Below are 116,478 nucleotides of genomic sequence, written 5' to 3' on the forward strand. Positions count from 1 at the left end.
CCTTCTTTTAGTTAGGCTAAACAAGCCAAGCTCCTTAAGTCTCCTTTCATAAGACAAGTTTTCCATTCCTCGGATCATCCTAGTAGCCCTTCTCTGTACCTGCTCCAGTTTGAAATTCATCCTTTTTAAACATGGGAGACCAGAACTGCACACAGTATTCTAGGTGAGGTCTCACCAGTGCCTTGTATAATGGTACTAAAACCTCCTTATCCCTACTGGAAATGCCTCTCCTGATGCATCCCAAAACCGCATTAGGTTTTTTCACAGCCATATCACATTGGCAGCTCATAGTCATCCTATGATCAACCACTACTCCAAGGTCCTTCTCCTCTTCTGTTATTTCTAATTGATGCGTCCCCAACTTATAACTAAAATTCTTGTTATTAATCCCTAAATGCATAACCTTACAGTTTTCACTATTAAATTTCATCCTATTACTATTACTCCAGTTTACAAGGTCATCCAGATCCTCCTGTATAATATCCCGATCCTTCTCTGAATTGGCAATACCTCTCAGCTTTGTATCATCTGCAAACTTTATTAGCACACTCCCACTTTTTGTGCCAAGGTCAGTAATAAAAAGATTAAATAAGATTGGTCCCAAAACCGATCCCTGAGGAACTCCACTGGTAATCTCCCTCCAACCTGACAGTTCACCTTTCAGTAGGACCCGTTGCAGTCTCCCCTTTAATCAATTCCTTATCCACCTTCTGATGTTCATATTGATCCCCATCTTCTCCAATTTAACTAATAATTCCCCATGTGGCACGGTATCAAATGCCTTACTGAAATCTAGGTAAATTAGATCCAATGCATTTCCTTTATCTAAAAAATCTGTTACTTTTTAAAAAAAAAAAGGAGATTAGGTTGGTTTAGCACGATCTACCTTTTGTAAAACCATGTTGTATTTTGTCCAATTTACCATTGAGTTCAATGTCCTTAACTAATTTCTCCTTCAAAATTTTTTCCAGGACCTTGCATACTACAGATGTCAAACTAACTGGCCTGTAGTTACCCGGATCACTTTTTTTTCCTTTCTTAAAAATAGGAACTATATTAGCAATTCTCCAATCATTCGGTACTACTCCTGAGTTTACAGATTCATTAAAAATTCTTGCTAATGGGCTTGCAATTTCAGGTGCCAATTCCTTTAATATTCTTGGATGAAGATTATCTGGGTCCCCTGATTTAGTCCCATTAAGCTGTTTGCGTTTCGCTTCTACCTCAGATATGGTAGTATCTACCTCCATATCCTCATTCCCATTTGTCATGCTACCATTATCCCTAAGATCTTCTTTAGCCTTATTAAAGACTGAGGCAAAGTATTTGTTTAGTTATTGGGCCATGCCTAGATTATCTTTAACCTCCACTCCATCCTCAGTGTTAAGCGGCCCCACTTCTTCTTTCTTCGTTTTCTTCTTATTTATATGGCTATAGAACCTTTTACTATTGGTTTTAATTCCCTTTGCAAGGTCCAACTCTACTCGACTTTTAGCCTTTTGAATCTGACAAGGAAGATGCACATAGTACAGCTACCTTTCACCACATTTGCTGGATCCAGAAATGAGGCATACTTAATAGTGCTGTGGAAATCAATCACATTAGTCATTTCAGTTCCCAGTGTATATCTGTCTTGGCTTTTAACAGCCTCTAGCAGTCCTGATAAAATCCAAATGATTATGCTGGGCAGGGGAAAGCATCTTGAGGAGTTAGTGGAGATTACATCTACCACCACTATTTAGCTCTAATGATGCTTGAACCCTCCCAAATACTGGAACCTTTCGGGGGGAGGAGGAAGATGGCTAAACTCCAGCTGTTTACATAGAATCAGACTGAAGCAACCAGGAGCGCTCCTTCCCATGTGTGTTTGGCCTAGAGATTGCAACATTTCCTCATAGATTCAGACCTGGCTGGAGTGATTTGTCATCTCTAGATCAGACTACCACAATGAGCTTGGCATGAGGCTTTACCGTAAATCCATTTGGAAGATGAAACTAGAGCAGAATGCAGCAGCTGACTTGTTAAATAAAATAGCTCAGTGAGTACATTACATCTGTTCTCTGGGACATGCACTGGCTGCCTCTTGGCTTTCAAGTAGTTTGACTTATCAAACCCTAAATGGCCTGGGAGCTTTCTACAGGAGATGCCACTTCTCTTTGTGTGATACTTTTATACTTGAGATCAACAGAGTAGCTGCTGGTAGGGCATTCTCCATGAAGACCCCATGACTTTGGAGTTCATACCCTCTTCCCTTCATTGAAGTAGGCAGTTGGGGATAGAACTTTTTTCAAAGTTGGGTGGATGATGAAAGGTTGAAGACCTTGATTTACTGACTATGGGGAAAAGCATGTTGCTGGTTTTTTTTTTTGTCCCCCCCCCCCCTTTAGTATTCCAGCATGTATGCAAAGAATAGTAGCCATATTTATATACATAATCCACGTACTTACAAATGTCCCTCAGGTCTCTTTCATGAAACATTTAAGATTACAACATATTGAAGGCATTAGAGAAAACCCAATTTTATTCTCTGAAGAAATTTAAAAAACCCAGCTACAGTAGAAACTGATGATTTGGTAGGTGGTGCTCTTCTCTCTGAATTACTATTGCATGAGCTATAGTGGTGGTAGGTGCTAGTGAAATCTTTCCAAATAAGCATAGATTTGAGGTCTTGACCTCTTGTGCTCCTTAAGAATCCTCTGGTATTTTTCTTACAAGCTGCCTTTGCTCTTAAAAGGGCCAATTACTACATGGAAGACAGCTAGAAAATAACTGTTTGAAGGAAAGTTTCTAGAAGATGAGACAAATCAACACTCATGTCAGGGGAGAGTTTTGCCCTGGTTCCTTGGATGTTGTCCGTCATATCAGGAACTAGCATCTGATAAGCAGATTGTGTCTCCTTCAGGTGAGAATCTAAGCCTAGGAATAATAGAAAACCTAAGCGAGGAAACCTAAATGAAGTTTCAATAAACTGTTTTATTTAACAATAAATAAGAATTGTAACAAGCAAATGTCATTTTTAAGTCCTTGTGAGCGGCAAACATTCTAGCGAACTCTTCCCTCCCTATGAATCCCATCCTTTCCCTCCTGGCTGTTGAGGCAGTTTAAGGCCCACAAGGCCAGCAGCTTCCTCAGTGGAGCGCTCTCCTTTGGCGTGGTACTCTTGGTGAAGCGCTAGGTGTCGACGGACACTGCGCAGCAGACAGAGATACGTAGCAGCCTGGAAATGCAGCTCATGCTGGGCCCTGCAGAGTTTCTCACTGGTGACCTGCAGACAGGAGGAAGCCAGACAACAGGCTTAGCACATGCCCGCCCGGCAGACAAGCTACAGGGCCCCTGCTGTTCAAGGCACGCAGTGACCTTTCTGCCCCACCAAGGCGAGGGCGGGTATAAAAACGGCCCCTGGGCAGCCGGGGGCTGGCTGAGCGCCACGTGCTCGCTCCGGCTCCTGCAGCGGCGGGACTGTTGGGTCCACTCAGCTCCACTCCGGAGGCCGAGTTCTGCCCCGCCCGAGCAGCCGGCTCGGGTAACCGGCAAACCAGGGCCCGGGCTGAGGCCTCCGGGCGAAGAGCGCGGCCTGACTTTGCGGTTCCGGGGCGCGGCCCGCCCGCCAGGCGAAGAACGTGCTGGCGGAGCCCCGGCCAGGTGCTAGCTGCAGGGGGCAGCAGAGAGCAGCGCCCCGCCCTGGCTCGTGGTTTGTGGGGGCGGCCTCTGAGCCCTGCCTGGAGTTTAGCGAACTCCCCAGGCCGCGCGGGAGGGGCGGAGCCATGGGGGCGTTGCCGGCCGCTTCCTACAGTGGGGGGGGGGGAGGAGGTGGCTCGGCCAGCGGCGTCCCGCCCCGTACCCGGTGGGCGCGGAAGGCCTCCCTGAGGTGCCCATAGGCCGCTGTGTCCCGGTAGGGGCGGCCCGCCTGGGCGCTCACGTAGCGCAGCTCCCGAACGAGGCTCCGTAGGGTACGGAGCGGCGAGCCCAGACCCGCCATCTTCTTGATCTTCCCCTTCTGCGCCCGTCTCTCTGTGCCCTCAGCCAATGGGGTGCAGCCGCCTCACCAATCAGCCAATGGGAAGCAGCCATCTGGCGCAGACGCCCCCCCAATTAGGGGAGAGCAATAGAGCGCTAAAAAAAAGTCAAACAAACCCGGGGAGGCGGCGCAATCGGGCGCTGAATTATCCATGGCGGTCAGGGAGGGCGGCCGGAGAGAGCAGGCGCCGCACGAGCCAGCAAAGCGCCCTCAGGAGAGACTCCGCCAGGATGCGCTATAGAGGGCCGAGTTGCATGATCGCGGGCACCAGAAGCGCTGGCAGGGCGGCCTATCGAGCACCGAGGCGGATTTGCAATTGAGGGAGGGAGCTTCGGGGAGTCGCGCTGGCTGCGTTGCGGGGCGGAGCTTCTGGCGCGGTCTTGGCCTCCGGCCCTAGCGGCCTTAGTGCCCCCCCCCCCGAGTCCCGTTTGTTGCCCGAGTTCGGAAGGGGGCAGGGGGCTGTCGCACACCCGGGCCTTGCGGGTGGGGGGCTGCGGCGCGGTGTCATTCAGCAGCGCCCGGCGCCGGGGTGCCCCATGCCCGGACATCCCGCCGGGCGGGGCCCCGGCCCCCCTCTGTCAGTCGCTGAGGCCCCGGCACCGCCCCACTCGCTGCCTTCCCTGCCGGGGCCGGGCGCACGTACCGCCCCACCGCGGGGCAGGCGCAGCGCGGGTTACTTTGTGTCGCTTGCCAAGCTCACAGGCCTCAGCCGCTGCGCCGGAGGGAAATTAGCCCGTAACACGTTCTGAACCAAACGGGGGGTGGGCACACAAACCCACCCCGCCACCCGGCCCTGCCCGTGCAGAGCGAAATGGCTCTAGCAGGCGGGCGAGTGACGAGCTGAGACAGGGACACGTGGGCTACTCATGCTGGGCAGGAGACCAATCCAGACTAAACAAGTGACTTGCACTTTTCCTTAAAAAGAACAGGAGGACTTGTGGCACCTGAGAGACTAACAAATTTATTAGAGCATAAGCTTTCGTGAGCTACAGCTCACTTCATTGGATGCATTCCGCTGAAGTGAGCTGTAGCTCACGAAAGCTTATGCTCTAATAAATTTGTTAGTCTCTCAGGTGCCACAAGTTCTCCTGTTCTTTTTGCGAATACAGACTAACACGGCTGCTACTCTGAAACCTAGCACTTTTCCTTATGAGTTTTACATGAGCTTTCGGCATCTGAGCTATTTTAAAGCCTCCTTTGCTGTATTTTGAGTGCCTGGAGTCTTAGGTCTGATGAGTAGCACTTGAAAAACAAATGAGTGTTTGCAGTCCTAGTGTCTTGTGAGCAGATCTACAGCAACAAACTGGTGTGCACGGCTCAGTGCTCACAAGCTAGTGTTACTTTTATTTTATTTTGAATTTTGCTATCTGTTTTTCTGTGAGCCCAACCACTGGAGTCAAATGAGGCCATGAGCCTCTCAGCTTTAATTTAAAAGTTTCTATTTCTTACTTAGGAAAACACCTAAAAAACATGAATCCTAAAAGCTAAAAAAAAAAAAAAAATCAATCCCACCACCAACTCCCCTTCATCCTCTGGAGCACAGGACATTCATTATCTTCTGCCATTTATTTCATTCTTGTGCTGGTCTGTTCAGGCTTCTGAGTGTCATGTTGATGGATTTGGCTTCTTTTTCAATTGGTCTGTGGAATGTTCCTCTAAGTGGCCTGTTCATATGATCACTTGCCATAGAAGTCATGTTGTCATTCTTAATGTGTGTCCTAAATATGTCCATTGTCTTCATGTCACTGATTGTTTTACTTCAGAGTTTCTGATGTTGCAAGAAACTCTTTCCAATTTCTATTCCAAGATGCGGCCCTTGGGCCAAGAAGTTTGCCCACCTGTCTTCTAGTGGTTCTTCACCCAGTCTAATGGTTGCTTCTGGGACATTGATAGCCATATATTTTGTCTTCCACTTGTTAATGAACCAATCAACTTGTTTTGCTGAATTTGCCAAAATCTGTGTTCCCAGAGTGGGGGAGGGGGCGGGCAACCAGAGGGATCGCCATATAATATTATCCGGATTAATGTTATCAATCAATCAATATTATTGAACCGGATCGCCATATAATATTATCAACCCCAAGCGCTAAAAAAACCCTTTAAAATAAGACATTTTGGGTTATTTTTATTTGCTTTTTGGGATGTGGGTAAATAAAAAAAACCCCACGTTTAATAAAGTCTCGTAAGTTTGAAGCCAAACGCATGATATTAATACACAAGTGTATGTTGCTCAGGTTCAGTAAGATAGAGTGTGGTTCCTCCCCGCACTGCGGGGCAGTCAGTCAAAGGCAGTGTCCGCTGGGAGGGCGAGCAACTGTTACGCGTCACCTCGGCTCACCTCAAGCCGTTCAGAGTTATTCATAAGGTTCTATTGGGCACAAGTCACTTCTAGTGACTTCAGTCCACCCCCGCCGACTTGAAAGCATCCTGTGCAAGGACTTACCCCCAGCAAACGGGTAAACGATTTGGGGAGAGTGAAAAAATTCCCCTCACCCCAGATGGGACTCGAACCCACAATCCCTGGCTTAGGAGGCCAATGCCTTATCCATTAGGCCACTGGGGCTGCCACGAAACGCTGTTCTTCATTCATTCATTTCTCCCTACCTCCGACTCCTCCTCCCTTTAATGAACACCGATTGGCCATTCTATTAGCACCCTCCTGTCAACTGCAGACAGGAAGCTGTGCGCACAGCCTCCTGGGACTTACCGTGTCCGCACACCACGTCATGGGAATGGCCGCTCTCCCCGCACAGAACGCTGGGAAATGTAGTTTTACCCGAAGACCGTGAGTACGGTCGGGCGACGATGGCGCTGGGGCCGGCGCGTGGCCTTAGAACCTGGCCCCGACATTGACCTGGGGAGGCCACGGAGCAAAGCGGGCGGCCCCGCTGCGTGCCAGGACCATCACCGGGCGCTCACCGCCGCGACCGTGAGGTCATGTCCCGCTCCCGCTCGGCGCCGCGCTAGGCTGCCACATGCTGGGTGGCCCATAGGGGGAGCAAGCGGCGCCGCGTGCCGGTGGCGAGCAGGTAGCGCTGCTCAGCTCGCCCCCAACACACCCCGCTACCAGCCCCGGGCGGACTGAGTTTTCTGGGGCACGGTCAGCAGCTTCTGACGCGTGGGCGTCGGGGTTAATTCATCGACCAAACCTGGGCCAACATTTCCCCCGGCTAATTGAAGACTCGCCCCTCTGCAGTCGCAGGCCAGTTGCGCTAATGCTGTGGGCCAATCAAAGTTCAGCGCAGAGCTCTTCAGTGTCAGAAACGAGCAGATGAGATACAGGCCGGGGGGGGGGGGGGGGTTAGAGCAAAGCTGAGAACAAGACCTAGTGGCCCAGCCCCACCACCGTGTGCAAAACCAGCCCTTGTTGGTGGGGGTGGGAAGGGGAAGATAAGATGCAGTTTAACACCCCTGCCTTTACACGTTTCTTTAATCATAGCTACCAGTCCCCCACCCGGTGTAGTTGTGAATCTTCCTCCCGCTCTGTCCCATTATTGCTGCTTGCAGGCTGAAGATGAGGTGTTCTTCCCCAAAGAGTGAGGGATTGATCATGTTACCTGACAGTGGATCTCTGATGGAATTGTAACTTATTTGAACCAACAGCTGGAATGAAGGCAGCTATAGCGGAAAGCTTAGATAGATAACTTCTCAGCATCATAAAGACTGGACTATTTACATCTATCTCACAACCACACACAGTGCTAATATGTACATTCCTCTTTATTTAATACAGCACAGACACGTGACACATACAAAAGAAAAATACACTCATGAAAAAGAACACTGTCCCAATTAAGGACAGGAAACATCTACACTCAATTGAATAAGGCTCTTACTTTAGAACACAGGTCTGCTAGCTACTTCGAATCTCAGAGCAAGCCTATTGCCAAAAAAATCTCAGCACCCGGTTTAGGACAGTGAAAGTAGGAAGGGTCAGAACATGTTTGGGACCTGTGACGCAGGTTCAGTAGATTCAGTTACCCTACTGAGATCTGCAAGAATGAGTGCACATATGTGGTTATGGGATAGCACTGCCTTCTCTGCAATTTTATCCTGCGGGACCAAAGTATGATAAAAGGAATTATGTTCCACCAGCTATTCTTGCAGAATGTCAGATATGCAACCTGTCAAACAAATCTGAACTGTCCTGCAAAATGTAGAACGATAAACCCAAATATTTGGGAGGAAAGGGAAAACATCACAGTATCAAGGTGAAGAGTTTTATCAGGAACCTCCCAGATGGACAAAGCACTGCCAACCACACTTGGGAATGCACACAGGAAACTCTAGCTTCCCAGTTAAATGGCTAGCATGTATTAAACTGATCAGCAAGCAAACACATTTGAAACTGGTGCAGGCTTTTGTGGCAGCAGCTCCCCCATTTTCCTGCTCCAGTTGAGGATGGAAATTAAGCAGGCATCAGTTCCTCTGGCAAAGAGCCTTACACTTTTTTTTTTTTAAACTAAAATAATAGAAAAAAGGGAGACACGTATATTTACAAAATCCATGGCTGGTACAGTACATAATTTTTAAGACACCCTAAATGCTACAATCTTTCAGGTCCTGAGATTATTACAAAAAAAAATCAACTCAAAACTTGTATTCAGGTCCAGTTTTAAAAGGAGAGAGAAATAAAAAATCACTTGTTTAAAAATACAGTATCCCTTTAAGTTAGTGGAACACATCTTTGTAAAAAAAACAAAACCAGAGTAATTGGCACCCATCACCAATAAGTAGCTGGATTTGGTTATTCAGGCCCCTCTCCTCAAGGGCTGTTATACATACTTCTTGTCACATGGGGGAAGCATTTTACCGGGGAGTTCATCAGATAAGCACGTGGGCCTTCTCTCTCTTTCACCAAGCCAAGGGCTTTTCCCCATGTTCTGAAGTAAGCAGGCATTAAGGAGCAAGTAGACATGTGAATTTGTGTGGAATAAAATAAAGAAAAAAAAATCACAGAATCCCCACTTCAAATATGTCTGCCATCGCACAGGAATTGTACATTCCCTTTCTTGGGATTAAGGAGGATCACAAAAGTCTATATACTGACAGTTTCTTTTTAATTTAGTTGAGGCACAATAAGCACTCGCTAATTTTTTGTTCTAAACTTGGCAATGACAGTCAGGGAAGTACCCATGTAAAGAGCCCTCAGCCCCTCACTTTACATAATCTACATTCTCAAGAGCACCAGCCAGCCAAGTAGAATTAAGCTGGTTAACTCTTTCATATATTTTTGAATGAAACAGCAAACAGGATACTGCAGCCTAAACCCTGCCACTGAGGGGACACTTGCTGCAATTAGAATAAGTAGCTTTTAAGCTTGGAAGCTCTGCTGTTGAGCAAATGCCTTCACTAGGCAGAGGTAAAAGGACTCATCCATGTCTGCTCACAAGGAAGAGTTCTAGTACAGTGCTTTCTCTCTCTCTCTCTCTCTCTCTAAATTAGAACAACAGATACCCTCCTATAGTAAGCACCTTTGACTGGTAGCCTAGAAATTACCAGCATTCTAAGGATTACTTAACCATAAAAATGCATTTGATCCCCGACCCTCAGGGGAAGGAGGCTGGAAGAGGGAGACAAATCACATAGAAAAGGGACTAATTTAACTGCTAAAATATAACAATGCTCAGCAGAGACTTTTTGGGGGAAGTAGAGAGGAATAATTAATAGTGTAATGTATTTTACTTCTTTAAATCAACAGTCCTAAATAAATATTCTGGAGAGAAACAAATCCCAGTCTAAACCTTGAGAATGTATTCAAGAAAATTGCACAAATTGCTACAGCAAGATAGAAATACTGACTTTAAAACAGATTCATTACAGCTCTTGCCTCTGAGCTGGATTGTTTCGCTGTAACAAGTGCAACATTGAGCAGTGAATAAGAAGGCAGTGGGGATCCCAATTCAGCCTCTATTTAGAAGAGATTCCATCTATAAGAGATCCAGCCACTGACCAGCTAAAATCTCCCCTTAATTAAAAACAGTCAGTTCACTAAACATTGCATTTACTAAATCCTATATTTTGGTGGTAGGAAGGGTACAGGAAATCAATCCCTCACCCACCCAAAAGTGTAATCTATACATTAGATTGCTGTGGCTTCTTGGTCCAGTTCTGCAGAGCTGAATATTGTGCAACTATCTAAAGCTCTCAGAATCAAACCTATTAACAACTGGAGATTTTAGTCTCCCTTCAAAAGCCATTTCATTACACTTCTGACACTAGAGTTTGCACCAGAGAATGGGTTTTTTTCTTTTTTTTTTTTTTGAATACAAAGTTCATTTTCCCTGTTAGAAAAAAATATTTTTTTGTAGTACAGACATTCAAAAACTATGTCCTGTTTCTTTGGGTAGAAGTTTAACATTTGTTAATGGGGGCAGGGTGAGGAGTGTACATAACACTGGAATATGTAAAGAATACTTATCTGCATAGTTGATATTCATGACTACTAATCAAACTAAGGCCTTATCTGGAAAAAGCTGAGAACACAAAACAGTTTCCCCCCCCCCCCCACAGGTGGAAATTAATCAGTTCCAAATAAATTCTGGGTGTCATCAGTTATTTGGTTTATCTTAAACTTGGTAGTATCTCCCAACTTGTTTTGGTTGGACAACAGATCTTCCCCTCTCACATCCTTTATTTTGTTGTTGGGCAGTCAATAACACTGTCAAAGTTAACCAAAGGTAGTGTATCCCACTTGTACTGGACACTTTCATTAGTATTAAAAAATTATTAGCAGTTTACTGCTTTACAGCCAGAAGGGGGTGGTGAGAGAAAAAGAGAAGTTGCAGTTCATTTCTAGAAAGATGGAATAAGTAGCAAAAAGATTTTCTTCATTCTAAGAGTTGCTCTATAGAGTTACAGTTATCACATGTTGGATACTAATAATGTAGACAGACATCCTTTGCCTCAGCTAAGGAGAGCACAGCACAACTCAGGTAGGGAGTGCACACATGGCTGGAGGGCACCTATGTGTTCCCCCCGATCCTGGGACAGTTGCATGCCAGGCTTGTCCCTTGGAGCAGATTCATAGATTCTCTAAGTTACTTCACATACCCATAGCCCCAAGGGGCTATGTTAACAGCCTGGAATTGCTGGGTCTCAGGAAAGGTGGGTAAGCCAGCTTTGGGGCTGCTTTGTGCTGGCAGGATCACAGATTAGATAGATACATGATTTTCAGTAGGTTAAAAAAAGTTTTCAGGTAAGTTAAAAAATAAAATTACGTCCATACCCTATTTTCTCTCACAAAACCAAAGCCTGTTACTTGACAGCCCACCTTGCTCCCTACATTAACTCTGCTCCTAATTAGGGAGGGAAGTTCTCAAACCTTGATCTGGTTTCTGGAAGGGGAAAACCCACTCTTTCCTCCTCCACATTGCAACCAGACCAACCCGGTCACACTACCTAGTAAATACCTCACAGAACCACCATAGCCTACTTACGTTTCTTATCGTAGGCTGAGCAACATTCAGCATTAGTCAACATCTGATTTTGCTTTTGACTAGTCAACACTGATTTCTCTGAACATTTTTATAGAAATGCAAACTAGACATCTGTTCAGTTATTTTCAGCATATAGTAAAACCTTGCTAATTTGCATTAAATCACTTGGACGCCTATTAGCAGATTGCTTATCATATAACAAGCAAAATTTAATAAACCAAGAAAACATATGTTCATTTAGTTTGATCACTGTAGTTAAGATGTATTGTAATTCTTTATATTGTTAATTAGTAGATCTTCTACAAATAATGAAGTCTCAACAACATGACACTTTACTCCAATCTTTGCTAAGAGCTGGAAAAATGCACTTTTTTTAGTGTGTGATTTAAGCAGTTTGTGGATTATAGCAAGGTTTTAAATTGTACTGAGACTAATTTGCTGATAACAATATAAAGAAGCCTACTCCATTCATCTATTGCATGTGAGAAAGTGGCACAACTTTGGTGAACGTAAGTACTAATTTAAGCTAGAGACAGATGGCATGACTAATGTCAGGCAGATGTGGATATCACCATGCAAGCTTCCCTGTAATACATCTCAATTCAGACTTGTTGCAACCTAGTATTTTAGCTGTCTCCTCTACTAAAAGGGCTATCAGTTGTGGGGAATTGTGCCAAACTCTAGGAGTGGTTATGAGAGACAGTCTAATATTTACAGGTAGACAGATTGAGACTACCAAACTAATTTCATTTGCGACCTAAACAAGGTTCAAACATAGACCTCCAAAGGGAAATACATCAAATTCCTTTCCCACTAAACTCCTTTCTCTCATCACCCCTCCCACACCTCACTATACTGTCATCTGTGCCCAAATGTCCACCTTTCGAAGGAAAGCAGGATTCTTAGGAATACTGCTTTGTGTGTGAGAGAGCATACAGAATGAATGCCATGGTACAGCAGCTATAACTTATCACACACACACACACACACACACACTTTTTACAAAAGGGAAAATAGTATAACAGCATAAAGTCATCTTGGCAAGTTTAAAATTTTTCTCCCAAATGCCTCACAGCACTTTAGGATCTCTGAGAACAGTTTAAAGGAAGGGAGAGGGGGAAATAAAATAAAGAAAAGGCACTTAAACAAAGGACAAAGGCCTGAATCAAGTAAGTCATGGAGGGGTAACAGCCATTTCACCAGAGCTAGGACCAATCAGAATCTACCAACTTTTATTTTTAAACTTCTATAAAATTAAAATTGCATAAAGTGTTAATTAACCAGTCATTTACCTACCACATTTACCTTCTGGTTCATTTTAAGAAAACAAAACAGCAAGTGTCCCTATTGTAATCCCCATCTTAGCAAAAAATGGGGAGCTGGAGTCCGGGGTGTAAACCTTCCAGAGCTTTGCTTGACTGCAGGTTTTGCTTTTTCCTGCAATTCCATCTTCAAAGAAAGTCCAAAACTAAAATAGAAGAGGGATCACTGTGCCTTTAACAATGCACTCAAAAAAAAAAAATCAAACACCCCATCACTCCTAATCCATCTGTGGGCAAAAACTACTCCAAAAACGAACTGTAAACTAGATTAAAATTTGCTAATAAATACAGCCAAAAGTTCATTTTACAAATGTAGCAGCAAAAGTGATAAAGTTAGTTGGAGTCCTAAGAGACAACCCCCAGAAGGTTATGGTTTGCACAACTGATGGCAGCTTGGGAGAGTTGCAGGATTTCTCTGCTTTCGTGTCCTGGACCAAGTGGAGGAGGAGTGTGGAGGAAGTGTCAGGCAGTTGGAGTGGGGGAAAGGAACAAGACCTTGTGTGCCTGCTTCACCCAAAATCTATGCATCAAACAGCCTTAACAGGATTCAAACAAAAAGCAGAACCCAGGTAATTAAAAGTCATTTCTGATTAGCTGAAAACAGATGTTAAACCCACAGCATCCACTCATGATTTGGTGACTCAATATTACTAATGTATTTTAATAGCAAAATAATATAGAATGATGGGCAAAAAATAACGATTTAGGTCATCAACATCTATCTTGGGTAGGTGGAGAACACAGCAATAATGATCCAAATTATTAGAAATTTTGCAGGTTGTGGTTCACCTAGACTAGCTCCTTTCTCTATTTGCAAAGTTCCCACAGGATTTAAAATTGCTACCTATGCCTTTTGGAGCTTTGGAACATGTAGCAGAAGGCATTACCCAAAAGGTTTTTAGCATCTAAAACCTGTGTTTGAAATTATTGCTTGCATTATTTGAGGTTCAGAGTGAGCCTGATACTCCAGCTCACGTACAATCCCCAAATTAAGGTCAGCTGCCCAGGAAAACAGCTCAACTGGCTCTTATTGCTTGTGAATACTGAGGGTTTAGTATGTACAACAGCTTATATATATTACCAAAGGCCCTTAAAAATAGTAACTCTTGAAAAACAGCTTAAACAACAAGTTGCTATGCAAGGAGTAGTAAAGTGTATTAGTCTAATTTTGCACTGGGATGTTGCAGATATCCTTCACTGCACATCTGCTCATGCTGCCCCGTTCTGCAAAAATCCCGGGAATTACTCTGTAGTTATCTTTTGACCTGGCCTTTCTGGGTTGAACAAGTGGAGAATACAGAAGGGGTTGGAACACAGAATCTTTCTCCTTTGGGTCGCTTGATTCCAAAGTGGCCCACCAGACTGGTAGTGACTAAAAATAGTTACACTCCAAGAACTGTTTTCAGTGGCCTATATGAAATGAGTTTGTGACCTCAGTTCAGTTTCACATCATACAACTATTTCCAAAACTAGTACTAATATGTCTTCTTGTTACCATTCTCAGCAAACAGGCCAACGACTGAATGGGCTGTGGAAACCTCTCAATCCTAGAGATGATACTCTGCAAATGAGGCACACTTGCGGGAGAAAGGAAACTTGTGCTGTCATTGTCTGTGCTGTATGGATAAAGGGCTCCAATCTCCAGGTCTGTCAATTGTGTACCTGTCACTAGATCTAGAATTTCACTTTAAAAAAAAAAAGTATGAAAGTAAAGGATGGCAATATGAGTGAGACACTTTGAGGGAGGAAGTATAGAAGAGGGCAGAGTTCTCTTGGGGTAGGGGTCTTTTCCACATATTGCTGCTGGGTGGCTCTCCACTTCAGCCCCTCAGCTACATGCATTGTTAGAAGTGTGCTACGTTTGGCATAGGTCAAAAAATTCTGACCTCACAGAATCTGCTTCCTTCCTCCCTTCCTGGGGTAAAGCATCACACAAAAACAAAACTTGGATGCTACATTCTGAATAGTTAATGAAATCTTATGTCTTGGGAGAATTTTCATCCGAGTAGGAATGCCAGGGTCTGTATGAATATATACACCCTTTTTGAAATTAATCTTGATGCTAAGAGTTGTAATTTTGTCTACCAACATGCCACCTACAGAACACTTACATTATCAGAAAAACACAATTTGCCTAGTGCCGCAGGGGTGAAATTCAAAACCTAATGGATCTTATTTTGGTTCAATCTGTCCTTTACAGAAATTCTTTGTGCAAAATCCTTTATTGCTGGGCTCAACCCAACATTCATTTATTTTTATATGATATATACAATATATATTATTTTAAATTCATGTTTATATATAATTTATATATATATAAAATTAAAGAGATCTAAATAGAAAAAAGAACTGTTGTCTGGTCTTAAGAAAAATAGTTCACATGTCAAAGAAAATGGAAAGCTAAAAGTTAGTCTAGCAAAAACACTAGAGATTTAATAGCCAGAGGTCGAAGTTTGTACTTGGAAGGTGTGAGGTGACCGTCAGTCACAAGTACAATCTCGGATCAGAACTACTGGAAAGTTCAAGACAGACTAGAATTCCAGCATCTTTGATCACAGGGATATACTGGATTTGCAAGAGAAAGGGCCTCAAATCAGAAACTGTGATTTCCAGATCAGAAGATCCCATACTTTCTTACTTTTACATTGCAGCTTCTGCCATGCTTCTCTTTCCACTTATAGAAAGATGGGACTCAACAATAAAGTTTTAATCTAATTTAATCTTCTGTCCTATTATCAAAAGTGCAATGTGTGCTAAACGTTTCCTAAACGCACAAATGAACTACCCAATATATTGCTATCCAAAAATGAAAGCCAGCCTTGCTGTCTTGTAATACCATGCAGGGCAGAGTCAGGTCATGAGTACCCCAGGCCAGCAGGGGCCAGGAATGCTAAAGAGACAGACAACACATTCAGCCCCAGGAGGAGAAAAGGCACCCCAGATTGCTTTTGAATGATTCCTCTTTGGCTAATGCTTGAAGCAGTATAACTTGGCTCTGAAGTAAGCCGCATCCAGCTCTCCTGAGCTGAAGGGTTCACTACCATGTCTAGCTTTTGAAAGTAGCTGGATGGAAGAGGGAACAGATCCAGCAGGGATGAGGAAGTGCCCTTGTGTTTTATGAAGGATGTAGATTCTACACTGTAATAGCAGAGATACACAAGGAGAACCAATTGAAGAAATGAAACAAGTTTAAGGGTGGAAAAGCATAGTGTCCATCTTCAAAAAAATTGGGTGTGGGGAAATAAGAATGCTGCCTGATCTGAAACAAAAATTTAGATTCCATTTTATGTAAAAAAGACAGAATTTTTTCTTTAAATACCAAACACTCTGTGCTAAATTAACTTGGGAGTAGAGAGTAATGTAAACCGCTCTTTACCCTTCTCTTGCCTCTCCAACAGGATTCTCTCTTTGAAAGGGAGCTCAGCCTGGGGAGTAATGAGACTGCTTTAGCCACAGTACCCACAAAACCAAACAGGGCCTGTATTCATTAGGCTTTTCCAAAGAGGTAACGTTGGACAAATGTCTGCATCAGAAACTACCTGTGGAAAGTTTATTCTTATTTACACCAAGAGTGCCCAAGCAGCAGACCATCTCTGGTCTGCACTACGTAAGGTCCACAACCATATAATACACTCAAGTCCCATTTATATTCTTTTGCATTCTTTTGCAGGGCCCATTTATATTCTTTCAAATTGTTAAAGTGGGTGGCTTCCTACCTCCCAGGATAGATGGAGAAATTTACTCCATCGCTCTTCATGCTTCCTCCTTATCATTAGGCATTACCCAGAAAGTAAACATTGTGCCACTGTGGGTTTGACAACTGAAACTTGCCAGTCAGAATAGATTTTAAAAGGCTGAGTTTCTTTAGGTAAGCTCAAACTATGATCAATTTGCCTGAAAGTCTTTCCTCCTTTTCCTCCTCTATTTGATCAAGTATTTTCTTTTTCTTCTTTCCTCTCACCACAGTACTTAGGATGAGAGTATGTAAACATTGACAGAAACAGCAGCCCTGTGACCATGTAAGCACTTTCCCAACTGGGCAGATTCCATCAGCCAATCAGAACCGCTTCATGCTCCCTTGATCATCCAGAAGTCACTGGGTTTTCCGCTGTAACTTAGTGTCCCCTTTACTTTGGCCTCCATCTGGAATTTGGGGGTGGGGGTAGAAGGGAGAAAGAGGAGGAACAAAGAAACACAGGTATAAAGTTCTCTTGTGATTATGTGAGTTACACTATAAATAAAGCAACCTGCACTGCAGAATACTGAACTGTGTTCCTGTTGGTTGCCCCAAATAGGTGAATTCCAGCAGCTAGTGAGAGTGCACAACTGTGACTTGCAGTAAATGAAAGTACTTGTTTGCACCAAAGGCTGTGACTGACTGATAAGTTGTCTACAGGATGTGGGCGGCTTCTGGTTATTTTTTAAAAATAAAATTTAAATTGGGGATGCCCAGCTCAAACACTACTAAAATGTGCTGTCTTCATGGAGTGGAGGATTCCCTCATTACCTTCTCACCAGCTTATTTAATTTGCATTAGTACTGTTGATGCTTAACACTCAGCACAAGACACTATTCTTTCTTGAAGTAACAGCTAAATTGTCATTTGGGAGAGTGCCAAGTCTAATCCTCAGGTGTCTCTAGCACTCTTTGCAATAAAGCATATAAAAAGCAACCTATGGTACTTATTGCCACGACTTATTGAAGCAAACAGATGAGTAAGAAAGGTTGAACTGGCTCTTGAAACAGCACTTCCTAAAATCTGTGGAGCTCAAATAAATTTGTTAGTCTCTAAGGTGCCACAAATACTCCTTTTCTTTTTTCCTAAAATCTGTACAGCTGAGCATTGTGTGGGTGGAGTAAAGAACACTCCCAGCTCCCCTCTGCCCACTTCAGACCCCCATTCCCTGTTTGAGCCACAACTCATGAAGTAGCCAAGAAAATTCCATGTCCTAAATTGCACAATCCTTTACAACTGTGGAATGATTTTTCAGCCATACTGAGCTTGTGGACTGTAACAGGGTGTAGCAGGGTCCCCCTTGGTCCTGCCTCTGCTCTTCTCCGAAAACCACTCAGAGACCCTCAGGTTCAGCAATCACTGGTGCAGTTTATTTACTGGGTGCAATCTCATCACCTTCTCACTCTACACAGCTTGGGGTTTTCAGTTTTGAGGATTTCTTAGCCTCAGCACCCGGAAGGGAAGAGCTACCCCGCTCTAGCTTCCCCCCTTCCTTCCTCTGGGCCTGTATATAGCCATAGTCTAATAGTCTGGCAGCTGTTTCCCCTTTCCCAATTAGGCACAGGTTTCGCTAGCCAGCTCCAATTTACCTCCCTTTGTTGGAGCTGGCATGACAGAGGGCAGGCTCAGCAATTCCTGCCCAGCATCCTGTCACATGGATCAAAAAAGGTAGAGAAGCACTGCTCTAGACCAGTTTTCAGAGTAGCAGCCGTGTTAGTCTGTATCCACAAAAAGAGAAGGAGTACTTGTGGCACCTTAGAGACTAACAAATTTATTTGAGCGTAAGCTTTTGTAAGCTACAGCTCTAGATCAGGGGTGCTCAAACTTCATTGCACCGCAACTCCCTTCTGATCAAAAAATTACTACATGACCCCAGGAAGGGGGACTGAAGCCTGAGCCCACTTGAGCCCCACTGTCATGGGCAGGGGGGCCAAAACCCAAGTCCCACTGATCCGGGCGGGGGTTCCAAAACTGAAGGGCTTCAGCCCTGGGTTGGAGGGTCAGTAATCTGAGCCCTACCAACTAGGGTTGAAGCCGAAGCCCTAGCCCCAGAAAGTGGGGTTCGGGCTTTGACCTTGAGCCCTAGCAAGTCTAACATCAGCCCTGGCAATCCCATTAAAACGGGGTCGTGACCCACAGTTTGAGAATCTTTGCTCTAGACCATACTGCCTTAAAAAAAAAATATATCAAACTAATCCTCTCAGAAGGGACAATATTTGTCTGAGCTAATCTGTCAGGAGTTTTCAACCTCCTGCTCCTATTGGAAGTATGAGGTGTTGTACATATACAAAGGAATTACAGAAAAATCAAGAAGCTGGTAAATGGAAGTTCAGCGTCACCTCCAAAGGGGAAGAATGGTACCACAAATAAGTCCCTCATTCATCTTGTAACCAGTAAAATAATTTAGTGGGTACTAATAATTCTGTTTCATTGCAATCTTAGATCTCTAGCTTCCAATGCAAGAAAGTTCACTATCTCCAAGATTTTTGACCTTTTGAGTCAATGGTAGTGACAACTTATGAATGAAAGACCCACCATTCCATTTCCACACATAAAACTGCAATAGCATGTGCACCATTTGCCATTACTGCAGCCTGAGAACATTCCAGCCACTTCCTTTGTTTTCTTCATTATCTTCAGATCATCATCAATCTGGTCCCCAGCAATGAAGCTGAAGCCCAGATAAATTCTTAGGCCAAAAAGATAAATTTGGCCTTTAGGTTTTTAACTTCTGAGAAAGGGAGGAGGGGAAAAGGATTTCCTTACCTGTGTAAGCTTGCTGCAAATGAGCAGGCAGAGGTGAATGAGACAGTGTTGCTGCATGCTGGGCACCTGGCTGCAAACCCTTCAGTAAATCTGAATGACATGAAAAGATTGGGGAAGAAAGCAGGAATTCAAATCCAATGTATACAAGAAGGCTGTCATGTTTAAAAACAGCAGCTTCTTATTTTCAGAGCTATGTTGATGGGCGCTATATAAATAACTAGATGCACATCAGCACATTTCCATTACTTGTTTTAAGCCATACCCCAAACCTTATATGAGATAACAAGAATTACATGATAGCACTATCACATGTGGGATAAAGGGCCAATGGATTATCACCACCAAAAGTTGGTCCATTCAACCATGGGTTTATTCAGTACCCGTGCACGGAGCATGTTAGAGATGCAATCCTTTGGACTGTTTCAGTAAACAGAAAGGCCCTGTTGCCTCCAATAATAATCCAAGTGGAAAATCTAAAGGCTTTTTCCACACTAGGAGATAATCAATCCTGTCCTGGTCAATATTCTCCTTTGCAGTTAAAAACGGTTCTAGTATCAGAGGCTCTGTGTGAGCAGTTACTTAGGGGAGCATGGCTGTGACCTAGACCAAGTGCCTCTGCATTACCAGTCTTTTGATTCATTGCTTTGTAAAACTTATAGCACAGAAACTACTCTAATAAAATTGTGTTCTCTCTTCTAAAAACGTGGGACAAACGAATACAAAAAGCAAGTTCAAATCCCGTTGTATACTATGAACATGTTAGTGCTCATCATCATCTTGAAGAAAATTGTGACTAATTTTTAGAATCATACACAATTACAGACTTATTATATATTATAACACTGTACTTTGCCCAGTCCAACTTTAAAGTAACTCAAGCAATGGTGTTTCCATCCTTCCCAATTTGAGTTCGCAAGTGGTGAAGTAAGGAAGGATGCAGTTACTGCTGAATTACATTGCAGTGTGAATAACTAGCTTAACTTACTCTGAGCTAGGCTGTGGTGGAAAGCCGCTGAGGTAGATCCTGAGGTGGTTGTTACTCCAGCTGTGTCCGTCCCAAAGCCAAGCAGCTCCAAGGGAAATTGGAAGGGTACAGTCACAGGAACAAGGCCACCCAGCATCCCAAAAGGAGTCAATGGTGCAGATGTCACATTCTGATTGGTTACAGACAAGGGTGATGTCATAAGAGTCAAAGGTGAGGCATTTGCCAGTAATGATGCTCCTGCTGTTGACTGTACAGAGACAGGGGTTACAAATAACAATAAGCAATTTTTTGAAAGTATTATTGTAGCACCTAGGAGCCCTAGTCATGAACCAGGATCCCACTGTGCTAGGTGCTGTACAGACACAGGAAAAAAAAACAACAGTTCCTGATCTGAGGAGTTTAGAATCAAAGCCCTACTGAGACAAAACCAAGAATAGAAAGTTAACAAAATTTAAATAATTGAAATGTTTTTGTTATATCTGGTGTTCCTTAAAATACCAAGCTTAATTCCTTAAAAGTATTGATTATCAATGTTTGAGTTTTTCCTCACATTCTTGGCTTGTTATATAAGCACAATTTCCACTTTTATAAGATTCAGGCATAATGACATTCTTGTTCATCTCTTGTGATTGCCTTCAGTCTAGGCATAACACCATTTCTTTGTTGGTTGTATATGAGGAGGAGGGTAATCAGAGCTCTAAAGAGGAAATTTCCCATTAATTTTTTGCATTGTTATTTTTAATCTAGTAAGAGTAGCTCTGAAATTTTTGGAGGTGTGGAACTTCTTCCCCTTCAAAACATATGCTTTAAAAACACTGAGTACACTAGTAGATTTTTGATTTCATAACGAGATGTTTACAATAAGGAGTCCTGAAAACCACAACTATATTTAAAAATGGCTCCATTTCAAGAGATACATGGCACTGCAAATAAGTGGCCATAATCACACTAATGAAAATTTCAGAGGGAAGGCAGAAAAAAAAAATCTTGCTCAGAGAAAATATAATCTCTGCATACCATCTGATATCCAAATTACATTTGTGTTAATTTCATCTCCAGGATGGATGCAAGAAGAACCAAGAATATTCAGGTTTCAATACCCTCCAAAATGCATTAATTAGCCTGCCACCGAAATACCAGCAACTGTCCAGCTCATTCACCAATCTTCCTCCTTCACCAATTAATTCTTGTTCATTCAAGAATCAAGGTAAAAAGGAAAAACAAAATAAAACAAAAACAAAACAAAACAAAACAGAACAGAGAGCCTGTCTGAATGGAAACCAACATGGATATGTAACAGACATCTGAGTTACAGACATGTACTGAATATAGTACGAGGAAATAGGGTGTTTTTGAATAGTAAACTTGGATTAAATATATAATAGTTTTAAAAAGTGAACTGAGATCACCAAGATGTAGGGGAAATCTCCTTGAATTTTAGTAGAGACTCTGGTAGGAGAAACCAAGTGAGGACAGTTCTTGACAGAATGGTGAAAGCTTCTGCTATCTACATCAACAACAAAACTAAGATGAAGGTGGTTAAAGAAAATACAAAGCAAGCAAGTGGAATGCTAGAATACCTGGTGTGCCAGGACAAAGAAATAAGCCTGATTATTTATGGAAAGCTTTATTTGTACTAATTCATTTGAACTAGCCTTAACAGTGAAAGATCCTAACTAGATGGAGGCCTACTGCATCCCACAAGAAAAAACAAACATGTATAACAATTGCTTTTCATAAAAGAAAGTACAATTCCTGCTCTGGAGTTGTCAAGGTTCTTTCCCCCCTCTGAACTCTAGGGTACAGATGTGGGGACCTGCATGAAAGACCCCCCTAAGCTTATTCTACCAGCTTAAGTTAAAAACTTCTCCAAGGTACAAACTCTGCCTTGTCTTTGAACAGTATGCTGCCACCACCAAGTGTTTTAAACAAAAAACAGGGAAAGAGACAACTTGGAGATGTCTTTCCCCAAAATATCCCCCCCAAGCCCTACACCCCCTTTCCTGGGGAAGGCTTGATAATGATCCTCACCAATTGGTACAGGTCAACACAGACCCAAACCCCTTGGATCTTAAGAACAATGAAAAATCAATCAGGTTCTTAAGAGAAGAATTTTAATTAAAGAAAAGGTAAAAGAATCACCTCTGTAAAATCAGGATAGTAAATACCTTACAGGGTAATCAGATTCAAAACATAGAGAATCCCTCTAGGCAAGACCTTAAGTTATAAAAAGACACAAGAACAGGAACATACATTCCCTCCAGCACAGCTTATTTTACAAGCCATTAAACAGAAGAAAATCTAACGCATTTTCTAGCTAGATTACTAACTAACTTTACAGGAGTTGTAAGGCTTGCATTCCTGATCTGTTCCCAGCAAAAGCATCACACAGACAGCCAGAACCCTTTGTTCCCCCCCCTCCAGATTTGAAAGTATCTTGTCCCCTCATTGGTCATTTTGGGTCAGATGCCAGCGAGGTTACCTAGCTTCTTAACCCTTTACAGGTGAAACGGTTTTCCCTCTGGCCAGGAGGGATTTTATAGCACTGTATACAGAAAGGTGGTCACCCTTCCCTTTATGACAGGAGTCTTTAAAAATAACCCATATATCATATGCAAAATCACTTAAGTCAACTGTTCACTGCCTATATAATTATAATCACCAGTTCTGCAAAGACACAGAAGTCATATAATAATTCCCTGCCATTGCACAGGCCTTAGGCATTGGTGCACCTCAGTCCCTCCTATTCTCTGCCTGTGGCAGTGTCTCCTGTGGGTTGTAATACTTGGTCTAATTTTGGTTGTTGGCTTTAGTGTGCGAGTGTTGGTGGCCTGTGATATACAGGAGATCAGGCTAGATGATCTGGTGATCTCTTCTGACCTTAAACTTTATGACTCTAATCTCTTCCAACTGTTCTCTTGTGAAATGTCTGAGAAACGGAGCTGAACTTTCCAGCACATTCAAAAGTAAACAAATCCAGGCTCTGGCAGAGCAAAGGGCAGGGAAGAACATTCTGGGGCTGAAGACATATACAGAGAGAGTTCCAGCTCAAGTGCCTCTGATCTGACCTAGAGCTGCAAGGTACAATGAAAGAGGTGAACTCTGGTAACTCAGACCCAAGCCATTTACAGCTTTAAAAGGTCAAAACCAACAGCAGCTCATGAAGTAGCAGTCGAATGAGCTATCAACATGAAGCTACACTTAATAATCAGGCTGCCATTATTTTGGAGAGTACGCTGTGTACAGATGATGGCCTTTTGGCGGTACATAAGGTTCCTTTTGGACTCTGAAGAGGATTCTTCTCTCGGTAACAATGTTGGAGCGGTACCCACTTCTGCCTCCAGATGGTGCCGGGGGTCTGGGGACCAGTGGCATGCCAGAGATAGGGATGCTGGGATCAGGTAGGGCTTTCTCCTAGATGGTGCTTAGGGACCCAGTGCCAGGAAGGTTCCTGATGCACCCTGTTCCCTCCTGCTTCCGGACACTGGAGCTGGTAGGTCCCCCACTAGGGTTGGCAGAACCAGAAGAGAAAGAAGGTCCCTAGCCACCTGAAAACCCTGTGGGGTCGATGGCACCATAAGTCCGTTAGCACCACGGTGGCTTCCTTGTGTTGACGGAGGGTCCGGCACCAGGCTCAATGCCCTCAGCATTGGTCCGGGGGTAGAAGAGTGGCTCAGCCTGGGTCTCACTAAACTCTGTTCTCTCCACTTGCCTCTCTTCTGCACCAGCGAGCACCCTCTCTTATTGCGCTACTTCTTATGCTTCTTCCTCAGCACTGGAGATGGAGAATGGCAACGGGAAGAGCTCAGTGCCGGGGGAGCACTTCAAACCGATGCCGAAGTATTCTGCTCCAAATCGGAGTGGCTTGACAGGTCTGAGGGCAGCTTCTATGAGGAGAGCCTTCAGTCTGATGTCCCCGTCTTTCTTGATGCAGGATCTGAAGTCCCAACAGATCTGGTACTTGTCCTTCAAGCGAGTTTTGCCTAGCTGCCTTAAGCAGTTGGAGTGCGGGTCACTCACAGGCACAGGCTTGCAGCCCAGGGATTGGGGCATGCTGATCCCCTGGGGCGAAGAAGTCCCTCTTCAATGGGAACTAATTATTCACACTAAATGTATACACTAAAACTACTTGAAACTATATACACTACACTATGACAACCCCAAATGTAGAAAAAGTCTGAAAACCACTAGCAAGAAGCCTTTCTGAAGTAAGGAGGATTACTCCAACAACTCCATGGGTGGTAAGAAGAAACTGCGAGGGTGCGGGGCCAGCAGCACTCCTTATACCTGCACATAAGTGTGTGGCTCCAGAGGGCGCTAAAGCAGCCCAATGGATACCATTAAGGGAAAAATCTCCAGCAATGGTGCACACACCCCTGAGATGGAAGGGACATGAGCAACCACTCAAAGAAGAAAAAGATTTTATGGCCATGAAGACCATATTTTGATCATCTGTGGTGATGTCCTGCACAACACAGGCCATAAAATTTCACCAACTGATTCCTGCATCAAACCTATAACTTCTGGTTCATCCTCCTTTTAGAAGGATATTCTGTCTTGATTTAGTTACTTCAAGCAACAGAGAATCCACCAATGGCTAATTATTCTAACTTAAAATTTTGTGCCCCACTTCAAATCTGAATTTGTCGAGCTTCAACTTCCAGCCATTTGATCTTTTAATGCCTTGTATGCTAGATTAAAAAATCTTCGACTCTCAAAAATCATCTTCCCATGAAGATAGCTAGACAGCGATCAAGTTATCTGGATCCAACTATCTCTTGGATAACCTAAATGGATTGATCATTAATGTCCCACCATAAAACTGATTTTCCAGACCTTGAGTTGTTCTTGTAACTCTTTTCTGAATCATTTCCAATTGCCTTTTTTGAAGCATGGACATGGAACTGAACACAGTAGTCCAGTAATGGTCTCACTAATGCCATACATCCCTTCCTACTCTACTCAGTAATCCCCTGCGTACATTGCCTTTGCTTTCTAAGTAACTGCACTGCATTGTGAGCTCACATTCAGCTGGTTATCCACCATGACCCTGAAGTCGTTTTCTTCAAGTCACAGTTGCCCAAAATACATTTTCCCAACCTATAAGAGTGACCTATATTCTTTGTTCCTGCATGGATTTAGCTGCACACACATTTGAGTAAGTCCAGCTTGCTATACAATCCACATTGCTCTAAAGAACTAACCTGTCCCCATTATTTACTGCTCCACTGATTTTAGTGTCATTTACAAACTTTACCTACAATGAAGTTTTCTCCCAGATCATTGATAAAGACATTGAATACTTACTCAAGATAGTTAAATCCAAAGCAGACTGCAGAGTTACAAAGGGATCTCACAAAACTGGGTGACTGGGCAACAACATGGCAGATGATAAATGCAAAATAATGCACACTGGAAAACAATTCCAACTAAACATACAAAACGATGGGATCTAAATTAGTTGTCAACACTCAAGAAAGATCTTGGAGTCATTGTGGCTAGTTCTTTGAAAACATCTGCTCAATGTACAGTGGCAGTCAAAAAAATTAACGGAATGTTAGGAACCAGTAGGAAAGGAATAGATAAGACAGAAAATATCAATTCAATTATATAAATCCTTGGTATGCACACTCCTTGAATACTGTGTGCAGTTCTGGTTATCCCATCCTAAAAAAGATACATTAGAATTGGAAAAAATACAGAAAAGGGCAGCAAAAATTATTAGGAGTAGCTTCCATATAAGCTTCCACATAAAGAGAGATTAAAAAGGCTGGGACTGAGCAGTTTGGAAAAGAGATGACTGAAGGGGGGTATGACAGAGATCTATAAAATCATGAGTGGTGTGGACAAAGTATTACTTACCCCTTAGGTCACCCGATGAAATTAATAAGCGGCAGATTTAAAACAAACCTAATGAAGTACTTTTTCACACAACACACAGTCAACCTGTGAAACTCACTGACAGGGGATGTTGTGAAAGCCAAAAGTAAAACTGGGTTAAAAAACAATTATGTAAGTTTATGGAGGATAGGGCTATCAATGGCTTCTAGCCAAGATGCTCAGGGACGCAACCCCACTCTCTGGGTGTCCCTAAATCTCTGGCTGCTAGAAGCTAGGACTAGACAATGGAATGGATCACTCAAATTGCCCTGTCTTGTTCACTCCCTCTAAAGCACCTGTCACTGGCCACTGTCGGAAGACAGAATACTGTGCTATATGTACCACTGGTCTGACCCAGTATGGCCATTCCGACATTCTTGTGCATAGTACTGCACCAAAAACAGATTCCTATGGGACTCCACTAGAATTACTGCCCTTGGACTCAGATTCCCTATTTTCAATTCCTTTGAGAGCCATCAGTTAACATGTTTTTAATCCATTAAATATGTACAGGATTGATTTTGTATAGTGCAACATTTTTTAATCAGAATGTCATGTGATATCAAGTCAAATACCATTTAGAAGTCTAAGTTACTTCATCTACCTTTGTCAATCAAACACCCTGTCTGATCTGATGGATCAGTACAGGATTGTGTATGTAACTTGGACCACTAAGGATAGAGTTCAAGATAGTTACATTGCTTTTTTCCCCAGTGGATCTCAGATTGGTCATACAAGAAAACTCTGATCTTCTCAACAAGAGCTCGGTGGACAAAGGAGACAAAGCCTCCATACTTAATCTGGAGAAGCTAAAATAATCAGAATGATCACACCCATAAGGCATGAAGGTGTATGAACCACTGTCAACTTTCTGGTATCACTCATGGCCGATTGGCTGTTTTAAGGGCAGGAGGAGGCTTATAATAAAATATAAACTTTCATTTAAAACAAGTTACTAGCTTCCCTCATTGTAAAGAAAACCTTCCCAATGTGAACTGCAATTTTGTCCTGAATCTACAGACCGAACCACCACCACAATATGTGATCCCCCTTATTCTGAAACCTAGTTGTGTTCATCCTTTAAATATTGCTGTAATGCGTCACTGCCAAACATAACACACTTCTACCCAAAGGGCTCATCAACTAAAAGGCACAAGTGAAAACAAGACAGGGGAGGAGACACAGTTAGAGTTTGGCCACAAAGCTCAAATGTTTCACAGAATATATTTTGGCTTTAGTACTTTCTTGATATACAAGTTGAGGAGAGATTATTGTTTATTAATGGGAAGGGTATTTCAGACCTATGAGGTGGTGCAGAAAGCAGCAAAGAAGGTAGTGGAAGGAGATGAAGACAAAAAAAAAAAAAAGACGAGGGTAAAATTATTGAGAACCATAAAGGTGAAGAGAAGCTTGACATTCATACAGGAAAATAGCAGGAAGTAATGCAGAAATTCAAGAAGCAAGAGACATGGTCAGGAAAAGGAAACTGCATTTTAGATTAACTGGAGCAGGAAGATATCAGAGTCTAACAAGCTGGAGAGAAGGTTACAGTAACTATGCGGACATTCAAATGGTCATCATTCACTATTTCACATTTTGGAAAAAAAATCAAGCCAATGTAGTTACGCAATGTGGCTGGATGTTCATTAATTGGAAAAGACATTCCATAGGAATAAAACTTCCAGCCTTCAGCACGTAATAGCTTAATGGAGAAAGCATCAAGTATGGAATACCTATTCTTCCAGGAACCACAGGTTCATATTCTAACAGTCAACTCAACCAGCCTCTTATCCTTCTGAGACAGATAAATTGAGTGTCAGGCAGTTTACTTCCTGTTGATCTGTAGAGAAAACCTTAATAATCCAGCTCCTGTCTGCTTCATGTGCATTTCAGTAGGTTATGTGTATTTTTACATGCATTATACTTTAACAAAAGTGCATGTGTTGCGGAACTGAAGCCTTTAATACTTTGTGTATATCTTGTACACATACATAATACATGCTTTCATTAGTTGGAGTTATATAATGTTGTATATGGTTTTCCTGATTTGTTGTGCAATAAACAGCATGTTTTAAAAAGTGTATCGCTGCCTATGACAGATAGCATATATACCCATCCCCACAACAAGTCATATGTTGTAAAATGCCACAGCTGTTTAACAGAAAGTAAAGAATCTTTCTAAGTGTAACAGTAGGACTAATTTTTGGTTTAGGTAGGCAGAGTGTAATTACCCTAATTGGAATTTGGCCAAATAACCAGAGCTATTGTCCCTATTCTTCAAAAAGTAGCATGGAATCTTTAATGGCGATGAGTGGTCAAGCGTTTTATTTTACATCCCATTCAAAAGATGACACTTCTACAGAAATCCAGCACCTCACAACTGGATACTGTGCTACTGGTACAGTATCAACTCAGTGGGAAGAATATCATGAATACCTTTTTTATTTTTTTATTTTTTTTTTAAAAAAAACCAGAATCCTGGGTATTCTTTAATAAAAATTAATAACTGAATTTTGCTCTTATATAAATGCTTTTCATCTGTAGATCTCAAAGCAATTTACAAAAAGAGGCATCAGGTCTACCCAGCAAGCCAGTGGCAGAACCGGAAATGGAACACAAGTCCCAGTTTAGTGTTTATCCACTAGACCACACCCAAAAATGAGTTGTTGGATCTCCTCTTTGGAAGTTTCTAATGCAAGTTCTGATCAGGTACGACCACTTTGGTTTACATCTGAGGAGATTACAGCATCAGATGGAAGGGGTAAAGGCCATACGGTAAAACTAAGCAAAAAAAAACCATACAGCCCCAGCAATCCCAAGTGTTCTGCTACAAGTAGAATGCATACATCAGAATAAATCACTGAGAACAATATGGGAAAATGTCAGTTTCAAGCTTGCAAGAGGATGACTAAACAGAAAGAATAACGCTATTTTGAAAGCTGGGAGAAGGATCTTAGTGCATCTTAAAAAATTTCAAATAAACTGCTGCTTTAGGTTCTACAGATATGACGTTAAAACACAACAAACTTTCTCAGAGCTCTCTGATCAATACCATAGGTACACAATGGCAGTTCGTTTAAAAGGATTTCTTTGTTCACACTTTCAAAACAGACTTAGACAGCTGGCTTGCTGGCTGGTTTGTAAGTGCTACAAGTTTATGCTGACTGGATGAGTTAATGAGTAAGAGGAGGTTACTTACCTGTAACTGGAGGTTCTTTGAGATATGTGGTCCCTATTTGTATTCCAATCATGGATGCGCGTGCAGGCCATGCGCTGGAGGGTTTTTGTAGCAGTGTCCGCTGACGCACACGTGTCATGTGTCTCCTTGTGCTCCCAGCCGAGGTTATAACAGGCCGTGGAGGTCGACGCCTGTTGAGCAGTTATTGGAATACAAATAGGGACCACACATCTTGATGAACCTCCAGGTACAGGTAAGTAACCTCTTCTTCGAGTGATGGTCCTTGTATGTACTCCAATCGTGGGTGAGTAGTGAGCAGTAATCAGTATGGAGGCGGATACATGGATGCAGAAGGAAACGCTGTTTGCAGTACAATACAGCACACGGCAGCGTCCACAGCCATCCGCTGTGTCCTCCTCCAAAAAACAACATATTGCTGTTTGCTTTTCCCGCCGGAGAGCCTGGAGGTGCTTTCTGAGATGAAGTTGTTGCACCTCCAGGCTCTCCGGCGGGAAAAGCAAACAGCAACATGGGCTTCCCTGAGGCAGTAGAGACAGTGTTGGTGCTTGTCATTTATAGAGAATGAGGGCAGGAAAAAAAGTTCTTAAACCCAGGATTGGAAGGCACAAACCATGGGAGAAAAAGGTCAGACTCCAACCAGTGAAAACTATAACTAAGTAACTATCAGAATTATGTAAAACTATCTACACACTACAAAAAACAACAAAGAAGAACTATATAGGAGGTAGAATAAAAGCTCTCTTAGTGTAAACACTAAGATCACAGAGGAACAGCGGTTCTAACTCCAGCCATGTGGCGGTAAGAGGGAACTGGAGAGGTGTCAACCCATATGGCTTATGATAACCTTGGCTGTGAGCACAAGGAGACACATGAGCAGGTCAGTGGACACTGCTACCAAAACCTACTGTCTTGTGCGCATGGCATGCATGTGCACCCACAACTGGGATACATAATAGGGACCATCACTTGAAGAATGCAGGCTTTGGTTTCATATCCTCCTATCTACAAACCTTTGGAAATAAGACATCATCATCCTTCATTTTGGATACAGTGGGAATGATTCTCCACTTCTGGTGCGTTAGGGATACCCTGTCTCTCTCTGATGGTGCAAAACTGCCCTTAAAGATGGGCTAACCTGTGGTTGGTTAACCTATCACCCCAACATAGGCAGAATCTCACTTGGCATAGAGCCACTATCTGCCTTCTGGACACTAGGACAGGGGCATGGCCAGTGTTCCATTATGCCTATGATGCAAATTATGAGACTAGCTTAAAAATCCATTTATTTTTCTTCACTTTCTTGTTTCTGAGCTTTTAGGTTACATACGGGTCACATTTTTAAGCTTTTCTCCATCACCATGAAGGCTAGAAACTTGCTTAAAAAAATGTAAGCAGAGATTTTTATGTAATAACATGACTCCAGGAACTGGAGCTTTAAGTAAAATACCTCATACTGTGAGATCTGTGATAAAATTGTGAAAGCTGACAATGCAATTATGGTCCTTGAGGGCCACTGGCTTCTGGAGTAAATTAGAGCATGTATATTGGGGACTTGACTGGTGCCTGATGGTCAGGGCTGGGAGTCCAAAGCTACCCTTGTCCCTACCCTGATTTTCACAGAGTGCTCCTTGGCCAGACCCAAAGGTAAGGTCCAGAGTGTGTTTGATGTGGAAAACATTAGCCTGGGGAGTCTGCAATAGGGCTTAAAAGTCTCATAAGTAATACACATCTCAAACACACAATCGCCTTTGTTAAATGAGGATTTCCATGGACCAAAAGGATCTGTAAGTGGGGTGGGGATAGAGGACAATGCTCCTGCTGTCAAACAGAATTCTACAAGACAAAAATGTTGTGAATGTAAATAGATATAAAGCAATAATAGGGCAGGCAACAATAGTAGGGCAGGGGGATATGGAGGGTTTAAAGAGGACATTTGTTCTCCTTTCCCATATTTTTAGTTGACTTGGAAATAAACAAATTTGTTTGCTTCTTTATGTATTAACAGCAATTCCAACAGATCAAAAAAATGTGCTCATACATATAATCCAATCCTACAATTCTCAACTGGGTTTAATGCAACGAATAACAGTGTTAGTTAATTGCTTCTACTGAGTCAGAGAGCACAGGCAATTGTTTTTTGTTGATACTGTTTTTCAACCAGCTATATGACATTTCTTAAACAGGATATTAACTACAAGAGGAGCTAGGACCGATCCCAGTATTTAGGTTACCTGGCTTTACATTATAAAACTTTCAACATTTTAAAGATGTTCTAACACCGCCATTGTTTGCATCAGGCCTTTACAAATTTGGCAGGGAGAAAGTCCTTGTGATAGAAAAGTACGTTTTCTTTGCCCCACAACATTCATTCAATTTTAACTGAGATGTAAGCTATTAAAAATTACCATTTCCCTTCTGTCACTTACATTCCTCAGAAAAATGTTGATAGCACATGAAAACATAACTTAAGAACCATTCTAGAAAGCTGGATCCATGCTGCCATCAAGCAGCAGCAACACCACAAACCACACTGGGAATATTTGGGCGCTACTTGAGCACTGAGCCAGGCTCCTCCCCGGCCCACAGACGTGAAGAAAAAACATTCTTTAGTTGCATATGTTTACCAATGCTAGGAATCTGGGTAATATGAGAAACCAGAATTTAACATTTATGAGCATAAATTCAGCCTAGTTGGTATTGCCCAAACCTGGTGGGAAGATTCACATGATTGAATGTTAAAATCAATGGTTATAAACTATTTATGGAGCACTGATTGGGCAAAAGGGGAGGGGGTCAAAAACGGCATTAACTGTTTTTGAGCCACTGACAACTCAGAAGCAAATGTTCTGGAATTCTTACAGATCAATATCCTAAAAGATAAAGCACAAGATGGGGTACTAGTAGTTGTGATTTCCTACAAATCACCAAAATCACACTGGAGAACACTTGACTGGCTCCGTAAGCACTTATCTATACTTTGTTGGAAAGAAAGCTGAATTATTATGGTGGACTTCAATCCGAGCGACATGTATTTACAGTCTCATGTGGCCTGTAGCAGGGAGATGGAACCAGCCCCAACTGTGAAACTTCACTCGCCTCCCCAGGTGGAAAAGATTAGCAAAGTCACATGACAGGCAGATCATTGTCTAAATCAGGCCTTTGGGGTGGAGATAAATATGTTACTTACACTATAGAAACTGTAGTTCTTTGAGATGTTGTAGTCAGTGTGGATCCCACTGTCACTGCACATGTGCCTCTCATACATGAGACTGAATTCCTTTCACTGGCAACATCTGTGCACACGCCAAGAGTCTCTTCATATTCCTGCACAAGTGCATGAAAGAGGAGGATGGCTGCAATCCTCCTTCAGTTCTCTCTCAATTTAAAGCCTGTGCAGCTGAGCACTCAGAAAAGTGGGGATGGAAGGCTAATTGTGGAATTCACACTGACAACACCACCTCAAAGAACTAATTTTGTAGGTTGAAGAACAATATTTTCCTCTTCAAACGTGTGTCTGTGTAGATCCCATTGTAGGTGACCTGGAAAGCAGTATTCTCCTCTGCATGGCTGGTAAGAGGACTATCAGTTGTGTTAATCAAATAAAGATTTAAAGATAGACGTTCTGGGTCTTCTGAACTTGGCATCTGCCCTAGCTGCCATGTCAAGTGTATAATGTCTAATGAAGGTTAGTGTGTTACATCACATTGCTGCCTTACAAATCTCTGAAATTTGCACATCTCTGAAGACGACTAATGAGGTCCCCTATGCCCTGGTGGAGTGAGCCTTGACATTCAGAGGGAGAGCTGGTAACAGGTGAAAATGCACTGTATAATCTACTTGGAAAGTAGCTGAGAAGAGATCAGCTAAGCCATTTGGTATACATGATATGGCCACAAAGATGACGAGGAGAGCTAAGGGCTCAGTCCTGTCTAGATAGTAGAATAGGGCTCTGGAAGTATCCAGGGTATGACATTTTTCTCCTGGAGAGAAGTGAAATTTTTTGAAAGAAGTCTGGTAAGGTGACTGATTGATAGTCTGATTGAAGTGAAATCTTCAAACTTGGGAATGAACTTGGTGTTTGTTCTCATGACCACCATTTCCCTGTGAAATGACGTACATGGCAGTCAAGCCACAAGGGTTTGAATGTCACTGACCAGGTATTGATATAATGGTGACTAGAAAGACCATCTTGATGGTAAGGTGGTACACTGAACATTCTGATAGAGGTTTGGAGGGGAGGCTCCATGAACTACAAGAGGACCACACTGAGGTTCCAGGTAGGAACGGGTCTCTAACTGGAGGGCAGGCATGGAAAAGGCTTTTGAAGACTCTAGACACTGTGGGGTGAGAAAAAACGAATGTGACTGAACTGGTGCAAGATGCACAGCTATTGCTGCTAGATGGACTTAGAGTGAAATGTCAGCCCTGACTGTTTCAAAAGCAGCACATAGTACAGGATCATTGGGATTGGGGCTTTGACCAGATTCACATAGTTCTAAGTTGGCCATATTAAAAAAACAAAACAAAAAACAAACACATCCCCCAAACCAAAACAAAAAAAGTTTTCATTTCACAAAGTAGGTTCTTCCTGTGAAAGCCTTCTTGCTCTGCATAAGAATTTCTTGCACCTGTCTCAAGCATTCCCTGTCAGTTATATTCATCCAGCCAGCATCCAAGCTGTCAGGTACAGCAACTGTGGGTCCAGATGCAATATCTGACACCCTAGATGCTATGTCTTGGTAAGAAGGGAGGAAAATGGGAACTTGGCTGGACATCTAGCTGTAGGTGTGATAGCCTTATACGCCAAGATAATTTTGGCAATCATGATAGTGACGTTGTCCCATTTGGTCTTGGATATTATCCTGCTCGAACTGCCTGCCTGAAGACTGTTGTATGCAGCTCACAGCGTCAGTAAGTTTGGTCGCCCTGGGTTAGAGGAAAGAATGATCAGAGCACTGAAACATCTTATGGAGTGTGGTAAAACTGCAGGCACCAAGACCTTCATCGGTGGTGAGACATTCACCCTCTTGAGCCGGCATATGGAGGGGCAGCATTAACTGCAGGAGTTTAGACTTCAGTTTTTCGAAGCATCCAGGCAACAGCAGCATCAAGGAGGTCCAGCAACTAGAGTGTGTCAACTGCCATAGACAAAGACATGGGCACTGCCAATTGTGTGCACTGATTGTGAGCAAGTGGGAATGGAAGATGGGTTTGCCCTATACGAACAGCGACTGTAAGCCCTGCCTATTTGCACATAGCATCAAGAAAATATGAGGTGGCCTAGAATACTAAAGATACTGCAGGAAGAGAAGCAAACTGTCTGGTGTCAAAGGAAATGAGGTTCTGGTAGATATCGAGAGCTTGCCTTGGGATGGGCAAGGCTTTGGACAGTAATATGACAAGCTGGTCATGTGGTTAAATAAGGTGGAGATAAAACAGGAGCCTGTGGAGAGCCGAAGGAAAGACTTCAGGTAGAAAGCCCTGGGCGTGGCTGCTCGCTAGAGAGTCAAAGGAGCAGCAAGGCTGAATAAGCTGCTCTAACACAGAGGCTCTCCATAGCTTCCAGGCAGAGGGCATGGGGCCTGCAGGAAGCAGGAGCCAGCTAGGAAAATTTGAGCATAGAGAGTAAGTCTGCTAGAGGATAGCCTCAGCAAAGACAGGACTACAAACCCGGCACCAATGGTTGTGAGCAAGTGAGGAAGACTGGGTAGGAGTTCATGCTTCTTTGGGAACTTAGTTAATAAACACAGACAAGGGGTCTTACTCAATACATTAAATTTTATGTTGAAGTTACTGGGGAAACTGGAGAGAGAAACAGAAGTAGCAGCTAGCCTGAAACCAGAACAGGTATGGTGGCCCTGCTATATGGCCAGTACTAAAACATTCTTGGAATTTCTAAAATTAAAGATTACAATTTCTTAATTCAAAATCTGTTACATCTAACATGGGGCAATTCTATATTAAACCTCATCTTGCCAGATAAAGTGGAATTAATCACAGAAATAAAAACTAGTGGTTGCTTAGATGAAAGTGATCATGACTTGAGAGAGCTGTATTTTTATGTGCAAACAGAAAGAAGTCCAAAAACCATTAATACAAATACTGGGTGCTTTAAAAGGCCAATTCACAATTCTGAAAACAATTATAGCCCAAATCAGCCGGAAGAAAAAAATTTAGTGAAAAATGTGAATGATAATTGGGAACCATTTAAGAACATTTTATTAAATGCCCCAAAATCCACAATGCCACAAATGAGGGTGTGGGGGTGGTAGTGGTGGTAGAGTCTATGCTGATTTTAAAAACTTGGCTTAGAGGGGAAGTGAAAGCAGCTATAATATAAAATAAATGGAAAAAAGAAGATGCCGATAGCAATGAATATAAATTAGACACTCGGAACTGTAGAAAAATGCTAAGGAAAGCAAAAGCACACAAGATAGAAATCAATGGCCAGCAGAGATGAAGATAGTAAGGAAGAGGTGGTTTGGAGGGCGAGGGGGGTGTTGTGTATTTTTTTAAAGTGTATTAGGAACAAAAGAATCCTAACAATGGTATTGGTCCATTACTAAATGGAAATGGTAGAAATGTCAAAAATAATGCAGAAGAGGCAGAAGTGTTCAATAAATATTTCTGTTCTGGCTTTTCCACAAACACAGATGATTTGTTCATATCATATGATTATAAAATACTTATTCCAGCAGTAACTCAGAAGTTAAAACAGCAGCTACTTAAGACATTTTTAAATCTGCAGGTCTAGATATTGTGCATCCAAGAGTTTTCAAAGAGTTGTCTCAGGAGCTGAATGCACCATTAATGTTGATTGACAGTAAGTCTTGGAACACTGGGAAAGTTCCAAAGTACTGAAAGAAAGCTATTGTGCCAATATTTTAAAAGGGTAAACACAATGATTTGAGTAATCTTAGGCCTGTCAACCTGACATCAATCCCAGACAAAAAAAATGGAATAACCGACACAGGACTCAATTAATAAAGAATTAAAAGAGTAATATAATGGAAAATAGATCTTGTCAAAGTAACAATCTCTTTTTCTAATAAGCTTAAAAGTTTGGTTGATAAAGGTAGTAATGTGGACTTAATAGACCTTTAAAAGGCATTTGACTGAATACCACATGACATTTTGAGTAAGAAACTACAACTATGCAAAAATCAACACGGCACACATTAAACATTAAAAATTGGGTGATAAGTCTCAAAATGTAATTTTAAACAGGGAGCCACGAAGCAGATATGTTTTTAGTAGGGTACCATAGGGATCAGTTCTTGGTCTTATACTATTTAACTATTTTATCAATGACCTGCATACAACCATTACTGACAAAGTTCACAGATGACAGAAAAACTGTGAGAGTGGTAAATAATGAAGAGGATACAGATACACAGATACTGAGCAATCAGGATTGCTTGGAAAGTTGGAAGAAAACAAAACATGCATTCCAATAACTGAACGTAAAGTCAAAGTCGTATCTAGGAACAAAGAATGCAGACCATATTTACAGGAAGGAGGAGCTATTCTGGCAAACAGTTTCTTTGAAAGAGACTAGAGGATCATGGAAATAATCAGTTACACGAGCTCCTAGCGTAACATTATGGCCCAAAGGGTTAATGTGATCTTTGGATGTATAAACAGTGAATACTGAGTAGGAGTAGAGAGGTTATATTAACTCTGAATTCAGAACAGGTGTGACCGCTACTAGAATAGTGTGTCCAGAATTCAAGGACATTGATAAGTTGGAGAGGGTTCAGATAAGAGACACAAAAACAATTAAAGGATTAGAAAATATGCCTATAGAGAAAGACTCAAACTCAATCTAACTTATCAGAAAGAAGGTTAAGGAGTGAGTTGATCATAGTGTATGAGTACCTATGGAAACAACACTGTGATAATAGGGGCCTCTTCAATCTAGCAAACAAAGGTAAAACAAGATCTAGTGGCTGGAAACTAAACAAATTCAGTCTAGAAATGGGGCACAAGTTTTTAACAGTGAGTGTACTAAACTATTGGGATAACTTAGCAAGGGTTGTGCTGGATTCTCCATCACTGGAAATTTTTAAATCAAGATTTTTTTTTTTTTTAAAGATACTCTAATTCAAACAGGAATTAATTCAGGAAAGTCATACTATGGCCAGACTAGATTCTCACAATAGTCCTTTCTGGCCTTATCTATGAACCATAATCCTCAAATGCAGTGGATGGCCCCAGCATCACATCCACCTTCCTTGGTGGGGGCACCACATGGGGCAGGAGCTTCCCCAACTCCTCAATCAGGAAGAAAAAAAATGGGCCAGACTCCCCCATAAACCTCCAAACCCAGCATATGGTGCCTGTAAATCCCTTCTTACTGTGGCATACACAACTTTCTTTTGCTGCCAGCTAATATAGTGAGATCTGTAAGTACTACAAGTCTTCAGCATTGCAGCACAGATTTAGGGTTCAAAGAGTGCTGATGATGCTTTATGAAGGAGGCCATTACAGATGTACATAATATATCTGTTTTTACTTTTTTCTTAAAAAACAAAAAAGAACAAAAACAAACGTAGGACACTACATACAAAAAGCTATGTTAAAGGAATATTATTTAGGTTGCAAAGTCAAGCTCTCAAGAAGTTAGAAAAAGTCAAATTTATGGTTGTCTACTATGCAACTTTAAGTCAGCACAGTTGTGCATATGCATTATGATACAGTGTTTAATTACTTGATCACAAAGTCTATTATTTCCTACTTTCTTCAGTTCCTCTATGCAGCAGGGATAGTAGAGGAAAGATGTGTCCCATGAATTTGGCACACACAGAGTTGTAAAAGCATAAACAATAGCTTATGGATAAGAGTGTGGTGAACAATTTGCTAACAAAAGGTAGTTATTTACACTCTAGCTTTACTCAAATGTTAACCTGAGAACTGAAGATCTCAGACCTGGAGAGATGATTAATCTGAGAATCTGTTTTGCCCAAACCTGCCAATAACCTAATAATTCCTACTAAGTGGAACAGAATATTCTGGAAATTGTAAATTCTCTTCCCTGGTTAGTGGCACCAGAGCTTTTGCAAGTCTGGCCAAGGCATATTTTCAAACTCTAACTCACATGAGCAACTATGAAGGCTAATCTTACATGGGCTGTTTTTATTCATGTACAAGCCAGTCTTGCCCAAGCCCTTTTTACTTAGCTCATTTCCAGGATGTGTGTGTACTCCTGGGCTTTCATATGCCTTCTGAAAGTATTCCATAGGATACATAATTATATTTATTAGCATAAATATTAAAACTATGCTGGTTATCCATCAATTTAACAGAGGTCGTGCTTGTTATTCTAACCCTACACAACTTAATTCTCATTGTGCAAGTCAATCCTGGAAGAGTGGCAGTAGATTACTAGACACTCTTCTTTATCAGTGCCATTACAATAAAGGAAATCAAACACAGAGGAATGGCCTCAGTTTACCAATGCTTAATCCCACTGCAATTTCCAGAAATATCATTAAGTAGTTGTAGTCCCACAGAATCTAATATATCTCTTTTCAGTATTCCAGAGAAAACAAACTCTGCTCCATTACACCACAGACGTGCCAATATATGTTGTGCTGAAAATTCCTTCCCTCCCGAACCCTAAGGTCAGTTGGAACCCTGCCCCTGTGAGGAAGCACCCCTTTCACCAGTGTGAAACCATTTCACCACATGCATTAGAAAGATTTAGTGAAAACATGTTCAAGACCAATCTTCAATCACATTTATGAGAAAGGATAGTGACAAAAAGAAACTTCAAACTAAATCTCATTACGAGTCCCACAATTGAGTCTCATTAGATACATACCTGCACGCTGCCTGCTACAACTGGAGACCCTGAGGCAGAAGATGGCCTGTGTGGCGTTGACAACTGTTTAGTAGCACCCTGTGTTCCACTTCCTGCTCCCCCAGAGAGACTAGTCCTACTTGCTCCGCTTGAATTAGGGTTACTGCCTCTGCTGGCAGGTACATTCATTCCGACTCCACTCAAGTTATTTTTGCTAATAGGCCCAGAGGGAGAAGAGTTGGGCAACTTTGAAGAGGCCTGAGGGTTCTTTGCAGGCTGAAGGCCTGTGGTGCGACTAGAGGGCAGCAAATTCATTGTTGGAGACTGCCTGCTGATATTTACTCCACTGGGCTGTTTATGAAGGGGGCTGCTACTGGAGTGACTACTCTGGGGTACTAGTGCACTTGAACTGGAAGAAGTGAGTGATGTTGTGGGCCTGGAGGATGAGGTTGATTTAGATGGAAATTTAGATGATGCTGTGGGCTTGGGTGTGACAGAGGCTTTGGGTGCTGTGGACTTGGGAGAGGCAGCAGGTTTAGGAGAGGCAGTCATGGAGAAGGGAGGCTTGAAACCCTGGGAAGAACCCTGCGACACCATAGTCTTGGCAAAACAGTTACTAGAGGTAGAGGTGCTGGATGTTGTCCGAGAAACTAGAGGGTGGGATACTTGAGAACCACTTCCAGATGAGGGGTTAGACAGAGGAAGGCGGTACATTACTGGCTTATCTGGACTCTTGATGACTGGGGATGAACAGGAGAGCTTGGGATTGCTACTCAGTTTCACCACTGGATTGGTCTGTGACTTACTAATAGTTGCTTGTAGAGGAGACACATATTTCTGTTGGACAGCTGAATGCTGGTGCATCTTTGACACTTGTAATGTTGAGGAAGAACCACCTTGGCCCTCTGAAGAGGATACCAGGATAGCAGCATCCTTGCACCTCTGAGAGGAGGAGGAAGTAGCTGCTTGGGCCTTGGAGGAGGAAGAAATATGGGTCTGCGAAGAGGAAGCAGCTTGGATCTGGCTTGACCTCTGTAGTCCTTGCTGAAGTAGCTTGGCTGGCAAAGGTTCCAAGGAAACCTTGGGGTTTTGAATTGAAGAGCCAGCAATAAGGCCTGAAGAAATGCCCGTGTGAACTAAGTCCTGGGGTTTCTTTGGTACTGGTCCTGTGTGACCAGCGATAAGACTGGATGAATGTGGAGTCTGAGCTGGCTCTACCTTCTTTGAAGTTGCTAGAGGCAACTTACTCATGATGCTTGCTAGCTTCTCTTCTCTCAGCCCAGGGCGAGGTCTTGAGGTTGTTGTGTCTATGGTGGACCCCACGGGCAAGATCTTGGCTCCATTGTTGATAACTGCCAAAGCATCAGATATAGAATCCAGAGAGGGTGGGTGGAAAGAGAGGTCTTCATCCAGTGAGTCATCCAAACAGATGGTCTCTGGAGCTGATGTACAGATAGAGCTAGCTACTGTACCGATAGGTGCACTGGAATTCAATGTAGTAGCACAAGCTGAAGTCACCAAAGATGTACAGGCTTTCTGCTCTTTCTTTGGACTGGAGTCCTGGTGGGGGGTGGAAGGGTATGGGATAAAAATATAGAAAAAACAATAGGAAGTCACAATGTCCTCTACAAAGCAGATAAATATAACTTTATTTAGCAATCTATCATTCTGCAAATCCAGAAGCATAGCTCTACTGTTGTATTTTTCCTTTAAAGGTAGTCTCAGCATTATCTGATACCTAGATGCTGAAGTACAGAATACCTTGTTCACCAGGTAGTAGGGTACGGGAAGGGGAGAACATAATATTCAGTTATGAGAAACAGGTATCATGCTCTGCAAGCGATCATATTAAGAACACTGAATGTAAAAATGTGAGTTAAGTGGTAAGGCATTGGGAATGGCCTCCATGCCATCTTGATGCAAAATCCTAGATAATGACCATGCTATGAACAGGATCCAAGATCCTCAAAAAGTACTTAGATGCCTAACTCCCATTGATTACAATAAACTGACATTTAGTATATGTAAGGCACTCACCCCTTAATATCTAGGCATCAATAAGGTTACACATTATAGAACACTGTCCCACCTTTCTCTGCCTGCATGAATGAACACATACAGGAAGAGATGGTGCAGCAAGGAAGTGGTTCTAGAATGCAACATTTTAAAATGGGTAGTTTCAGTCAAATTCAGTCCTGTGTATATAATGTAACAAAGTGACATCATGATCTACTGTACAGGCCAACATATTCCTGGAGTACGTTAGCAGTATACTTAGTGTTGCTCACAGGAACAAGACCTAGAGCTGTAGTTCCACTTGGAATATCAAAGAGTAAACTGTATTATAGAGGCTTACGGAGCTAGTCTTCAATATGCTGAAAGTTAAGGCAAATCTGAGCTACACACATAACTACAATGGAACTCAGAGGAAATACAGTCAAGACTAGTTAGAGGCTACATCAGCTTACTACACTGAACTTGTCCACCCAAATATGCAAAATTTTCCAGTGCTATGACCTAATTTAAGACGAAAATGAATTCACCAAAGCACATGCATTTTTTAAATATTTGTAATACTTTAACGCATTTAGTACCTTCTTACAGCCCATTTGAAATGGCTTTATAACTTAAATTACAATAAAGCCAAATGGTATATTACCCACTTTAAAGCCTATGGCATAAGTCTCTAAAGTGAGTAACTGCATGTGGTGTCACCACATGCAATTAAGTGCAGTTTGAAACAAGTAACCAGTGATTTTCAATTGATACAAAATAGGATCATTAGCAATATATTCATGCTAAATGGTTTAGTATGTGAACAAAGATTGCATTATGCAAACTGATGTTAACTGGATTCCACTATATTTCCTCCTTGTCAACAGGGCCATTAAGCCAAATACTTGAGAGGCCACAACGAACAGGAGGCAGATTTTTTAAAAATGTGCATATGCTCTTTTAGGGAGGTTACCAAATGGGTCCACTCAAAGAACCTGGATCAAGTGTGCGATTAAAAGAGCTGGTCAAAAAAATGGAATTTCTAGCCCAAAGGAAATTCTGAGATTCCAAAATTTGATTTAATCCCAAATTGGGATGAAAAGTTGAAATCTCAGTATTTTTTGAGAAATGAAATATTCTGAAATATTTCAGTTTGATCTTACTGAAATTATACAGTTCATTTTTACTTTGTTTTGACTTTCATGTATAATTTATGTCAAAACAGACTTTTGTTATATATTATAATTCGTAATATAATAAATTGAAACAAAATTTTGACCTTAATGTTAAGTTTCATTTTCTGTAGAAAATTTTGACGAAATCAATGTTCCCATGAAACCTTTTGATTTCATGAAGTCAGTATTTTCTGACGGAAAACTGTTCCCTTGGAAAGTTTTCAACTAGTTCTAGTGATTTAGCTATGGAAAAAGGAAATTTTTTTTTAACATGCACCATGTTCAACATCACTTCCTGAACATTTGTATGCAATATTTACCTTCACTTTGGGTTTAGGTGCCAGAATCACCTTCTTCTTTGCCCTAAAGCAGAAGACAGAGAGAGATACACACACACACAAATCAAGAGAAAAGACAGAGGGTTAGTCATTCTAATTCTAGAATTCGTAATCATCAGAGCAACAAGTTCAGAGGACCACAGAAGATTCCCCCCCACCCCCCAATCTAAACTGCAAAGGTCCCTGAGACAAAAGTTCAGTTAAGGATGGGAGGGAATGGGCAAAAAGGAGGAAGCAGAGATGATATGTAGTGCAATATCATGCTTGTCATGCTTCCCTGTGCTTCCTTAGATACATCTGATATGCTTACTGACAATCAATTCTGCCTCATATATACCAAGTTAAAAGAGACTCTCATTTTTCCCTTTTGAAGCAGAGAATATTTTTATTCCAAATTATAATAGAGACTACACAGTTTAATGTAAACTTATATTTCAACCTATTTCAGACACAACTGTGTTTGCCTGCTTGGTAGCAGCTATAACTTTGTGCAATCTGGAGTGATCTATGATAGTTATACCCATAGCGGAAGGCCTGTGCTGCTCTACAGGTGTGGCAGTTGGGAGAAGTAATTGACCAATGTGCAATCTTCCTCACACGATCAAGGAAATTGTTCCATTCAAATTAGATATACATTAAAGGTGGTGATTGGCTGAGTTACCACTGATATCACAATGGTCTAGAACTCTTGATGTGGCATAGATACATGCTTTGCTGTTACATGAGTTTAGTCTGTTTAATTCAAAATGACTGAAAACTTGTGAATTGGATGGTAATAGACTGCAAGTCCTAATGATGATTGAACCTGGTGATAATCTGAATAAAAAGAACTCTCAAAGAGTTTCTGTCACTTCATATTGTCACTTTGAAGCCTAATGTCTGAGTCAACCATGCAATCTTATTACATAGATAAAAGTGCCTCATACACCGGCTACTAGATTCGAGAACAACCTATGGCATCTGGGTGTCCTGAATGTTTTCACATCTGTATTTTGTTATCAAACCATACAGGAAAAATAAATATTAAAAAGGACAAAAGAGCAATAAAGAATGAATTTCTGTCTGATTAGCTTATAAAATGGAAAAATGTCGATAATTAACTTTTGGAACTCTGTGATATGATTGAGGCAACCAGTTTAGTAAGATGCGAAAAAGTTTAAACATTTAAATGAATATGAATAGCATCTGCCGTTATATTGAACAACAATAAGGGCTAACAATCCTCAGCTGCAAAGGCTGAGGAATACCATACTCCCACCTGCAACCTCCTCCTCCACACACATACCTTTGCCCTTCCATTTCCTCAAAAGTATTAAATAGTTTAGTGCATTCTACTGTTTTTATGCCCTTCTCTGAAACAGGATACTATACTTGATGGACCATTATTCTGTTATTATTTGTAAGATTAACATATAATTTATTTATTTATTTTTGCTTATTACAGGAGTTACAATTTGCTTGGTCTTCAAAGTTATAAATGACTATTCCAGTTCTGTCTGAACTACAATGAGTCCTCACAGACAAGAGCAGCAGTGTTTGAGGGCTAGGGAAGGTAGAGTTTCACTCAAATCAGAGTGGATATCTTAGTAGATGTGTTTTTGTGGAGTGGAGTGAAGAGAGAAAGAGTAAAAGAAATGCCCACATGCTATAATACCTATTTGCCAAGGGTGGTGCGAAGTTTAGGATTCATAAATCACTTTGAAATCCTTGGATGAAAGGCGTTATACCAGTATTAATATCTGTTTCAGCTATTTAACCACTTCACACTTGAATTATGCAAACCACAGTGCCTCAAGAACACCAAAGTGGTAAGTCAGAGAGTTAAATCATTAAAAGACAAAATCCTAATGTATTCTAAAGCTCCTCAAGTAAAAACAAACCAACAGCAGGAGGTAGAAGCAGTGAAAATAATCCAGAAATCGGTCTGAACTCCTAAGGAATACAGCAACACACAAGGCTCGCCACAGCTGCCCAGACAACTGAAGCACAAGGAAGGGATACCAGCAGGTGCCAGCTTTGTACTCACGGAGCAGAAGTGAGATGGTTGTGAACACTTCGGCTTTCTTTAAAGAGCATCCTGAAAGAGAGGGAGGGAGAAAGAGAAAGACATACATTGATTCTACGTGAGCAACCATGACATGGTTACTAGCAACTCATCTACTACTGGATTTTCAGATAGGCCATTTGTTTAACTGCCCCCTAAGCACGAAGCAAGCAAGCAGTTTATTTGTACGGTTGTCTCGGTATAGTTAAAAACAAACAGTCAACCATGAACGGAAGAATGCTGCAAAACAGATTATAATTCACATTCGATATAGATAACTATTGAGCTGGCAGAAAGCAATGTAGACAAGTATTACCTTCAATGGGATAGAAGTATTGTATTTTAAAATGTCCCCCTCCCCTTGTCAAGGCTCTCAGTGCAATGTACAACCAAAAAATCCCATCAATATTTCAACACACTGTAATGGGGCAACACCATGGTCCTTGATTTAAATTAATTTTTGGCACTGCAAGGGTCTACACACCATAGTTTCCTTACCATGGGGGAGGAGGAAAGCAGAATCCAAAAAGACATGCTAGCTCCCAAACATCTCAGCATCATGTACAGAATACCAAAAAATTGCTACACACAATTACATCACTTAGGCTACTTCGACATGGTCAAAAATTCACCAATGGACTCAACAAGTACAGCTCTACCAATGAGAGCAACAGTGGATGTTTTAATGTAGATAGGATTCAGGTGTTATTACCTTGTCATCAGATCCTACTCTGAGATGGGTTGAACAACATGGTGGTAAAAATGCCTACATGCTGTCTACACTAGAACTTCTACTGTTGCTACCATTGATGGAGCTGCATTAGCGGTGAATTACAATCCCTCCTCCTTCCCGTCCCGCCCCCCCAGGCAAGGCATTTACACTAGGACAACGAAGCATTCTTCTGCATGGCTTCTATCAGGCAACTTACCCACCATTTCACCTAATCCTCAACAGCTGTCTAGAGCTGTGTGTGTAGAGGTACACCACAGCAGAAAAACATGTTTCCTAGTATATGTGAAGCATTGCAGCATGAGGCAGGTCCAAGAGCAGAATATCATAAATCCCATAAGAAAACTCTCAAATCCCATACAAAAACTCTCCCAATTGTCTTTTCATTACAACTCCAAACCCCTTCCTTTCCTCAATTCCATTGTTAATTCTTTTGACTCCATTCTCTCAGCTGCTCTCTAGTCTTACACTCCCTTTTACTTCCACCAATTTTACCAATCTTGTCTCACATCCCATCTACTGTTCCTGCTCCCAAGCCACTGAATGCCTATAAAGAAAATGCAGGGAGAATATGAACTGTCTCCTCTACAAGTTTGTTTTGTTCTGCTTAATTACTACTATCTTATTCAAACAGTTTTATCTCTCCTCAATCTCCTCCCTGTGCCCTTTCTTTACCTTAAGATCCTTTCCTCAACTGAGACACACCAACCACCATCAACCTGGAATCTGGGGTGGAAATTACAACGTTCTCAAGACGCAAAATGGGTCTATATTAAGAGAATTGAAATTAGAGACAATACTCAAATGACAGAGCAGCATAAATTCTAAAGCAAAAAATGAACTGGAAATATTGAATTTTCTGAGCACAAATACTGTGCTCAACAATATACAAAAGTTTAAGCTAACGAGAACATTCAGTTTAAGACACTCAAAAAGAACTCTATGTAGTTCAAAGAACATGCACAGGCTGCAGCAGGGCTCCCACAACACTATGCCAGTACACTCAGCAAAAGCTAACTGCAAAATCCCCTCCAAGAAAGATGAAAGACCTCACAACGATGAAAAAAACGACACTTTCTGCACCCCCCACCCACAACACACAATGGGGTTTCCAGATGAAGAAAAAATGCTGTCAGTAAACTGAATGTTTATCAAGCATATTTTACATTCATATAATGCCTTTCATCCTGAAGGATCCCAAAGCACTTCATCTATACACATGCACACCAATGAAATATAACCTCTGTGGTGGAGTAAGGCAGATGGCATATAACACATCACATCACATGACAGTGGGAGGGGATAGGGGAGTGGTGACAAGTTTTGTCCAATGACATTGGGGCAGCCCACTAACCAAATGCCAGGAGATCTTCAATGTCTCGTCTATTCTGCCTGGACACTAATTTGAATGTTTCCTCGGACAGTCTCCCTAAATGCAGTAAACTACAGGGAATTCAATGTATTATTTAGTTCATAAGAGCAAAGAACTGAGCTGAACCTGTCATTCCACAGAATCTAGATATTTCAGACCTCGTTTATATCCTCAAACCATTCTCATCTGGAATGTTACATGCCTATCCATCTATCCATGATTCAACATAAAGTGCCCCATTCATTTTCAGTTTATATAGTTCCTGTCGTTGAACAAATACCAATCCAAAGCTAACAAATGGTATAAATAATGGAACATACCAAGCATAATTACAAACACATCAAATAGGCAGGCTGGTTAATAAAAGACATACTCCACATGTTAAGTGCTAATTGCTTATTTACACCACAGTATATGGTTTGTTAGAGATCATCTTCACCATTGTCAGATAACAGGAACCCTCCCTCCCCTCACTTCTTCTTTCCCATGTACACCTTTAGGTTAAAAGGTTCCATGGACAGCTTTCTAAATATAAAGGCTACAAAGTACTCTCCTTGGAGTTTGCTGATGCCCATTCTTACTTAAAGAAAAAAGTTTCTGTAAAAAGTTATATTGAAATTTCTTCCTCTTCCTAGTCACTACGTACAGCCTTGCCAATACTCCAGAAATTGTACAGATAGATATTTATCTTGCAGGGCAGTAGCAAATTGCACAATTTTATCTCCTACACAGCTGAATCAAATTTTTGTTGGCACAAATTTGTTTATTATACCCATTAGAATATAGTATAGCTTGACTGCTGACCAGTCCATCAGATGTAGTAAAAATTCTCCTGCCAGCATTACCCCAAAACCTTATTTGCATGCACCCTTCTCTCCCCCTAAAATTATATTTTATAGCTCAATTAACTGAAATACAAGCCAATCAGAATGTTATGCATCAAAAATGGTACAACATTCAAAAGTCAAGCTGTCACACCAGTATTAATCACACATAATAATGATCAAGTCTACATCAGTTATTCTCTCTCTTATAATGTCACTGCAATGGAACATGCGTCACAAGATCAATTTCTCCTGCTTTGCCTTAGCTTTTCTTTTCCACGGACTGGTAAGTATAGCATGCAACTGGGAGTCAAGAGATTTAAGTTCTCTTCTTGTCTCTTTCACTGGCTTGCTGCAAAACCTTTGGCAAGTCACTTAGCATTTCTGTGCCTCAGTTTCCCCATCAATAAAATATGGACATTACCTATTTCACAAGGGTGCTTATTAATGTTTAGAAAACAGAGTTTTGGACAGAAATACAAGTGCATTTCCATAAGGACAGCCATATACCTATCTTTGGATCTTGTCTATTTTGAGTATTTGGTCATCTTGCTGAACTGCATTACCACCTCACATTTCAGTGAAGGAGCTATGCCACACCAGAGTATTCTCATTCCTCTACGGCCCCTCAGACTGATGGATTGTCTCCTGCTAACTGGTGTAAAGAAATGCTCAACTTTCCCTTATAGGAGTGTTCGAAGAAATCAATCAGCTCAGCAACTGCTATTACCATCCGTGTTAACTGGCTTTAGACTGCTTTACTTATATAAACTTGGCTGCCTCTTGTGCTCAGAGACTACCACGGTTCCATCTGTGGGAGCTGAAACAGCTGGGGGCAGAGATTAGAGATGATGGCAGGGAAGCATCCTGAAGTCAGATTATTTCCTGTACAAGGAATTTATGGAGTATACATAAAAGATAGGACTGAGGCTAAAGATCATTTTTGTTAAGACAGACACACCATGAACTCTTATGTCTATTTAGTGGTTCCTACAGTCAAGTATGCCATGTTCTTTGTATAAAGGACTGGCTTCAGGCTGGTCTTTCTGTATTCTCTGATTGCACCATTTCTTCCTGTCTCAGAGTAGCAGCCATGTGAGTCTGTATTCGCAAAAAGAAAAGGAGTACTTGTGGCACCTTAGAGACTAACAAATTTATTTGAGCATAAGCTTTCGTGAGCTCCAGCTCACTTCATTGGATGCATTTTCCACCGAATGCATCCGATGAAGTGAGCTGTAGCTCACGAAAACTTATGCTCAAATAAATTTGTTAGTCTCTAAGGTACCACAAATACTCCATTTCTTCCTGTGTACACATTGGGAAGCTGGGGATACCTGTGGTCTTCTGGGCTCATTAAGACTCACCATTGAGAACTATGACCATCATTCAACCTGGCTGGCTATAGCAAATAGTGTGAATATGGTACCATCATCAACAAAATGCTTAATTATGGGTGCTGGTCACCCTCAAACACATGGAGGCCCACCCCCTCCTCAAAAAGGTACCATTTGATGCTGGAGTGACTGTCAACCACCCAATCTGATGTGTCCATTTTGGCTATTGAGAAAACAGCTATTCAAGTTTATAGGTAAACTTAAAATTAACAACAACCTGGGTAGACTGATCCATTCTTTTTCTGGAATTGAAACCATGATTGAGAGTATTCTGCTGGTTTTAGAGCAGGGTCAGATGGGCATGCTGGACCTCTCAGCAATTTTGATTTTGACTGAAAGTAGGCTGTTTGGTGATGTGTTCTAAAACTACCCAGGAGTGGGTGCAGGTCATATTTAATAGTGATGGAAAACTGTCACGTCTGATTTGATAGGACACATCCCTGATGTATACCACATATCTTCCACATTTTTCAGTATACATGAGCTCTCTTGGTGAAATAGCCTCTAAATGCAGGATACAATTGTGTCAGTATGTGGATATATAATTATGTACGTCTTTCTCTGTAGACTCAGCAAGCTATTTTTCTGTCACGTAATTACCAGATCGATATATAAAACAGAAATCTTGTTGTTGGGAAGAAGTAATTGAGATGAGATAACTCTTCTCCTTTGTAGCCCCACTTGTTGAGACCACTCACCTGGAGGTAATAAGATTAAAAATCTTGAAGACACTTTTCACACATTCATCCCATCGAAAGCCATATGTCAGAAGTGGTACAATGTTTTCAGTAGCAAAGTTTGCAAAGTTTTGCTTTAATTTATCCTAGGATGACCTTGCAACAGCACTCAGGTACTTCATTTTCCTCACCAATAATCTCTCCTGATCCTCTCTTACCTAAACTGTTGTCCTGTGTCTTGTCTATCTTAGACTGTAAACACTCCTGGACAGGGCATGTGCTTCATTGTTTGTAGAGTCAGATATATTTACAGCAGTATATAAATAATAAACACAGTAATAATAGTAATAATAGACAGGTTTCAGAGTAGCAGCCGTGTTAGTCTGTATCCACAAAAAGAAAAGGAGAACTTGTGGCACCTTAGAGACTAACAAATTTATTTGAGCATAAGCTTTCATGAGCTACAGCTCACTTCATCGGGTGTATTTTCCACTGAATGCATCCGATGAAGTGAGCTGTAGCTCACGAAAGCTTGTACTCAAATAAATTTGTTAGTCTTTAAAGTGCCACAAGTACTCCTGGTTTTGTTTTTGTTTTTAAGTAATAGACATACCCATGTGAACATGAAAATTTTTATCCATTAGCACATTTACTCACTAATTTAAGAAAATCATTACACCCTCCCTTGTATTCTTTACATTGTCTACCATTGCATAAGCAGCCAAGTTATAACAGGGGTGGGCAAACTTTTTGGCCCAAGGGCCACATCAGGGCTGCAAAACTATATGGAGGGCCAGGTAGGGAACACTGTGTCTCCCCAAACAGCCTGGCCCCTACCCCCTATCCATCCCCTCCCACTTCCCGCCCTCTGACTGCCCCCCTCAGAACCCCCAACCCATCCAACCTCCCCTGCTCCTTGTCCCCTGACTACCCCAACTCCTATCCACATCCCTGCCCTCCGACAGGCCCCCTGGGACTCCCACGCCTATGCAACCCCCCCTGCTCCCTGACTGCCCTTCCCCCATCCACTCTCTCACCCCCTAATGGGCTTCCCGGGACTCCCACACCTATCCAGCCCACCGTTGCCCATTCCCTAACTGCTCCCCGCTCCCTTACCATGCTGGAGTCAGCCACTCTGCCCGGCAGGAGCGGCAGGCCAGAGAGCCGGTGGTGCAACGCGCTGAGGCTGCGGGGGAGGGGGAACAGCAGGGGAGGGGCCAGGGACTAGCCTCCCCGGCCGGGAGCTTAGGGGCCGGGCAGGATGGTCCCGCAGGCTGGATGTGGCCCGCGGGCCGTAGTTTGCCCACCTCTGGGTTATAAGCTTGTTGGTTGGTTATTTATTTATTTCAGTCATAAGTAGTGTTGGCTTTTGGCTACACTCAGAACCTCCTTGAGTCTCAGATCATCACCCAAACTCTGACACCATCCACCTTTTAGGACTCCAAGTATTATGTTTAAGCGTGGCAGAATTCATATTTTAAAACAATTTTGATGGATAATATTGATGTTTACTTTTAAGCTTTTTTACAAATATTTTTATCAATTTAAATATTCACAGTTGCAGAAAGCATGGGGTGGGGTGTCAGTTATTTAATGAGAGTAAATGATGAGATTTAAAGGGTTAAAGCATTATCAGTGTTAAAACAAATTGTCAACATCACATGCCAAAATATACGAAGTAAATATCCTTAAATCAACAAAACATATATGTTTTTAGTATTCACTTGCTAGTCCATTTGTAACAAGCCTCATTCTGAATCTAAATAACTGGATTTTGACTCTAAAAAGTTCTCATGCAGCATTTTTTTTTTTTTTTACTTTTCCGATCTGTAAATTTTCATCATCTGTGGAAATATTTTTCATTTTCTGTATGTATGGCAAAATCAACATTTATTGACAAAAATCTTATCCTTCCAAGACTAGTTATGTTTTAGAATTCGCAGTCAATTATGCCTTTTCTGTGATGGGCCCTAAAGTATGGAATTCACTCACCTCTTTACCATCTGACTGTTCATCTCTTCCTATTTTTAGAGAACACCATAGGACTTTATTTCAAACTTGCATTTTAGCCTCATTATTACCATCCCTCCTACTTTTCCCTTCTGCATTGTCCTTGGTTCATTGGTTTATTTGAATTTTAACAAGATTAAGAAACTGTTGTACTTTGGATGACGTGCAATGACACAAGTAAAGTGCCTTAGCAGGGGATAGTTTAGAAATAAAAGTACAAAGGATTATTAATAAAATGTTCTGTGCACTCTCGCTAAAATATGAGAGCACTGACATATTAAAATCGTAATCTAGTCATACGTTAAATTGATCAGAGATTACACAGACAGCGCCACTTCCTATATCACCTTAACCATCACAGGAAAAGTCTCCCCAGCAATCACCCCATAATTTCCTGTATATCTCCAAAAAGATGTGCCTTGGACCATGCTCTGAAGGTTAATAAACTCAATCTCTGGCAGACCAACAGAGAGAATAACCCTCCACTAAAAACACTCTTCTGTATTTACACAGAATCTTGAGGGCTGGAAGAAACAAATTAATTTGTAAAATCTGTCAATCTTCCTACAACTCTGTACCGGTTCAACTGGCACAGTTTAAAGCACAGCTGGTAACTTTACGTGACCTTCACTACTTTAACAAGGTAATGCGAAAGATGCCTGCCAGCTACCCTTTAAAGTGACAATGTCATGTAGTATGGCACAATATTTAAGAATATTTAGAAGAGATTTATAGAACATAATTAAAATATTTTTAGGAACATTTCATTTGTTTTCACTAACAAGGTCAGCTCCCAGACTGCTGTGCTGGGCATCACAAAATGGGGAAGAGATGGCCAGCCCTCTGTAGAGATAGAGGTGGTTAGGGACTATTTAGAAAAGCTGGACGTGCACAAGTCCATGGGGCCGGACGAATTGCATCCGAGAGTGCTGAAGGAATTGGCGGCTGTGATTGCAGAGCCCTTGGCCATTATCTTTGAAAACTCGTGGCGAACGGGGGAAGTCCCGGATGACTGGAAAAAGGCTAATGTAGTGCCCATCTTTAAAAAAGGGAAGAAGGAGGATCCTGGGAACTACAGGCCAGTCAGCCTCACCTCAGTTCCTGGAAAAATCATGGAGCAGGTCCTCAAAGAATCAATCCTGAAGCACTTAGAGGAGAGGAAAGTGATCAGGAACAGTCAGCATGGATTCACCAAGGGCAAGTCATGCCTGACTAATCTAATCGCCTTTTATGATGAGATTACTGGTTCTGTGGATGAAGGGAAAGCAGTGGATGTATTGTTTCTTGACTTTAGCAAAGCTTTTGACACGGTCTCCCACAGCATTCTTGTCAGCAAGTTAAGGAAGTATGGGCCGGATGAATGCACTATAAGGTGGGTAGAAAGCTGGCTAGATTGTCGGGCTCAACGGGTAGTGATCAATGGCTCCATGTCTAGTTGGCAGCCGGTGTCAAGTGGAGTGCCCCAGGGGTCGGTCCTGGGGCCCGTTTTGTTCAATATCTTCATAAATGATCTGGAGGATGGTGTGGATTGCACTCTCAGCAAATTTGCGGATGATACTAAACTGGGAGGAGTGGTAGATACGCTGGAGGGGAGGGATAGGATACAGAAGGACCTAGACAAATTGGAGGATTGGGCCAAAAGAAATCTAATGAGGTTCAATAAGGATAAGTGCAGGGTCCTGCACTTAGGATGGAAGAATCCAATGCACCGCTACAGACTAGGGACCGAATGGCTCGGCAGCAGTTCTGCGGAAAAGGACCTAGGGGTGACAGTGGACGAGAAGCTGGATATGAGTCAGCAGTGTGCCCTTGTTGCCAAGAAGGCCAATGGCATTTTGGGATGTATAAGTAGGGGCATAGCGAGCAGATCGAGGGACGTGATCGTTCCCCTCTATTCGACACTGGTGAGGCCTCATCTGGAGTACTGTGTCCAGTTTTGGGCCCCACACTACAAGAAGGATGTGGATAAATTGGAAAGAGTACAGCGAAGGGCAACAAAAATGATTAGGGGTCTAGAGCACATGACTTATGAGGAGAGGCTGAGGGAGCTGGGATTGTTTAGTCTGCAGAAGAGAAGAATGAGGGGGGATTTGATAGCTGCTTTCAACTACCTGAAAGGGGGTTTCAAAGAGGATGGCTCTAGACTGTTCTCAATGGTAGCAGATGACAGAACGAGGAGTAATGGTCTCAAGTTGCAATGGGGGAGGTTTAGATTGGATATTAGGAAAAACTTTTTCACTAAGAGGGTGGTGAAACACTGGAATGCGTTACCTAGGGAGGTGGTAGAATCTCCTTCCTTAGAGGTTTTTAAGGTCAGGCTTGACAAAGCCCTGGCTAGGATGATTTAACTGGGACTTGGTCCTGCTTTGAGCAGGGGGTTGGACTAGATGACCTTCTGGGGTCCCTTCCAACCCTGATATTCTATGATTCTATGATTCTATGATTTCAATTAGGAGATGCGTTACCAAAACATTCCCCTTAAGAGAACCTAAATATTATAGCATCATGTTAGTACAAAAGAGCGAAGTAGAAAACCTGAAGTAGCTACATTGTTCAAACCAGGTGAAATGCAAAAAAATAAACTGCATCAGTGATGAACGTTAGATGTTATTAAATTTTCAGTTTCAATGACAAAAAAATGTTATCAGTAATAGGATATATACAGTATTTTAAAATTATGACAGTGTCCCTTTATACCAACAGTCTGTAGAAGCTTGTCACCCTCAGTGAGACTCAAGAAGCTATTACATAGTGGCAATCAGAGATACTAAGAAAGTATCTTACCTAGCCTGCATCCAGCCTTTAGGCCAGAGTGGTTTCACCTCTGTCTCCATAAAGGTCTTGAGGTAATCCTCAGGAGACTGACTTCTATTTGGCTCTAGCTCGTAGCATCCCAGCTTGATCTTGACAAGGTTGCACAACAAAGCCCTGTTGAGAAAGAGAGAGAAGCCAGGCATGAACTATACAATGGACTGTAAAAGTCAATTTGAACGCTCAGCTGAAAGAGACTGAGGAATGGAAGAGTTGTTGCCATGTAATGGGCTGTTCTCTGCCCTCTGTGAAAAGAGCTCATGAGTCTCAGTCCACTTTTGTAGGAAAGATGCTAATGTAAAAGACAATCATTGTAACGGGCATTGATGACCCACCTCTCCACTTTCCTCTTAATTCCCTCCAGGCTTTATGACGACGGCTATGTTTTAATCCTGGATATTTTGAATAAAAGTCATGGACAGGTCACGGGCAGTAAAACTTTCACAGCCCGTGACCTGTCCATAACCTGTACTATATACCCCTAACTAAAACTTGGGACAGGGGCTGCGGGAGCTCTGGGGGCACAGCGGATGCTGGGGGAGGGTAGCCCAGGACCACCACAGGTGCTGGGGGGAAAAGGGGGGGCAACACACACCCTGGGAACCCTGCTGGTGCCAAGAGGGGAGGGTTGGTGGGGCTGGCAGGCTCCCTACCTGGCTCCGTGCAGCTCCCTGGAAGTCGCCGGCCTGTCCCTGCAGCTCATAGGAGGAGGGAAGGCCGGAGGGGGGCTCCACATGCTGGCCCCGCCACGAGCTCTGGCTCTGCAGCTTCCACTGGCTGGGGACCGCAGTCAGTGGGAGCTGCAGGGGTGGTGCCTGCAGACAGGGGCAGGGCACAAAGCCCCTGGTCCCTCCGCCTAGGAGCTGCAGGGACATGCTGGCCGCTTCCAGGGAGCCCTCACAAAGTAAGCGCCACCCTGCACCCCAACCCTCTGCCCCAGCCCTGAGCCCCCCCCACACCTAAAAACTGCTGCTGCTGGGGGTGGAGGGACCGCAGTAGCCCAAGATTGCCCCAATAGCAGCTGGTGTGACTGGCCCAGGGGCTGCCTGATCTGCTCAGGCAACCCTGGAGTGCCACTGCCGAAGTCATGGACTCCGTGACGGATATGCAGCCTGACTTATGACCAACTCCCTCTGTGCCCTCCAATTCTTGACAACGTATCCTCTTTTATATGGCATCCCCATGTCTGGAACGTTCTCCCTCACCTGGTCTGACATGGCTCCAATTTCTTCTTAGAACAGAGGATGCCTAAAAGCTCTATTGATACACCATATTCCACATCACAGTACGTTATTTATTGAGACCACAAGCTCATCTGGGTAGGGACCTTGTCTTTTTACTGTCACTAAAGCACCCGACACTGAGCTATACCAGAAAAATTGCCTTTTTAGGCCTTGGTGGAAAGACTGAATGAAATGGGACAAAAACTGAACTCCCTTCTTGACCCTACAGGTAGTCTCTCTAGGTCAGCTTGTGATATATTGGCCCTAGATGTAGATGGGCAAAGACTTCATCAGTGTCCAAGAGCTGCAAATCCAGCACTTTTCACTAGTGCTAGTTTCTGTTCTGAAGTGAATTTAAGTCTTGCCTAGACTGTGAAATTTTACCTTTTTAAATACTGATTTAGTGAAATCCATTTGCTAAAAAAAAACAAACAATTTTCAGTAACTGTTAAATTTCTTGGAGTAGACAAGTCATCAGTATGTCAGGTGAAGTTCTGTGCTGTCCAGAATCTCAACAGTGCTATGTGATGCGGCCCACCACCAGCGCATCCTCTTAAACTTTTTAAGATGAGTCCTTGGGATGCAGCTTTTCAACTGTCTTCTGAAATTCCTGCATCAGGGATATTCTCCCTTTGGCCAGATACAGGATTTTACGCAACTGATGGCCTTTTATACTGCTCCAGCATTTTTATGTGGTATAAAGAGACTGGAGTGGGGATTCAGGTCCCTCACCCCTCATGTTTCAGAAACAAAGCCACATGGGAAACTGAGATGCCTTCCTTCATACCTATCTTTTTTTATAAAGCCATATTGCCCCGTCCCTTTCCCAAATCTCTATCAAGTCCGTTTCTGACTGGGATTGTTTACTAGATGGTGCTGTGGCTCAGTGTCCGCACAGGCAGGTTAAAAAACTTGTGCAAGGTAAAAAAGGGTAATGTTATGTCACACCTCACTGTATCATCCCAGTGGAATTTCTTTCTTGGCCCAATAATCCTCTTTCCTGGCTTCTCATCATCATCTTCCTCTGACCCATTTTTCTCTCGTTCATCTTCTGCTTGCAATCTAGAACAAATTTTTTGTGAGAGAATTAGGACAAAGACACAGACATATGGTGTATTCCCCTAAGAAAGGCACGAATTCTCTCTTACCAGGCTGTAAAAATAGGGGCGCAGCCCTCAGGTTCTCATTATACCGTTCCCAAAGAGGCAAACATTTGACCCTCCCATCCCATCTCTCCATGTGACTCGCACCACCTCTGGCTGCCAGGGCAAGTTGTGTAGACTTCTTCAGGCCTGCTCACTGTCAGTCTATGCTATGAATGTGATGACAGATGGAGGATTGGTCCTGCTTTGACCAGGGGGTTGGACTAGATGACCTCCCAAGGTCCCTTCTAACTCTGATATTCTATGATTCTAGTCTATGATTCTGTGATGCTCACCAGTCAATTCTTACTCCTATATCCAACCCCAAGCCCAAATCAGTTTCCCTCATGCAGTGAAGAGATAAGAGTTTTAATAAACCAGGACAAAAATAATCAAGAACATAAAAAAAAAAAAACACATCTCAATTCCATCTTCTTCTTGTTTCCCACTCTTGATATGTTACAGCCTCCTTTTCCTCCTGTTCTTAAGATCTTACCTCAAAGTCACTTAATGGGACTTCTTTTCAGAGTTAGTTGACAGTGTTACTTAATTAGCTGAAGGAATCAAAGAGCACTTTGCCCTGTCCCAATTTCCCTTTACACCCCTATATGCATATGATCTGAGTACACTGCCTGTGCAGTATTTATACCCCAGAATTGAGAAACATGGAAATTTAACCCATGTTTCCTGTATGAATCCCCTGGCCAAATACAAATATCCCGACTTCAAAAGTACGCACTTTGCATTCTTGGCTTGATTGCGAGCCTGACAGTCCTCCTGATACTTGAATAGTTGTTCAGGCATGACATTGCTGACAGCCAGTCTCAGCTTTTGCAGCGGATCCCTCAAACGGTCATCCTGGGAAGAGGCAACAACACCAAAGTAATCTTAGTACATGCACTGCAAAGGACATACCCAAGATGTTTTATGACCTACTGCTCAGAGACTGCAATCAGACCTTAAGAGTGATTTCTAATCAATATTCCCATCAAAACATATGGAAACTTTAGAAACAGTTCAAGCAAAACCTGCTTATTGGCAGTAACAAAAAAGCATGGGAAATTCCAACATGGTTCTCTAAAATGGCACTGAGCTACCAAACTATGGTTAACAATGACACAAAACAATGGTATACTGTTTAATTGCTAATACAGCTGAAATGTTCTTGAAACCGAAAGACCAAAAAAAGGCAAATATCTAGAAAGAAAAACATTTCTATCTTTATGCATTTCTCACAGCATTACTTCTTGGTCTCTTCAGATGACCCTTTTTACCAGAAAGGGGCTAAAAATGTTTGATAGAAAAGAAAGAAAAATGGACTGAAGTGGGTACCAACACTTGCCAGTACGTAATTTAAAATTAAAGTGGCCAAATATTCCCAGTTGTACACAAGCCATTTGGGCAATGTGCAAGACTGCCAAATTTTGAGGAATGATCATCTTCATAGCAAAAAATCTCCAGCAAATGTTAAGCTGATATTATATTGTGCACCTACCATTTTCCCTGCTCTTAATTATTTTATGCATGGCCACTGCAACCATTTGCCGAGAATGGCTTTAACAACATTCCTACAACCAGCAAGAGGATGTTTTAGCATGCAACATGTGGCATTATCTACTCCTTCTCCCACCCCCGGTCCCTCCTCCATACCACACAGGTGATAAGCCGTCTGCCTCCATGGAACACTTCCAGGCCCTGAACAAGGCTTGGTCCTGAGCTCTTCCACCACCAACTCTAACTACTCACACAAGTAGCAATGCATTAAACAGACCACCAGGGCAGCTCTACTATTCAATCATAGATCACAAAATACCTTTATTTACTCATCTTCACAGGGAAAATATACACACCCATATTTAAAAGCAATGCAACTGTGAAAATGGAGCACGAAAATCACCTAACAGTCATAATAAGTACAAAAGGGGGTTAAACTAGATGATTCTTGCAGTCCCTTCTAACCCTATGATTCTATGAAAGCAGCATATTCAGACTCACAAAAAGGGTTAAATTGGCTAACCTCCTATTAAGATAATGGCTTATTTGCATGGAATTTTGTACAATCAGGTACCCAATTTTTTTGTCCATTCATTGTGTGTTATTAACTGTGTAATCTACCATTAGAGCAGAGCTAGACACCAAGCACAGCCACAACCTTCTTGACTTCTGAGCTCATCTAACTTTCAAGATGAAGCAGTTCCATCCCCATAAAGATCCTGAAATAATACCTAGAAAACTAGCTTTGCCTTCAGTCTTTCGCACCCTGCCCTTACGGTTACATACATGACTCCTGCAGAAGCCACTCTCTCTCCCCCTTTTACCTGGACATTGAGGTGTAATTTCTTCAGACGCTTTATCAGTGTGTCCTTATTGCAGGGCACAAAAGCCTCAAGATGGGAGTACACGTTGTGACGGAGGATAGGACTTATCTCCTGTAACTGCAGCTCAATACTGACACAAACAAACAAACAAAGAGATAGCTAATTAGTGAGGCAATCCTGGGTGAGGATGGAAACTGTGCAGAAACCTAAGGAGCTTTGCATACATCACATACTCTAGTTATGCAAGCAAACACACATCGAGGGTGGAGTGTTTTTCTATAGGTGTGTCAGGAAGACTAATTTTTGCAGAGAGATTAAAGTCCATTAGCTAACAATGAGAGTACATTCAGAAAAATATACTAATCTAATAAATATTACCCTGGCAATACTAAACATGGTTTTGTGTACCATTCAAATTTGCAATTACTATGCCGATTTCATGCCATGAATGAGTCAACTGTGGCCGTTACATTTATTCAGAAATAATTTGCCATTTTCTAAAATATTTCTTTTTAACCTACACTATGATCATATAAGGACCCTCCCTCCCCCCCTACAAAATCACCTTCCCACACCAGACACTGGGCTGCAAAGATTAGAAAATTAGAATGGGCTAGGTTTTTCCTTCTTAATAAAATCTGAAATTATTCATTTTATGAAAACATGGGACTGTAGGGAAGTGATATGCAAACTTCCACAGAACTATGCTAATGAACTCAAGGCCAAGGGCACTGAAAAATATTTTACACTGGATAAACCATACAGATGCATCTCTGTATTGGAACTTGTCACCAGTACAGATCTTCAGCTGGTCACTAACTGGCTTAGATTAACTAGTCCTCCCCACTTGTCTAGTTTCCTTTTTAAGGACTTTGTAGGAGTAATTTAAAGATAACATCCCAAAACATCCAGAACTGAAGAGGTGAACACTTACTCCAGCAGAATATTGTTCATATCCTGCGTGAAGAATTTCTTCCTGCCTTCTTCATCAAACAGCTTGGCAGCCTGGAAGGAGAGCAATAAAAGTACCAAGAAATTTATAGCACATTTTACCCTAAAGATCTTTACAGACTTAAATGATATATAAACTATCTTTATGGCCATATATCACCCTGCCCTGAAATACACCCACCGTAACAGTGTAATACAAAACCACTACATGACTATTTAGAACAGGAAGTGAAGAATATTACTATATCCAATTGAAACTGCAGGAGAAGCACAAATAGGCAAAACAATCATTCAATTTAGACTGTGACCAAGTGTCTGGGGTTAGTACCCCATTATTGCTAAAAGTGCCAAAGAACCTTTCAATGAAAAGTTATTAGGACCTTTGTTTTAATGTCTCCTCCAAAAGATACCACCAGCAATGATATCCTCTCCCCCCATAAAAAAAATAAAATAAAATCATACTGGGACAGTGGTTCACTGTTCACTTGAAGGGAAAACATGACTCGATAAATTATACCAACAGTGAAATCCGTCATCTCAGTTCATTAAGGATTCTCTTCCTCTCTAGGAATACTGGTTCCTGCTGCAAATCCACTGCCTTCCTAAGGGGACCTATCTCTACTGCTCCTGATGGAATCCCTATGAAGGAACCATGCAGACAGGAGCCACATCCACATCCTCCTCTATGGTGCTGTCCAGTGTTCTCTCCAGCTCTGGTTTTGTGGAGTGGCAATCCTATCTGTGCTCCCTTCTGCTGTTCCTGTACCTTCCTATGTACCTTCCTAGCCCTATGGGGAGTAGGAGGGAAGAGAACCTTGCTCCTACTCCTTCCCATTGATCTCAGTCTACACTAAAATTGAAGGTGTGATTGGCAGCTCTGGTAGGCATAGCTAGATTAAAGCTAATGTGGATAAGAGTCTAAAAATATGAGTGAAAACAGTGGCATGGGCTTTAGCACAGGCTGTACAAGCTGGCCTGGAGACCCTGGGTTCATACATTGCTAACCCATGCTGCTGTATCTTCACTACTATTTTTAGCATGTTAGGCCTCTGAAAAAGGGTGCACTTGTGAATGCCTGGAGCATTGTGCAAGTGTAATATTCTAATATGTGAGTCTATAGATAATGTGATAATCATACAGCAGTGCAACTGACTATATAGAGAATGTCAAATTTTTAAGAAAATGAAAAATGTTCTCCAATCTATTTCCACAGTCAATGTTTCAGAGTAGCAGCCATGTTAGTCTGTAGTAGCAAAAAAGAAAAGGAGTACTTCTAGCACCTGAGAGACTAACAAATTTATTTGAGCATAAGCTTTCGTGAGCTACAGCTCACTTCATCGGATGCATTCCATACAGTCAATGTGTTATTCTAACAACAGCAAAATTAAATTGCAGACAGACGATGTCTTGAGCTGACAATGTTCCTTTAACACTGAAATACCTATTCTCATTCTTTTGTAATAGACACATGTATGTTTGAAAGTGAAATAGCAGATTGTTGGGATAGTTCATTTTGTACTACATAAGAAAACAGGAGTTTAATATTCAATAATAAATCATTAAAAAAAGCTTTTTGTGTTATATGTTTTGTCCTTCAATCATGCACAGACAAGCCTATAATAGCAAACTAGTTTAAGTGCTGGACTGTGTTCACTGCTTTCTTATTGTAGAGTTTGGAATTCTGGCATTGTATCTGTATCTATTTTTAAAGCCCTGAAGCATTTGTTTTGTAAAAGACTATTAAGAAATATTCATAAACTTCACAAGAACTTTCCTTATAAAGTTGCCACAGGACAGTGGATTTAATTGCAAGCCTTTCAACCCCAGTGTGTCTTTAAAACGGTTAATTTTTGTAAAGTGGATTCCACACTAAATCATCTCATTCCTTTTGACAGCCACATTGCTATGGTGTTTTTCCTCCCCCACCCTAACCTCATTCTCAGATATTTTGTATTAATTTCTCTTGCATCATTTTTAGCCTTGTATCAGAACACCTGCTGAAAAAGATTAGTTAGGGTGGTGCGAGGAGTTGAACTGACCAAGAATAACTGAAGTATTGTAATGACCCTCAGAGCCTGTTCCCCAGAAGGTGGTACATGCTTGAAAATAACATCGCCAAACATAAAGGTTCAAAGGTGATCTCAGCACTGTAGGTCTGCCAAATGGCACACATGGTAGTTTTCCATTGAAGAGATAAACATTTAGAGATTTGGATATATTTTATCACATAGATTTCTCTAGGATAATACTAAACTGTTGACTTGTAAGGATTATATGGTATTTGGACAACTATTCTCACAGTAGAAAAAAGTCATCCTGCAGTCTCCCTATTACACTGCTTCCCGGTAGACTTCTTTCTGTTCTACAAAGCACCAGAATTACTGGGAAATTAAATATTATTTGTCTGTCACAGCAGCATGTGAGGGGGAAAGAATTACCTGATTTTTTTTTTTAAACAAATTTGGGTATTTCTTTTACTTTAAAAAAAAAAAGAAATGTTTAGTAGGAGCATGTCCTAATTTAAATGAATGTCATGGTTTTAAAAGATATTACACCTATGTTAACATCACTGTCTGCAGCCAATGTGATCCATAGCTGAAAAGGCTAGATAACTCATACCCCTACAATCTGAGCATTTGTGACAAGATGACTCAGCAAGAAATATTTAGCCTGCTAAAAACCTTCAGTTGATGGCTTTTTGAACTACATTTAAAAAAAAAACTGTCATGTAAAACAAATCATTTAATAAATCCACTCATTTTTAAACTGAACACTAGCTCTTCTCCCCATCCTACAAACTTGTGCAAAAAACCCTAGTAACCACAGAGAAAACTCTTACAAAACTGCAACCACCTTAAAAAAAAACTTTAAATATAGTCTGTGGGAACCATTTTCCTTTGTGCCTTTTAAAATGTTTTTTCTTTCACTGATAATGTTTAAACAAGGGGCCCACATTTCACTGTATGCCAGGGAAGCATCTTTCTTCAAATCAAATCACAACATAGTTTTCTTTCCCAAACATTAACTCACCTGATGTCCAGGCCACCTCCTATTCTTATAGGATAGATTTGCTTTCCTAAGAAGTTATCACACTATTCAGAAAAAACACCATAATGATCAAATGCTGAAGGATGAGACTGTGAGAGTTATTTTGAAAAGCCTTCTCTAGACCAGCTGGGTGACATGGTACATAGTGAAATGGAGAGTCAATTTGGGGCAGATCATCACCACATACTGGATCTGGACTGTGTTTATTTCTAGTTGTACTCTGCCAGGAGGCCTTGACTAAGTCACATAGTGGAGCCTAGCAAAACATGGCATAAGAATGTACTAGGCTAGACACAATACTCACTTTTACCATGATGATTATGAATATTTTAACCACTCATTAAAAAAAAAAAAAGTATTAACCAATTACCCTAGACCAAGTAAGAGTTTTGTAAACTTATGTACAGAAAAAGGTAAGGAAGTGAACGATCCTCAGAAAAAATCATTTCTCCAAGCACCAGTTAAGAAAACTCCAACACACCTGGGGAAAATGGTAAATTTAAGAGAGACTTTCAGGTAATATTTGATCTAAAAATTAGAATTTAGTAAAAACAAGCTTTTTCAAAACTTAAAGTCCAGTAGAAAGGATTGCATTTTTGTAACTTAGATGGAAACATTTCTAAATAAAACATTCCTCTCTAATTTCTGCATCCCAAACATTGCAAAGTTCTGTTAGCATAGGAGAACTTGGACACGTAATGGACTATAAAGAAGTGATTACTAACCTGTTCCATAATTGTTGTTCTTCAAGATGTGTACTCCTGCTGGAATTCTGTGCCACTGCACAATGCAGAATTTGCACAGAATTAATGTTCCCCACAGAATTTTATTTTTTCCCCACAGAAATTTGAGATTTCCCCCCAGCATGGTTGCCTAGGGCTGACAGCAGGAACCCCGGGTCGCCCGGAGGTGACAACGGGAGCATGATTATATTGTGTTATTTTGACAAACAAAAATATGCAGAATTTTAAAATACTGTGTGCATAATTTTTAATTTTGGGGCGCAGAATTAACCCAGCAGTAGATGTGTTGTACATGTCCATTGCACCTTCAGGTGTGTGCATCCCCAAGTGCACTGTTGTTGGAGATTTTTCCTTCAGTGGTATCCACTGGGTTGGCCTATGCATCCCCTGCCGCCCTGGGTGGTGGTATACCCAGCCCTCTTCAGTTCCTTCTTACCAAAGAGACTTCGATATACAGAGGAAGGAGTTGGGCCGTGGAACGGACATGTGCAACACATATCGAAGAAGAGGTTACTCGCCTTGTGCAATACCTGCAGTTTTTTAAGATGCGTATCCCTACGGTTGCTCCATGTTAAGAGGCGCATGTGCACCTAAGCCCTTGATTGGAGATCTTCAGCTAGTAGTGTCCATTTGGCCTGCACATGCACCCTAGGCCTCCTCATGCCAGAAACCAAGGCTATATGTGGTGTGCAGGCAATCCACCCTCAATTCCTTTTCTATCCCAGTGTCCCCTAGGGAACAGTCCAAAGGGAAGGGGAAGGACAGAGGGTAGCGGAGCACCAGTGGGGAGGCCAGCTTGAAAAAAGCCCCACAGTTACTGCACAAGGTGAATAACCGCTTCTTCCTTGTGTAGTGTCCCTATGAGTGCTCTACTTTCTGAGGGGATACTGCTCAGAAGTCACCTGGAGGAGGGAGCTTTGGAATAGAGTCCATAACTGAAGATAATACTGAAGAACTAAGTACCACATCATATCTGACAGCACGGATATAGGTATAATGTTTTGTAAATGTATATTTGGAAGCCTATGTAGTGGCTCTCTCTCTCTATATTATCTCTCTCTCTCAGAAATTGATCCCCCCCCCCTTTTTTTTTAAGTAATGCCACAGATGTTGCCTGAGATCTGATTGAACGTGCTATCATCCTAAAGTGGGAGAGGGGAAATTGAACACCTGTGGAAATGCAATGAGAGATCCATTCTGACAGAATAGAGATAGAAAATCCCCTGGACCTATCCACGGTGGAGATGAAGAGCCTGGAGTACCTTCCAAAATTGTCAGGTCCTATCTAAATAGAAGGACAAAGCTCTTCTAATGTCCATGGTATGGAAAGATTCCTGCAGAGAACTATGAGATTTTGGAAAAAATACTGGTAGATGAATGGATGGAAATCTGATGGAACTTTTGGTAAGAATTTAGAGCATGGGCGTAAGGAGACCTTACCCTTGAACACCATAAGGGAGGAAATCTGCCACTAAGGCCTTAATTTCCTGAATCCTACAGACTGACGTGGTGGTAACTAAGCAGGCAGTCTTTGTAGATAAATGGAGCAGGGAACAGTTTTCCATTGGTATGAATGCAAGTCTTACAAGATGACTGAGAATAAGGTTGAGGTCTAAGGTAGGGGTGGGCCGTCTAATGTGGGGACAGAGATTGCCCAACCCTTTAATTAATTTAGATGATGCTGGCTAAGCAAATACAGAGAATCCCTCTACTAAGGGATGAAAACTGTACCAACTGTACCCTAGCCAAACTGACGGTGAATCCCAATTTCTTCAGATCTATCAGGTAATCCAGGATGAGCGGAACTGGAACAGAATCAGGCTGAAAGGAACAACAACTGACCCAGTGAGAGAAGCTCTTCCATTTTTGTAGGTAAGAAGTGCAGGTTGATATCTTTCTGCTGAGCACTTGTGCGTCTGCAGAGCATGAATGCTCTAGCCCTCCCTGAAAACCATTGAGGAACCAAGCCCTGAGGCACTGAACAGCTAGGCTGGGATAAAGCATGCAATCCACATTCTGAGACTGGAGGTGAAGAACAGCTGGAAGCTGGAACTTCGGTTGGACAGACAAGTACCAAAGTTGTCAGGACCAGATAGGTGCTACAAGGATAACTGTGGCTCTGTCCTGTCTGATATTTTTCATGGCCAGTAATTTTAGGGGTTAAGGGGGGGAACGCTCAAAAAATATCCTTCTTCCAAGGTAGAAGGAAGGCGTTTCCCAATGAATGGTAACCCAGACCTCCTATTAATCAGAAAAGAGGGCACTTCTTGTTTTCAGAGAGGGCAAAAAGGTCGACCTGTGACAGTTCCCATCTTTGGATATACTGCAGAGAATCTGAGCATCCAACTCCCATTTGTAGTCCTGTGAGAACCATCTGCTAAGGGCATTGGCTATAGTATTCTGAAAGCCTGGGAGATAGATCATGGATATATGGATCTGATGGGTTACGCACCAGAGTTTCATGGCTTTGGCACACAAGGAGGGGGAACTTGCTCCCCACTGCTTGTTGATGTAGAACATGAAGAGCATTGCTTTGCCCTTTCAGAGAATCTATGGAAAACAGAAAATGGACTAAGACATGACCTCTAGGCAGTGTGTGACCTACTATACCTCTTCTTATTTGTAGGTGTGTATACACCCCCTCACCCCCACCAAGAGATTGTAAGGTAGCTCTCAAGTCCTTCAGCACATGCAGGGACTCGTTCGTGGTTTCCAAAAAGAGTTTATGATCATCAAAGGGGAGGTCCTCCACAGCGTTCTATACCTCTCTTGGAAACTGACAGCTGGAGCCACGATGCCCTGTGCATAACTACTGCCATCGAGATGGATCTGGCAGCAGCATCTAAGGATGCTTGATAATCAGTTCTGGAAATTAATTGGCCATCAGAGATGATAAACTGGAATTGTTCCCTGCATTCTGGAGGCAACTCTTCAATAAAGACAATAAAGATTGTCAGTCTATTATAATTGGTGGAGTTGTATTTAGCCAGTTTAGTCTGATAATTTGCAATCCAAAATTGCAGGGTTGCTGATGAATAGGCCTGGCAAATTGCAGTCAACAGACTGCCCAGGGGTCCCAGTATGGCCACTGTGGTCGATATGGAAGTGGAGATGGCATACAGGGTTGGTTCCACCATCGTTGGTGACCAGTACAATCCTCCCTGTGACTAACCAAAAAGGGATTCCTGAAGGGTTATGTTGGAGAACCCTGGACCAAAACAGAGGAGACTAATTGGAAGACTCCTTCTTCCACATCATCCTAAAGGGAGCACCCACTGGGAGTGGAGGAGAGTCCTAAGGTACCAGAGACCGGAGTCTGCTCCTAGGTAAAAGAATCTACACCATGGCACCAAGATTGCCTCTGGCTGATTGGTCAATGCAGACAGCACTCAGAAGCCTCACAGTGCCACTTCAGGAGCTGGATGTGACAGTGCCTGTGCCAGAGTCGACAGTCCTGCCGAGTGGATGATCGCCTCAGGAAGTGCCTCAGCTTCAAGTGCTCTCTACTTCCATTATCTGATGCCTGCTGAACTTCGGTGCCACGGATTATCCCTCTCCCTTTGGAGGCAGACCTGCAATGTTTCTTCCTTAGCACTGGGAAAGGTGACCAGTGCAGAGACTCAGACAATACAGGTCGAGTGCTCCTCACTGAAGCCAAAGCACTCAGCATCCATTCCAAGCAGGAAGGCACAGCGCTTCTTGCATGAGGAGAAATTTAAGTCTGCCTGTCCTGTCTTTCTTGGTTCTAGGTTTAAAGTCCCTACAAAATTGAGACTGATCTCTGATGTGCAACTCCCGCAAGACACTTCAGGCAACAGGAATGCAAGTCACTCAGTGGTATCAGTTCCTTGCAGGAGCAGCAGGGCTTAAATTCTAGTGACCAAGACATGCCCTAGTACGGTTCCCAGTAATGGGAACTGAAGTTTTTGAAAAACATTTAAAAGAAAAACTTATAACTATTGCTAACACTATAAACCACTAAACTAATAAAAATGTGTACAAGTTATATATAAATAGAAGGACAGAACTTGCAATAGCACGACAACTGTCATGGGCAGTAGGAAGGAACTGAGGATGAGGACAGCCCCACCCTCTATAACACCATGCAGCAATGCAGGGTAGCTGGGGACGCCTCAATGGATACCACTGAAGGAAAAAATGGACTGTAGTGTACTGGGTGCGCGCTCCCCTGAAGTGGAATGGACATGTAATCGCTCAAAGAAAAACTGATACGATATGTACACAATAAATAAGCAGCATGGTGAAAAAAAATCAATACTTTCAGTTTCAATAAGATTAAGGTGATAATAAAATAACTTAGATTTCAAAAAAAACTAAATCCTCAAAGATTTTACACTTGATAGTATCTTTGTGAAAGAACTTGGACTCTGTCCTCCTTCCTACCTCCACAAATGAAAATATTTAGAAATCATTAAAATTAGCAAAAAAGAGTCAAAGTTCTAAAAATTACCACTGAAACTGAAAGGACATATTTTCAGGTATCTCTCCCTAACACAAAGTGGGAAAGTCTCTCTAAAAATATCACAGGTTTACTCCTTCTTGACTGAACTTGGCAAGAAGGGCATGAATAAAAAGATATTATTAACAAAATAAATGAGCAAGGAATTAGGAGTTAAAGATGGAAAAGATTTATTAAGTCATCTAGTCTATCCAAGCCCAAACCTCACCAGTGCTGGATTTTTCTGTACAAAATATTCAACTGTTTTGTCTAGTCATTTTAGCTCAAGCAATGAAGTTACCACAACCTCCCTAGGGAAAGTATTCCACAAGCTATTGTAAGTTGAAATAAAGTAAACAGAACAATATTTCCTTTATAGTCAACCTACATCATCTTTGCTTAGTTTCATCTAATTAATCTTACTCACAGCCCCTGCGGGTCAACCAAACAATTATGATCCCTTCCTGGTATTTCTACCAGCATTTGAAGGGTATGATATCACAGCTCAGGCTGTAACTATTCCTCTCGGCTCTCAATGGTCCCTGAATGCAATCCCCTACCAATGAGTTTACACTTACTATTCGTAGGTCTCCAATGCGCTTTTCAAGAAGTACAGGTAGGCCTTCTGGGAGGGCAGGCACCTGCTTTGGTGTCATGACCTGAGCGGTATTGGTTGGCTGAGTGGCACTTCCATTCTCTCCTGATGGCTCAGACACTGGGCTGCCATTAGAGGTGACGTCAAGCAGCTTGTCAAAGTCAATCTCTCCCAGAATCTCCAGGGCACTTTCGGTTTCCTGCAGGAGCTCATGCTCATTTGTGCTACCAAAAATGGAGAGGACAGGATCGGTAACCCTGAGGTTCAAGTCTGAGACATCATTTCCTGTGGTAGCAGAGGAGGAAGGGGGTTTACTAGGGATGGAGGTGGCAACAGTCACCGGGGGTTCTGGATTGGAATCTTTTTTTCTCAGGGCTTCCTTCTCCTTTTGGAACTTCCGGATCATGGCTGCCAGAGAAAGCGAGTCCTTGTATAACTTCTTCTTCTTCTTCTCAGATTTGTGTGAATTTAAAGCGATTACTCTGCAGAGAATGGAAACTTTTGTTAGTACGCATACAACTGCCAATGACAAAATCACTTTCTGTGGGAATTCACAACAGCTCAAAAATAACCAAGTGGAGAGGAAGAATAATAATAAAAATAACTAGTGTGGAGGTTTTGGAATTAATTGAGAAACTTAGCAGTAACAAGTCACCGGGACCGGATGGCATTCACCCAAGAGTTCTGAAAGAACTCAAATGTGAAATTGTGGAACTACTAACTATGGTTTGTAACCTGTCCTTTAAATCAGCTCCTGTACTCTATGACTGGAAGATAGCGAACATAACTCTAATATTTAAGGGCTCTAGAGGTGATCCTGGCAATTACAGACTGTTAAGTCTAACGTCACTATTGGGCAAATTAGTTGAAACAATGGTAAAGAATAAAATTGTCAGGCATATAGAAGAACAAATTGTTGCGCAAAAGTCAACATGGTTTCTGTAAAGGGAGATCATGTCTTACTCATCTATTAAAGTTCTTTGAGGGGGTCAACAAAGATATGGACAAGGGGGAGCCAGTGGACATAGTGTACTTAGATTTCCAGAAAGCCTTTGACAAGGTCCCTCACCAAAGGCTCTTACGTAAATTAAGTTGTCATGGGATAAAAGGGAAGATCCTTTCATGGACTAAGAACTGGTTAAAAAACAGGGAACAAAGGGTGGGAATAAATGGTAAATTTTCCAAATGGAGAGGGGTAACTAGTGGTGTTCCCCCAGGCTCAGTCTCAGGACCAATCCTATTCAACTTATTCATAAATGATCTGGAGAAAGGGGTAAACAGTGAGGTGGCAAAGTTTGCAGATGATACTAAAATGCTCAAAATAGTTAAGACCAAAGCAGACTGTGAAGAACTTCAAAAAGATCTCACAAAACTAAGTGATTGGGCAACAAAATGGCAAATGAAATTTAATGTGGATAAATGTAAAGTAATGCACATTGGAAAAAATAACCCCAACTACACATACAATATGATGGGAGCTAATTTAGCTACAACTAATTAGGAGAAAGATCTTGGAGTCATCGTAGATAGTTCTCCGAAGATATCCATGCAGTGTGCAGTGGCAGTCAAAAAAGCAAACGGGATGTTAGGAATTATTAAAAAAGGGATAGAGAATAAGATGGAGACTATCTTATTGCCCTTATATAAATCCATGGTATGCCCACATCTGAAATACTGCATACAGATGTGATCCCCTCATCTCAAAAAAGATATACTGGCATTAGAAAAGGTTCAGAGAAGAGCAACTAAAATGATTAGGGATTTGGAACGGGTCCCATATGAGGAGAGATTAAAGAGGCTAGGACTTTTCAGCTTGGAAAAGAGGCGACTAAGGGGGGGGATATAATAGGGGTATATAAAATCATGAGTGGTGTGGAGAAAGTGAATAAGGAAAAGTTATTTACTTGTTCCCATAATATAAGAACTAGGGGCCACCAAATGAAATTAATGGGTAGCAGGTTTAACACAAATAAAAGGAAGTTCTTCTTCACTCAGCACACAGTCAACCTGTGGAACTCCTTGCCTGAGGAGGTTGTGAAGGCTAAGACTATAACAAGGTTTAAAAGAGAACAGGATAAACTCATGGAGGTTAAGCCAGGATGGGTTAGGAATGGTGTCCCTAGCCTCTGTTTGTGAGAGGGTGGAGATGGATGGCAGGAGAGAAATCACTTGATCATTACCTGTCAGGTTCACTCCCTCTGGGGCACCTAGATTCATAGATACTAAGGTCAGAAGGAACCATTCTGATCATCTAGTCCGACCTCCCGCACAACACAGGCCACAGAATCTCACCCACCCACTCCTACGAAAAACCTCACCTATATCTGAGCTATTGAAGTCCTCAAATCGTAGTTTAAAGACTTCAAGGAGCAGAAAATCCTCCAGCAAGTGACCCGTGCCCCATGCTACAGAGGAAGGCGAAAAACCTCCAGGGCCTCTTCCAATCTGCCCTGGAGGAAAATTCCTTCCCGACCCCAAATATGGTGATCAGCTAAACCCTGAGCATATGGGCAAGATTCACCAGCCAGATACAACAGAAAATTCTTTCCTGGGTAACTCAGATCCCATCCATCTAATATCCCATCTCAGGGGATTAGGCCTATTTACCCTGAATATTTAAAGATCCATTTCTTACCAAAATCCCATTATCCCATCATACCATCTCCTCCATAAACTTATCGAGTAGAATCTTAAAGCCAGATAGATCTTTTGCCCCCACTGCTTCCCTTGGAAGGCTATTCCAAAACTTCACTCCTCTGATGGTTAGAAACCTTCGTCTAATTTCAAGTCTAAACTTCCTGGTGGCCAGTTTATACCCATTTGTTCTTGTGTCCACATTGGTGCTGAGCTGAAATAATTCCTCTCCCTCTCCTATATTTATCCCTCTGATATATTTATAGAGAACAATCATATCTCCCCTCAACCTTCTTTTAGTTAGGCTAAACAAGTCAAGCTCCTTAAGTCTCCTTTCATAAAGCTAGTTTTCCATTCCTCGGATCATCCTAGTAGCCCTTCTCTGTACCTGCTCCAGTTTGAAATTCATCCTTTTTAAACATGGGAGACCAGAACTGCACACAGTATTCTAGGTAAGGTCTCACCAGTGCCTTGTATAACGGTACGAAAAACCTCCTTATCCCTACTGGAAATCCCTCTCCTGATGCATCCCAAAACCACATTAGCTTTTTTCACAGCCATATCACATTGGCAGCTTATAGTCATCCTATGATCAACCGATACTCCAAGGTCCTTCTCCTCTTCCATTACTTCTAATTGATGCGTCCCCAGCTTATAACTAAAATTCTTGTTATTAATCCCTAAATGCATAGCCTTACACTTCTCACTATTAAATTTCATCCTATTACTATTACCCCAGTTTACAAGGTCATCCAGATCCTCCTGTATAATATCCCGATCCTCCTCTGAATTGGCAATACCTCCCAGCTTTGTATCATCTGCAAACTTTATTAGCACACTCCCACTTTTTGTGCCGAGGTCAGTAATAAAAAGATTAAATAAGATTGGTCCCAAAACTGATCCCTGAGGAACTCCACTGGTAACCTCCCTCCAGCCTGACAGTTCGCCTTTCAGTAGGACCCGTTGTAGTCTCCCCTTTAACCAATTCCTTATCCACCTTTTGATGTTCATATTGATCCCCATCTTTTCCAATTTAACTAATAATTCCCCATGTGGCACGGTATCAAACGCCTTACTGAAATCTAGGTAAATAAGATCCACTGCGTTTCCTTTGTCTAAAAAATCTGTTATTTTCTCAAAGAAGGAGATCAGGTTCGTCTGGCACGATCTATCTTTTGTAAAACCATGTTGTATTTTGTCCCATTTACCATTGACTTCAATGTCCTTAACTAATTTCTCCTTCAAAATTTTTTCCAGGACCTTGCATACTACAGATGTCAAACTAACTGGTCTGTAGTTACCCAGATCACTTTTTTCTCCTTTCTTAAAAATAGGAACTATATTAGTAATTCTCCAACCATTCGGTACAACTCCTGAGTTTACAGATTCATTAAAAATTATTGCTAATGGGCTTGCAATTTCAGGTGCCAATTTCTTTAATATTCTTGGATGAAGATTATCTGGGCCCCCCGATTTAGTCCCATTAAGCTGTTTGAGTTTCGCTTCTACCTCAGATATGGTTATATCTGCCTCCATATCCTCATTCCCATTTGTCATGCTACCATTATCCCTAAGATCCTCTTTAGCCTTATTAAAGACTGGGGCAAAGTATTTGTTTAGATATTGGGCTATGCCTAGATTATCTTTAACCTCCATTCCACCTGGTATTGGCCACTGTCGATAGACAGGATACTGGGTTGGATGGACCTTTGGTCTGACCCAGTATGGCCATTCTTATGTTAAGAGCAAAGTCAGCCTTGTGTGCATGCACCATGAAATTTTTACCCAAACAAAACATTACAGACCTCGTTGCCAACCAAATTGCTCCTTTTGCATGCTGCCCATCTCTTCATCATCCACCACTACTAAATCCTGCACACAATACAGTATTAACGAAGTAAAGCTTATCCTAATGAATGGTGAAGAGCAAATTATGGAGTAATCAGTAGACTCCATAGTTAAGACAGAGTCTAAACTTATATTCTAAAGCTATTTCCTGTATTGCCCTCCAAACATTTGAATGGTGATCAGTTTGCTTGTGACTTGGTATGTTTAACTATCATATGGCAGAAAATTTTCCAAAGAATTTTGAAAGTGTAGGATTAATGTTTATATCCTACTCAATAAAAATCAAGTTCTTATATAGTTCCTCTATTTCTCATGATTTTTTTAGCATGTTATAAGCAATAACATGTTTTCAGATTTAATTCTAAGACACTCACAAACAGGTCAGTTTAAGTTCATGGAGAATTTCCCTAGAGTCAAATTAAGAATCTTTATCTTTATGTACTATCCAGAGAGAATAGGAAGGATCAAACTATAAGATAGTTTAGTTAACCAGCCTGTTTGTTCCAAAATCTTAAATATTTGTAGGACTATAAAAAGTTCTCCAGGATCAGAGAACAGAAAACATGACACTATCCCATTGGATACATATTTTTAAGTCTCAACTAACAAAGACTAAATTGGTAGGAAGACTAGATAGGATGGATGCCTGGAGCAGGAAGTTAGGGACTGAGGCGGTTAACAGAGATTTTCTGAGAAGGGAAACCTGATGTGGTTATGAAATGTAATGGGAGCAGGCAGGACAGGAGAGTCTAGTTGTGGAAAGAAGGACAGGTGGAGTGGTAGGGAGCAAAAAGAAGATGTACACGAGAAGAAACAAGGCAAAAAGATGAAAAATAGTAGACTAAGAGGTAAATAAAGGAATGACAACATATAGCAGAGGTAAAAAGGAATAGGTGTAAAAAGGAATACACTACAGTGAGAACATGAAGAATCAGAGGAGAAAAGTCTGCATTAGGAAAAAACAAGCTGCAAGTGCCTCAAATGCCGTCTTATTTGGCATTATCAACTTGGATTTCAGTATCATCTTAGAGCTCAACATCAATGAATTACTTGAAGTTGACGCTCAAACTCCACATTTAACGTGTTAGGATTTCACTAGTGCATGAATGCCTGAGTATCACAGCACTTCAAGCACTGAAACATTCAGCACTGAAATCTTTACACATGAAATCTGAAGATGATATACAGTTAGAAAACTACAGAGAATGGTATAGGAGAGGCATGGAGAAATGCAGGGAGGAGGAGACTGGAGGCATAAAGAGCAACAATACTGCTTTCCACCTTACCTTTCTAGCAACACTTTCTATATAGTTTTCTTTCTCACTGCATGCCTCTCTGGGCACCTGCCGTTAACCAATGTAAACGGAGCAAAGGAAAGCAAGGGCAGGAAGAGAAGGGCAAAATGAAAAAAGGAGACTAAGTATGTGAAGGAGACTTCATGACATGAAAAAGAGGGAAGGGAAGAGAAAATATAGCTGGTAAGGGGCCCTGGTGAGAGCAGAGATGCTGATCTTCATGGACTCCAGGCTCCTTTGGAATACACTAGAACCTCAGAGTTACAAACAGCTTGTGAACGGAGGTTGTTCATAACTCTGAAATGTCTGTAACTCTGAACAAAACACGATTATTCTTTCAAAAGTTTACACTGACAGCTTTGAAGCTTTACTATGCAGAAGAAAAATGCTGCTCCCCCCCCCCTTTTTTTCCCCCAGTAGTTTACAGTACTGTGTTAAATGTACTGTGTTTGCTTTTTTTTGGTCTCTGCTGCTGCCTGATTGTGTACTTCCAAATGAGGTGTGTGGTTGAATGGTCAGTTCGTAACTCTGGTGTTGGTAACTCTGATGTTCTATTGTATTTAATTTCTCCTGCTTCTCTCTTCCCTGCTCAAGGTTTTGTGGCATTACGATGGATATTTAAACATTAATTATGAATACAAAACCATGGAAATTCCCAAACAAGAACTTCATTAGCTAACAGTTATGGTTGGAAGTGCTACTACAGAGAATTATTACAATGATTATAAAAAATAAACTGTGGAAATCACCAGCTAAGGTATACAATTCTGATGCCAAACTTCAGACATGTCTATAACGCCCCGCAGTTCAGACTAAGGAGATGTGGATAGCAGTGTGTACCAAAGTGCTGCTCCATAACTCCCCCATGCAGATGCTCTGAGCGTGAACTCAAATCTATATTAGTGTGAACTCAGGACCTTTAAGACTGCACTCACAGTATCCTCATAGGAGAGATAAAGCACAGCTCTTTGGTATACACCGCTATTCCATTTCCTAACTCCAAAATGGAGGGCAGAGTAGACATGCCCTCTCCATGCAATTCGTTAATGTACAACTATCTAGACTGCAAATTTCTGTCTGAGCAACAAGCCAGTCTCAACTCTGCATCTGTATTACTGATCTGAAGTTGGGGAGAGAAGAAACTCAAAATAACCCTCCCATCCATAAGGAGTTTTATCTCAATGACAACAGCCACCATAATGCATTATTGAGACTTGTAAAGTAGATGCACAAACACTATTCTGCTTTATAGCTATATACAGTCTACCAAGCATACATAAGAACAGCCATATTGGGTCAGATCAAAGTTCCATCTAGCCCAGTATCCTGTCTTCCAACATTGAAAATGAACAGAATAGGTACTCATCAAGTGATCCATCCCCTGTCGTCCATTTCCAGCTTCTGGCAAACAGAGGCTAGAGACACCATCCTGGCTAATAGCTATTGGATGATTTTGTTGGGGATTGGTCCTACTTTGAGTAGGGGTTTGGACTAGATGACCTCCTAAGGTCCGTTCCAACCCTGATATTCTATGATTCTATTGATGAACCCATCCTCCATGAATTTATCTAGTTCTTTTTTGAACCTTATTTTGTCTTAGCCTTCACAACATCCTCTGGCAAGGAGTTCCACAGGCTGACTGTGTGTTGTGTGAAGAAATACTTCCTTTTGTTTGTTTTAAACCTGCTGCCTATTAATTTCATTTGGTGACCCCTGGTTCTTGCGTTATGTGAAGGAGTAAATAATACTTCCTTATTTACTTTCTCCATACCAGTCATGACTTTATAGACCTCTATCATATCCCCTCTTAGTCATCTCTTTTCCAAGCTGAAAAGTCCCAGTCAAGGGGAACACAGACTACAAAGAGAGACCTTTTTTGAAGTCAGCTGTTCAGTACCACTGCAGCCAGGAGCAGCAACTACAAAGTAAGTCTTGCTCAGCCCCTGCCGCCCTGCAGAATTTAGCTGTCAAACTCCACAAGACTCTATTGAGCGTGTATGAATTGAGATTTTTTTCCCCCCCCAAATCTTTAGAACTTGGACAAATGTGTGTGGTTTAATTACAGGAACAGCAAAAGACCAAGACCAGGATGACACCCCTGCCAAATTTCCAGTCACTGTTCCAAAGCGTGGTGGCACTAAACTTCTCAGGTGACACAGCTTTTGGATTTGATTTGATGGGCAAAACAACTTACTTTTCCCTAATGTTATTTTCACAAACTACTGAACAATTTTTGCTGAAACTTAAACAAAAAAACCAGCCTGAGGCAGGCATCCAGCATGGGAAATTTCAGCCCACATGGCTAAAATTTGGCACACTTATAACTAAGCAACTGAAATGCAGAATGGCTGTGTAACCTTAGCTAAAGATGGCACTATGAGTACAGCATATAACACACTCCTTTTTGGACTAGCAGCACAGAGAGTGTCATAACATTCTATTCCTGTATTTGTCTGTGTACATTAGGCTCCCTGAAAACCCTATCACCATGGTATACAAAAGCAGATAGTAATGGATAAGACAATTACACAAGTATATGTATATACACCACTTAGGTTTACATCAATCTTCAGATTTACGATTTCATCTTGCAGAAGACTGCTTAAATTCCTTATGATAAAAATCATGCTGAAGGAATACTGAAGATGGGAATGGTAGAGTTATGATAGCAATATATTGGCATTTTTTAAAATGTCCTATGTCTAAAACTTACATTCTGCATAACTACTTAAAGTTCTTCATCCAAAAAACCCCAAATCTTTGAACTTAACAGCCTAATTTTGCAAGCCTTTAATACCTTGAGTAATGCATATAATTGTACTTGCTATTTGGAGAAGCACTTCTCCACTTTAAATGGTCAACCAATTAAGTTTGTTAGAAATTGCATTAAGATCAAAACTGGTAGTGAGAAAAGAAGAAATAAAGGAATCAAGGATTAAAAACAACTGAGGCCAAAGGAAAACAAGACTGGACGGGAAAACTGTCTGTGCTTGACTATTATATTTTGTTGTTGCTATGGATGGCTAACCTGTTATTTTTCATTTACTAGGTACTGCAATACATTAAATGCCAGAACTCACATAGATAAGAGATGACTGCAACATATTGGCAGAAGGGTCACAATAAGAGTATATATTGCAAACATTGGCTTTTTCAGGTTTGCGTAATGACTTCAATGTCAAACAAAAAATAGAAAAGATTATGAAACATTTGTGTTGGTTTTCAATAGCAGATTATTTCACTCAGAAGACCTACAATAGCACATTCAGATCTATCCCCAATTCTCTCATATATAGCCAGAACATCAGGGACAGTTGCACTTAGAATGGAAACTGCTGGTCAGCCTTAACACTGACTTTAGTCATTCGTAACCTTGCACCTTTAGGCTGAAAATTTTCCAGGCTTGTTCTCTATCTGAAGATAAATCTGGAAAGTTTGAACAAAAGTTTAACCATTTCACTAGGAGCATGGGGAAAATAAACTCCCTCATTACAGAAAGTTCTCATGTTTTCCCCCCCTCCTCCTATTGTTCCAGCACCAAAACAGCTGGAGTCAAATACTTTTCCACAGCTGTGGAAAATTTAAACTGATAAAAATCTAAAAAAGCTTTTAAAAAAATCGATATCCCTCAAAAATAAAACTCAAATTCTGCCTACACTATTTATGTTTAACTATATTCAGCAAAAAAGTAAAGACTGGCAAACAAACTCAACAGGGGGTGAGGGGACATTAAGCTATTGCTTCTCTTGTTGCAATGAGGTGCCCTCTCCTTTAAAAACCTGACAGACAGGCAGACCTACCCCAGCTGCTTAGGAACTTTCATTTTCCGAGGCTTTTTCTCCTTCTCTGTCCCCTCCTCTTTCCGCTTCCGCTTCTTAATCCCGCGGTCCTCTCCTTCTTTTAGTTTGGATACCTAAAGAACCAAAACAGTGATAGTGTTATCTCTGCTCTACAATGTTTTTATACAATAAGTAGTGCTTCAGCCTTATGTCTAGCAATTCAGAGCTGACATCACTACTAAGCAATGGGATTTAAAAAAAAAAAAAAAAAAGTACGAAGGGCACTCCTTCACCTGTTTAGCCCACCATGAGCTCAAGGTCCCAATTACATATTTTCTTATGTACTTTCTTTTTGCTTCTCACCACTTCAGATGACAAATTAGACATATTTCAGAGTGGTAGCTGTGTTAGTCTGTATCAGCAAAAACAACGAAGAGTCCTTGTGGCACCTTAGAGACTAAAAAAAATGTATTTGGGCATAAGCCACAAAGTGGTTATAACCCACTTCATCAGATGCATGGAGTGGAAAATATAGTAGGCAGGTATAAATACACAGCACATGAAAAGATGGGAGTTGCCTTACCAAGTGGGGGGGTCAGTGCTAATGAGCCAATTGAATTAAGGTGGAAGTGGCCTAGTCTCAACAGTTGAAAGGGTCTGTCTTCACTACTCGGGTAAAGTTGACCTAAGTTACGCTACTTCAGCTACGTGAATAAGGTACCATCCCTGTGCTATTAGAGTGTTTGGCAATACTGAAATATTAACAAATGTTTTTAAAAACTTAAAAGATACATAACTGAACATTCAACAACAGCCTTGGAAAAGACATCATGTCTGGTTCCACAACTATTCTGCCAAGTAAAGAAAAATTCCAGACAGCAGGCAAGACACCAGAGAAGATGGAAAATTCTAGGACGCACAGAACTCATGCAATCCCACTGGCTCCATCCAACGGGTGGTATTAACAGATTCCAGAACGAGTTGTAACCAACCAGAGACAAACAGACAGCATAAATTTTAATAATAAGCAATCACTTTTCAGAACAGAACTACACTTTGAGTAACATATTCAAGAGAAATATTTTGGGAATGTTTTTCCAAGGCTATTTTGGGCATTAGGAACAATTTTAATCTTGCAAATATTTCATGAAATTGTAAATATCATCCCTAGCTAGAGGAATTCACAATGAATTTTTTTATATGGCAATGTTGGTTTTTATTGAAATAACATGAGCAGACTTCAATACGTTTTTAAAAAATGGTATGGGTCCAATTTGTTTGCCTGATTTAAACCACTGCGTAGCTTTGGAAGGCTAGATAGCCTGCAGAAATCTCAGGTTATTTATGTTAGGGGTTGGGAAGTCACAAGGTTTCCTTATACGTGAGCAGCAAAATAATGAGATTGACATCATCTCAGGGGTGAAAGTAATATTAAATTCTTATCGGTACGGGGGCTTGACTCCAAGCCCCTGGAAGGGGTGGGGCCTCGGGTAGAAAGGGCAAGGCTGGGGATCAGCCTCCCCCAGCCAGCCCATCTACACTGCCCGGTGCTCCAGGGGCAATTTAAAAGGGCCTGGGGCTCTGGCCGCTGCTGTGGTAGCAGCAGCTGGGAAGGCACCCTTTTAAATAGCAGGCCCTGGGGCAGCTTCCCCTTTTGCCCCACTGCCTGCCAGTAGTCCCTGCTGGAGGGTCCTTTGTCATGGCAGCGCTTAACATCGGCTGGGTACAGGTCGGTACCGGCTTCCTATTTTGTTGTAGCCAGATTATGAAGCCTTTCCTGATTTTCCAAATCAGCCATAAATTCCAGGAGGAAGAGAAACTAAGATCACTCACTTTAGGTGGCCTGTGCTTTTTGTCCTCTGCAAAGTCTTCATCCTCTGAATCAGATGCTTGGCGGAATTGCAATGTTCCCGTGTTGATGTAAAATCCCCCATATTTGGTTGTCAGAGATGCAGGAACCAATTCATCATACTGGGCAGGAAATAGAAGAGTCAGGTGATTAACCAACATCACCTTATTAATTGGAAACAAGTCACTTACTTAAATACAATCTCTGAACATGAGGTATTAAACACAAACATCTTACATAACTAGATTTCAAATCATAAACAGACCAATGCTGCTGAAAAGTTATTTGTCAAGGCTGTGGAGTGCTAGTGTCACAGCCCTGGTCTACACTACGTGTTGAGGTCGAATTTAGCAGCGTTAAATCAATTTAACCCTGCACCCGTCCACATGATGAAGCCCTTTTTTTCGACTTAAAGGACTCTTAAAATCAATTTCCTTACTCCACCCCCGACAAGGGGATTAGCGTTGAAATCGGTTTTGCTGGGTCGAATTTGGGGTACTGTGGACGCAATTAGACGGTATTGGCCTCTGGGAAAGCTATCTCAGACTGCTCCATTGTGACCGCTCTGGACAGCACTCTCAACTCAGATGCACTGACCAGGTAACAAGAAAAGGCCTGCGAACTTCTGAAATTCAATTTCCTGTTTGGCCAGTGCGGCAAGCTGCAGGTGACCATGCAGAGCTCATCAGCAGAGGTGACCGTGATGGAGTCCCAGAATCGCAAAAGAGCTCCAGCATGGACCGAACGGGAGGTACGGCATCTGATCGCTGTATGGGGAGAGGAATCCGTGCTATCAGAACTATGTTCCAGTTTTCGAAATGCCAAAACATTTGTGAAAATCTCCCAGGGCATGAAGGACAGAGGCCATAACAGGGACCCAAAGCAGTGCCGCATGAAACGTAAGGAGCTGAGGCAAGCCTACCAGAAAACCAGAGAGGCGAACGGCCGCTCCGGCTCAGAGCCCCAAACATGCCGCTTCTATGATGAGCTGCATGCTATTTTAGGGGGTTCAGCCACCACTATCCCAGCCGTGTTGTTTGACTCCTTCAATGGAGATGGAGGCAACACGGAAGCAGGTTTTGGGGACGAGGAAGACGATGATGATGAGGTTGTAGATAGCTCACAGCAAACAAGCGGAGAAACCGGTTTTCCCGACAGCCAGGAACTGTTTCTCACCCTGGACCTGGAGCCAGTACCCCCCAAACCCACACAAGGCTGCCTCCCTGACCCACCAGGTGGAGAAGGGACCTCTGGTGAGTGTACCTTTTAAAATACTATACAAGATTTAAAAGCCAGCATGTTTAAATGATTAATTTGCCCTGGCATTCGTGGCTCTCCTGGATATACTACCAAAGCCTTTGCAAAAGGTTTCTGGGGAGGGCAGCCTTATTTCATCCACCATGGTAGGACACTTTACCACTCGAGGCCAGTAGCACGTACTTGGGAATCATTGTAGAACAAAGCATTGCAGTGTACGTTTGCTGGTGTTCAAACAACATCCGTTCTTTATCTCTCTGTATTATCCTCAGGAGAGTGATATCATTCATGGTCACCTGGTTGAAATGGGGTGCTTTTCTGAAGGGGACATTCAGAGGTGCCCGTTCCTACTGGGCTGTTTGCCTATGGCCGAACAGAAATGTTCCCCGCTGTTAGCCACGCGGTGGGGGGAGGCAAAATGCGACCTTGTAACGAAAGCACATTTGCTGTGTATGTAATGTTAACAGCAAGGTTTACCGTGAAACAGTGTACCCATTGTTCTATAAAATGTGTCTTTTTAAATATCAGTCCCTTTTTTTTTTTTTCTCTCCACCAGCCGCATGTGTTTCAAGGATCACAGGATCTTCTCCTTCCCAGAGGCTAGCGAAGATCAGAAGGCGAAAAAAACGCACTCGCGATGAAATGTTCTCTGAGTTCATGCTGTCCTCCCACACCGACAGAGCACAGCCGAATGCATGGAGGCAGACCATGTCAGAGTGCAGGAAAGCACAAAATGACCGGGAGGAGAGGTTGCGGGCTGAAGCTGAAAGGTGGCAGCAGCGTGATGAGAGGAGGCAGGATTCAATGCTGAGGCTGCTGGAGGATCAAACTAATATGCTCCAACATATGGCTGAGCTGCAGGAAAGGCAGCAGAAGCACAGACCGCTGCTACAGCCCCTGTGTAACCAACCGCCCTCCTCCCCAAGTTGCATAGCCTCCTCACCAAGACGCCCAAGAACGTGGTGGGGGGGCCTTTGGCCACTCCACCCCAGAGGATTGCCCAAGTAACAGAAGGCTGGCATTCAATAAGTTTTAAACTTTTAAAGTACTGTGTGGCCTTGTCCTTCCCTCCTCCACCACCCCTCCTGGGCTACCTTGGTAATTATCCCCCTATTTGTGTGATGAATTAATAAAGAATGCATGAATGTGAAGCAACAATGACTTTATTGCCTCTGCAAGCGGTGATCGAAGGGAGGTGGGGAGGGTAGTTAGCTTACAGGGAAGTAGAGTGAACCAAGGGGTGGGGGATTTCATCAAGGAGAAACAAACAGAACTTTCACACCGTAGCCTGGCCAGTCATGAAACTGGTTTTCAAAGCTTCTCTGATGCACATCGCACCCTCCTGTGCTCTTCTAACTGCCCTGGTGTCTGGCTGTGCGTAATCAGCAGCCAGGAGATTTGCCTCAACCTCCCACCCCGCCATAAACGACTCCCCCTTACTCTCACAGATATTGTGGAGCGCACAGCAAGCAGTAATAACAGTGGGAATATTGGTTTCGCTGAGGTCTAACCGAGTCAGTAAACTGCGCCAGCGTGCTTTTAAATGTCCAAATGTACATTCTACCACCATTCTGCACTTGCTCAGCCTGTAGTTGAACAGCTCCTGACTACTCTCCAGGCTGCCTATGTATGGCTTCATGAGCCATGGCATTAAGGGGTAGGCTGGGTCCCCAAGAATAACTACAGGCATTTCAACATCCCCAATGATTATTTTCTGGTCTGGGAAGAAAGTCCCTTCCTGCAGCTTTTGAAACAGACCAGAGTTCCTGAAGATGCGAGCGTCATGTACCTTTCCCGGCCATCCCACGTTGATGTTGGTGAAACGTCCCTTGTGATCCACCAGTGCTTGCAGCACTATTGAAAAGTACCCCTTGTGGTTTATGTACTTCGTTGGCTTGGTGCTCCGGTGCCAAGATAGGGATATGGGTTCCGTCTATGGCCCCACCACAGTTAGGGAATCCCATTGCAGCAAAGCCATCCACTATCACCTGCACATTTCCCAGGGTCACTACCCTTGATATCAGCAGATCTTTGATTGCATTGGCTACTTGCATCACAGCAGCCCCCACAGTAGCTTTGCCCACTCCAAATTGATTCCCGACTGACCGGTAGCTGTCTGGCATTGCAAGCTTCCACAGGGCTATTGCTACTCGCTTCTCAACTGTGAGGGCTGCTCTCATCTTGGTATTCTTGCGCCTCAGGGCGGGGGAAAGCAAGTCAAAGTTCCATGAAAGTGCCCTTACGCATGCGAAACTTTCACAGCCACTGGGAATCGTCCCAGACCTGCAACACTATGTGGTCCCACCACTCTGTGCTTGTTTCCCGGGCCCAGAATCGGCGTTCCAGTGCATGAGCCTGCCCCATTAGCACCATGATGCCCACATTGCCAGGGCACGTGCTTTGAGAGAAGTCTGTGTCCATGTCCTCATCATTCTCATAACCGCGCTGACGTCGCCTACTTGCCCGGTTTCGCTTTGCCAGGTTCTGGTGCTGCATATACTGTTGGGTAACGTGTGTGGTGTTTAATGTACTCCTAATTGCCAAAGTGATCTGAGCAGGCTCCATGCTTGCCGTGGTATGGTGTCTGCACAGAAAAAAGGTGCGGAACGATTGTCTGCTGTTGACCTGACGGAGGGAGGGGCAACTGACGACATGGCTTACAGGGTTGGCTTACAGGGAATTAAAATCAACAAAGCGGGTGGCTTTGTGAGAAACTGAATGGCCGCCTCAAGGATAGAACTCAAAACTGGGTTTAGCAGGCCGTCGATTTCACAGAGGGAGGGAGGAGAAAATGAATACAAAACAAATCTGGTCTATTTCTTGTTTTGAGCCACTTCATCTATCTTTATACATCTTGCTGGCAGCAGACTGTTCAGTACGACTGCTAGCCATCGTCATCTCCTGGGTGCTCGACAGAAAACGGTGCAGTATGACTACTGGCCATCATTTTCTGCTAGCTGCAGATTAAAAGACAGTGCACTGCCAGTAGGACTCAATCGCCATGAGACGAAACAAGGAAAATGACCTGGCTGAGTCACTCCCATGTTTGCCCAGGCGCCCAGTTAAAAGAGCACCCATGACTACGTCGACGACGTCTACCAGTCATACTGCACTGTCTGCTGCCAAAAGGCAATAAACTGCTTCTGTGTAGCAATGCAGTACCATGTCTACCAGCACCCAGGAGACATAAGGTGACGGTTAGCTGAGCGGGCTCCATGCTTGCTGTGGTATGGCCTCTACACAGGTAACTCAAGAAAAAAGGTGCAAAACAATTGTCTGCCCTTGCTTTTACGGAGGGAGGGAGGGAATGGGGGCCTGACGATATGTACCCAGAACCACCCGCGACAATGTTTTAGCCCCATCAGGCACTGGGATTTCTACCCAGAATTCAAATGGGCGGTGGAGACTGCAGGAACTGTGGGATAGCTACCCACAGTGCAAAGCTCTGGAAGTTGACGGTTGTCTCGGTACTGTGGACACAGTCCGCCGGCTCCATGCACTTAGAGCATTTGTGTGGGGACACACACACTCGACTGTATAAAAACGCTTTCTACAAAATCGACTTCTATAAATTTGACCTAATTTCACAGTGTAGATATACCCACAGTACTAATCCACTGCTTTTGAAGCAAACTAATAAAAATTCATATTTAGGAGAAGGCTAGGGTCACCACAGTGGTGATGACATGATCCATGGAGTGGCAGCAGTGGCACACCAAACACCACAAAGTGTTAGGAGATGAAACAACAGTGGTCCATCTAGGTCAATATTCTGTCTTGGACAGTGTCTACTACCAGAAGATTCAGATGACGATACATGAAACCTGTACACAATTACGGAATAACCTCCCAAAGGTCAACATAGAATATTTTTTCCCAACTCCATCAGTTACTGAGTGACTTACATCCTACAGTATGCAGATTTACTAATTTTTTTAATATACCTGGATTTTTTTTTTCAAAATCTTAATAAGATCTTGGCCTCACCAAGGTCTGCTAGCCACAGACTCCACAGATTTATTATATGTTGAATAAAAATATTTTCTTTTATCAATTTTTAATGTGTTGCATTTCAGTTTCACAGAATTCATTCTTATTTTTTGGCATGCCTCTAACATGATCTTCTCTCAATTTCTCTCTAAAGGGTCCTTATCTTTCCATGCCTCTAATTATTGTCATCACCTCTTCCTAGACCCTTTATTTCTGCTATATATTTTGAAATAAGGTGACCCGACAGAACAGAATATTGCACGTAAGGGGATCCATGAATTTATGTACAGGATTTATAATATTTATAATCACTTTATATTGGGATTTTATAATATTTTCAGTGTTAAAAGTATAATACTGAAAATATTGTAATATTTTATTTGCTTTTTTTGAACCTCTGCTCAGTTTAGCGTTTCTTTCACTGAGCTGTCTGCGATGATACCCAGATCGTCTTCTTGTGTAATTACACTTAATTACAGCGGCGTGTCTGAATAGTTCATATCATTATTTCCACCATCCTTTACTTTGTCAACATTAAATGCCATTATCATCATGTTGTCCATTCAACTGGCTTTGACAGTCATCTGAAGTTCCTCACAGTCTTCTCATGTAGCCTACAGAATGGTCATCTGCAAAAGTTACCGCCTTACCATTCCCAGCTCATGAATATGTCACATACCATCAATAGTAGCATAAAACACTATATCACCCCAAAATTAACCTTATGCAATATAATCATCAAAATGTAGGGCTGTAAGGAACCTTGAGAAGTCAAGTCCAGCTCCCTGAGCTGAGGTAGGACCATCGTTGACAGGCCATGTTGGTAACTAGAGATTTACTCCTACTTGGTTTACCCTCACTCAGCCAATTTCTACTCCACAACAGTATTTCTTTATTTTGTGTAGCACCTACACCATTATAGTTGATTTTAGATAGACTGAAGGGGAAAAAAAAAGCACAAATTCTACCTCAAAGTTTAGACTAAAAGACATACAGAGAAAGGGTACAATATTAAATGGAATAGTTGAGATGGTAACTGGTTGTGGTAAGTACTATAATTTGCTAAAAACTTTTTTTTTGAAAAACAAAAACACATACATTACCCCCCCACACACAGCCTAGTCATAATGTTAGTCAATTTCTTGTAGATATTTTACTAGCAGTGAATCTTCAAAAAGGCTCTGAATACAGAGAGTAACAGTCTTGTTGATTCACTCAGGAACAACATTTCACAGAGTGTCATGAAAGAAGTGCTTGCAAGAGGACTGGAAGAGTGGGGCATTGAGTGGCAGCATGAAAGGACAATGAAAATGAGACAAGCATCTTAAGTTTGATGATGTGGAAGAGGGAGTGGAAGGGATGAGATGGTCAGCTCGATGGGTGAGAAATATGATTCTAGTGACAGCATTTTTTATGGGTAGGGAGTGGTGAAAGAATGGGAAGTCTGTACAACACTGGTGACTAGGAGTCCAGAGAGAAGACATTTACAATACCTACGAGAAAAGATTACAAGAACTATCACAACTGCAGTGTGTGGATAGAGACAAACGGATTCTTGAACTATTTTGAAAGAACAAGAGACAGCATTTGGATGTGCCTTAGAGGTATGAGGCATAGGAGATAGAAAAGTCAAAGGTGACCTCAAAGATACAGGCCTGAGCAACAGGGAGATTGGTGCTTGTCAAATATGAAAGAAATGGAGAAGGCGGCGGCTCGCAAGAAATAAAAGGAATTGCTCTTTGGCTATGTCAGCTTGAGCTGACACACACCAATAAGAGGAAATGTTGGAGACAGGCCAAGATCCAGAATTGAACAGATGGAGACAAGTTGGGAGCAAACAAGTGAACGTGAGTCACTGAGATGAAGATGGTAACTGAAGACATAAGAGCATATGAGATCACTTCATGAAAGGATAAAAAACGAGGAGGGGGAAAAAAATCAAGAACAGAACAATGAAGGATGAACGATGAGATTGAGGACCACCACCCAATCAAAAGAGGAGTCAACAAAAGCCAGGAGATGTAGGTAAAGAACAAGGAAAGAAAAGAATAGCAAAAGTCTAGGATGGCTAAGATGTGAAGGGTATGATCAAAGGTACCAAAAGCAGTAGAGCGCTAGAAGGAGGAGCATAAATTAAAAGATCTTAAGATTTGACTAGGAAGAGGTTGTTAGAAGCCTTGATTAAAGCAGTTTCAATGGAATGAAGGAGGCAGAAGCCAGACTGGAGGGGATCCAGTAGGGAGTTGGAGATGAATGTGGCAGTGGTTGTAAGTCATAATATTTGATAAATTCATGGGTAAAAAGGAAGAGTTAAATGGAGAAGGCACTGGAGAAAAAGGCAAGAGGTTAAATGAAGATGAAGGAGGACAGAAAAGTAGTGAGGCAAAGGAGGTTAAGAGTCAAGAGGGAATGGGGAATCACTGGAACACACTGAGGTCACAAGAAAGATCATGCAAGTGCGAGGGGGAAGTGGTGTTAGAGGGAGAGAAAGTGGAAGGCAGACAGTGCAAAGAAGTACACTATGATGTTAATCCTCTCTTTAAAAAGTCTGCAAAATCTTGCTAAAAGAAGGTACAGAGGAAGGTTTAAGGTGAGAATCAACAGTAGTAACAGGCAACAGTGACTTTAGGCATAAAAATCAACAAGGGGGGGGGAACTTGTAGTGGAAGAAATCAATGCAGCCATATAACTTTCTTCATAGACTCCTAGTGATCCAAGAAGATAAAGGAAGTCGGAAAAGAAAGGCTGTGAATGATGACTCTCTTTTTAGAGATGGAGTGGGCATTCCACTGGGAACAGGAATAGATTTAGGGAAGTTGGAATATGTAAGGTCAAAGGAATGCAAGTGATGGCAAGGGCAATACTGCAGGGAGATTGGGGGTAGCCAAAGTTGGGACAAATGTCATCCCAGGCCAGAAAATGGTGGCAGTGAGAGAGAAGAAAGCAAAAGTGGGGAGTGAACTGTCTGAGGGTTGGGAAGGAAGTGCTGACATGAGTGGAGAAGAGAGCTGTGTAAAAGAAGTGGGATGAAGAAGAAGAGCAGGAACTATGCCACAGAAAGTTAGTGAATCAACCAGACAAACAGAAATTTTAAGGATTTCATTCAATATGTATAAAACCAAACAAGAAGAATATAAACTATCCAGTGGTTCAATAAGCAAATGGCAAACAAGATCAGTGAGACACAGATGGACAGAAAGATACCAGATGATGTTTCAACAGCGGCTTGCGAAAGCGTCAAAGGGCTTTTTGAAAGTCCACAAAAATTCATCTTGCTCAAAAAAATTCTAGTAGACTTGACTTTCCTTTACAGAAGCTATGCTGGTTTGTTCCCATCACAACACATATGCATAATTTATAATTCTATATTTAATTTTTTTTCGGCCATTTTACCCAACACTGAAATAATGCTAAACTGATCTATAACACCCATGATCACACCGAATGCCTTTTTTAAAAAATAGGTACAACATTTAATGCTCCACTATATTAGTTGATTATAATTTGGATTACATAATCTTGGGAGCAGCTTAACTACTTTGTTCTGAAGCTCCTTCAGAATTCTTGTATGAAAAAACATATGGTCCCTTATCAATGTGTTCCTCCTGGTTCCTAATGCAAAGAAGCTGAATGATTTTTTGAAATGTCCTAATCCTCTTTATTTGTTGTCAGGCATGGGGAAAAATTCTTATCACAGGACCATAGCAGCTAAGACTTCAGATATGGTTGTCTGATGAGAACAATAAAGAGCAACTAGCAAAAGACTTATAAAAAAAATTGCAGTTAATTTTTAAGTACATCAGAAGCAGGAAGCCTGCCAAAAATCAGTGGGGCCACTGGACAATCAAGGTGCTAAAGAAGCACTCAAAGAAGACAAGGACATTGCAGAGAAGCTAAATTAATTCTTTGTATCAATCTTCACTGCAGAGGATGTGAGGGAGATTTCCTCACCTGAGCCATTCTTTTTAGGGAGGAAATATAAAGCCCTGTCCCAGATTGAGCTGTCAGTAGAGGTGGTTTTGGAACAAACTGATAAACTGAACAGTAATAAGTCACCAGGACTTCATGGTATTTACCCAAGAATTCTGAAGGAACTCAAATATGAAACTGCAGAACTACTACTGTAGTATGCAACCTATTGCTTAAGTCAGCATGTATCACATGACAGGAGGATAGCTAATGTGACACCAAAATTTTAAAAATGCTCCAAAAGCGATCCTGGCAATTACAGGCCGGTAAGTCTAAATTCAGTACCAGGCAAATTGTTAAAACTATAGTAAAGAACAGAATTATTACATAGATGAACACAATTTGTTGGGGAAGAGTCAACGTAAATAAACATGTGGGCAAGGGTGATCCGGTGGATATAGTGTACCTTTCAGAAAGCCTCTGACAATGTCCTTCATCAAAGACTCATAAGCAAAGAAATGAATGATGGGATAAGAGGGAAGGTCCTCTCACGGATCAGTAACTGGTTAAAATGACAAGAAACAAAGGATAGGAATACATGGTCCATTTTCACAATGGAGAAAGATAAACAGCAGGGTCCCCCAAGGATCTATACTGGAACCAGTGAGGTTCAACATATTCATAAATGATTTGGAAAAGGGTAAACAGTAAGGTGGCAAAGTTTGCAGATGATACAAAATTAATTATCTTCAGTAAGTTCAAAGAAGACTGAGAAGAGTTACAAAGGGATCTCACAAAACTGAGTGACTGGGCAACAAAATGGCAGATGAAATTCAATGTTGATAAATGCAAAGTAATGCACATTGTGTTTTCCAAAATGATGGGGTATAAATCAGCTGTTACCACTCAAGAAAGATCTTTGAGTCATAGCAGATAGTTCTCTGAAAACATTACTCAATGTACAGCAGCAATCAAAAAAGCAATGTTAGGAACAGTTAGGAAAGGGATAGATAAGATGACAAAAAATGTGATGCCACTATATAAATCCAAGGTATGCCCACATCTTGAAAACTGTGTGCAGTTCTGGTTGCCCCGTCTCAAAAAAAGTTGTATTAGAATTGGAAAGAGTACAGAGAGGGCAACAAAAATTATTAGTGGTATGGAACAGCTTCCATACGCAGAGAGATTTAGAAGGTTGGGACTGTTCACTTTAGAAAAGAGATGACTAGTAGGGAGGATATGACAGAGGTCTATAAAATCATAAATGGAGTGAAGGAAGTGTTATTTTCCCTTCACATAACACACGAACCAGGGGTCAACCAATTAAATTAATAGGCAGCAGGTTTAAAACAAACAAAAGGAAATACTTCTCACAGTCGACCTGTGGAACTCATTGCTAGGGAATGTTTTGAATGTCTAAAGTATAACTGGGTTCAAAAAAGAATTTGGTAAGTTCATAGAGGACAGGTCCATCAAGGGCTATTACCCAAGATGATCAGGGACACAACCCTATGCACTGGGTGTCCCTAAACCTCAAACTGCTAGAAACTGGGACTGGAAAAGGAGGGATGGATCACTAGATAAATTATCCTGTTCTGTTCACTTCCTCTGAAGCATCTGGCACTGGCCACAGTCAAAAGACAACATACTGGGCTAGATGGATGACTGGTTTGACCTAGTGTGGCCAGTCTTAAGAAAGGTTGTCCCTCTCTTGGGTTGTGGACTCATTCTCAAAAGTTAAGAATGAAATCAATTCCTGTTATGACTGTCTAAAGGCAGTTCTTCAGACAATCATGCACGCTAGGCATTCTGTTTTGGACTATTGTGGAAGGGCTCCTTATTTTTGTTCTTATACTGAGCATGTCTAATTCTCAGTCAGAAATATTTAGGTTTGTCTCTTTATGTAAGATAACTACCATAGTCTCAGTTCTGATGCAGTCTAAAATTCAAATATTAAATATTATGGATGTCTATTTGGCTTTGAAATCTAGATCTGATCATAGGTAGTAACTCTGGTTCAGCCTTTTACTAAATACTGCCATTTGTTGTGTCCACAAATATTTTACTCGTCGTATCCCTCACTCCAGCTTCAAGCCAGTAGAAAAAAAACTGGACAGGGCAGAAACATTCACACTGAGCTATACAGTCACATCTGTGTTAAGTCCTGGAGATGGTTTGGTGTATATATAGACACATGGTTTTGTTTTTGTTAAGCTCACTGTGGAAAATCTATGTTCTTCCACTACAGTGCTGTAGGACACTAAGAACACATTTCCATCAAGCACAACTTATCCTGAAATGCAGGTGGGGTTAGTAGTTAAAAGCTTTTATTAAACATGCATGTGCAATGTCATTTGTTGTAAGCTTGATAATATTCAAGTGTAACTATAGAGTTAAGCACTGACATAGCACATTCTCCTTTATCTCCTCTCTCAATACCTGTGTGAACTAGGTCTAAGACTGACAAAAATTACAATCATTAACCCACTGTATGGAGTCAAGAAATTGAAACCATGTGAATGGTAGTTGCTGTAGCCTGGTAATCTGGCAGCTTCAAGTATGTAGATCTGATTGTTCTGCGGTTATAGATCTAAAGATCCAGAAATATTTACCTTTCAGGTTTGCTGCCCCTAAGGGTAAGTTTTCAGACATAATGGCCAGGATTGTCTTTCAGTACTATGAATTCCAACAAAGCACTTTCTAGCTTTTCAAAAGAGATCCCCTCCTCAGAAAAAGGTAAGGAAGACTTCAGTCATAGTGGTAGTCATGTCCATCATGAAACATGTGTCCACAAATCTGCCTGTCTTGATCTCCTTAACTCTGACCGTCTCAGCCCCAGCTCAGTTTCTTCAGTATGCTCCAAATAGGTCACAATCACAATCACTGCCATTCATGCAACTGCAAGATCTCTAAAACTGAAGTTGCATTTAGTAACTGAATAAGTGACGTAAACCAAGGTGACGAACTTCTGGATCTCATTTTTCAATTTTACAGAAGTGAGAACTTTTTTTTATGGACAAATTGCCATTTTCTGTTTCCACAGATTTCACATGCAGAACTGTCACATACATGTAACACTTAGAAGAGGACTACTCTTTTCAGAAAGACTCATGCATTTGGCAAGTTACAAAAAAATCTGATATTAAATTAATATTTAGATTTCCATAAATTGTGAAAAGTGTCTTCAGTTTTTCATATTGATTTAACATACTCTTCTGCACCACATGCAAACTTTAAGATTACTTGGCCCAGGGCCGTCAGAACTGCCTTCTGGTGATTCAGGATTTTATTTTTATTTTTAAACCCAAGGAACTCAGGGTGATTTGATGTTTTCCAGATATTTCTCTTTGTAAAAAAAAAAAGTCAACTAAGTCTGTGTGTAATTTTTTAAAATACAGATGTTTAGTTTGGAAATTAATATTTGACATTATGTTAAGCTACCTGGCCCTGACAGCACCAAAGGCTTCAGTTCAGCAAGGTACTTAAACACATAGCTAACTTTAAGCACCTCAGGTGTCCCATCAAAGTCAATGGGAGTGTTCACATGCTTTAAGTTAGATCCCTGCTTAAGTACCTTGCTGAATCTAGGCCTACAATTGCAATTATTATATTGGTAACAAACAAGTAGTACAGAGGCCCTTTCCCATCTAAAGGGAATCAAATTACACTACAGAAATAGCAAATCAAATTGTTGTTTATTTTATTACAAAGCCTACTCAGGCTTGCTTGGCAAAAACAACTGCCTTTGAACTATCTGACTGTAGTTTGCAATATAGCTTTATTCTTCATCTTAAGCTAATCGTCCGTGACATTTGCCAGGTTTTAGAAGCTACTAAACTACCTATTTTGTCCTGCTTGGAGAAAAGAAAAGAAAAGTTACTTACTAGTAACTTACTAGAGGTTACTTACTAGTAACCTTTGTGCATTCACACTTACAGGATATGGTACTCCTGGCATCGAGGTACAGTTGTGCCCTGAAAAGCTGTCTCTATGGAGGAGTGTACAAGAGAGTTTGTGTGAGGGTAACAGTGTACTTTTTTAGGCTTTGTCTACACCACAGAATTGTCTCGACAAAAAAGTTACTGCTTCAATTAAAGTGCTTTAATTAAACCGCTGTTGCATATCCACACTATGATCCTTGTGTCTGGTGGCAGAGCACATCCACACTAGCAGCTCTTGCATTGACATAGAGAGCAGTGCACTTTGGGAAGCTATCCCACTAAACAACTGGCCCCAGGATACTTTGGGAAGGGTTTGCAATGCCTCCTGGGGCAAGTACAGCATCCCATGATGCAGGTTTCTCAATCCCATCATTCCATGGCCATCCTACTAGATTGCCAGCTGCTTTTCAACTGACATGTATGGGGGGAGGAGGACAGGAGGGGTGTGCGAGTGTGCAAGAGAGAGCAAGCACATGTCAGGGAGACAGTGTGTGTGTGTTGGGGAAGCGAGAGAGATTGTGTAATGTGAGAGAGACGGTGTGTGTTGAAGGGTGTACGTTAGGGGAAAAGGCTGCTGAGCAGAGCTTAGGACTGATGTGCGGGGGGGAAGGGGCGTCCCTCTCCCCCAGTTCACTCCTCCCCCGCCGCACATCAATCCCCAGCTCTGCTCAGCAGCCTCTTCCCCAAACACCGCTCTCTCCCCCTCCTCCCCCACAGCTGCTCACTTTGCCTGCCAGCTGATTCCACATTAATGGTTTTGTGATTCCCTTCGAGTTCTCCCACAGACTCCTCAGATACCAGGAGCTGCATCCTCATCAGCTCTGAGAGCTCTCCACCCTGAGGAATGTCAAAGTTTCCCAGAGTTTTGAAAGGGGAGGGGCATAGCGAGCAGAGCGGTCACAGTGGACACTGGGGGAGGCCAGTTATGTCGACATAATGAACAGCAGAATCTACACTGATGCTTTGTCACTTTAACTTTGCCACAAAAAACTTTATGCTTCTCGTCGAGGTGGTTTTATTTTGTTTGCAAAACAGCAGAGTTTTGCTGCCAAAAGTAGCTTTGTACTGTGTATACAACCATTTTGCCAGCAAAAGCTACCTTTTGCCGACAAAACTGTGTAGTGTAGACAAGGCCTTTCATACAGTGGACAACATCTCCCAGCTGCAAAGTCCTATGTTACATAGGGCTCGGAGGTAGAGGGGAAGGTGGAGAGGCAGTGTGAACACAGAGGCAACTCTAGGAGCAACAGCTACTGATAAATAACCTCTTTCTCCTACAAGTGCCTCTGAGTATTCTAATTTGCAGGGAGATCATCAAACAGTGCTTACCAGAAGTGCACCAGGCAAGGATTTCTTCACTAAATGCGCCCTGTAGCACTGCGTTCCCAAACTATTCATCAGAGCATAATGCTAAATCCAAGGATCAGTGTCTGGTGAAAGTGTGCAATGAATTCCAAGTTGCTTCTCTTCAAATCTCCACCAGGAAAAAACTTAGCTAAGGCCTGCCACTGATATAGTGCGTCTTGCAAAATGGGTCTTTAAATCAAGTAGTACTGGTTTCCTAGCTGACATGTAGCAATGTTCTATACACCACCTAGCCCAATATGAAAGTCTATTTAGTAATGGGTTCTACCTGGCATTTCTCCCTAAATGCTACAAGTAGCCCATTAGTATTTTCTAAAGAGCTCTCTCTCTTTTTAGGTTAAAAAAAAAAAGTGCCCTCACTACATCTACAGTATGTAGACAGGTTTCTTAAGTGGAAATGGGATGGGGGGGGAATACATTGAGGTAAGTGGAAATTTGAGACCACCTTATGCATGAAGCTGGAATGGGGGATCACAATGACCTTGTCTTTGTGCACTACAGTATAAGGTTGAGTGGCCATCAAAGCACTGATCTCATGCTTCTAGAAGGGGTAATACAAATCAGGAAGGCTAATTTTGATTAATAAATGTTGAAGAGGCTCATGCAAGAAGATGCTCATACACAGGACCCATCAACTTCATTAAAACGAAATTTAGGGGTTATGAAAGGAGAGGCAGGAAGTGCATTTACCATAACTTTAAGGAACCTGGAGACTGTAGGATGAGAGAAGATGAATTTGTCCCTAACAAAATTGCAAGAAAGCAAATATTGCTATCAAAAGGGATTTTTATGGAGAGTCTGGCTAGGCCCTGAAACTTAAGGTACTCTAGAACTGCAAGGACCTCCACTGGAGATGGAGTGAGTCCCTTACCCATGGCTCAAACAGTCAACTGTTTCCATTTTTGCATATTGCATTTTATGGATAGAGAACCTCCTGGATTGTAAGAGGGATGTCTGAACCCTCCAGAGTTGAACCTTAAAAACTGTAACATAATTAGCTCCTCGCTGCAAGATGGAGCATCTCTGAGCTGGGATGGAGAATTCCTTGCTATGAGGCAGGCATAGAGAGATATAAGGCAGCAGGTATGGTGGTTCTCTGGGCCACTGCAGAAGATCTAGACACCAGTGCTGATGAGGCCACATTGTGGCAATTAAATGATGTCGACAGTCTGTCCTGATTTTCTTATGACTCCAAGTATCAAGAGAATGGAATAGAAGACATATAGAAGATGGCTCCAGCCCAACAGAAGCCTTTCCGAGTGCTTGTGCGATACACTTGGCATTGGTCTTTTATTCAGTCACAAATATTCTATTGTTGGTTGGGCCCATCGGTGAAATAGCACACTGGCTTTGCTGGATCAAGGATGGCTTGTATGATGATCCTGAGACTTCTGCTAAGCAAGACTGCCCACACATTCGCCTTGCCTGCGAGGCAAAAGAGCTATGGGTAGCTTTGGATGCACCAAGCCAAAGATATTTGTGGAAGCAAGAAGAGAGCTACAAATATACAGTATTCCTCCCTATTTGCTGCTGTGATACATGACAATGATATTTGTCTGTAAACACACACTGTTGCAGAGATAGCCGAAAGCCTTTGAGGACCCACAAGTTGACCTAAGTTTCAGTATCTTGATAAGGAGTGTAGACTCAAGTGTTTCCCAGCCTGTGTCCTTGGCAGTTGGTAATGCACACCCAGATCAGATTGGAGGCATTGGTGATATTATGATGTTAAGAGAGAGGAGAGCAAAAAGGTATCCCTGGAGGACATGGTCCTTGTGAATTATTTGTATTGCAGTAGTGCCCGTTCCTACTAAAGAAGCTATTGGAGCACTGAGAAGGAATAGTCTTTGAAGACCGTACATTGGCATGGCAGTGGTGTAAAAGTCTCATGTTCAGACAAGCAAAGTGTGAGAGAGTGATGAAATCATCAGGCCTAATAGGTGGGGGGGAGGGGGAGGAGGAGGAGAGATCACGTAGTACATACTGGTTATTCCCTGAGAATTGCCAGAGGGTCTTGAATTTGAAAACTTTCTTGTGGAAGAAAGACTCTGGCCTGAGTGGAGTCCAAGACTGTTCTGATTAAAATGATTCTTCGTACAGGTTGAAGTGTCAATTTCTTCCAGTTAACAGTCCCAAAAAGACTGGAAGAAGTTACACATGTAATGATCTCTGGGAGAGGTCAGTGAGTTAGCCCTCAGGAGCCTGTCATCAAAGTATGGGTAGACAAATATTCCTTCGTGTCGGAGGGGTGCACCAGCCACTGTGAGGCACTTGTTGAGGCTGTAGACAAGTCAAAATGAAGGCCTCTGAATTGGTAGCATACTTGATGCAAGCATGTTTGATTGCCAGATAAAAGCAGGCATCCTTTAAATTGAGAGCTGCACACCTATCCACTGGTATAAGAAAGAGATGTACCCTAGAGAGCATCCTAAACTTGAATGCTTTTATATCTCTGTTCTGGATTCTGAGGTCAAGGGTCTCAGAAAGTTGCTCTTGTTGGGGATCGGGAAATAGGATTTTATTCTCACTTTCCCTGAGTTTTCCTGCAGACACTGTTCAGTGTCCCACCTCTCTGACTCACTTCTTGAAAAGAAAATCCACTTCCACCAGGATGCTCTTATAGGATGGGTGTTTGAGGAGAAAGGTGAGGGTGGCGAGATGGTCATGTGCAAAACTAGATGGAATCTGTCACAAATGGTGTCCAGTAACCAGCAATCAGAAGTAATCATGCAACAGGTGCTGCAGAAAGACAAAGTCCGAAAGCGTGAATGTATGGAGAGGAGATGCAGACTGGAGACATGGTACACGACTCAAAAGGACAGTCAACTGCTGTTTAGAAGCTGACATTGAGGGGCGTGAGGATGTACAGGGAGGAAGCCTACTTCTATACTGCCGAGGTTATTTGCCAGTAGCAGGTTTAAGAGGTGGTCGATATCACTTCTGGGGATGTATCCCTTGGTGTTGCTGGGAGCTTGTCTTTGGAAGCAAAATGACAGGCAGAAAAACCTCGGAGTTGAGGAAGAGGAATGTGTTAATTGCAGGGAGTGGAGAGTGGCCATGATCATCTCTAGGTCTTTATTTTGTCCCTAAAAAGGGCAGTGCCCTCAAAAGGGAATTGCCCAGCCCCACCCCAGGATCCAGGTACAAGACCAGAAGCACCTCCCAAGAGCTATTCCTGTGGCCATTTTTCTTGTACTAGCATCTAAGGCAACCCAGGCTGCTCTTCAAGAGCATCAAGCAAGCATATGACTATTTGTGACCAGAATCTTGGCCACTTCCTTCTGTTCTTTGAACAAGGATTCAAGGCTGGGGCTTATGGCATCAAACCAACCATAACTGTAGTGGGATTTCACAGCTTTAGAGCTGGTCACTTGAAGGCCTACTGAACCACACAAGTAAGCTCTCCTGCCAAAACATCCAAATTTCATCTCTCTGACAGAGTGTTGCCCTTAAGTGTCCTATAAGAGGTCTTGTTGCCCTTAAATCTCCTTTATTACAGATACAATCATGGAGTTTGCCAAAGGAGGCTGCAGCAGGAACTGGTGTCTTTTAGCTGGTACAGGGTATATCCTATCACTATCTTGGATACAGGCAGGCCAAAATATTTTTAAAAGAAGTATTTTTGGCTGGACTGAGAAGGCTGAAGCCAATAGGCAGAGGCAGTTTCTCCTCGATCTGCTGTAATATATTGAACAGGGGGATCACAGGGTTTCTCCAGTGCTGCGACCCTGCTTGCAGCTAGCTGGAGAAGTATTTGCTATTGCCCAATAGTCTCTGAAACATTTATTAGTCAGAAGGGAAAAGAGATGAAGCATCCTAATCTGATCCTCTGATGAGGTGCCATCTGTATGTTTCTCTAAAAGGGATTTACATGGTTTCTCAGAAGAAATCTCATTGTATTTCTCAGATGAAAGACAGAATACCAGCAGATCTGAGGAATCTGGTGAAAGCAAGGAAGATTACATTGACACCAAGTAAGGAATAGAGATGCTGGTAAAAGCACTGATGCTAGAGGAGGAGACAGTGCTGAGAGGAGTATTGGCACAGATGTCAGTGTGAAGGTCTATGCCAGAGTTGATCTTGCAGCCTCCAGCAGGTCTTTCATGGAGTCCCATATGTAAGGCCACAGGACGAGGTGAAGACTGTCTGGATCTGAGGCAAGGGAAGAGGACCAGAATCTTGAGGTCAAGTTAGGGGACCCTCCGGTTTTATTTCTGAAAGAGTCCAAGGTACCCCGCAGCAGTTCCAGATTGAGACTGGAGAAGTCAGCGAAGTCAGACAGCAAACCATGTGGTGCGGTGGCTAGTAGCCTCCATCGTGCATTCCCCACTCAGGCATGGAGAGATCAAAGTGTTATCAGGACCTGCAGCAATGAGGAGTCCAGTTGGTGCTGACATGTCTAGCTCTGGTGGCATGTGGAGAAGAGGTGACAGTTTAAGTACTGTTTAAGTGTCTTCCAGGCCCTCATGAGTCAAGAGAGAGCACTTCCTCCTTTTCTTCTGCTTATGTCTCTCTTGTAGGGAGATATGCTTCCTCTTCTCCTTTCTTTTAGCCAGATGGGCCTCTGAGTGGATCTCAGGGCCAAGATAGGGACAATGGAGGATAGGTTTGCTGTCAGAGCAGAGGGCAGTAGTGCTGACTGAGGGTAGGCAGCAAAATGTAGGAGCTGCCTGCATCACCACCAATGCTACTGGGACCTGAATAGATGGTGCTGATTTGGTCTTCAATGTCACTTTTAGTTTAGCCTGGTTTGGGACCTGACAGGTTCCCAAGACATGGGAAGGGTGTCTATACTGAACTGTCCTATGCTACTCTAAAACTAACAATTTTCTTGTAAATATCAAGCTAGAATAAGGGAAGTTCTAGCCTGAGGAAATGAAAGCATGTTCAGTTTGCTCTCTGTAGTGGCAGCAAATGAACAGAGGAGGGTGGGAGCTGGCTGACCTTTATACAAAGTAGGGCAATGAATGAAGTCATCACACGAGGTCTCCTGAGCACCCTACAACAGACACTGCTACTTGAGACAGTTCCACAGCAAAGTGAGAATTCACAGTGGCCCTCAAACAAGAAATCAACTGTTGCTTGTCTTTCTAGCTACTCTAAATTGCATTTGATCACATAACTATCACTGAAAAGCCCAGACTTAATTTCTGCCTCTGATTAAAGTACTAACCAACATCACATTCAAAAGAGGCTTTGCGATGTATGCCAAGCAACACACTTCTCTTGAGTCCAATTTCCTTCTCCTTCCTCTGGCTATGACTCACTTCTCTCTTGCTCCACTCTCTCAAGCCTTCTGGACACCTTCCTCTATGAATAGCAGCTCAATATTGTGGGCCTGATATGACTCTGCCACCCAGGCCGCCACTATTGTCCTTGTCCTACAGGCAAGAAGCCCTACATTTTTAATTGCCTGGATAGCACTTCACTTATCCGGGGCATCTGGGCAATAGGATTTCCCTCAGCCTGTTTGCTCCCTTAATTGCCTGATATTCAATGAATTCCTCACAAGTTTACTGCTTCTGATATACTTAAAGAATTTCCAGCTATTTGTTTTATATCTGACTAACTTCTTTCAGATACCTCTTAGGATAGGTCTACCCTACAAGTGCTACAGCAGCACTACAGCATGGACACTTGCTACAGTCACAGAAGGGTTTTTTCTGTCACAGTAGTAAATCCCCCCTCGAAAGGCAGTAGCTAGGTCAATGGAAAATTCTTCAAAATGTGATACCGGAGCTTACGTTGGTCAAGGGCGTGAATTTTTCACACTCAGTGAGCAACATAGTTACACTGACTTAAGTTTAGGTGTACACTAGGCCATAGCCTAATTTCCATCTAAGATTTTACCTGGACTGAGTTAATGCTTCTATTTACTTCACTTCAACTGGAAGTCCCGTTGGGTTAAGTAAGCTATTGAATCTTGCTTTTAAACCATACTGGATTATCACCAGTACTCCTTATGTACTTATTTCAATAACAAAATGTTTAAAGTTAATGAAAACAAGGTGATTAGGTTTGTTTTTGGAGGAAAACATTCCTCTTAAGTGTTGGAAACCCAAACATACCAGCATTTTGCCAGAACAGGAGACCTAGTCAAATAAACCAGTCTAATTTCATGAACAAAGCTGAGGATGTATGATAAAGTGAACATGATCAATAAGGAAGTCAATTTGATTTTAAATTCTCTGATTTTAATTATCTAGGGATAGTAACAAGGCAAATCATTATTTTAATATACAGTACACCCTTGTTCTTTTGATGCAATGATGCCTGTGAATGGCTATAAAAATTAATACAATAATAGTTTCTTGGGTGCCTGAAGTCATTTGTGTCTTTTGGACTCGTACCATGCACACAGCAGAAAGTAAAAAGTATGTTCTCCTCACCCTCCTTAGAAATAAGTACACTGGACCCTCGCTAGAATGTGTGCATATATAGCGCGCATTCGCATATAACACGGTCGCGGCCATGGATCCCAAATTTAATTATTTTAATTACAATTCATTTTAGCGCAGTCCTTGCTTGGATCCCAAATCCCGCGTTCTAGCTAGGGTTCAGTGTACTGCCTCACGTCTTTATTCCTGTTTAAACGAGATTTACTCACAGCTTCAGAGTTATCGATGAAAGGGTCTGTTTCATCATAGCCATAACCTATATCAATCAGATCCTGCAAGCGATCCTTTCGATGCTTGTGAGACTTCCCACCCTGCAAAGAAAACAAAACTGTGGTAAACCAATCTGGGAATCACACTGTTCTGGTATCAAATGAAGTCTGTGAAATAGAAACAAGAATCCTGGAAGGATGGCTCAATTTAGGAGACTACTAATCAGATAAGAGTTTTTCACCTCTTCGACACCTAGGACAACTCTGAACTAGTGAATATAGAAACCAAAAAGCCATTAATATCAAATGGCTATATTTAAACGTATGCAAAAAACTAGTTGGTGATATGTGCAAATTCTTTATAACATCCACACCAGAAATCATGAGCAAAACTGACATTCAAGTTGACCAAATGGTGGTTGATGCATGAAGGGACATATGAATCTTTAGCGCATCTGACACATAAATATCTTGCGATGCCGGCTACAACAGTGCCATGTGAATGCCTGTTCTCACTTTCAGATGACACTGTAAACAAGAAGCGGGCAGCATTATCTCCTCGAAATGCAAAAAAAATTGTTTGTCTGAGCAACTGGCTGAACAAGAAATAGGACTGAGTGGAATTGTAGACCTTAACGTTTTACATAGTTTTATTTTTTGAATGCAGGTTTTTTGTTTTGTCTTTTTTAAAGAAATTCTACATTTGTAATTTCAACTTTCATGATAAAGAGATTACACTATAGTATTTGTATTAAGTGAATTGAAAAATACTATCTTTTGTTTTTTACAGAGCAAATAGTTAATCAAAAATAAATATGAAGTGAGCACTGTACACTTTGTATTCTGTGTTGTAACTGAAATCAATATATTTGAAAAATGTAGAAAATATCCAAAAAAAAATAAAATGGCATTCTATTATTAACAGCACAATTAATAGAGATTAATTTTTTTTTAATAGTTTGACAGCCCTCATCATAAAGTATTATAGCGGCAGGCAGGCAAACAAATTTGAACAAGACCGAAGCCCTCTCCCCCCCCACACCATTTTTTTTTTTTTTTTTTTTTTTTAAAAAAAGACAAGATGACTTGAGCATATCCCTTTCAATAGCAAATGGCAACTATGGAAAAACTATACAAGGGCAAAATTTAGCTTTTGGTTTGAGCTTTCTGGTTTTAGTTTTGTAACACATTCCCCAACTCCTCCTTCATTCAAAGAGCATGTCAAACTTGGAATAACTTCACATCACCACACATACAGAACATTTTTCGAACTTCTGAAAGGAAAATTAATTCTCTTTAAAGAAGTACAAGATATTCCTATAGGATTCTCACTCTTGGGTCTCCAATATAAATCATGCAGGAAAGTCCCCTAATTCTTAGATTTTTGGCCTTCTGAGGCACCTCTAAGATGGCTCAAAAGCAATGTCCTTCTAAGCATGCTTCATCCCCATGTATTTCACTGGATCCAACAGTTCAACACTTCAACAGTTCCTTTCAAGAGTGGCAAACAAGAGCTCTCTAAAGTTGAATTATATATAAAAAACAGTGTTTTTTATATGTCTATATAGCTCCCATTACTCTAGTATCTGAGCGCTTCACAATCTTTAATATATTTATATTCACAAAACATCGGATGTAGGGAAGTATTAACACCATTTTATGGAGGGGAAACTGAGGCATGAAGGAACTAAATGATTCACCTATGGTTACACAGGAAGTCTGTGGCAGACCATGGAACAGAACTCAGGTCTCCATATTAAATATTTATATTTGATACATGTAGTCAACCATTTCCTTCCCTAAAACACTCTCATGGAAGAATTCTTCTTTTGGAATGGAAGCAGATTGAGGGATGCCCTAATGATAAACTAAACATCCCCTTTGACAGTATGAACTAAAGCAAGACCAACAGATAAACATATGGAGCAGGGTTTCAATGACTACTTTGTGTGTCCCTATAATCCAAATAACTTTTTATAGTAAAAAATAGAAGCTGCCTTGATTAAGGACTAACAGAACCCTGACATTTTCCTTAAGACCCAGGCCAGCTATATCGCTGCACTTGAGAAATGCCATCAGGCAGTAATTTTAATATGGTCCTCTAGCAATATTACCAAGGAAAGATGCCAAAAAAAAGTTGAATAGTGCTTCTAAGGATCATCATCTTCTCAAAGTAAAACCTTAATGGTTTTTCAGTATGAAAGAAGGGGGCTGTTCTCCAGCCAATTGAGGATGCAGGCATGGGAAAGTATAAACAAACGTAACAGAAAGCTTGAGTGGAATAAAAAACTAGGGAGCAATAAGTTACACTCAAACAAAAGAAGACATTTGAACTGTCTGCGATTGCAATTAGAGTGCTTCTCGTGAGCATACTTGCACTCTGCTGCAGATGGTTTGCAGTCACAACTGTAAGACACACTTTTAGACACCACCTGAGATATTGGAGTCTGAGACCTGCTTGTGGATACCATATATAGTGGGTTTGGACTTAAGTTGTCAGAAAGTAGATTCTTGGGTTGGAATGAAGTGAAGTGTCCCGACACAGAGCCACTATACAAAATTCTTAGTACCCCAAGACTATTATTGGTGCTGGCCATCCAAACTTAGCAAAAAAAAATAAAAAAAATAAAAAACTGTTTGGCCAAAAAACCCCCAACATTAAAGCTTTCATCTTTCACATGCAAATTTAGCATCTGTACCAGTATGAATTAAGACAAGATGTAGCAATACTACAATCTGCTGTATTTCAAAATAATCAAGTAACAACATCAAAGAAAATCCCTAGTCAAATCAAAGCCATTCACTGAAAAAGTCAAAAATTACAGCCATTTCAGCTAATTCAATTTAATATATACATATCACTCAAGTTATTGCCTATCTCTCAAAATTACTCGAGACACCACCTACCAATGTGGAAATAAAGGTGGTGCTTTAAGATGCAGCGAGACTGCACTTAGATAAGTTTCAGAATCAGAAGCCTATACAGTTTTAGCTGCAGATATCAGTGGCAGCCGAAGAGGAAGGACCAAGTACCTTTCAGCTCATTACTTTTTTTCCATACTAAAGTATGCACTGTGTAACTGTGACTTTTCATATTAAATGTGATGCGCAGAAAACCATGTATGGAATTTTTTTGAACACAAAAAGACAATGAAAATACTTCATTGCACAATATGCACTCAAAACTTAATGCGTTGAACTGTGCCTGATGATTCCATCCTTTTAAGTGACTTAAGCCTCTACATCCAAAAGTAAGAATAAGGTTCTGGGTCCACTCTCCCTCCTAGCATCTGTAATCTATGTGGCGTTGAAAGCTCAGTGTGATCTTAGAAGAATTACATGGATTGGTCATTTGGGTAGTAATGTGAACCGCAGACCATAGACTTGATTTAGTCAGGGAAGAGAAGTGGCTACGGCTGCATGGATCAAGTGGAGAATGGGGACCATTCAGAGCATACTTTTTGTGTTCAAGTCTAATGTTTGCGGGAGTCAATCCACCTAGAAAATTCTGCCTGATCAAATGAGCAGCTATGTAAAGGTGTCCCTGTTCAAATGCTCACAGTATGCATCTACTTTTATGGAAAAAAGTTCTACTGGCATGCTTTTTTCCTTCCCCTTCTTCATTTGGTTCAATGAGATTTATGCCTGATTTTTTTTTAATATTATATATATATTATATATATATATATACATACAACATACACACACACACACACACATACACACATTACACACACAGGTCTGCTTGAAAACTAGCCTACACATAAGGTTCTGATGCTGGCTATTTACCAGCTGAACCAACAGGGTGTTCCGGTGAAACACAGCATCTAGGTGAGTGGTCCCCAAACTTTTTCTGTCGCCTTCTCCCCCCCACACCAGTAACGGAATCTATCAGAGCAATGATTTGGGGCCAAGCCACAGTTCGGGGCCAGGGACGCAGACTGACGCTAGAGCGAAGCTGGGGACAGAGCAGGCTTGGGTGGTGCTCCCTAGGGGAGCATGCAACCCCAGTTTGGGGAACTCTAATCTGGATACTTTAGTGAATGATACTATAAACATGCAGAGCATTTAACTCCATTCTCAATATATACAAACATTAACCAGTTTAATTTTCCAAAAATAAATTAGTTTTTAAGTCTCTACAACCAGAAAATACTCTAAGTTTTCAGAAAAAAGTTCTACTTCACTTTTTTTTTTTTTTTTTTTTTTTAAGTTGCAAGGGAAATGGGAGGTAAAAACCTGACCTTAGGATAGGAGTTTAGTTGCACCTTTAAATACGAAGAAATTGTCTCTCCACAGTATTTCAAGACATTACCAAGGAAATCCATTTCATAACATTATATAACTGTATAAAAATATTGGTTTTAACAGTTTAATTTTTTCTCAAGTTCAGTAAGTGCCATCTTGCTCTTTTATTATTGGAGAGGGTAAACAATAGCTTTCAACTGCCTTTTTCTATACCAGACATTTTATGTACCTATGTCATCTCTCCTCATTAGCAATCTCATCCCCCATAACACATCTAAAGTATTGTACCTAAAACACAATTATCTCTGCATAATATATTGACGTCAGACTGAATGTTTCTTATCCTATTAAGGAAACTTGCCTTTTTGATAGGACAAATTCCAGAGAAGTCAGAAAAATCAGTTTACATAGAGACATTAGAAAAAAGACTTTTGGTATTAATGAAAAGGCACCATACCAACAACCCTGGATATTGAAGTCTTCTAAATACAATTAAGTTATTTTTATTTCCAGCTCATAATCAATCATCTAAGACTATCCAAGTGAATTTAAGGAGCTGGCTGGGTGTGGTGTTATCTAACATCTCTTGGTTTCTGCTTTGGCATTTATTAGTGGAATCTTGTTTCAGGATAGACCATTTAAAACAAAATCAAAACAATTAAAATAAATTAATCATGATTTAAATTACCAAGCAGGGATCATTGATTTAAGTAACCAATTTTAATCTTGCTTTGCATTTGTACGTTTTAGCTATTTTCTAAAAAAATGTTGCGTCTCATTCACTGGTAACCATTTCAAACATGCTTATTTGCAACTAAATGTAGTTTTTACACTAAGTTCAGTAATTTCTTACTAACCAGAGGGATGTACTCTATACACATTTATTTAAGCAATTACATAGCTTAACGTATATTTATTTGGATTTGAATTTTTTAACATGTTAGTAGATGGTGATTTCTTATTTATTACATGATTAATTTTTACTTATGATTTCTGTCAAGTTCTATTTGGATTGAAATTGGAAATCAAAGAAAAATGCACAACAGCATTTAGTTTTTTTATTAAATATAATTATCTTAAAAAGGTGCTAGACACAAGAAACAAGTTTAATCAAAATAACTTTTGCATTTAGAACTCACTGATTTATTAAACAAAGAAAATATCTGCAGTTAGTGAATTAAAGTAATTGTTTCTGGTCACCATATCCTTCAAGATTTTAGAACCAGCAGATCTCATCCTCTCATGCCTACTTTTTATTCACATTTGAAGAGGAAAACAAGCTGTCCTGCTTTTTCATTCCCAACCAGTTTTTCAACTCTGAATGAACTACTCATTGAACTGAACTAACTGAAATGAAAAATATTCTCTGCACCGACAGTTACTGCTGTCAAACTCTGGTTCCAGGTGCTTAGCCCATGACTTCCCCCAGGTCAGTGGTTTGACTTTCTTGAAAATTTCAGCACCAAACAAACTATTTAATATTTTAAGTGATGTTAATAGATTATAGTAAATTTAGGCCTTAACATGTGTGAAATTATGACAACCTATTTAAAAAGAAAAAATTATTTAAATTTTTTAAAATCCTTTAAAAAAAAAACAAAAAAACAAAAACTGATTTTTATCCACCCTGGCTTGTTTACATTACCATGCAGTGTTGTTCAAATTACTCTCAGTACTATGTTAGTGCCTGTCCCTAGCAGCCTGCAAGTTTTTTGTGATGTGGCAGCTGCCTGATAAAACTCATTCAAGACTGACATTTCTATTATACTTTCCAATAGAGGCATCCCAAAACAAGTATGGCTCTATCTTGCTGCATCTACGTTGGAGGTGGAATGTAGCAACTATTGAACAGTGCCCAATACTACTACACAACAATTCAAGAAAAGAGAGAATATGGTATCAAACAGGGCTTACACAACTAGTGTTAGGAAAAGTAAGGCTACGATTCTGTCAGAGGTCACGGATTTGGTGATTTTAAGAGACGTCCTCGAGTTCTTGAAAATTCCAATAAAAGCATTAGAATTTATAAAAATAATGAGAAATCACTTATTTCCTTTAACATCTGCAATACGAGTGTTGAAAATAGCATTTTGCGCACCATTGTTGCCGGGCCAACGCCTAGTGAGTAACAAGCAGGGCATTTACTGGGTAACAAACTAAGTTACAGGCAGTGGGGCTCAGGCTTTGGCCTTCAGCCCAGAGCAGCAGGGTACAGGGCTTGGCTTTCAGAATCATGGAAAGCTCTGTTAGTAAATGACCATTTACGCTCTAACAATTAATCTGTCAGTAGATCTTGTCAAAATTATATAAGGTTTAATAGGCAATTTAAAAGCTTCTGTATTGATTTAGTGAAAACTGCATTAGTATGTGTACATTTCTGTGATTTACTGTTTATTGCCCGTATCCTGTCCGTGACTTTTAATAAAAATACCCATGGCAAAATCATGGTCTTAATCACGATAACCACAGTGGTCAGGGTCAGTACCTACATTTTTATCTTTTCATCCAAAAAAATTGCACCATCAGAATTCTGGGGGTGTTTTGTTGATGCAGCAGCTGCCTGAGAAAGGCATGAAATAATGACTGACATCTGAAGACTCAGACAAGTGGACTGTGATGGTAGTGTGGGGAGAAAAAACACTCTTGCAGAGTGGTCTGCATCACTGGTACAAATAGAGAGAGAAGAGTACCATCTATGTCACCATCCTTGTATTCTGCAGCACATACATTTTCCTCTGAGATTTCTCACCAGTACTGAAAGAGGTGCAATTGACTTCTTCCTTGAGAGATCTACTATGAGTACAGACCACTGGTATAACAGGTGCAAGTATTTGCTTAGGGAACTCACCTAAGGACACGTTCCAAGGCACAGATAATATCTAGTTGAGTTTTTTTCATTAGCATAGTTATTAGTTATCAGACTGAAAATGTGTCCATTACAAACTGTGCAAATTAAATATGATGAGAAACTTGACTGATATAGTTATAAGAATCAGCTGCGAAGTAAGAGTAGCAACCATACCCCAAAAACCTGAAATGTTAGCAACCGATGTTATTATAATAAATGGGGTGTTACAGTAGCTCTGCATAAAATACTCACATATTTTGCCTCAATTTCTTGGCCAGCATTTTCCACCTCATACCGCTCACGTTGTTCATCATTAAATGGATCTTCCGAGTGGGCAGGTTTCTTCTGAGAGAAGAGAGGTGGAAATTACACTTCAGTTCATAACTCTTTTGCTGGCATATCTGAAATCAGGCATATTCCAAGATACAGTATACCCATTTGCCCAAGTAATTATCCTACCTGGCAAGCCTCAGCATTTAGCAGAAATGGGAGAACTGCAGCTTGAGAAGCAACAAAAGGAAGAATTACCTCCAACCAAATGTACTCCCTTATTGTTTATCAACACCACTTAGATGTGATATTTTGTGATGATAAAAAGATGAACTTGGTATATTTTCAGCATGGAAGCAATGCAAAAGTAGGAGAATGCTCAATAAAGCATAGCCAAAATGGAAAAGAGGGTAATTCCCTTTGCATTCTTTCACCATCTCTTCCTAGCTCCTCCAAACAATAAGGAGGAGGAGTACATACTGTCCGCATCCAGTTGTGAGCTGGAGCTGGTTCGCACAAAGCCGTTGTTAAATTTTGAAGCTGGTTTAGAACCGGTTGTTAAAGGGGTAGGCAAACTCTGTCCGGTCTGGTCCGCCTGAGCTCTCGGCTGCGGAGGCTCCCCTGAGAATCCCTTTTGAATTTTTACTCACCCGGCGGCGCTCTGGGTCTTCGTTGGCAGGCCCTTCACTCACTCCGGGTCTTCGGCAGCACTGAAGGACGTGCCGCCAAAGACCCCAAGCGAGTGAAGGACCTGCCGCCGAAGTGCCGCTGAAGACCCGGAGCGACTGAAGGAAACGATTCTTCAGCTTTTGGTAGCTCATCGCTGTCCGCATCTGCTGCGATGGCAGCCACAGGGATGTTGCAAACTAGAGATTATGACCTCACTGTACAAATAAGCAGGAAAGAGGTACTGGTTTCAAAAAAGCCATTTTCACCCAGCTATGGATATTCCAACGTAAGGACGGGGGAGGGGAAGTGGAGACAAGAACAGAAGGATTTTTGTTTGGGAGTAAGGGGTAGCAAAGGAAGCCAGATTACTTTCCTCAGACAAGATTTCATCAATAGAATGGGGGAGTTGTAACAAAAAATACTAAAATGGTTCCACAAAATGTTTTTTCGGGCTAATGCAATCATTAATGGATGACAACTAATTTTACTGAGCCTGGCCTTTCAATTCTAGTTTTATTTTAGCACTTCAGGATAAGAAAATTAGTGACATTCTAAACTTACAGAAAAATAAGTGCCTTCTCTAATTAGGACATGGAAGACCAATCTAGGGCCAAATAGTTTCAATTCTAGCCCAACGAAGGATTGTGAACTGTTATCTTATTTAGTGTGATGGGTCCATGGTGAAGTAGGTCTGCAAGGCTCACATTTTTAAAGTTCACAGGGCTTTTGAACCAAGTGCTTAGAGAAGAGGTAGAAGCAATTACTTATCTGGTATTGATACCATTCTGTAATGGTATCAAAAATTTACTGCAGGGCTAACTAAACTTAACCCCTTGGTCACTTTTATTCCTAAATGGAAAAATCCTGGTCTATACTTAAGTTAGAGAATACATCTTATACTTTAAATGTTACATGAAGACAAAACATTGGCAGCAGAGGTAACAACTTAACAAGCACAATCTTGCACTGGCATACATCAGCCTTTTATTTCTAGGTTAATTTCTCTCCTGTTGGGACCCCTAAAAGCCGCACTAGATTGTAATATCACCTTTGTTAGTTAATACCTCAGGCTTCTTAACATTTAAGGACAACTACTACTACTGCAACTTACCAAGACATCCTGCTAATCACACACAACAATCTTTCATACTTAGAGTTAGTACAGCACATCTTGTCAGCGCTAAACTAAAAGCCTTGACAAATTAATTTCTCCATCTATCCAGAGGAAAAAACAGAGCAAGGGCAGCATAAATTTCTTCCATGTAAACCCACCATCTGTTTCTTTCTCGGGGTGGGAAACCCATCTCTAGGCCAGAAAGAGGAATTCATTCTTCATGGCCATTAAATTTTTGGGCTCTTCGCCGAGTATGCCAACAAAGGGTCAATTATTATAGTGACATTTAAAAGTTACATATTTCCAAAGGAAGTTATGAGAAAACTGTGAAATGCCCTTCTACTTCTTGCAGTAATCTTCTGTCTCTTGGGGATTCCTCTCAGCCTATTCCAATTCTATCAGACACCATAAGATGGAAAGGCGTACTCCCTATCTTGTTACACAACACCAAACTTTCATTGGGAACAGTTACGGGGAAGTTCAGCAACTCCTTATACACAAGTGGAGAGCAAGCAAATGCTTTCAAAAACTAATCTTCCTTTGTGCAATAATAACGTGTAAAACTCAACAAGTTTATATAAAGACCTTATTTTAAAATCTGATATATTGCTAAAAATTATGATGAATTCTAAAAGCTAATACTACTACTTATAAAAAAAAGAGAGAGAGAGAGAGAGAGAGAGAGAGAGAGATACACTGCCAATAACAACTTCAATCTCTGCTGAAAAGGAAGAAATAGGCCCAAAGAGATTCTATTGAAAGAGCCATAAAGGATAAGGGTGTTAGTTCTTAAGCCTCATTTTAATAATGCAATGAGGAAAATATCCTTAACTGGCAAAATGCTAGTGTGGCTCTTCTAGACGACAAATATAATCAGTTCTGTTTTAACATCATGAAAGCCATTCCCCTGATATTTTAGTTTGTTTTGAAAAATTACATCTGTGATATATACAGAAAAGTGAGAAGTATCAGACTGAAAAACAGCAGGGCCAAGAGAGATTACTATCACTCCAAGGCCTATGGCCCCTGTATCTTGCAGGGCTACCCTCTCATCTCATATCTCCCCGCTTTAAGTGAAAAATTCAATACTAGTAGCTATGGAGTCACAATTGAGCCTCTATAATATGGCTGGATTAAGTGTTTTCCCCCTTTGTTGTTATCCTCATTTAACTGAGTAGACTTTCACGCCTGTCTTTACCTTAAAACTTCTTTTTTAAGCCTCTACTGTTCAACAGTTTCAAAAGAGGAAGGAAGGAATGAAAACTCAAAAGGACCACTTCAAAAGGATAGGTTTCAGAGTAGCAGCCGTGTTAGTCTGTATCTGCAAAAAGAACAGAAGTACTTGTGGCACCTTAGAGACTAACAAATTTATTTGAGCATAAGCTTTCATGGGCTACAGCCCACTTCATCGGATGCATAGAATGGAACATATAGTAAGAAGATTATTTTATACATCTCACACACACACAGAACATGAAAAGGTGGAGTAAGAGGCTAATTAAGATGAGCTATTATCAGCAGAAATTTTTTTCCTGCTGATAATAGCTCATCTTAATTAATTAACCTCTTACTTCACCTTTTCATGTTCTCTATATGTATGTACGTATGTATATATATTTCTTACTATATGTTCCATTCTATGCATCCGATGAAGTGGGCTGTAGTCCACAAAAGCTTATGCTCAAATAAATTTGTTAGTCTCTAAGTTACCACAAGTATTCCTGTTCTTTTTTCAAATGGATGAGGTTCTTTATATGGTGAAAAAATCTCACCATTTGATGGTTTCACACTGTTCAGGGGAGAGAAGACATCATGATCTATTATTATAAAGCAGGTCTCTGCAGGGAATTGATAAACAGCACTGATTTCTTAGTGCATGTACAATTCTTTTCTTTTCCAATACCTAACGTGAAACATGTTCCTTCTCATCCCAGTGGTGCTAAAATCCACTAATCTGCCAATATTTTTTAAACTGGTCTACATGTGAAAGTTGTACTGGTATAACTATCAGTGAGGGGCATTATTTTTTAAACCATTATAAGTATACTAGTACTATCCCAGTGTGGACTCAGACTAGTATAGCTTATTCCCATTCCCTTAGAGGAATAGCTATACTGATATAATGTACCTTTAAACTAGTGTATGCATAAGCATACGCATACAAGCAGAAGTTTACACTTTAACTATACTGGCATAGTTAAAGCAATATGACTATTTTAGTGTAGGCAAGACCCTTGTCAGCACAATCACTAACAATGGTCAAAACTCGTAATTCATACTCTCTTGCTTTCGAAGAGGGAAAAAGATGTGGAAAGGAAGTATATCAGATTATCACCTACCAGCCAGATATGAATATTAGAATTAAATATATGAAGACCTTCAGGGAAAACTGGACTAAAGAATAGTTGGGAAGAAGTTAACCTCCACAAACACAAAACTCTGAACATTTAACATCAATTTCCAACCCCCTCTCCCAACACTCCTTAATGTTCATACCAGAACAGTGAACAAAGATGATAACTGTAATATTCCATACAGCCCCATATGCAGTATACAGTTTTCCAGCAAAGTGCAGACCAGCCATTTAAGTAGCCTGAACTGGCACTGTATGCTCACAGTAGCTATAGGAAGAGATCTCACTTTGGGAAGCAGATCCCACAGAAATAATTAGGAATGAAGTTGTTGATTTTCTGTAATCCCTCTATATTTCAAGGAGAAACTGATGCTATTCCTTCCAAACAGAGCAGAAGATCAAGGGGGGTAGAAAGTAAGGTTGTAGTACCACCTTCTTGAAGGCTTTGAAGGAGAGCTCGGGGCTTATCTACCCAATGCTCTGGTTTTCTAAGTCTAGTGGTGCTACGGATAACAGCATTTAAGCCTTTTGAAATCAATATATCCACCATAACCAGAATGATGTCAGCTACCCCCTTTCCTCACCCCACCCCCCCAAAAAAAGAGAAAACATACCCCAGAATTTTCTATATATTAAAAAAAAGAAAAGCAACAATTACAGGAGTCCTCTAGTGACTTTACTACTGCCCGAATATTATACAAAAAAATGCTCAGATAGTATGGTGATGGGCAGCATTCAACACTTAAGAACTGATAAGAATAGGATAGCCCTAAAGTATCTACTTTAGCATTGCACCACATGCTGGTCTCCAACGAGCAGCAGGTGCTGCCTAGCTCCCATAAAGTTGTATCCACAAGCTTTTTTGTAATCTGCTCGCCAGTGCCAAAGGAGAAGCTTTTCTTGGGGAGTTCAGGGGCCTAGCCCACCAGTTTTGGGGTGCCCCCCCACAGAATTCAGGGTTTTTTCCCACTAGGTAAAGTTTTCAGCAGTTCTCACATTCCAAATAAGCCTGAGTCTACAGACACATGCCTCCAGCACTGCTATTGCTAACACTGTACTTTTGCCAAGCCAAGAACCTGGCACAGCTCTGACTCAGTTTCATCCTGCTGATCAAAACATTGCAGACCACTGTGACCTGACAGGAGCTGTCAGTTTCACTCTGCAGCTGTTTGGAAGAGCTCACAACTGCTGGAAAGGCAACACTTGACCCACTCAGAGGGGAGAAAGACCTGGGAGAAGCGTGTAGTAATAGCAAGACCTCCCCCACGCACTGGGGCAGCATATTGGAGCCCAAGGAGGGGACTTGTGCCGCAGACACCAGCCGGCAAGTGCGGAGATGGAGCCCCGTCCTCCGCACAAGGCACACGGCAGAGGAGGAGGGCAACTGGGCTCCTCAGCAGCGCGCTGCCCGATCCATCTCCGGCGGGGCCCGCCCCCAGACTAAAAGTCGCTCAGTAACAACAGCCTTATCTGCGCCGCCGGAGCCGAGAGGCTGCGGGCGCGGCCGGCTCTGAGCCGGGCGGGGAGAGGGAGCAGACCCCACTCCGAGGGCAGGGGGCGGCCGTCCGGTGGGCGAGGTACGCAGGTCCCCGGGGAGGAGTTGGGGTCCCGTACCCGCGGTTCCCCGCACAGCAGCAGCTCAGGGTAGCTGAACTCCACGCAGCTCTCCTCGGTTGGGTCCTTCAGCACCACCTCCAGGCGGACCGTCTGGCGTGGCGGTGGCGCCTCCTGCGGCGGCGGCGGCGGCTCCTGTCTGCTGCTCTCGCGCGGCTGCTGCTGCTGCTGCTGCTGCGCCGGCGGCGGCGGCTCCGGCCGTGGGGGCTCGCGCTGCTGCTCAGGCCGGCTGATCTCACGCGGCGGGTCCGGCCGGGGGCTGGTCTCGCGCGGCAGCTGAACCTGTGGCTCCGCCCGGGAGAGCTCGTGCTGCTGGTCGGGCGGCGGCACCACCACCTCGCGCCCTAGCAATAGCTGCTGCTCCGGCTCGCGGCCCCCGGGCTCGCGCTCCAGGGACGGGCTCTCGCCCTCTCGTCGCCTCACGGGTGCCAGACTAATGAACGGCACCCGACGCGGCTCCGCCATCCTCCGACCCCCACCCCCCCGCCTCACCCGTACGGCGACACTCCCCCGCCGGCTCCTCCTCCTCCCTCCCCCCCCCCGATCGGAGCTGCCCCCTACGTTCTCCTCGCTGCTACCACCGCCGCCATTTTGGAGCCCCCCCACATAAATAGAAGCAGGCCGCTAAGCCGCGCATGCGCAAGACGACACGGGCCACGGGCGAACCGCCCCACGTCGCTGTTGTTATTGCTCATCGACCGCTACGTCACGGCAGCCCCAGCGCCCACACGCTGGTGCTGGCGCCAGCTCCCGCCCACAGTTGCCTTGGAAATCTGCACGCTGCCTGCGGTAAGGCTCTTAAAGGGCCACGAGCGCGGAGGTCACGGCGCGGGGGATTCGCATAGAGCCAGCGGGACGGCGGGGGCGCCTCGCCGCGAGGCCTGGGTGGGCCACGGACCTTGCCCGCACCGTGACCCCCCTGGCGGGGCTGCGGCGCGAAGCGCTGGGCCCGGTTGCCGGGCGCGCCGCCAGAGGCGTCCCCTCATCCCCCTTCCCCAGGGAGCCGCGGGGCCAGTCCGGTGCGGGTGCGTGTGACGCGGCTGGGGAGGGGCTGGCTCCTGAGTCCTGACCCGCTTCACTCAGCCGCCCGGATTGGGCCTTCCTCACGGCGCCACCAGCGGAGGTCTCCCCCCGGGACCCAGCGAGCCCCGGCCCTGTTGGGGACCGCAGACTTTGCTTTAGTAAAATCCTTCTCCTGCTCCAGGAGCGCCGGCCCCAGTCCTACCCCTTGCGCAAGCCGGCCAGGAGGGCTCCGCTGTCATCTTTGAAGGCAAAACAGGAAAGTATCCCGCTGTAGAGGAAAGACAGGAGAGAATGAGACCAATATGGCTGCAGCAGGATCTCTTTAATAACCGGAAAATCAAAAAAGAATCTTACAAAAAGTGGAAACATGGACACATTGCCAGGAGTACAAAAGACTAGCACGTGGATGTAGGGATAAAAGAGAAAGGCTAAGACACAGCAGAGTTACAGCTAGCAAGGGACATAAAAAGTAAGAAGAAGTGAGCCTACAATACATGAGGAAAAAGGAAGGAAAGTGAAAGGCCTTACTTCACTGGAGAGGCCTGTGAATAATGGGTGACACCATTACCAGTCTTCACTGAAAAGGTTAGGACTAGATGTTTAACACAATGTTAACACTAAGACAAAAGGAACACAAGCCAGAAGAGGAAAATAACAGGTTAAAATATTTATGATAAATTAGATGTATTCAAATTGTCTGGGCCTGATGAAATCCACCTCAGATTTACTTAAGGAACTATGTGAAGCAATCTTGGAACCATTAGTTATCTTCAAGAACTGACTGAGTACTCATATCTTTCCCCTTTTTGTCCTCCCTTTTGTAAATTAATAACAAAAGGGGAAGGTGAAAAGAGGGAAGATATGCCCAC

At 41.9% G+C, this 116,478-nt stretch overlaps 2 protein-coding genes and 1 non-coding gene across 5 annotated transcripts; all 3 read right to left on the reverse strand.

The window, feature by feature from the left end:
- Window positions 1–2,953: 2,953 nt before the first annotated feature.
- FMC1 (formation of mitochondrial complex V assembly factor 1 homolog) lies at window positions 2,954–4,062 on the reverse strand. The gene is made up of 2 exons (XM_038394964.2): window positions 3,842–4,062; window positions 2,954–3,265 (listed from the first exon to the last, which is right to left on the reverse strand). Exons 1-2 carry the CDS (start codon window positions 3,977–3,979, stop codon window positions 3,062–3,064), a joined length of 342 nt encoding a protein of 113 aa, XP_038250892.1. The 5' UTR covers window positions 3,980–4,062; the 3' UTR covers window positions 2,954–3,061.
- A 2,446-nt stretch (window positions 4,063–6,508) lies between these two features.
- On the reverse strand, window positions 6,509–6,581 carry TRNAR-CCU. The gene has a single exon. It is a non-coding gene; the product is annotated as a tRNA-Arg (tRNA).
- Window positions 6,582–12,672: 6,091 nt separating this feature from the next.
- Window positions 12,673–115,073, reverse strand: UBN2 (ubinuclein 2). 3 transcript variants are annotated; one of them, XM_038388172.2, is made up of 17 exons: window positions 114,587–115,073; window positions 108,819–108,908; window positions 101,471–101,572; window positions 80,386–80,523; window positions 78,574–78,686; window positions 68,980–69,478; window positions 60,135–60,205; window positions 59,201–59,330; window positions 57,622–57,740; window positions 56,689–56,802; window positions 54,491–54,634; window positions 44,682–44,732; window positions 42,638–42,680; window positions 39,169–40,707; window positions 20,267–20,513; window positions 19,282–19,371; window positions 12,673–16,922 (listed from the first exon to the last, which is right to left on the reverse strand). In XM_038388172.2, the coding sequence occupies exons 1-17, from the start codon at window positions 115,049–115,051 to the stop codon at window positions 16,873–16,875; spliced, it is 4,005 nt and encodes a 1,334-aa protein (XP_038244100.1). In that variant the 5' UTR covers window positions 115,052–115,073; the 3' UTR covers window positions 12,673–16,872. The 3 variants fall into 3 exon arrangements, with proteins under 3 accessions (XP_038244100.1, XP_038244102.1, XP_038244099.1); XM_038388174.2 differs by having other exon boundaries at window positions 20,267–20,435; window positions 108,819–108,911; XM_038388171.2 differs by having other exon boundaries at window positions 108,819–108,911.
- Window positions 115,074–116,478: the final 1,405 nt, after the last annotated feature.

Source organism: Dermochelys coriacea, chromosome 1, assembly GCF_009764565.3.
Source record: "Dermochelys coriacea isolate rDerCor1 chromosome 1, rDerCor1.pri.v4, whole genome shotgun sequence".
Taxonomy (NCBI): domain Eukaryota; kingdom Metazoa; phylum Chordata; order Testudines; family Dermochelyidae; genus Dermochelys; species Dermochelys coriacea.

Coding starts and splice junctions, on each gene's coding strand:
- UBN2 (XM_038388171.2), bottom strand. CDS start 115,051: ATGGCGGAGCCGCGTCGGGTGCCGTTCATTAGTCTGGCACCCGTGAGG. Junction 80,524..101,470: donor TCATCGATAACTCTGAAGCT/GTGAGTAAATCT, acceptor TTTCCTGCCCAG/TATGATGAATTGGTTCCTGC. Junction 57,741..59,200: donor AATTACACCTCAATGTCCAG/GTAAAAGGGGGA, acceptor GCCTCTTCCCAG/GATGACCGTTTGAGGGATCC.
- FMC1 (XM_038394964.2), bottom strand. CDS start 3,979: ATGGCGGGTCTGGGCTCGCCGCTCCGTACCCTACGGAGCCTCGTTCGG. Junction 3,266..3,841: donor AGGCCTTCCGCGCCCACCGG/GTACGGGGCGGG, acceptor TCCTGTCTGCAG/GTCACCAGTGAGAAACTCTG.